General features: G+C 58.5%; 3 protein-coding genes across 8 annotated transcripts; 1 reads left to right on the forward strand and 2 right to left on the reverse strand.

Moving 5' to 3' along the window:
- Window positions 1-305: 305 nt before the first annotated feature.
- Window positions 306-30,199, reverse strand: MED8 (mediator complex subunit 8). Of its 2 annotated transcripts, XM_059727692.1 has the most exons (7): window positions 30,097-30,178; window positions 15,619-15,737; window positions 12,990-13,134; window positions 12,174-12,314; window positions 11,653-11,734; window positions 10,199-10,447; window positions 306-832 (listed from the first exon to the last, which is right to left on the reverse strand). In XM_059727692.1, the coding sequence occupies exons 1-7, from the start codon at window positions 30,100-30,102 to the stop codon at window positions 768-770; spliced, it is 807 nt and encodes a 268-aa protein (XP_059583675.1). In that variant the 5' UTR covers window positions 30,103-30,178; the 3' UTR covers window positions 306-767. The 2 variants fall into 2 exon arrangements, with proteins under 2 accessions (XP_059583675.1, XP_059583676.1); XM_059727693.1 differs by lacking the exon at window positions 15,619-15,737 and having other exon boundaries at window positions 30,097-30,199.
- Window positions 30,185-104,456, forward strand: SZT2 (SZT2 subunit of KICSTOR complex). 5 transcript variants are annotated; one of them, XM_059727686.1, is made up of 75 exons: window positions 30,186-30,263; window positions 30,345-30,470; window positions 30,918-31,091; window positions 31,487-31,657; window positions 34,589-34,720; window positions 39,161-39,320; window positions 39,857-39,963; window positions 40,148-40,358; window positions 40,447-40,584; window positions 41,770-41,940; window positions 47,810-48,041; window positions 48,655-48,784; window positions 49,501-49,643; window positions 53,334-53,486; window positions 54,087-54,201; window positions 59,012-59,217; window positions 59,663-59,884; window positions 60,228-60,306; window positions 60,688-60,779; window positions 61,085-61,253; window positions 62,166-62,280; window positions 71,769-71,882; window positions 72,219-72,416; window positions 72,501-72,616; window positions 73,301-73,442; window positions 73,696-73,854; window positions 74,513-74,717; window positions 74,831-74,943; window positions 75,192-75,450; window positions 75,978-76,143; window positions 76,241-76,333; window positions 76,533-76,614; window positions 76,796-77,077; window positions 77,219-77,357; window positions 77,624-77,740; window positions 77,850-77,913; window positions 78,312-78,497; window positions 78,599-78,937; window positions 79,023-79,218; window positions 79,720-79,794; window positions 80,008-80,146; window positions 80,911-81,031; window positions 81,264-81,393; window positions 81,481-81,633; window positions 81,769-81,871; window positions 82,177-82,294; window positions 82,627-82,738; window positions 83,066-83,184; window positions 83,590-83,754; window positions 84,630-84,714; window positions 88,185-88,364; window positions 88,652-88,849; window positions 89,171-89,346; window positions 89,518-89,684; window positions 89,926-90,023; window positions 90,458-90,590; window positions 90,817-90,944; window positions 91,315-91,365; window positions 92,589-92,719; window positions 93,096-93,278; window positions 93,653-93,923; window positions 94,229-94,308; window positions 94,526-94,651; window positions 95,719-95,921; window positions 96,055-96,142; window positions 97,451-97,531; window positions 98,045-98,119; window positions 98,775-98,840; window positions 100,108-100,321; window positions 100,772-100,955; window positions 101,643-101,765; window positions 101,914-102,409; window positions 102,522-102,638; window positions 103,287-103,355; window positions 103,750-104,456. In XM_059727686.1, the coding sequence occupies exons 1-75, from the start codon at window positions 30,234-30,236 to the stop codon at window positions 103,891-103,893; spliced, it is 11,148 nt and encodes a 3,715-aa protein (XP_059583669.1). In that variant the 5' UTR covers window positions 30,186-30,233; the 3' UTR covers window positions 103,894-104,456. The 5 variants fall into 5 exon arrangements, with proteins under 5 accessions (XP_059583672.1, XP_059583669.1, XP_059583670.1 ...); XM_059727687.1 differs by lacking the exon at window positions 98,775-98,840 and having other exon boundaries at window positions 79,011-79,218; XM_059727688.1 differs by lacking the exon at window positions 40,447-40,584 and having other exon boundaries at window positions 79,011-79,218.
- Window positions 104,457-105,137: 681 nt separating this feature from the next.
- HYI (hydroxypyruvate isomerase (putative)) lies at window positions 105,138-107,421 on the reverse strand. Its single transcript, XM_059727691.1, has 8 exons — window positions 107,151-107,421; window positions 106,934-107,045; window positions 106,416-106,530; window positions 106,231-106,309; window positions 106,106-106,155; window positions 105,798-105,867; window positions 105,531-105,665; window positions 105,138-105,283 (listed from the first exon to the last, which is right to left on the reverse strand). Exons 1-8 carry the CDS (start codon window positions 107,404-107,406, stop codon window positions 105,204-105,206), a joined length of 897 nt encoding a protein of 298 aa, XP_059583674.1. The 5' UTR covers window positions 107,407-107,421; the 3' UTR covers window positions 105,138-105,203.
- Window positions 107,422-137,633: the final 30,212 nt, after the last annotated feature.

Consider the following 137,633-nt stretch of genomic DNA (forward strand, 5'->3'; position numbering starts at 1 on the left):
GATCCCCACTGTGGCCCTTGCTGCACAGAATCCCAAAGGGGACCTGGGCTGCCTGGGCTATGACCACAGCAAGCTGTAAAAGACAAACAAGGCAGCCACTTCTGGTTGGCAACACGACTGAGCTTGTTCTCTGCTGAGCCATGCACAAACCCAACGGCAATCCCTGGGCTCAGCATCCGGCAGAGGGAGACACTTTATAAGTGGCCCTTCTGGGGCCCTGACAGGAGCTGTTCTACAGCCATTCCCAAACAGAAACAAGGCAAAGTGCAGGGCTCCCTTGATCTGATAGAGAGCAGTGGTCAAACTTGACACAGCATACAGCCTTTATTCAAGCAGCACGGTGGGGGGGAGGCAGTGAAGAGCAACACGCCCAGCCAAACCTACAAGGTATTTTTGTATCCGCACCAAGAAACGGTAGGAGCCTCTGGAACGCAGACCAAAATGGTGACAGGATTTGGTCCCAGCAGCCAGCCAGAGGCTCTGGCCTGGCAGGGGAGGTCCCACCCGTCCCTGAGCATGCAGCTGCCAGCACCTCTGCACAACCGGTTCAGAACGCAGCACAACCACACGGAGAGGAGCTGTGCAGCCCAGAGCTCACAGGGGGGTGGTGAGGGGGAAGGGAAGGTTTCACCCCGTATCTCCCTCTCGCAGACGGTGTATGCAGGCTTCAAGGGACTCCAGAGGCACAGAGGAATCCCAGGAGTGGTGGCAGGGGCCAGGAACAGCACTGGCAACTCATGATCAGTCAGGTCTGTGGTTCTTCCTGCTCATCTCTGATACGGATGCATCGAGGCAGATTTGATGTTGGTTTTTATACCACTGGGCATCTTTCCTGCATACAAAAAGGAGCAGGGCAAAGTCACTTGCAAGAGAATGCATCTGTGCAAGAGATCCCAGAGCAGTCATTCAGGCACACCGACACCAGGGCACTGCAGCCCCTCCCACCCCTGGTAACTGCTGCTGTTCCTTCATTCCATCTCAGACACCAATTCCTTCTCAGCGACCCAGGACTGGGCAAGGACTCCAGCTGACACTGCACAAGCACAGCACAGAATCCCAGGGCTGAAAGGGCTGTGGGTTGTCTTGTCCAACCCCCTGTGCCGATGCAGGAATGCTGCTCCTCAGCCATCCCTGTCCAGTGCTTACCCTGCTTCCTCTTGAAAACTTGCAGGGAAGGGGATTCCACTGCTGCCCTGGGCAGTCTGCTCCACAGCCATTCTGCTCTAACAGCAAGGATGCTCAGCTTTACCTGAGCTAAATCTCCCTGGCTGGATTCACTGAGTGGTGTCCTGCCTCGGGTGGCAAGGGAAAACAGATGTTCTCTCCCTTCTTTACAACAGCCTTTCAGATTTAGAAAACTGCCAGGTTCAGGCTCCAGGGGTGGCCAGCCTGCCCCTGGAAGCCACACAACCCGTGCCCTCCCCCAGCTCTTGGGTGCCCTCCCCATCTCACTCACTCACTCACCATGCCTTGTTGTAACTGTTTGATTGGAAGGGATGTTGCCTAAAGGGTCCTAGAGCAAGACCCAGGTCCTCTAGATGCCAGCTCAGTCTGGCAGGGGCAGGGGAAATAACGTGACCACTAAGGCGGTTTTCCTAGGTGCTGCGGATAGCCACTTTTCTGGCGAAAGGTAGTATCCGTGGAGGTAATGTATAGTTAACCTCCCACTTTCATTTCCAGTGGGAAGATCTTGGCTTTACACCCACTTTATGGAAATAGGAGACTCCTCCCTAGCTTGCTTCTGCGGCCATATGGCTAAGGGCAAGCGAAACTCAGGGGCATCCAAACCCCAAGCCTCTTGACTTGGGCCTGCACGTAGGATGCTTGCCAAATGATTTGGAAGCATATGAAACCCCAGGTGAGGGTGGAGGATGTTTGACAGTAGTAGGGCCACATATGGTTCTTGAATGACTCCCGGATTTGGAATTGATTTGATGTGGCTCAGAACATGGAAAATTTTCCTTAAAAAACCCCAAAACAAACAAACCAAAAAACTTGTAGCCTTAAGGGCTTATCACAGCCTCTGACCTCCCCTACAACCATGTCCATGCCTCGCAGATATTACCAATTAAAAACTTTGCTGGGCACTGGGTCCCAATCTGCTACCAGGCCACCTCAGGCCTTTATATCCTTGTTGGGGCCCAGTCCCTTAGCCTAGGCCCTCTGTGCTGGGCCTGACTTCTGGGTCCCAGCCCAAGTCTCCAGGCTTGGGAGCAGCCCAGGCTGTTGGATGTATGGCTGGCCCCATTGCCCCCAGACATGTAGCAGGGCTAGGGCAGCGTGACAGCTGGACTCAACTTCCTGGCAGCTCCAGCAGCAGCAGCTCCTTCCAGCTGATGCTGCCAGTGTCACTGCTGTTGCCAGATCCAGCCTCACTGCCCAGGCACCCCAGCCCACCTGCCCTGCACCTACTGCCAGGGATGCCAGACAGAGCAAGAGGGCAAGGTGGGTGGGATCTCCACAGACACTGGCCCCAGGACCCCCAGGAGGCAGGGTGTACTAGGTCAGGCAGATGGGATGGGGCCACAGGTGGGGAGCAGCAGCCAGGAATAGGACGCGTGGATGGGATGGGGCTGCCAGGGGGCCAGGACCCCCTGCCCCTACCCTAGCACAGGCATGAGCAGGCAGCCCCAGTACAGTGTGGCTGCAGAGGGGTACAGCCTAGCCCCAACGGATCATGACTGGATTAGGCCACCACATGCTCAGATGTCACTGTGCTGTACTGGTGCTGCCGCATGCACCTGTGCTGGGGCAGGGGCTGGGGGCCTTACCCGACCAGTCTATCCAGTCTACTAATCTATCACATGGGGAGTTTTGGTGAGTTGTTGTAAGATGGGAGAGGAGGGGTAGAAGGTGCTGATCCATCCCACAACAGCTCACTAAAACGACCCTCCAGCCCAAATAATTGCAAACCGCTGTTCTAGCTTCTCCCTATCCTTCTTAAAACGTGGAGCCCAGAATTGCCCCTAGTACTCCTGATGAGGCCTAACCAGCACCAAGTAGCATGGCGCTGTCATCTCCCATGTTCCATGCCTTATACCCAACACTTCTGTGTTTTTGCTGACTTGCGTTAACAAGTCTGTGTTCTACACAGACTCGCGCTTGTAGGGAGGCAGTTAGACGGGCCAAAGCTACCATGGAGCTGAGGATGGCAACCCAAGTAAAGGACAACAAGAAATTGTTTTTTAGATATACAGGGAGTAAAAGGAAGGCCCAGGGAGGAATAGGACCCCTGCTAAACGGGCAGAAACAATTGGTGATGGACAGAGGGGACAAGGCTGAACTCCTCAACGAGTTCTTTGCCTCAGTGTTCCTAAGTGAGGGGCACGACAAGTCTCTCTGGGGTTGTAGAGAGGCAGCAGCAAGGCGCCAGACTGCCATGCGTAGACCCTGAGATGGTGCAGAGTCACTTGGAAGAACTGGATGCCTTTAAGTCGGCAGACCCGGGTGAGCTCCATCCGAGGGTGCTGAAGGCACTGGCCGACATTATTGCAGAGCCACTGGTGGGAATATTTGAATGCTCGTGGCGCACGGGCCAAGTCCCGGAGGACTGGAAAAGGGCCAATGTGGTCCCCATCTTCAAGAAGGGGAGGGAGGAGGACCCGGGCAACTATAGGCCAGTCAGTCTCACCTCCATCCTTGGCAAAATCTTTGAAAAAATTATCAAGGCTCACATTTGCGAGAGCCCAGCAGGACAAATTATGCTGAGGGGAAACCAGCATGGGTTCGTAGCAGGCAGATCGTGCCTGACCAATCTAGTCTCTTTTTATGACCAGGTTATGAAACGCCTGGACACAAGAGGAGGGGTAGATGTCATATACTTAGACTTCAGGAAGGCCTTCAATATGGTATCCCACCCCATACTGGTGAACAAGTTAAGAGGCTGTGACTTGGATGACTGCACAGTCCGGTGGGTGGCGAATTGGCTAGAGGGTCGCACCCAGAGAGTCGCGGTGGATGGGTCGGTTTCGACCTGGAAGGGTGTGGGCAGTGGGGTCCCGCAGGGCTCGGTCCTTGGACCGATACTCTTTAATGTCTTCATCAGCGACTTGGACGAGGGAGTCAAATGTACTCTGTCCAAGTTTGCTATGGGGAGAAGTGGACACGCCGGAGGGCAGAGAACAGCTGCAGGCAGACCTGGACAGGTTGGACAAGTGGGCAGAAAACAACAGGATGCAGTTCAACAAGGAGAAATGCAAAGTGCTGCACCTAGGGAGGAGAAATGTCCAGCACACCTACAGCCTAGGGAATGACCTGCTGGGTGGCACAGAGGTGGAAAGGGATCTTGGAGTCCTAGTGGACTCCAAGATGAACATGAGTCGTCGGTGTGACGAAGCCATCAGAAAAGCCAATGGCACTTTATCGTGCATCAGCAGATGCATGACGAATAGGTCCAAGGAGGTGATACTTCCCCTCTATCAGGCGCTGGTCAGACCGCAGTTGGAGTACTGCGTGCAATTCTGGGTGCCGCACTTCAAGAGGGATGCGGATAACCTGGAGAGGGTCCAGAGAAGGGCAACTCGTATGGTCAAGGGCTTGCAGACCAAGCCCTACGAGGAGAGACTAGAGAAACTGGACCTTTTCAGCCTCCACAAGAGAAGGTTGAGAGGCGACCTTGTGGCTGCCTATAAGTTCATCACGGGGGCACAGAAGGGAATTGGTGAGGTTTTATTCACCAAGGCGCCCCCGGGGGTTACAAGAAACAATGGCCACAAGCTAGCAGAGAGCAGATTTAGACTGGACATTAGGAAGAACTTCTTCACAGTTCGAGTGGCCAAGGTCTGGAACGGGCTCCCAAGGGAGGTGATGCTCTCCCCTACCCTGGGGGTCTTCAAGAGGAGGTTAGATAGGCATCTAGCTGGGGTCATCTAGACCCAGCACTTTTTCCTGCCTATGAGGAAATGATGATCTATTGAGGTCCCTTCCGACCCTAACATCTATGAATCTACACAAACCCCAAGATACTCCTCAGCAATGCTGTTGCCCAGCAGTTAACTCCCCTTGTCTTTGTGCTTCTGGTCATACTTCTCTGGACACAGTGCATCACATTTCTCTGCATTGAACTTCATCATCCGGTTGTCTCTAGTCCAGCTTCTCAATCCATCTGGATGATTCTAATTCTACTCCCATCCTGCTATGTGTTTACAGTCCTTCCCAATTTTGCATGATCTGCAAACTTGATCAGGAGACTCTATTTGGGTATCCAAATCATTTGTAAATGTTAAAAACCACCAGACCTACGCCAGCCCCCCTGTGAAACCCCACTTGAATCCTCCTCCACTCTGACACAGATCCATTTATAATTACCCTTTGCATGTGGTTACTGAGCCAATACGTTTCCACCTTACAGGAATTTTATCTAGCCATGTAAAATACATTTGTAAGGTCATGTAGAACTTTAACAAAAGCCTTATTGAAGTCCAAGTACATTATGCCCACCGCATTCCCTTCATCCACCCAACTGGTTACTTCGTCAAAGTAGATCAAATTAGTTTGGCATTTTTTGTTCTCAATGAGTCCATGATGATTGCTAGTGATCAATCTTTCCTCCTCCAGATGTTTACAAATTGAGCCCAATATCTGTATGAGTACTGAGGTCTGGCCGACTGGTCTATAATGCCCCAGGTGTCCCCCCTACATTTTTTACGGGCACTAGGTTAGCCCTTTTCCAGTTCTCTGGAACCTTGTCTGCCTCCCACAATTTATAAATGTTATTGCCAATGGCTCCTAGATCCTTTCAACTTGTTCCTTCAGCATCATGGGATAAATTTCATTAGGGCCTGGTGACTTAAATTTATTCTGTTACTCAAAAGATCTCTGACACTCTCTTCAGTTACCATGACCTCAGCCTTTCTCCTCTTTTGTCTATATTATTTTTACTAGCCATCAGGTTGCAGCTTATTTTTTGGGAAGACTGAGGCAAAGTAGCCAATGAGTAGCTCTGCCTTTTTTTGCATCTCCTGTTAATAGCTTACCCTGGCTATTAAACAATGGACCTTATTTTTTCAGACCACTATATATATAAATCCCCTTCTTGTTGTCTTTTAAGTTCCCCCTCCAGGTGTAACTTATCTTTTATGTTTGTTTTCCTGATTTTGTCCCTGCAAGTTTTTGCTGTGTCTTAGTGGCGTATCTTTCCTTCTACTGCCTGTATGTTTTCCTTCTAATTTTGCAGGATCTAAGGAGTTCCCTGCATATCACATCAGTCTCCTCTGATGTCTGCCATGCTGAAGTAGTTTCTTGTTGAGGTTTCAATGCTATGCCCCTTTAGAAGCTGCCGTCCTCCTGGGCCCTTTCTTCTTTAACCTGCCCACAGACCTTTCCCTGCTGTTTCTCTGAATTGGTTGAAATCTGCCTTTTTGAAGTCCAGTATTTTTGTTCAACTAATCTTAGACTTCCTCTTTCTCAGAGTGATGAATTCTATCATACCACAATGACTTTCTCCCAAGTTTCCAAACAGCTTCATGTTCTCAATCAATTCTTCCTTGATGGTCAGAGTAAGAACCAAGATAGTTGTGCTCTGTTCATTAAAAACCTGCTTGGACCTGTAGGGGGGCTGTTAGGAAAGCTAAGGTGGACATAGAGCTAGGACTAGCATCCAAGATCAAAGATAATAAAAAGTCCTCTTTCAAATATATAGGGAGGATGAAGAAGGCACCGGGAAATGTGGGGCCCCTGCAAGATATGTTGGGCAATCTGGTGGTTGCGCCAGAGGAGAAGGCAGACCTCTTTAACAAATTCTTCACCTCCGTTTTCTTGTGCAGGGACTGGGACTCCCCCACCATGATTCAAGACAGACTTGAGGGGAACGCCTCCAGACCTAAGGTTGAGGAGGACTGGGTTAGAGTGCTTCTGGAGGGGCTGGACATGTTCAAATCAGCAGGTCCAGATGCTCTCCACCCCAGGGTGTTGAGGGAGCTAGCACGGGTTATTGCAGGGCCCTTGGCACGGCTTTATGAGCGCTCGTGGGGCTCGGGCCAGGTGCCAAATGACTGGAAGATAGCCAATGGGATCCCCATCTTTAAAAAAGGGAGGAGGGAGGACCCGGGCAACTACAGACCCGTCAGTCTTACCTCAATCCTGGGGAAACTCTTTGAGAAGATCATCAAGGAGCACATCTGTGATGGGCTGGCATCACGGATGATGCTCAAGGGCAACCAGCACGGTTTCATTAGGGGCAGGTCATGTCAGACCAACCTGATTGCCTTTTATGATCAGGTCACAAAAGCATTGGATGCAGGTGTCGCCGTGGATGTAGTCTTTCTGGACTTCAGCAAGGCCTTTGACACTGTCGACTACCCCATCCTCATTAAAAAACTAGGCGACTGTGGCATCGATGCCTACACAGTCAGATCGAGTGCGAATTGGCTGAAGGGTCGTACTCAGAGGGTGGTGGTGGACGGGTCATATTCGACCTGGGGGGAAGTGGGCAGTGGAGTCCCCCAGGGCTCGGTCCTTGGGCCGGCACTGTTCAACTTTTTTATCAGCGATTTGGACGATGGGGTGAAAAGCAACCTGTTCAAATTTACTGATGATACCAAAATTTGGGGTGAGGTGGGCATGTTAGCAGGGAGGGAAAGACTGCAGCAAGACCTGGATAGGTTGCAAGGGTGGGCTAACAAAAACAGGATGTGTTTCAATACGGACAAGTGCAAGGTGCTGCACTTGAGCAGTAGCAACCGGCAGCACACTTATAAGATGGGAAACTCCCTTCTTGAGAGCACGGAGGCAGAAAGGGATCTTGGAGTCATCATTGACTCCAAGATGAACATGGGCCGATAATGCGAGGTCACAGTCAGCAGGGCCAACCGGACCTTATCGTGCATCCACAGGTGCATCTCCAGTAGGGCCAAGGAGGTGATCCTCCCCCCTCTACGTGACACTGGTCAGGCCACAGCTGGAGTACTGCATCCAGTTCTGGGCACCCCACTTCAAGAGGGATGTGGACAACATTGAGAGGGTCCAGAGGAGGGCCACCCGCATGATCCAGGGACAGCAGGGCAGACCCTACAATGAGAGGCTACGGGACCTGAACCTGTTCAGCCTTCACAAGAGAAGGCTGAGGGGGGACCTGGTGATTGTCTATAAACTCACTAGGGGGGACCAGAAGTGTTTGGGGGAGACCTTGTTTCCCCCAGCGCCCCCCCGGGATAACAAGGAATAATGGCCACAAGTTGTTGGAGAGTAGGTTTAGATTAGACATCTGCAAGAACTACTTCACAGTTAGGGCGGCTACGATCTGGAACCAACTTCCAAGGGAAGTGGTGCTGGCTCCTACCCTGGGGGTCTTTAAGAAGCAGCTTGATGCCTACCTGGCTGGGGTCAATTGAGCCCTGTTTTCCTCCTGCCCAGGCAGAGGGTCAGACTTGAAGATCTACAAGGTCCCTTCCAACCCTACTTCTATGATTCTATGAACCTCCTAGACATTATGTTTTGCTGTACTATTCTTCCAACAGATATCAGGGAAGTTAAACTCCCCCATTAGTACCATCTCATAATGTTTGGATGTGTTTGTTATCTCTCCAAGTGCCTCATCCACCTCTTCCTCTTGACTTGCTAGTCTATAGTAGATCCCCATTATAATATTACTGTTGTTCTTTTCCTTTTCATCCTCTTGCTCTGGAAGGCAACGCCTCAGGGGATGCAGTCAAAAATCACATGGGCTTCTTGCTGCCATGGCACACTGCAAATTCCTGTCTAATCCCTGCACAAAAACATTATTAACTTAGGGTTGAGGCTACTGCTCAAATGCATTTTCCACTTGAATGCCTATATTATCATGAAACCGCCTTTCAGGCCAATCTCAGCCAACATGACACCCCCTCCAATGTCCCACTGGCTACCCCTGGATTCTATGACAGCTTCAGAATAATTTTGGAAATGAGATTCTTAGTGAAGAAAACAGCAAAATGAACAGCATGATCATTGTTTTCCACGTGGTGTCTCATTCAGTGGATTCTGGCTGCCCCACATTTGGTGCTTGAAGGATTGCACGATTTCAGTGGAAGCATGACAGAATAAGAGCATGACAGAAATTGGATGTGGAAGCTGTAGGCCTTGGCACTGGGCTTTCAGCACCTGGGAAAGAAGAGTGGGGCTCTCGGCGAACACTTGAGCCAGAGGGTTCTGCTCAAATGATCAACAGCAAAACAGCTAACAATGCTGAAGCTTACATGGTCACTGCTAAGCTTCACCATAAACACCCCCAAGGAAACACACAAGCCAGTACTAGCCTCTCAGAGCTGTTATTTCAGCTTTGTCTGCAAACTCAGGCAGGCCTCACTTCATCAGTTACAACTGTGATAGAGTTGAAAGGTTTTCTTCACAACCAAGAAGCTGCATGGAAGCTGCAGCAATTAATGCTGCCACCACTTCCCCTGCTGCAACACTTCTGGAGAGATTACGCAGTCTAGCAGGCCAGAGGTTGAGCACCACTGTTTTATACTTCTCCAAGGGGTATATGGGGTTCCTATACCCCCTCTGCTGGGGCTGTATAGGAACCCTAAGTTACCACAGGCTACTCGGCTATGCTGCCCCTTTTCTGAGATACCCGCCACTCCAAACACTAATCCTGATTGCTGCTCCATGCATAGGATTTCTTAGATAAGTTTAAACTTGCATGACTGTCAGAGCTAAGACAACTGGACTCTTCTGTTAAAGGTTTTTTAGAGACAGCAGCAAATGGAAATTAGTTATACGTTTTTAATCATAACAGTGATGAACTGCTGCAACTGATTCATGAGGGACACCCCCATCGGCTCATCTGGCACAGAGTCCCCAGACTGGGCATTTCTAGAAGAGCTTGTGGTCGAGCAAAAGCAGATGTTAGGCAGATTGCAAGACATACTGGGCAGGGCTTTGGCCTGTGCTCTACACGTCAAGTTAGCCTAGATAATTACAGCAGTCTCTTCTGGCCTTAATGCCCACAAATACGCAACAGCTCTTCAGCATCTGGATTTTAATACCATGGTCTCCCTGGAATGCAGCTTGCCTCAGATCCATGCCATGGATCCTCTGCTCTCACTGCCCTGAAACACCTTCCTCTCTCCCACCTGGCCCTCAAAGCCACTTCTCCCCAGGTGTGGGGCCTGGGTTAGGATCTATGCCCTAAGGCTCTCTTTGGATCTTCCCCACTCCTGTGTTCTGCTCTTTCTTCCCATCTGCATTTCAGGCACACTGTGGTGTTCTGCTTATTTACCTGGCTGGCTTGCTTGTGACATCTGCACTCCTGCAAGCATTGGCTGCTGTGGGGTTGGTGCACCTGATATCTGGACCTGCTGCATGCCAGAAGCCCCTGCTATGATGGGACCAGTGCCTGGCTGACCTGACTGGACAGGCCCTCCCGAGCCTGGAGGCCTCCGGTTGGATAGGCCTTTTCCAAATGCCACTGCTGCTACCAAGGCATTGGTGTCAGTAGGGTTGAAGGTTTGCTTGTTTTGCCGTAAACCTGCAGGGAAAGAAGAGACTTCTGGAGCATTTCAACAAGCCTACAGATGCTTCTCAAGAGGCACCCTCAAGTAGGAGAGGAGCTTGTGCCTGCAACTATGAACCCGTACTAATGCTAGGACAGAAAAGAAAGGAAGGATGGACCAGCAGTAGGGATCCCTCTCCCCTCCTCTTCTCCCCTCCTGCACAGGATAAGGGCAGAATGCAAGGTGACAGGACAGGACAGGCTGACAGTATGTCCAGAAAGACCTTTATACACAGGACGAATTTAATACCAAATGGGAGCTGCCACCTGGTATATTCTGGACTCACTCAAGTCTGGCTAAAGAGGTTTCCATGCTCTCCCACCTTTGCACAGCACTACTGATTCATTTATGTGAATTAGAGTGCTTCGCTTGTAAATGCAAGTAAATAAGTGTCCCATCTCCCATAGGCATCTAAAGCAACCTCACAGTAGACACTTCTGGCAGGGTCAGTATTCATCAATTTGGTTTCCATGAAGTAGAGAAAACCTGGCCAGGCACAAAGGAAACCTTTCACACACTTCAAAAGGGATGTGGCCAGCCTGGAGAGGGTTCAGAGGAGAGCCACCCGCTTGGTGAGAGGGCAGCAAGACAGGCCCTACGAGGAGAGACTGAGGGACCTGAACCTGTTCAGCCTCAGCAAGAGGAGGCTGAGGGGGGACCTGGTGGCTGTCTACAAATTCATCAGGGGAATCAACAGCAAATAGGCAGAGCCCTTTTCTCCCCAGCACCACCTGGGGTGACGAGGAACAATGGTCATAAGCTGATGGAGAATAGGTTTAGGTTAGAGAGCAGAAGGCAATATTTTACAGTTAGGGTGGCCAAAATCTGGAACCAGCTTCCCAGGGAAGTGGTCCTTGCCCCTAGCTTGGGCAAATTCAAGAGGAGGTTGGATGATCACCTGTCTGGGGTCTTGTGAACCCAGCATCCATTCCTGCCTGTGGCAGGGGTCAGGCGAGGTGATCTGTTCAGGTCCCTCCTGACCCTAGCTACTATGATACTCCCACCTTCTTGACTCCTTTCCAAACAAAGTAGTCACAAGCCCAGATGCCTGTTGACCCTTCCCTCCTCTTCCTTTCTATACTTCTGCTCCCTTCTGGCTCCAGGGACTGTGCAATACCAGGGCCGTGCCTCCCACACTGGCCCTGCGGACTCTGCACTTGCCTTTGCCTGGTACCCATACCTCCACTTTCAGACTCCCGTTCCTCCTTGCTGATTTTCTCCAGCAGATTCGAACACATTTTGTTCAGGCTCTGGATCTGTTTCTGCAAAGTGAAAGCAACCAGAAGATGGAAGAACATCTCTAACCCAATACCAGTCAGCAAGATTCACGAACAAACCCTATCCCAGCTCCTGCCTTAATGAATACAAGTGCTTCAGTGGTGGAGTCCAGGGAACATGCTTCCAAGGCACAAAGCAGGGGATGCTGTATGAGGCAAGGCAATCATTGATCTTTCAAAGCAGGAGGCGATTAGGGTGTTACTGCATTGGAAGGAGGTTGGAGAATCTGGGTCAGCTGGAGAAATCACAAAAAGGGAAAGGAAGGACACAGGCAGAAGGAAAGACTGACTGGAGTAGGGAAGAACAAGGGCTGCAGCAATTCAGGTGCCAGACAGAGAAAGAGGGAACCTGGTGACCTACGGCTGGTCTGAGTCCTGTCCTCAGGACAGAAGCTGGGGCAGCATCTAGTTGTTTTCTGCCTACCTGTGCCACGTCAGGACTGATTCGGGCTGCATCCGTGATCAGCTGCTTCTCCTGCTCCTCCACTTCTGGGTCAGGCTTGGTCCGCAGATGGTCAGGCACCACCTCATGACTGAAGACTGGCACGCGCCCTTCTGTCTGTCGCTGAAACAATGGGACAGGCCACACTCAGGGTCCAATGCTGTTGCACAGCCAGAACAGGAGCCAGAGCCATACTGGCAACTGGCATCCACAAAGCTCTGCGCCATTGGGGCACTGAGACCTATCTGGCTTTCAGGCTGCACCCACCACTGCATTACCAAGCATTCTGAGAGCTGCCTGTCAGGAAGGCAACCTCAACAGACAGGCCTGAGTTAACAGTTCCTTTGGGCTGGGTCTGGCTGCTCGCAGTGGGAGCAGGAGGGAGGGGAGGGGTCCAGGCTCTGGAACGCATTTCCTTGTTGGTGAGGGAAGGGGAGGGACAGGACATGATCCAAAGTGTTGACTCTTGCTGGAATGAGCTCAACTGACCCAGAGCCCCTGGATAAGTAGTGAGGAGGTCTATGTGTACCCAAGGGGAGACTGTTTCTCTGCAGGCCTCAGCTTCATGGCCACTGCATTTTTGCAACCTGGAACAAATATACAATGCGCCCAGATGAATGCTTGTGGGGGAAGTGGTGCTGACAAAACAGCACTGGGACAATGCATCCCTCCCTCCCCAAGGACTGCTCACACATCTCCCCATGCTCCGAGAGTAGGGGAAAGGCTAGGCACAGAGTGGTGCGGGGAGTGCACATCTTGGACAACACTTAGTAGGGAGCAGAGCTGCCAGGTTCTCACCATGATTTCCTCATCCCGGTCTGGAGACAGCACCAGGGGGATGATGACCTGGTTACGCAGTAGCGGAGTCTTCTCATGCTTCAACACTTTGTTCAGTGTGTTCAGCTGTCCTGAGAGCAGCGCGAAGCTGTCTAGTACTGAGGGCCTGGAAGGCAAAAGGGAGGGTAGACCTGGAAAGGGACATGGGAGACAGGTGCAGCACATTCCTAGAGCTCGGTCAGGTCATCATCTACTTGGCTCTAAGAGACTCACAACCCCTCTGTTTCAGGGGAGAGGTGGGCACTGGTATTGTGGAAATCCTAATCCAGAAGCAGAAAGCTCAGGCCAATCACTAATGCATGAGTGTGAAACCAACCCTACCCTCTGTACAAAGCCAGGGGAGCATGGTGCAGGGCTCTTCTCAGTTCTACTGGAAGGGGAGAGAAGGAAGAGTGCCTGGGTCCTGCAAGTTACACACAGACCAGATGTTTTCCTCATCACTGTCGCTCCCCCAACACAACCTGTAGGGTAGCAGCCAAGACATGGGTTTCTAACAAGCAGAGAAAAGAACAAGTTTGTAGCTTGGCTACTGACAGTAAGACCCCCTCACAGACCCTTCTAGTCAAACGTGTATTGTAGGGATGCCTGTGATCACAGGGGGCTGAACCCAATGGCTTAGAAGATCTCTTTTGGTCCTGGGCAGAGGACCTGGGGGTTACAGTGGACTAGATGTGGAATATGAGCCAACAGTATGCTCTTGTTGCAAAAAAAGCCAACAGCATCCTGGATTGCACCAATAGGAATGTCATTTGTAAGTCAAAAGAAGCAATTCTTTTGCACTGTTCAACACTGGCGAGGCCTCCCCTAGAGCACTGTGCTCAGTTTTGGGCCCACACATCAAGAAGGATGTGGATAGTTTCGAAAGAGAAACACAGAGTGGCAAAAATTAGGGGCCTGGGAAGCAGAACTTGTGAGGAGAGGCTGAAAGAGCCATGGTCCTTTTAAACTGGAGAAGAAAATGCTGAGGGAGGATCTGAGGACAGTCTTCAAATACCTGAAGAGTGGTTACAGAGAAGATAGAGATGGGCTTTTCTCTGTGGCTGTAGGGGACAGGACTAGGAGCAATGGCCTCAAGCTACGGCAGGGAAAATGTAGGCTGGAGATAGGGAGGAATGTTCTGACTCCACGGATAGTCAAGCATTGGAATAGGTTGTCTGGAGAAGTTGTGGAATCGCCATACCTGGAAATTTTCAAGAGCAGGTTAGACTTACTTGGCTGGGATAATTTAATCAGGGGTGATCCTACCTTGAGCAAGGGGCTGGAATAGATGCGACCTTGCAAGGTCCCTTTCAGCCCTACTTTCCTATGATCCTATAATTCCTTTGAAACAGACCATGTTTCAGGCTGCAGGCTTGCTTGATAAATCCCATCAGCAAAGCCCCATTTAGCTTGCACTCCTTGGAGGATTCACTAGGCAAATTCTGACAATGCTGCAAGTCACTTACAATGCAAGGTATAAACATTAGCAGCATTTGATATTGGTGCTAGCAACTGATGTTAAGTGGCGACCACCTTGCCCTTATGCATGTTCAGAAGGTGAGTGCCCCTCTATGCTCTACCTCACCACATCTTGGCAAACACTGTACTAGTGGCAGGGGTAACATAGCAATCAAAGGCCAGGAACAAAAAACAAACAGCTTCTAACTTAAGGCATGTACTGGCCTTCCAGATACTTTGTCCATATAGATTTCACTCCTGGTATATCCAGCCAATGAAATAAGTGGGCCCTGAAGAGAAAATGGTGTTGACAGGACCCTATGACTGTGTAATGCTGAAGCAAACAGATGTGGCTTGGAGTTCTGAGAGCAAGGTCCAAGACCTGCTTAGTCCCATGGTAACAGTCATCATTAAAAGTAGGTAATTTTTAATTACATTTTCAAGGAAAAAGAGATATAAAAAGATGGAGTAAGGCTTTCTATTTTAACAGAGCTCTTCATTCATTTTCTCTTAGTTGTTTTCACAGGGAAAACTTCCTGTATGTTAGTTTTTTCTTTAAAAAAATAAACTTAATAAGTGTCCTTTTGGAGGAAAGTGCCACTTCCTTTAAGGCAAAAGACAACAAACACATAACAAGAGAACAGCAGAGTGCAGCCTCTGGATCTAGAGATGACTGCTAGTCACAATCTTGCTGCTGTCTTTTCAGCTGCCTCTTTGGTTGCTAGCTTAAAGCAACACTGCAGAACAATCAACTGTGGCTGGATAAGCCACCTTGGATCAGAGAGCAAATCTGTCCTGCCTGGTATGAAGAAGCGTCTACTTCTGTTGATGCCTTGGGACTGCCAATTTGTTCAGAAGGTCAACTGCTGAATCTAATGCCTATGTTTCTCCAGAGAAGGTTGTGAACACCTCTCCCCATTCATAATCATATGATCTCCATATGGCAACCCCAGCAGGCACCAAGACAAAAAAGTAACATTAAGAATTTTTTTTTGGCTTCTTCAGTGTGATTTAACATTTGGAAATAAGGGCTGTGTGATCTGCCAGGTCTCTGCAACCCCAACAAGTGGCCCAAGAAACAGTTTGGGAACAGCGTGCATAACAGAATAGAGCAGCAAGGACTCCCCACCCCAATAGGGGCACAGACCCTTACCAGGTGAGCCGGTCATACTCATTCTCTAGCTTATAGATGAAGCTGACCAAGGAATTCTTCAAGTCAGCCACCTGGCTGATAAGTGCTTCAAGGGTCACTTCAAGCTGTTTCTCCTCCCTCTACAGAAAGCAGAAAGACAGGGATTAGGACATGGCCTAGTATTTTCCTTGCTGCTAGATTACTTCCCTTATGTTGGGGCACTGATTCTTTCCTTCATTTCCCAAGCTCCACTAGATCTGACCCTCACCCCTGCTTCAGCTAAGGGTCAAGCCACTACCCACCTTCCCTGCCATTTACTGCTCTCTCCTTGGACAACTGCTGTTTCCAGCTGCCAGGGAGCCTGCAGGGAGCCTCTGTTCCCACTGTCACTTTTTAACTCATGAGAAGTGCTCCAGCACTCTGGTGATGAGGGATGTCCAAACATCTGGATGCACAAATACCCCTGACTACCACCTTTCACCCCAAAGGACTTCAGTCACTGTATACAGCATCTTCACAGACACCCTTGGGGATGGCAGGTGGCAAAAAAAATCTGTAGCACAGCCTGCCACCCACCAGAAGATGGGAGGGTCTCGCAACCAATGGCACACCAGGCAACCCCCTGCCTCTCCCGCCTTCTTGCTACTACAACTTGTTTGCACAACAAGTTATGCAAACCACTTTATAAAACATGTTTTAAGACCCCTGCCCCAGTAAACTGCTAACACAAGTCTGACAGCTGATAAACACAACCTCACCAAAGAGGGTGGCCGAGAGCAATGATTGAGAAAGTAAATCCTTCCACCCTGTCTCTCTCTGTCTCACTCGACACTTGGTACTGGGCTTTATTTTATTTAATTTTTTTGTGAACAGGGCCAGGGCCAGAACAGACTTCACTGAAGAGCTTGCTGGAAATCTTCAATGCTCATGAGAAGATGAGAGCTTTACCCTGAAGGCCACTATCAGGTTCAGTGAATTCTGTTTAGCTAGGTCACGGAAGTACGTGGACTGGATACCTGGGCATTGTTACACTGGAAGATCAGAACACCCCATGTGTTCTCCAGGCTGTAACAGAGCCATTGCATAACTCATTCTGAACACTGTGCGTGAACTCACTGTCGTTTATATGGAGAAAAATGAAATTAAGAGCAATTTATGACTGTCCATGTCCAACGGTCTTCCATGCCACGTGCCTTAACCTCTGCTAACACAACCTCAGAAGCTTTTAGCCTTTCAAGAGCTGACTGGACAGAGACATGTATAACAGCTAGAAGAACAAGAGCCCCTCAGGAATCAAGCCCAGGTCCTGGAGACACAAGCCTGACTAGGTTTCAGTAATCTGTAAGAGACCTGGAAAATTCTGCCCTTCACTTCAGCAGGGCTCATTTGGAGGCTTGGCTCATCCCAGCAGGACAGTCACGGTCTGCAGAATATTCTAAGAGCTGATTCACACCTGTACTGCCATGAGGAGACCAAGTACTCCCAGCATGAGAGCACCAGTGGTCTCACCAAGAGCTGCTATCCTGCATGCACTGGAGTAGCATAACTTTGAGCTACATAACAAATCCTTAAAGTGGTGTTAAACACTTATCATGTGGCTCAATGCTACCCCACTCCAGGACAGGATTCTCTCTGATCTGCACAACCCAGCTCCTGTTCCATTAAGGTATGGCCACTCCCCACAGATGTGCTGCTCAAGTTGAAGTCCTCGGGGATTCCTGGACCTCTCGCATCCCTGCCTGTAGAGCAGGGCAGAAGCCTGTTCCGGCTCCCCAGCCCTCTAGTGGCAACTCGCAGCTACGGCTCCTAGTCCTGCCCCTGCTCACCAGGCCTCTAGTCGCAAGTCACAGTTGTGAAGGTGGGGGACAGTCAGAGAAGGTTTCTAGACTAAGGGTGTGGTTGCTCCAAAATCCAAGCTAGTACTAACACTGATCAACATTTGTTAGGGCCTGTAACAAGACTCAAGCTCCCTAACTGCTAACAACTTCTATAAGTGCTGGACTAGTTATCCATGCAAATCTATCAAGAATAGTTTACTATTATTCTTCCTGCAGCTGAGAAGGGAGATAGCAGAGAAACAGTGGGATTTAATAAGCAAAGTGAAAAGCTGGGTGCTTAGAGCCCTTGATTCTCCAGGCCCTTTACATTCCTCACCCAGCTTGACCCACATTCTGCAGCAAAGCCCCTGAGTTATGTAGTAGCTTCCTATGTTTTTTTAACTGAGTTTATTAAACTAAACAAAAAAATAGAATAAACTCCACTTTCTTACTGCTAGCCACATGGAATTAAGGTATTTCAGGCAGTGACTCAAGCTTTTAGTTTTCAGTGGGCTGCAGAATTCTGTGCTGAGTATATGCAACTTTCCCTTGCAGAAACTGTCAGAAGAAAAACCAGGGGTTCTGGAAAACAGGGGACAGGTGTTTCCAGCATGCACCCGGGAGAGCAGTTTTGGATGCACATTTTAGCTATTCCTGCTAAAATGGCCAGCAGTGAAATAGTTAGCACTGACTCTGTGAATGCTGGCATAACCAGGTTACAGTGTTAATTCTGAAGATGAATGGAGCTGTTCCTTCCTCTGAGAAACTGTTGCAGGCTCTCTGAAGACTGACAAATGTCACTGTATCAGGATGCATTCGGTGCATATTTGGGAGGTTCTTCACAGCTCCAGGGGTAAGGCTACATGAAACCATGAAGGTCGACCACAGACAGTGCAATCCTGGAATACATCTTTCCAACTCTATCTCAGATTCCTCACCCGTATTACAGGGGCAGCAGAATATGTGCAAGGGCTATCAGTCGCCCCATCACTGCTAGTAAAATGTAAGCACATACAAACAGGAAAGCAGCAGTTTGCTTCCTCCTCTTTTTTTTTTGTACATGCCACCCACAGTTGTAATGCCCTCTGGGACTGTGCCTTCCCCTCACACTGTTACAGACCTAGCAAACAATCATGCTGCCACCACATCTGATGATCCTGGCAATGGTGTCACCATCTCTGGAGGCTGTAGCCATTGAATGTCAAGCGATTGTAACTGATGCATCAAACTGCATGGAGCCAGTTAAGTGGGTAGGGCTGCCACCACCACAAAAAACATTTGGAGAGTGTTAAGAAGAGGCCCGTACAAAGGGATTGTGGCTGCACAGTCACTCACTTTTAAAAAGTGTTGCACAATTTGGGCTCCAGAATCTCTGTGGTAACTTTAAGGACTGGGTCACAGGCAGTCTGGACTAGTAGTTAGGCCACTGGGGGAAGAAGCAGGAGCCAGGGGCAGAGTCTAAAACATGAGCTAAGTCAGGTTTTGGGAGTCAAATGCCGAGTTACCAGATCCAAAGCGAAACCCAGAAGCAAATTCCAAAACTTAGGCCAGGTCAGAGTCCAGGTTATCAGATCCAAGGGAAAATCCACAAGCTGGAGTCCAAGAACACAGCCAAGCAGCGTCAGAAACAGAGACTTCCCAAAGGAAATCTTAATCGGAACTGACAGCTGGCCTAGAGCCTGCTGCCACAGCTGGAGCAGAATGGGGAAGCTGCTCTCCCAGCAGCCAGTCAGAAGGCCCAGCCTATGGCCAGCTGGAATCATTAGTGGGGTTAGGGCTGCCAGTCCAAGCTCAGGCCTAGGCACTTAGCCCAGTTGGGCTGCCTGTTAGGGCCCCTGACATTAAGCTTTCATTAAAATAAGCCCCCTGGCCTTTACGGCTGCAAAGCTCAACTGGGTAATGAGAAAAGGAGTCTCAAAAACAGTCACTGTGGTGGATTCTGCAGACAGCCTGGACCAGTATCTCAGAGGGGTGAGAAGTAGTTAGCTGTGGCAGTCTGAACTCAGGCAGAAGGCAGGGCAGGGTGGCACCTTATTTGACTAATAGCTCAAAGAGGCATAAGCACATTCTAAATCAATCAATAAATGCTAGGTCTATTAGTAGCTATTAAACAGAACAGTCAAAGATGTATCCTCTGGCATCTCTAAACCAATGACAGTGGATGCCAATTCAGGTAATGAACAGGGGATAGTTCACTCAAGGTCAAGGGTATCACTCATCTGGCCTCATGAGATGGAGGAGTGGTATGGGACTGGTCCATGGGCCAAATGACTAGTGCAGAGCTGGCCCCATGGGCCAAACTGGGTCTATGCATCATCATCCCCCCCAGTGCCTGCTCCAGCAAGTCCAGGACATGCATTGTATCCAGGTTCCTAGGGGTGGGGGGAGGAGAGGGTCCCAGACTGGCCCTGCATGGGTGTTGTGTGCAGCATGGGTGCAGAAGCGGGCACCGTGTGTCCTGGGCCCTGTGTGCAGGGCAGGTCAGGTACAGATGTGTGTCAACTTGAGACTCAGGGGCAGCATTGTGGGCCAAATGACGGGGCCCCATGGGCCAGACCTTTGACACCCTTGCTCTAGATCAGTGGTTCTCAAACTTTTTTTTTCACAGGCCACTTGAAAATTGCTGAGGATCTCGGCAGACCACTTAATAAACCTTTTTTTGTTCTACAAATCAAAGCATACAACTCATATTTTAATATCAGTAGTCTTACCTTTCTAATGTGATGGACATGCCTGTTTTTTGGAGCGATGTTCTGGGAAGTTGGGTGTAATGTCTGTCAGCTTTAGCTTTAGGTCACCTTTCTGTGGACTACCTGAAGCTCGCGGACCAGTCTGAGAACCTCTGCTCTAGGTATACCCAGTTCAGTGCTCTCCCTATAAAGCATCCACTCCTGTCACTGTTGGAAACAGGCCTATTTGCTATGCCAAGGGAAATGTGGGTCTAGGCCTACTAGAACTACTATATAATCCTTCCTTATTCAGGGAAGCCACTGGAGGCATAGCAACCAATTACTCTGCACAACTAAAAATAGAACAGGGATGGGAGGGATGGTCACAGCATAACAAGGTTTCCAAGGGGAGACACTGAACAGAGCACACTGGCCAGTGCCCACTGCCCCTCAACAGAGTGCAAGGAGCCTGTGGATGCCAAGCAGCAAAACTCTGTCCACAGACCTGAGCAGAGCAGTAAAAGGAAAACAGCCCCACACTTGCCTGGGCTTCCCCCAGCCAGGGGCTCCTTCCTGTTCTGATAGGATAGTTTGGCCAGAGCCAGGGGGAGACTAACCAGGAGGTGCCAGGGTTTGGTGGGGCCATGGATGGGGAGTGCATAAAAGAAAAAGTGCTGGGAGAAATGCAGCCAGAACCTCAGCAGGAGGTTCTTGAGGAGGTGGTGGAGGGGCTGCAGCCCGGCACAATAAGAGTAGATGAGCGCCAGGGTCTCCCTCTGTTGGCAGAAGAGGCAGATTCTAGAGGTATCAGGGAAGCATGCCAGATACCAACTCGTGGAAATGACTCCATTAAGGAGCTGGCTGCCAGCTAAGTTTCCTGGTGGCTCATGGAATCAAGGTGGAGTGCAGACTTGTCCACCAGGGACCTTCATCCCCATCCTTTAAAAGGGCATCCCACCACTTGGTGTCTGGGCGAGATGCCAGGATGGGATGGTGGTGTGTGTGGAGCCCACAGAGCAGGGGGCAATGGGCTGTTCAGAAGTGGACCAGTTTGGCACACCCCAGCCTGCTGAGGTGGTGCAGTAGGAAGTGCTGGGCTGCCTGCCTGCCAAGGCAGGAGCCCCACGCTGAGCTCCAGGGGGCTGGAGGATACCAGGCGGCGGAGACTGCCAGGGCAGCCTTTACCTCCTGGAGCAAGTGGCAGGGAACACACAGTGTGGGCAGCTACGTGTGCCAGGCTAGCACAGAGGGAACTGCCAACCCCCACCTGGCAAAATCCAGGAGGGTCTCCAATATGAGTGATGTTGGCCAGGACCATCCACTGGTGCACGCAGGGCACCTCTGTCATTGGCACCACCAGCTGTAGATTTTTCAGCAGGGGCTGGGCTAGGTCTGCACTCTGGGCAACCATCCCCAGGGACCTGGAGGTGGAGGCCAGCCTCCAGGCCCTGAGGAGATCCTGGCAGAACTCCAACAGCTTAGTGAGGTCCTGTCTGGGGAGGCCTCTGAGGCAAAAGCACTCTCGGTCATACCAGAACCCTTGAAGGTGGCAGAGGAAGGCATGTCCTGTTGGGCACCGGCTGCCCTCACACAAGGGGAGACTCAGGACATCTGCAGAGACCTAGTGCCATTCAGGCCAGAAGAACTCCAGTACCCAATTTCTGGAGACTGGCCAGGAGCTCTGGGGGCAGGGGTAGGGTGTGGAAATGGTGCCAAAGCATGGACAGGATGAGCTTATAGATTCATAGATGTTAGGGTCGGAAGGGACCTCAATAGATCATCGAGTCCGACCCCCTGCATAGGCAGGAAAGAGTGCTGGGTCTAGATGACCCCAGCTAGATGCCTATCCAACCTCCTCTTGAAGACCCTCAGGGTAGGGGAGAGCATCACCTCCCTTGGGAGCCCGTTCCAGACCTTGGCCACTCGAACTGTGAAGAAGTTCTTCCTAATGTCCAGTCTAAATCTGCTCTCTGCTAGCTTGTGGCTATTATTTCTTGTAACCCCCGGGGGCGCCTTGGTGAATAAAACCTCACCAATTCCCTTCTGTGCCCCCGTGATGAACTTAAAGCTGGTTGATGACTAGTGCCCTTGCATGCCACGAGAGACACTGGAACAGCCCTGCCAATTCCTGCAGCTGCTCACGCACACTGACTTCTACAGCAAGCCTGCGCTCTACTAGACGTGCTGAAGTGGGCGGGAAAAATGCTGCAGAGAATGCCCTTGCTTGCAGCTTGCTGGGATCCATGAAGTGGGTACCATCCTCTGCCAGGATGGGGAATGGGGCATTGTAGAATGGTGATGTTCTTCTTGGCATCCTGTCTCTTCCCCAGGGCACAGAAGAAGCATGAGCCATCGTCCATTTCTCAGAGGAGCTGGATCCAAAGAACGCACTGTAAGTGCAGCAGTTGCCCGTAACCTGTGGCTCTTCCCACTTTTCCCAACATTCTCTGCAGAGGGATGGGTCACCTGGGTTGGGAGCCTCTCCAGCTCCAACACTTCCCTCCTGAGCTGCTCTCTGGACGCTTCCCTGTGCCAAGTGTGCCTCTGGGTCTAGGGGCAGCAAAAGAGCCTGACACACCTTCCCCATGTCCTACCATCTCCATGCCAAGGGAAAGGCGCACCACAGCTCACACCAGGCCAGCCCAAACTCCCAGAAGGCAGCTACAAAGCCCACATTCTCCAGCAGACAGTTGCTGAAGTGCCAGTAGGCCAGCCCTAGGCACTTGGGCCTTAAAAGTAACTCAAGCATAGAGAAGGTAGTGGTCACTGAAGGGGACCCGATGCTAGAAGTATGAATTTGGGCAGCGTTCAGCAAGATGTAGATTCTATCCAACCAGGCACGGTGCTCCCGCTGCTCTTCCTAGACAGTGTGGAGGACTTAATGGAAATCCTCCAAGTTTCATAGATTGTTAGGGCTGAAAGGGACTTTGCAGATCGTCAGGTTGCCGTGTTCTCGCTTGGCTTTCCCCATGGTCTGGTGAAATCCCGAAGCAAAGTGGGCATGCAGGAGTTCATTTTTTCCTGAATGTCAGTTTCCAGCTGTCCCAAGGCGTTAAGCAGGGGTCCCTAACTTCCATTTGTTTTCCTTCCAGTGCCTACATACCTAAAGAAGGACTCCTTATTGTCCTTGACTCCCGTGGCTAACCTAAACACAGTTGCCGCCTTGGCTTCCCTGATCGTTTCCCTGCAAGCGCTGACCACTGTCGTATAGTCCTCCTTGAGGACCATCCCTAGCTTCCGCTGCGCGTACACCTCTATTTTCTTTTTTAAAGAGGACTGCAATGTCCCGCTGCCTTTCCTCTTTGCAGGAAAGTGGAAGTGGAAGCGGTCCAAGGTAAGCTGTACCTTTCTCCCAGAGCACAGGATGCTCTCCAGGAACTGGAGCAGCTCCTCCCTGGGTACTGCTGGGACCAAACGATCTGTAGGCTCCATGGAGCCAGGCACCTCCTCCACAGAATGGAAGGCCAGGCTCAAGGGCTGCAGGTTTCTCTGCAGCTGCCTGGGCATAGTTCTGGCTGCCTTGCTGGGCAGCCAGGTTTGCGTAGCTGGGGGCAGGCTGAGCCAGGAGGACTACTGGTCTGACCAAATACGGCACTTGTGTACTTCAGCATTTGTCCATGAACCTTTGGCTTCAACTGACCAACAGACAACATGCAACAGTCATCAGTGCATACACCCCAACCAAACAGAAGAGTTCTATTGTGAACACAACCAAGTCCTGTCATCTGTTCCCAAAGCAGATATAACAGTTCTTTTTGGTTATTTCATTGCTAGAATGAGAAGGGACGCTGAGCTGTAGAAAGGAACACTTGAAAAGGAGGAGGTGGGGAAAGTCAAATGTAATTCTTCTCCTGAGCATGTGTTCACCATGTGATCTCACCATCAGAAACTCTTTATTCTGCTAAAACAACAAAAGGAAGACATCACGGATCCACCCATACCCAAAACACCTGACTGACTACATCACAATGCATGCCCAGGACATCCCTATCACCAGAGCTATGACCAGTGAAGACAACTGCTGGAAAGATCATTGTTTTATATGCTCCATCATATCCATTCGTATTGCCCCAAAACAACGTAAACAAAAGAAGTAACCAAGGAAGAGGTTCAATATCAAGTGTGTGAAATATTCTGCTAAAAGTGACTGTCTCCAGCAGTGCCTCAGCGAGAAACTCCCCAGCCTCCCTGATGATCTCAACACTACCAATCGTGGGAGAGCCCCAAGAAAGGCATCCATGAGGCATAAAAAGAAACTTTAGACTTCTCCACAAAGAAACATCAGGACTGGTTCAATGAGAATGACAGGGAAATACAAACTCTCACTGACAGAAAAAAGAAGAGCCTTCAAAGCTTGGTAGAATGATGCCAATTCCAAACAGAAGCAAGGTATTATTGCCATATTACAGCTGAGATCCAGAAGAAAATTTGACAGTGAAAGAACAAGTGGTGGGAGGACAAGGCAAAAGAGATATTCAAAAGTTTTCCAACGGCCATGACATAAGCAGCTTCTTCACTGCAACCACAGCTATCTATGGGCCAAGCAGAAAAGAAGCCATTCCCCCCACCACCACCCCAAGGTCAGGATGGAAAAATACTCTTTAAAGACAGTCCTACCATCAGCGCATGATGGAAGGAGTGCTTTCAAGAGCCCTGAACTGAGATTCTAATGTCAAAGACGATGCCATCAAAGCCATTCCACAATGCCCCATTCCACCTTGCAGATCCATCAACTTATTAAGAGGCCTTGAAAGCCATTAAGCAGATGAAGACCAACACAGCATGTGGCCCTGATGGAATACCAGCTGAAATTTACAGGCGAGGTGGATTTGATTCCAAAGGCAGCTAAAAATAAATTTACTGTTACAAGGCACAACAAACATTGCACTGATGGTAGGATTTTATTTTCTTCATCTTCAGTGGCCTAAATGTGGTCAATCTCCATGTTGTTGCATATAGTGCTCAAAATGGCAGGGATTGCTTTTTTGATCTAAGAACTGAAAATGTGCCAGTAGATGAAATTTCTGCAGTTGAACTGGATGAGTCCAAGGATCCTGCAAGTGAGGCACTTTCAGTGGTCTCTGTCAATGAGACCTAGCTATCAAGATCATTTAAATTCCTATTTCAAGCCTCTCAGTAGTTCTTCAACATTCTTCCATAATTAACATTGCCCTCAGGGCTGGCTGACTGAGAATCAGCGAGTCCTGCTTGGGGGAAGAATGGGAATTCAAGGAACAGCACTGCTTTCTCTCTCCTTTCAGTCTCTGGGTATTTAGGATGGGTAAAATGGGGCATTCTGAAGTCTCTTTTGGTCTGACAATCCTCCTCAGCCCTGGTCTTGGGAGCATTTTGAGAATGGCACCTCAAAGAGCTTCTGCATCCAGTTCTAACTGAGTCTGGAAGTTCTACAGGCTACCTCCTTCTCCTCAAAGGCCCAAGACATAAAGTTGAGGCACACAAAGTACCTTTTGGGAAACATCCTCTTTCTGGCAGGTGCCTACAGCATCTTGGGAACTAGTTTACAAGGCAAGCATTAAGACCAGTCTTTCTTTCTGCATCCATCATTCATAAGGGCAGAACTGTGATAGACAGGAACACTCAAGCTCACAAAACAAGAGATTTCTTTACTGAAGCAAAACATTGTTTAAAAGTGTTACTCAGACTTAAATCCACACAGCAGATTAGCTGTTCCTGAAGTGAGGTAACAAAAGCATCCAACAGGTCAGAACCTCAGGAACCTCAAGGGAGCAACAGAAGTGTGTCTGTGTGTGGAGGGAGCCGGAACAGATTGGTGGAGTGGGGAGGCAGCCTGACATTTCTTCCTGCTAAGGCAACCCTTGCAGTTTCAGGGTAATTCACACTACAGACAAACAGCTTATTGTTGCACAGAAACTGCAATAGCAGCTACTTGATAGAAATGGGAGCAGGGGAGTTCCCACTGTACTAAAAGCTGTATAGGCATAAAACAAATGACAAACCCCGCCCAAAGATGTACCCAATGAATGAGACAAACAGGCTTTGCTGGTCAATGTCTCAGATTATTAGCAGGAATCTGGGCTTTCCATTTCCCATGGAAAAATGAAGGAAAACAGATTTCCCCCGTTACTGGAGGCAAACACAGATTTATCATTTTAGCAAAGAAATCCGCGGATTTCGCAGTTTTGCAGTGAGCTCCCAGCAGCCTGGCAGAGTTCCAGCCTGCAAGGGGCTGGGGGGAGTGGGAGGAGAGCACTCAGGCAAGGGGCAGCAGGTAAGTGTATGGGGCGGACAAGAACCTGATGGTGTTTAACACCGAAAAATACACGGTTCTCCACCTTGGGAGGAAAAACCTGCAGCTTGCTTATACGCTCGGCAGTGCTACGCTGGCTAGCACCATGGATGAAAGGGACTTGGGGGTCATGATGAACATGAGCCTTCAATGTGATGCTGCAGCTGGTAAAGTGAGCAAAATGCTGGCTTGCATCCATAGACGTTTCTCAAGCAAATCCCAGGACGTCATTCTCCCATTGTACTCGGTCTTGGTGAGACCACAGCTGGAGTACTGCATCCAGTTTTGGGCTCTAAAATTCAAAAAGGATGTGGAGAAGCTTGAGAGAGTGCAGAGGAGAGCCACGCACATGATCAGAGGTCAGGAAAACAGACCTTACGACGAAAGGCTAAGAGCCCTGGGACTCTTCAGCCTGGAAAAGCGCAGGCTCAGGGGCGATCTGGTGGCCACCTATAAGTTTATTAGGTGTGTTCACCAGGACCTGGGGGAATGTCTGTTCACCATAGTGCCCCAGGGGAAGAACTTTTTTACTGTCTGAGCTCCCAAGGTCTGGAACAGACTGCCGCCGGAGGTGGTTCAAGCACGCACTGTGAATGCCTTCAAGAGACATTTGGATGTGTATCTTGCTGGGATCCTATGATCCTTGCTGACTTCCTGCCCCTGGGCAGGGGGCTGGACTCGATGATCCTCCGGGGTCCCTTCCAGCCCGAATGTCCATGAAATCTATGAAACTGCCCATAGTGACTGTACCTTGTAAGTTTTTTGTCCTCAAATGATCAGTGTGTTACTAATAGTGACATCTGCCTGAATAAGCAGGCAGTTAGAAGCAATCACTTCAAGAAAGCTGACTCTTTCACCACCATTCAGTGCTTTGGAATATCAATTAAAATAAGCAATAACTAAATACTGACCATTTTAGCTAATGGAAAAGGAGCCAGAGTGAGAGACTATTTGAAATGACAGCAGGGAAGGAAATGCAGAAGCTAATAGAGGAGATAGAAAGAGAAAGGAGGGCTGACAGATGCTAGGGCTAGAAGAGATCATTATCATCACAATCAGGCAACACAACCTGGGATGATCCTGCCCTGAGCAGGGGGTCAGACTAGATGTTCTCATGTAGTCCCTTGCAGCCTTAATTGCCTGTGATGTGATGAACCTCCTGCTTAACAGATTAGAGAAAATCATGGAGTCATTCTTAAATTGAGCTCAAACTTTGTGGCTGAACTAGAAGAGATATTGAAAAGATATGCAATCCTAATTTAAATATTTAAATTAATCCACACTGTTTCAATGGTTAATTAACATCACTGGTAGAAGTATGGTCATTAACTCTAATCTAAGTTTGTCTAATTTCAGATTCATGCCATTGAAACTTTGGCTAATAATAGATTTCTTTTCGGTTTACTTATGAGAAACCTTTCCACAGAAGAACATTTAGACCACGATCAAATCACTTCTCAATCTGTAAGCGATGCAGATCAAGCGGCATTAGTCTCTTAGAAGGCAAGTTTCCCGGACCTCGGGTCAGCCTGTGGTTTCTTCTGAATCCTTGCCAGTTTATCCACATTCTTTGCAAAGCATGAAAACTGGACATACCAACTGTATGTAATGGTCTCATCACAGTCGGTACAGATGTAAAGACCCCTTCTCCAGGCTTCCACTACTTATGCAGGCAGGGGTTACGTTTGCTCTGTCCAGCTGGTTATTCACCGTGGTCCTAGAACAATGCCATGGTGCCCTGGCATGCCCAGAGATCTTTCAAGGGTGCCACGGGGTGTTGCACAATGTTAGCACCGCTAGGTGTGCAAACATGTTTCACAAGCTAAACCCAGAGATTCCAAACAGGAATTCACTGCATTCAAAACATTCTGACCTGCCGTGGTCTTTCCAAGTTCTTTACAACAGAAGAATTGTTCTATTATTTTTCTGTAGTCAAAAAAAGGAGTGAAAATCAGGAGCTGACGTTTCCTAGAGGGGTGCCTTGAGTCTATCGAGGGGTGCCTCAAGGCTGCAGGGATTGAGAACCACTGTCCTAGAACACTGTCTGGGTTCAGGCTGCCCAAGAAGCCCTTCTTCCACCTCACCATAAGTGACCAATCTTCTGGACTCCAAGAAACAGCACTTATCTGTACTGAAACGTTCGTGGCTTCTAAACCAATGACAGCAAATGCCAGAGAGGGTAACCAGCAGGAGACAGATCAATCTAGATCAGTGGTTCTCAACCTTTCCTGCCTCGATGCACCCCTCGGAAAGTGCCAGCTCTCAATTTTCACTCATTTTTTGATTATGGAAAAAACATTAGAGCAACTGTTCTATTGCAGGGAACTCAGAAAGACTACAACAGCTCAGAATGTTTTCAGCATTTTGAATTCCCGCTTGAAATCTTTGGGTTGATCTTGTGAAACATGTTTGCACACCTAACTGCGTGACACCTCGCAGCACCCTTGAAAGGATCTCAGGCAGTGGTGGAGAACCACTGCTGTAGATGCACGCTATTCACTGCTCTGCCTCTAAAGCAGTGGTCCTGCACCAGTGTGCCCCGAGGTCCTTTCAAGGGGCACGCACAACGCTAGCGCTGCTGGGTGTGCAAACACGAGTCACAAGACAAATCCAGAGATCCCAAGCAGGAATCCGCAGCATCCAAAACATTCTGCCCTGCTGTGGTCTGAGTTTCTTGCCACAGAAGAATTATTCTATTTTTCTGTAGTCAAAAGACGAGGGGAAATTTTCCATGGGGTGGCATTTTCCATGGGGTGCCTCGAGCATAAAATGCTGAGAACCCCTGCTTAAAGCATCCGTTCCTGCCAGACGCAGGCCCACGTGCTGTCGAGGGACCCTGGACCAACGCCCACAAAGAAACATCAAACCTCGCCTAGAAAGGGAGACCCCTAGACAGGCAACAACTGCACGCCTGGGACAACTAAAGACATGACAGGGACGGCAGCGAGGGTCAGAGGTTTAAAACTAGTGTACCCGGGGCAACAGCATCGCCTGCCGGTCCCCAGACGAGTCCAGGGAGCCAGCGGACAACTGCCCAGCGGTACTCTTCCCGGAGACGGGATCTCACAAGTGAAAGGAAAGTGGCTTCAGTCCCCGGGGACCCTGCCAGCCACAGCCTGCGCCCTGCTAAGCCGTGGAGCGCTCGGCCAGGGCCAGGACGAGGGTCACCAGGAGCTCCCAGGGCCTGGCGGGGCCGCGGATGGATGGGGAGGGCGTGAACAGGTGCGAGGAGTCGTGCAGCTCAGCGGGAGGCTCTGGAGGTGCCGGGGCCGGGCTGCCGCCTGGCGTGCACACGCCTGTGACCTGTGCCACACACGCCTGTGGCCACGGTGCCACGCGGCACCGCCAGCAGCCATGGACACAGGCCCACCTGTCACCCCGAGGGAGCCACGGGACCTATGGCCTCCCTCAGCCGCCGGGCTACAGGAATGTGACAGCGCATTACTGCGGACAAACAGGAGGGGGGGGAGCGCCGTGAACGGCTCATCACAGGGCGGCACCGGGTAGCGAGGGAGTCCGGGAGCCCGCGCTGCCCAGCGGCGAGCGGAACGGCCGCAGCCTCCTCCCGGGACAGGAACGCGGCGCCGGGCCGGGCCGGGCCGGGCCGCCCGGGACTCGCTACGCGGAGAGGCGCAGGGGCGGCAGCCCGGCTATCCCCAGGCGCCGCCGCCCGGCCCGGCCCGGCCCGCTCGCCGCCCTGCCCTACACCGCGCCGCCGCCGCCCTCCCGGCCCGGCCCCGCTCACCTGCATGGCGGCGACGGCGGCGCTGCCTCAGGCGCGGGGCGGGGCGGGGCGGGGCGGGTGCTTCCGGCCCACGCGTTCACTTCCGGGCGGGCGGAGAGGGCACGGGTCAGGGGTCAGGGGGCGCGGGCCGGTCGGACATGGCGGCCCCCGAGCGGCCGGACTGTGAGGTACCGGGGAGCGGTGCTGGGTCGGGCCGGGCTGGGCCGGGTCGGGCCGGTGTCCCTAACTGTGCCCGCGCTGTCCCGCAGATGGAGGAGGCGGCGCACGCCTACCTGCTGATGAGGAAGGACTACCGCATCTCCCGCAACGTGCGGCTCGCCTGGTTCCTCGCCCGCCTGCACCAGCCCGTCTGCGCCGCGCCCGACCCGGGGCTGGTGAGCGCGGCCGGCCCGGCCCGGCCCCCTCCCCCTCCCCCTCCCCACCGCGCCTGACCCGGGGCTGGTGAGCGCGGCCGGCCCGGCCCGGCCCGGCCCCTCCCCCTCCCCCTCCCCCTCCCCCTCCCCACCGCGCCTGACCCGGGGCTGGTGAGCGCGGCCGGCCCGGCCCGGCCCCTTCCCCCTCCCCCTCCCCCTCCCCACCGCGCCTGACCCGGGGCTGGTGAGCGCAGCGCGGCCCAGCCCCCACCCCATTCCCCTCCCCGCCGCGCCTGACCCGGGGCTGGTGAGCGCAGCGCGGCCCAGCCCCCACCCCATTCCCCTCCCCGCCGCGCCTGACCCGGGGCTGGTGAGCCCGGCCTGCCCTGCCCTGCCCTGCCCTGCCCTGCCCTGCCCCTGCCCCATCCCGCCGCATTGACTGTGACCGTGCCGGTGCCTGTGCCACAGGTGCCGGCGGACGAGGAGCTGGCGGTGCTCAGCGTCCTGCCGCACGGCTGGCAGCCAGACGAGCTGCTGCGGCCACGGCCGTGCCTGCTGGTGCCGTCCACGCGAGTCACCTTCCTGGCGCGGCGCTACCGCTTCGTCATCGAACTGGACCTCAGCCCGTCCACCGGCATTGTGGTGAGCGCCCCGGCCCGAGCCAGCCCGGCTGCCCCTGCGAGCAGCTCAGCTGAGACGGGAGGAGCAGGGCAGTGGAGCAGGCTGCCCGGAGAGGTGGCGGCGTCTCCATCCTTGGAGGTGGTCAAGGCCCAGGCAGACAAAGCCTTGGATGGGATGATGTGGCTGGGGCTGGTCCTGCTCGGAGTGCCCGCCCGAGGGCCCGTCCAGCTCTCCTTGTCTGTGGTTCTGGGCAGGGCCTTTCAGCCCCTGCTGCTGGCTGGCAAACCCTGGTGGGAGCTGGCCCCTCTCAGGCCAGGGATACGTGTCGTAGCCCCACGTGCCAGGGCCCCGGCCAGTGCCACGGCAAGGCCCGACAGGTCCAAAGGTCGAGCGTTCTCCTCCTCCTCCTTCTGCAGGATGATTCAACAGGGGAGATCATTTTTGACGAGGTGTTTCATGCCCTTTCCCGGTGTCTGGTGGGTCTACTAAGGCCCTTCCAAATCCCTGGTTCGGACATTATCTACCAGCCGGAGATCTTTGTTACTATCCAAGCGTATTCGTCCATCATCGGCTTGCAGTCCCACCAGGTAAATTTGTGTCTTCTCCCTCTTTCAAAGCCTTTGCATGTCAGCAGTTCTCACTGTCCCAATGTGCTGGTGAGATCTTCAGCTGTGCACAGGTGTTGGCCAAGCCCTGCCAGTTCTGAAATGGTAGGCTTGGTCTGGTGCAGTGCCTGAGTAGGTGAGAGCAGCTTCTCTTCTGTTGGGACCCATGGCTCCCTTGGGTATCTGGGAGTGTGGCTCAGGCATCACTTGGGGCGGGGGGCTGACAGGCTGGATCGTGCCCCCGGTGCTCTGCCCATCACAAGTACAGGCAGCTCCTGTACAAGTGGCTGAATCCCAGTTGTGGGGCTGGTGGGTCTGTCATTCATCTCTTCCCCAGAATCGCAATGCTTTTGTGCCATTTGCAGACCATCGCTCTGCTCCTCCTTTCCTTTCTTGCCCTTTGCCTCCATCTCCTACTTATTCCCTGCACTGAAGAGCTTCATTCTGTCTTTTACCCTGTACAGTGCCTGCAGCATACTGTTTTTTCATAGAATCATAGAATTTGCGTCGGAAGGAACCTTGTAGATCTTCAAGTCCAACCCCCTGCTTGGGCAGGAGAGAAACTGGGCTCAAGTGACCCCAGCCATGTAGGCATCGAGCCGCTGCTTAAAGACCCCCCCAGGGTAGGAGCCAGCACCACTTCCCTTGGAAGCTGGTTCCAGATCCTAGCTGCCCTGACTGTCAAGTAGTTCCTACGGATGAACCTACTCTCCAACATCTTGTGACCGTTATTCCTTGTTATCCCGGGGGGCGCTGGGGGAAACAAGGTCTCCCCCAAACCCTTCTGGTCTCCCCTAGTGAGTTTATAGATGGTCACAAGGTCCCCCCTCAGCCTTCTGTTGTGAAGTTTGAAAAGTTTTTCTCTTTTTGACACTACCAGATAAGTCTGTAAGGGATTTAGCCTCCTGGTAGCCATGTCAGCCTCAACTGCCGTCTTGTCCATTCTCCCACAGTATATCTTTCCTGTGCCACTGTCTCCCGACTACACTGTACCAATCTGTAAAGCTGCTACCCTCTTATCCTGCAGATCCTTTCTCTAGATACGCCTCTTCCCAGAAGTCTACAAGATGCCTGCTCTGGGATGAGGGATAGCTGTACTCTAATTTAATGGACAGAAAGGGTATATATACTTGTGTAACTCACTTAAATAAAGCTGCCTGCGTTCAGATATTTTCCTTCCCCAGCACTAGCGTGTTGTCCATCTGATGGCTGAGGTTTGGGAACAAAGGTAACAAGTTCCGTACTATCATCCCTTGAAGATTCTGCCTCTGTGTTGCATCCTGTTTCCCTCCTTATCTTCTCTTCACGGGGCTGTCTTTTGTCAACACAGTGCGCAGCACAATGGAGCACTGCTGCTGGGAGTGGACTCTGGGTTGGGTTGGGCTGGGCAGGGCAGGGCAGTGCTGTGCTATTAAGAAGGTTGGCTCTTGCCTGCTGTGAAATGAGTGACAGAGTTCCTGCTCTCTGGGGCAGTGGATTTCACTGCCCGGTTCTTAAGACTTTTGAGTGGCCACTACCCTATTCTTTTTAACCTGTGCTTTAGGTACCAATTAATCAGAAGGTGGTTGGGCCAGGCTAGAGGTGTGTTAGAGTAGAACAAATGCTCTGTAACAGATGGGTGTAGATTGTAGGGTTTTTGAACCCGAAAGCTTGCTTAATAATTGTTTTGCAACTATTTAAGTTGGTCTAATAAAAGATATCAGATTCACCCAAAGAACCTTGTCTGCTTCTAGAACAGTAATTATCAACCAGGATGCCACCATATCCTTTTAAGAGTGCTGCAGGGTGCTACACAATATTAGCACTGTTAGGGCATCACTAAGAACAGTTTCAATACAGTTTAATTATAATGCATGCAGACATACACGCCCGTTAAACTGGTCTCAGTCCACCTAGAACAGTTCAGGAGCACACCTAGAAAATCAAGTACTTTTTTTGAACCAGTTGACTGATCTGGTTCGCTGTTAAGTGTGGACACCAAGTGTTCTGTGACACAGGTCTGGTCAGTCCTCTGGGCAACCTCCCCCTGCTCCTCCCCCCCAAGCCTCTGGAAATCAAAAGGCATGTGTCCAAGCATTGCTTCTTCCCCCATACCCTCTCGGTCAGGCAATCACACTGCAGACTTCAGTCATTTGCAGGGTGTTGAGGCCTACTGAATTTGTGTTTAGGAAACAAGGGAAAGCAAAACAGTGCCAATACCCCAGCCACAGGTTCCTCACCCCCTTGGGTGGCCAAAGCGTGGGTGCAAGAACTCCTCACTCGCCTACTGTGCAGTGCTGGGCTGGGAGCTCACCTCCGCCCCCTGGTGTGGGAGTGGCAGTACTTCATGCCATTGTGAGCCAATTCCCTCTTGGAACCGTTCGGTGTTATGTATGCCCGCACCGTCCAATATAAAGATGCCTGCACATGATTCACAAGATAAACCAGTGGTTTCATATCCAAAACCACTCTGACCTGCTATGCTGTTTCTGAGTTCTTTACAGGAGAAGTGTTGCTTTAGAACTTTTCTGTAGTCAAAAAATAGGGGAAAACTCAGACTTAGCATTTCCTAAGGGAGGTCTTGAGTCTAACAAATAGAAAACCACTATTTTAGAGGTTTCTAACAAAGGTCCTCTTTTCTGCTGCCCAATGCCTGCCATCTCTGTCCTTGAGAGCTGCAGAAAGTTCAAAGTTCCCCTCAAAGTTCAGCAGGGGGCTGGTGCATGTGATGGTATCTTGCAAGAAGATTCAGAAGCACCTGAGGCCAAGCAGGAAGTGTGACAAGAATGGCCGGTTCAGTGTCTCCCTCCATCTGTGGATTGTGCGTGTGTGTGTCTGGATGCTGCCCTTAACTGTGCTCTTGGATTCCACACTGGTTGATGATGAAATGGTGTAAAATTCCAGGATAATGGCTTCCCCTTGTTCCTGGGCCAGGTGCTGTTCCAAGGCTGTCAGCTGGATGAGAGTAAGAGAGATGCCTTCCTGCAGCAAGTGTACACACAGCTGTGCACTTTTGAGAACAAAGTGGCAGAGATGCTTCAACAGCAGTATGAACCCAAACCACAGGTGAGGAGGGCAGAGGTGACTCTGTCCCTGTTTGCCACTTCTGCACTCTGCAGCTCCTCTGGGGTGGGCTAAAAGTGTTGCCTTGTACCATGAGGGGCATGTGGTGTAAGCATTGGCCTGTATAAGAAGTCATCCCTTTACTGAGGAGATGTCTAATTCAGGAAAGATATGGGCCATGGACCCCTAGGGTTCAGTCTGTGGGTCTTGGACTGACCCTGCACACAGCAAGTGGCACATATAGGGCCAGGGCCAACATGTGTTGCCCAGAGCTGGTCTGGTGTGTGCTGCATACAACACCCATGCTGGATCAGGCCCAGAGATCATCTCTATGTTGGAGCCAGCGCATAGGGATGGTTAAGCATGGGCATTGCAAACAGTGTGAGCTGGGGACTACATCCAGTGCATGCAGCACTTGGGGCTGGACCTGGGGTGCATGCTGCACCCCACACGAACCAGTCTAGGGCGTACATTCCATAAGATGCCCCACTGGACTGGCCCTGTATGCTGGCTTCAGTACACAGGCTGGTGGTGGGTCTGATCCAGCCTGCAGATTGGTCCTGTGCCTGTCGTCTGGCCCACAGGGCCAGATCAGTTTGAGACTGCTGGTCAGTAAGGGAGCCATACAGGGATAAAGATGATACATGGACTGGAGTGTTGTTGCTTCCATGGATGGAGAGCAGGACCAAGAGGCAGTTAGGAAGGGATCATGGAAGAAATATTTACTCTGGATCAGTATTAGTGTTGATATGTACAAAGCCATGGAAATGCAACCCCTAGCCTTGCGTCCCCTTCCTCACAGCAGGCTGAAGGTTTGAATGAGGAACTTGGGGAGAAGGTCAAGAGAAATCCTCAGTCTCCAGGAGAGGACTGAACTTGCAAGGAGAGGGAAATGGAAATGAGGAAGACCAGGGGAAAAAGCACACCTGGGAGGGAAGGGGAATGGAAGCAACCCTGTGCTTGGAAAGAGAAGCAAGACATCTGTTTTAGTCGCAGGTTAAGGTCAAGTGGAAGCAACTGATGTGTTTGTAGACCAAAGCAAGAAATCTGGGCAATAGAGCACAGGAATTGCAACTGCTGTGATGAGATGTGAATCCTAACATTATAGGAATAATGGAAACTTGGTGGAACAGTAGCCATGGCAGGAATACAGGTATTGAAGGTCCATAGCTGTCTTGGAGGAATAGAAGTACTATGATTGATATGCCACAGCAGTCTGTTTGAGTGTACATCATACTGGGAAGTGCTGTTGATGAGGGCCCCATAGAGATTGCATTAGGGGTTTGTTATAGCTCCTCAGGTTCAGACGTGGCGATGAGCAAGGAGCTTTGGGAGAACTGGTACAAAGAAACTGTGTAGTTATGGGAGACTTCAGTTCCCCTGGTACTGAGTGTGTAAGAATGAAGTTGTAGTCATGGTGGTCCAGAAATTATGTGAGAGGCAGAAATCTTGCCTGATATTGGTAACATTTGATGTCCAATTTATGAGTGGAATGCAGATCTTTTTGGATGAATTGCATTAGAAATTAAAAGATTTCTAACTGTTAAAGAGGTGAAGTTCTGAATGTCTGAGTAAAGTAGTAAGGGCACAGAACTTGAATGGCTTCAAGATCAAACTTGATCACTTCATGAAGGGGATAGTGTGAAGGAATGAGGGATTCATAGTCTGTGCATGGCACGTGTGAGGTATGCATTTGGCTGTTCTACCTCTCACCCTCAATACAGAGATTGTACTCTTTCTCTGTGTGGGAGGTATCTAGTACAGGTGCCCCTTGCCATTCGCAGGGGATATGTTCTTATATCCCCCGTGAATGGTGAAATCTGCAACTAAGACACTGCATTCATGAATGCATTCTGCGTTCATGAACGTGGTGCCCCGGCGGCTGGGGGGGTGGAGGCAGGGGCATGGTGATGGCAGCGGGAGCCCGGTGGCAGCAAATGCAGAGCTCCCAAGGAGCTCCTGGAAGTGCATGAAGTGTATTTAAAATGCAGGTTCGGCATTCGCGAATATTTGAAATAGCGAATGCTGAACCTGCGAATAGCGAGGGTTTCCTGTATTCCCACACTTCAGGCCTTCTGCTTCGTTGTCAGCAGGGGCAGGGAAGGAATATTCTCCATGTTTTCTAAGCCATGTGTGGTTTCCACCATCCTCTAGCACAGGAAACTGTAGACAGTTTAAAGTAGTTTTTGACTGGTGTGGGTTGGTGCTATCAGTACTTAGAAGCCACTTGGGTACCAAAGTAGAGGGTTGTACAGAGAGTCGAACTAATTACCAAATTTGGGGTCAGGAAGGAATTTTTTTCTTGAGTCAGATTGGCACAGATCTTGTCATTTTCAGCAGTGGTACTCTTCTCGGGATCCTATGAGCACATGTGAACCAATTACTACTTTGCCAGTGCCTTGGCAGCCTTCTTATCCCCTCAGCTTTTTCCTCATGGTGTGTTTTTATTTGATTTTGGTTTTATGGACCTTGTGGTTGTGATGCATGAGAGGCTGGAGCAAGCAAGGGTTGTAGGATTCTGAACAAGGCATTGCCTGTAAATGTGTCTTTCGGGCTGCTCCGCACTGTCTCCCCCCTTCCAGTCTGTCTCATGGACTCATTCACGTGTAATGGGCTGTAACGGGACCCATGGAGAACAGAGTTCAGTGTTAGGGGTGTGAGTTGAAATGTGCCCTCTTCTTCATAACAGCTGGCTGTAGCACCAAGTGAGCCAGGAGGACGGGCTGTTCCTCAAAATCCCAGAAGCCTGCCTCTAACTGGGTATGAAAGATGAACAGCAGGAAAGGGAGTAAAGGACATGGAGGCTGCAAACGTGTGTTTGGGAACTTCATGCGTTCATGGCTAATGTTGCTGCAGTCAAAAGTTCCTCCTTGCCCACAAAACAGCATGCACTTGTACAGGTGCTTGTAGGATCAGGTGCTAAAATGGGAGGAATGTCTCTTAAATCCAGGGTGGTGAGAGAGAGAGCGAGCATGAGTGCGAGGCAGCTGCTGCTGACCAAGACAGTCATACTTAGGGGCACTAATAAACCTTGCACTCTGACTGAGATCATTTTTAAGCAGCCAGTGTTAAGTAGTCATCCAATGTTCTTGGAGCCAAGGGACCAGGAGGTGGGAGGGATCTTTCTTGCAGCAGGTCTTGCTGACCCCTTTCAGAGCTGTGGGCAGGGCCTCTCTTGTTGCTCCTCTGTGCAGTCAGCTGCCTGCCCTGCCTGTCTGAATTTTCCCATGTAAATTGATGAGAAATGGGGGAGACTTTGACATTCATGAGCGACTGCAGAGCTCCGCACCTGGCAGTGGGGTGCAGGCAGGAGGATCTAGCTCAGGGGCAGGGCCTGAAACTGCTTATCTGGATTTCACAGCTGCTTGTGATTTCAGTTGACTGTCCTTGTCAGCAAATGCTGCATAGCCTGGTGGGATCCAGCAAATTAAAGGGATTCTAGTCAGGCCAGTGCTTTGGGCCATTGGTTGCACCCCAGAGTGCCCTGAGGGTTTGTGTGGGTAGATTTTCTTTCCACCCCAGAACAGCCCTGTGGTTGTGGGGTAGGGTGTCTTTCCCTGTGCTGACTCAACAGTTAGGTTAGGCAAGAGGGTTTTTTTACAGGGTGGGTTTTTTTAAAGGGTGCAGGAGGCAGAGCATCCCAGACCTGGCGGGCCTAGAGATGCTGTTGTGGGTGGGAAAGGGAAAAACCTACAACACCTCTTGCAGATTGCAGGAGGAACTTAATGGGTCTTGTGTAAGCAATTCAATTTGGTATGGCAGGACCTGAGCACGAAGGCTCCAGTCCTGCTTCCTAGTCTCTTCAAGCCCTCTGCTGCAGCATTCCCCTCTGGGGTGGCAGGGATGTGGGCTTCTCCTGCATTCCCTCTGAGCGAGTTAGGACCCCACCTGAAGACCTCCTGTTTGGAGACCAGCTTCTGCCAAGCTGGAGGGAAGTCAGAGCTTGGCCCTTTTTGGCCTGGCCTGCTCAGTGTCAACAGTAGTGAAGCTTTAGTAACCTCGCCACCTCCTCCTGTAGAAAGAGGTTGTGTTAATCTGAAGTCTGGCAGGAGGCGGGGCAGATTGGCACCTTAGACTCTCTCATTAAGAGAGACATGAACCTTCTTAGGCAGCAGCCTGCTTTGTTAGATGCTTCGTCAAAAGCTATTGCCTATAGGAGCTCATTCCGCTCTGAATGAGTCAGTCTCTAAGCTGCCACTCTGCACTGCCTTTGTGTCCCTTGTGAAAGAGGTCTGCTCAGACAGGGCATTGGATGTGACCCCTTGCAATTCTAACTGTACATCAGAATTGAGACTTGGGACAATCTAGAGATTAATTGCTTAGCTTGAAGCCAGCCAAACCACACCAGGGCTGGGTCTACCTGGAGCTGTAGACCATGAAAGCGCACCACTGAAGCATGGTTGGAGTGCAGCTGACAGCTTCTCACTGGCTTCTTCCTGTCAGGTGGATTTGTCATCACTTAGCCAGGACAGCCCTTGTGACCCACAGGACCCTCCTGGAAGGAAGCCGGGAGTCTCTGTGGTCACTGCTGATGTTGGGCTCGTCAGCATGATCCGACAGGGGATCCTGGCACTGCAGCTGCTGCCTTCCAACTCCACAGCAGGTCAGTTCCATCTCCTGACCTGGAAGTCTGTGTCCCTTCCAGCCAGGGTTTAGAATGGGACTTCCACAGGGGAGAGATCTGTAGGCCTCTCAGCTAGGGGGAGGACAAGGCATGAGCAGATGGGGATCTGAGTGGGGGTGTGGATTAGGGGGCATTTGGACCTAGAGGGAGAGCTGGTTCTGCAGCCCAACTACTGGTAACCTTGCTGGGCTAATAAGCAGCTGCTCAGCAGAGCCCTTGGCCCAGGGAAGTTCTGGGGTGTTATTCCCACATTTGGCCCCTCTGCTTCTGAATAAGTTGAAGAAATGAGCTGCCTGCTGCACCTGGGTGTTCCTTGCAAGCCCTGACTGTCTCACTGTGGGTGCTGTCATCTCTTGATGCCAGAGGCACATGGCCAATAAGATTCAGTGTCTCTCTCGACCCATGTGTCTTGCTTTCCTCTAAGTACATCCAGTGGGGCTCTGGGGAGAGGAGGGGAGGGGAGGCTGCCAGTCAGGAAGGGGAGAGGATGCTCTGAGACACTGTCTTGTTTGCAGGTATCATCGTGATTACTGATGGTGTGACCAGTGTCCCTGATGTGGCTGTGTGTGAAACCCTGCTCAACCAGCTGCGCAGCGGCACTGTGGCCTGCTCCTTTGTGCAGGTATTCCTGCTGCCAGGGGGTGGGGTGGGCAATGGGACACAGCAGCATGTACTGTGTGCTCGGCTTCTGCTGGAGACCTGGCTGCTTCCTTGGTTTTGGGGGTGGAGAGGAACTCACCAGTGTGTCTTCTCCCTGCCCTGCGTGAGCTGTGCCAGACGGGTCTCCTCTTCCCACACCTCCCCAGGTGGGTGGAGTCTACTCCTATGATTGCAGCTTTGGCCACGTCCCCAATGTGGAACTGATGAAATTCATCGCCATGGCAACTTTTGGTTCCTACCTCTCCACCTGCCCAGAGCTGGACCCGGTGAGCCTGGATCTGAACGTGTATCACAAGGCCTTCCTGCTGTACTCCTTCCTGCGCACAGGGGAGTCCTTGAATCTGGAGTACTACTGTGGTGAGGAATGCGCCTGCCCCAGCTTCCTGCAAAAAGGGCAAAACCCATTGCCCAGCTACACCCGTGTCCCATTCCTGTACCTCTGTAGGTGTCAGCAGTAGGACACGTGTGGACAGGGGTGACAAGGGGCAATGGGAAATCTTTTTCCAGCCCCTCCTGCTACGTGGAGTTTCAGAACTGGCCAGGGAGCAGTTGTCTTGTGAGCCCAGGCCCAGGGAAGAGAGAGGTGCTTGCTCAGGGGTCTGGATCTGAGTATGGGTGGGGGACACAGCATGCTGGATCTCCCGAAGGTTTGCAGCAGCTCTGGGCTCTGCAGCAGTATCTGTGCTTCCCTTCTGTGGGGCTTAGGAGTCGCTAAGCAGTCTGGGACAGCCACTGCTCAGCTTGCTCACAGTCATCCCTAGGGCTTGCACTGCCCAGGCTTGGCCTGCGTATAAGGGTGAACACTTCTGGGCAGGAGATCATGGTCTCCTTCATGCCAAAGGTGGTGGAGGGAGAGGAAATGCCCTATAGCACTTGCATTGTCTTATGTGGCACAGCACTGTGCAGAGATGATTGCAGCAGCTCAGGCATTGGGAGCAGGATAGATGCATCAGTGCAGTGTCCTACCTGGGCTATGGGACCTTGCTTCTCAGCAGGACTGGCTGGTGCAGGTGTGTAGCACTGAGCTTGTGTGGCCAGGCTGCTGTTGCTGCCAGAGTTCGCACAGGTATTCCTGCTTGGCAGAGCGTTGTGCTGTGTAGACACAGCCTCCAGTGCAAGGTGCCTTGGAGGTCTTGTCCTGGACCAAGGCTGCACACAGTGGTTTGAGTCACAATGTTAAATGCTCCCCTCCCCCTTCTGAATTGCCCCAGTGTCAGGGTGTGGGTTTTCTCATCCCGCATAGGGGTGGGGGGTGTGTGTGTGTGTGTGTGTCACTAGAGCCCAGCCAGGAAGCCTGTCCTTGTCTGGGGATGGCGAGGAGCCATGTGAGACTTGCCCAACGATGCTTCATGCTGGTCAGTGATAGTGACTAAAGACAGGGCTTGGGCTGAGAACAATGGTTACTGCAGCTCTTCTGTGTTTTCTGTGCTGAGTCGGGGGGCCACAAAACTTTCTTGGGACAGGAATCCCTGCCCAGAGGAGCTCCCAGCCAGACGAGCACAGTTGCCCTGCCTTTCCTGTCTGTCTGAATGAAATGGGGCGCCAACATGCTGCTGCTTGCCTTCAAATCAGTACATAACATAAGCGGACTGGGTCCCCACCCTGCCCTCTCCCAACCCCTGTCAGTACCAACAGGGCTGTGCTGCTGTACTGGGTGTAAATGTTGCTCAAGTGATGCAGTGGAGGGAGGTGTCCAGAAGTGCTGGCTCCACTGCAGGATGGGGGCAGGGGGGAGACTTCTCCTGCATGACTTGTCTGTTGGTTGCAGTGTCTCAGCACAGACTGTTCAATGAGCACCTAGTATCTGCAAGCAGCAACCCTGCCCTGGCAATGAGGAGGAAGAAGCACACTGAGAAGGAGGTGCATGCAGACCTTGTGAGCATTGTCTCCGTCCGGCTTCGGGAGGGCTACAGCATCCGGGAGGTCAACATCACCAAAGGTGACCACCCAGGCTGCTCTGGGACCTGCAGTTGAGTGTGGAGAACAGGGCTTTATTCTGCAGAGTTCCTACAGTGTGCAGGGTGGACTTCCCCACCATGGTGTGGCTGGGAGTGCCACCAGTCCCCTGGGCCTTGACTGGATGACCTTATGGTAGGAGATTGGCTCTCACACTGGTAATCCTGTGCAGCCATGTGGTGCTTATGACCCGCTGGGCAAGAGTACAGGCAACATGCAGAGGTGGGGAGAAGCTTCTAGGCAAGGGGTCTCTCTCAGATAGTGGGAAGTGAAGTGTGATGGTGGTGCAGGTGGGTTGGGCAGTGGGGTAGGATGAAATAGGTTTTAGCCCTTGTAGCAAGGTAAGTTTAGGTTGGATCTCAGGAAAAACTTCTTTGCTGTTAGAATATTGGGGCCATGGGAGATACACCAGGGAAGAGGGATACTCTCCCTCACTGGAGGTGTTCGAAAAGATGTTGGACAGCCACTGGTCGGAAAAGGTCTAGGCACAGCTATGCCTATGTTCTACTATGAGGACTTCCCATGCCTGTGGGCTTTGCTGGTTGCCGCATAGGGCTGAGGGGAATTCTCTTCCCCCCCCCCCCCGCCCCACTGCTATATCAGGGATTTTTTTAGTCTTCTTCAGAGGCACTGGGCGCTAGCTGCAGCCCAGTCCCGGCATGATGACTGTTCTGTGTCAGTGCACTTTCTGGGATTTAAAGCTGGAGGTTCCTGTCTGAGGTTCTTGCCATATTTGAGATGAGGAAGGAATTTTACCCCAGCCATAATGGTGTGGACTGCAGTAGGGTTTGCCTTGCTCTGTATGGGGTCAGAGCCCCTTTCTGGGACTTCTCAAGTGTAGACTAACAACCATTGCAGCAGCAGAATGTTGGCCATCATGGTCCCCCTGCTTTACCTGTCACAGGTTTGGGTGTGATGTCTTGTGTGGTGTCTGTGTAGTTCTGCTAAGAGGATGTGGCCACTGAGAGGTGAGGCCACAGCTGGAGTACTGTGTCCAGTTCTGGGCACTGCACTTCAGGAACGATGTTGATAAGCTCAAGAGGGTATGAAGAAGGGCCACTCATATGATTATGGGCCTGAAGGATAGGCCCTATGAGGAGAGACTCTGGGAATTGGCCCTATTCAGTCTGAGTAAGAAAAGCCTGAGAGGTAACTTGATAGCCACCTACAAGTATGTGAGGGGTGAGCGTCAAGATTTAGGTGAGCAACTCTTCAGGAAGACATGGGGGGAAGTGGGCAGCGGAGTCCCCCAGGGCTTGGTCCTTGGGCCCGCACTGTTCAATTTCTTTATCAGCGATTTGGATGACGGGGTGAAAAGCAACCTGTTCAAATTTGCTGAAGATACCAAATTTTGGGGTGTGGTGGGCATGCTAGTAGGGAGGGAAAGACTGCAGAAAGACCTGGATAGGTTGCAAGGGTGGGCTAACAAAAACAGGATGCGTTTCAATATGGACAAGTGCAGGGTGCTGCACTTGGGCAGTAGTAACCGGTAGCACACTTACAAGATGGGAAACTCCCTTCTTGAAAGCACGGAGGCAGAAAGGGATGTTGGAGTCATCGTTGACTCCAAGACGAACATGGGCCGACGATGTGAGGTCACGGTCGGCAGGGCTAACCAGACCCTATCGTGCATCTCCAGTAGGGCCAAGGAGGTGATCCTCCCCCTCTACGCGACACTGGTCAGGCCACAGCTGGAGTACTGCCTCCAGTTCTGGGCACCCCACTTGAAGAGGGATGTGGACAACGTTGAGAGGGTGCAGAGGAGGGCCACCCACATGATCCGGGGACAGCAGGGCAGACCTTACAATGAGAGGCTACGGGACCTGAACCTGTTCAGCCTTCACAAGAGAAGGCTGAGGGGGGACCTGGTGACCGTCTATAAACTCACTAGGGGGGACCAGAAGGGTTTGGGGGAGACCTTGTTTCCCCTAGCGCCCCCCGGGATAACAAGGAATAACAGCCACAAGTTGTTGGAGAGTAGGTTTAGATTAGACATCCGTAAGAACTACTTCACAGTCAGGGCGGCTAGGATCTGGAACCAACTTCCAAGGGAAGTTGCACTTCAGGTGCTGGCTCCTACCCTGGGGGTCTTTAAGAAGCGGCTCGATGCCTACCTTGGCTGGGGTCATTTGAGCCCAGTTTTCTTCCTGCCCAGGCAGGGGGTCGGACTTGAAGATCAACAAGGTCCTTCCGACCCTATTTCTATGATCCTCAAGGGAGGATGAAGACCAATGGGCACAAGCTAATAGAGGGAAAATTTAGGCAGGACATAAGAAAAAACTTATTTTTCATATGGATAATTAGAATCTGGGACACACTCCCAGCAGAGGTGATGCAGTCGCCATCCTTGGAGATGTTCAAGAGGAAGCTGGATAAGCACCTCATTGAGCTTGTTTGAGCCCAATAACTTCCTGCCCATGGCAGGGGACTGGACTTAATGATCATAGAATCATAGAAGTAGGGTTGGAAGGGACCTTGTAGATCTTCAAGTCCGACCCCCTGCCTGGGCAGGAGGAAAACTGGGCTCAAGTGACCCCAGTCAGGTAGGCATCAAGTCACTTCTTAAAGACCCCCAGGGTAGGAGCCAGCACCACTTCCCTTGGAAGTTGGTTCCAGATCCTAGCCGCCCTGACTGTGAAGTAATTCTTATGGATGTCTAATCTAAACCTACTCTCCAACAATTTGTGGCCGTTATTCCTTGCAGGTCCCTGCCAGTCCTTTGATTCTATGTACAGTGGATCTGTACGGGATGGCTTGTATCGGGATGATCCTGCCTCAGGCAGGGGGTTGGCCTAGATGACCCCTGGAGGTCCCTTCCAGCCTGACTTCTCTATGGTTCTCTGACTTTTGTAACCAGTCATGACGAGGATGATGCCACTGAAGTACAGCCCTTGCTGTTCTCCCATCTTGTTTAAGAAGGGAGGAAGGATCCAGGCAACTGCAGGCCTGCGCATCTGATCATCTGTTGTATGCTGGTCTTTGGCCTTTCCTTCTATGCTTGTTCTAAAGATGCAGAGGTAAACATGGCAGATCAGGCCAAACTAACCAAATGTGTCATTTTTATAGGATAACTGAAATTTCTAGAAATATGAAATGTGGTAGATAGTGTGGACTTCAGAGGAAGTGTTTGAGGCTGTGAAGTTCTTGTTTAGCTGGAGAAGATAGGGATTGATACATGCCTTATGAAATGGAAGTGGGTTGTGCTGGTAAGAAGTGACTGGCAGAATTTCTCAGGATGCTGTCTTGAGGCTGACTCTTTCATGTTGTCTTTAATGACCTTGGTACATGGTCCAAGTGAGCTGAAAAATTTGTTGATGACAAAGTTGGGAGGTACTGCTATTTGGAGAAAGGTTAGACTTGGGCAGGGAGAATGTGATTAGTAGGGGTGGAATGAAATTGAATTGGTCACACACTTCAGAACTAAGAGCAAGTATTTGTGCTGTAAGCTGGGATTTCTTCAGCTGGAAACGACAGGAGGAGAATGATGAATACACCTAGGTCTATTGCAAGAGGACAACTAAAGGGCCACTGTTGTAGCACAGATATGAGAATGTTGGCTACAAATGTCCAACTCGGGATCCCTAAAATTATGGTTTATTAGGCGGATTGAAACACTGTAATGAAGTTAAATCATAAACCTTGGGGCTGGTCCCCACACACGCGCGCGCACACGGTAGTGAGCTACAAGAGTCGGGTATACCTATCCCACAGGCGCTGGAGTCTGCCGTCGATGGCCGGTCAAGGCTTCTTTCAGCGTGGTGTTATCCTCCAGAAGGGGGGTCGCCGGCTGGTCCTTCTGGCTTAAACAGTATAGTTTAGAGAATTCCCTGTTGCTACATTGTCTCCTATTGATTTGTTCCCTTGGTTGATCTGCGGTTTCCCTAGGTGTTAATTGCTCCCTGCTACTCAATCACTGATTCACTCGCTCTTTCAGGGGCCCGCCTGATACAGGGAAGCGGCAGTTTTAATTCCTGCCCTTGTTAACATTGTTACAGTGTATAACTTACTTCTGAAACTAGACACATTTAGTTAAAAGGTGAGGTGTATAAAAAAATAAGCTACAAGAATAATGCCATGGCACACAAATAGATAAAAATACCAAAATACAAGGGGAGATACAAAATACACACATACAAACTTTAAAACACAATTCCTTATCTTATACTGAAAGAAAAAGGTGCCCCCCGAGCTCCAGGCCTGAGGTAGTGTCTGCTGTAGGAGAGTCTGGACTCGGGCCCACAAGGCCCCCTTCCTGGAGCACACCTGCAAGCCTAGGAGTAACGCTGCCACCACCCAGGGTCTAGACTGTTTCTAGGCCCTGTGCCCCCTGGGGTACACAGGCCTTGTAGTCCTTGAGGGTACTTGGCACACAGCAAGAACTTGCTGTGCTTCCCTTAGTCTGAAACACAAATAGTGGTCTCCTTTAGTCAGCCAAACCAAGGGGACACCAAGGCACAATCTAGGGTCTCTCCTAATAAGTCTCCCACGCTAGGTACAGAGGAGAAGTTTATTGATTACAAGGAGTAGGTTTAGAGTAGGGTATAGGATAGAGCAATATCAGAGAAATACCTTGGAGCAAAAAGGGTGGCTGAGTAGCCTTTGATCATGCATCGGTGTTACTGCAAGCTATATATCTAGTTAGATCTCAAGTGGCTTACTTGCAAGTATCATCCAGAGGCTGATAGAGCTTCCCTTTGGAGACACGCAGTTCGTAGTATGTCCATGTGTTTCAAGAGAGACAGAGCTGCAGATGTCCAGCTCATCTCTGTGTCTTCATCACGGCTGCCACCCCTTCTCCTGGGCAGTCTTGGTTTATATAGACCTTCTGACCTCATTTACCTGATCCAATGAAGGCCAGGAGAGGTTGGCTGCCAGCATCACTGGTTACCGAGCAGAGGGACAGTGGCTTTTGCCTCCCCTCCCAGCCATGAGGTCATTGCTTAGAACAGTGGAGACTTTAAGCCCCCACTCAGGTGTGTAAGGCCAGTCACTAGGCAAATGGGCCTCTCAGTTACTTCAGTGAGCTGCTTAGACATCAGAGGGCTAGACAGGTGAGGGGACTAAGTTTAAAAGAGAGAGAGGAAAAACAACAGAAACCAGCGAAGAAGACCTGGATAAGGCTGGGATGCAAATCCTCCACAGTCACCATCTTCTATTCCCAGCACAAGGCATGCTTCTCCAGCCTGCCACAGACAATGGGGTCTGCACTTAAGGGGTGTGTACTGAGCAGGACATCCACCTCCCAGGGTGAGAGTGAAATTCTCCCCACACCTCCACTTGTCCAGGGCAGGTGTTAGTTGCGCAATGCCTGACTGGCAGGTGCTTAGCTGCCATGGTGAATAGAGCACGGGAGGAACCTACATGCTGTAGAGCAGGGTCAAGGCACGACCCTGCCTAGGTGTTGTGCCTTGAGCATCTGCTCCAGCTGTTGCACCTCAGCCCCATGCGGCATTTGCAAGGCAGTTGCAGAACACCTGCACCTGGTGGCTTCCAGTGCTCCAGAGATGCTTCTGAGCTGCAGGACAGAGCAGGCAGTGGTGGGCTGAGGGGAAGTCCCAGGGCATTTCAGGGCAGGGGCAGTGAGGACAGGCTAGTGATGGGCATCATGGGGTCCCTGTCCCAGGAGTTCCAAAGGAAGCCTGTCTGCCTTGCTGTGGAGCTGTCTTTTGGGCACTGAGCTTGGCCCTGACACCATACTGGGACTGGGAGAGTGACCAAAGAGTGCTGGTAATCCTTCTGCCCATTGAGAAGCCCTGGGTCCAGTGTTGCCTCACTGTGGGACAGGGCCTGAGGGAGGGCAGGGTGGGAGGAGCTATTCCCACCCACTCATGGCCCCCCGTCCTGTGCCGCAGGTGGCTCCCAGCTGGAAGTGAAGCTTGTGCTGCTGTGGAAGCACAATATGCGGATTGAGTACCTGGCTGTGGCACCGTGGCCCCTGGACCCCTCCAAGCGCAGCACGTGGGTGGAGGTGACAATGGAGGGCAGCTATGACATCTTGCATGACATCAGCTGCACCATGAGGAAGCCCATCACCAGCCTGTACCGCACCACAGTCATCCGTCGTTTCTGGAACACACTGCAGAGGTGAGCCTGGCTCACCACTTCCAGCCCCTTGTCTTCAGAGCTGGCACCCTTCCCCCTGCTCTCCTAGTGCACAGGCAGGCCATCTTTTCTTTGCCTTGCAGAGCTGTGGTCTGGGACACCTGGGTTGCCAGCTGCCTGAGGGAAGGGAGGACTTGAACTGGCCTGCGTCCTCAGTCACTGGATTTGCCTAGGGACAGCTGTGCTGTGTTTCTTGACCTCTGGTCTTGTTCTCACCCCCCAGCGCCAAGCAAGGGGCAGTGGGAGCATCATCCTCTATATGTGGCACTGTGCTGTGCCACCCTTCCAAAGGCTGGTGGCACATGTGGCCTGGGCACAGGGCTGCAATAGCAGCAGCATCTCTTACTTGCCTGATGCTCCCAAGGGCAGGAGCGCCTGCCACATCATCCCCTCCCCAAGATAGGTGACGCTCACTTCTGCCTCTTTGCAGAGCCCTTGATGGTGCCACTTCTGTCACTGACCCTTACCCCTGCTGCTGTGCTCAGGTACCTCCCTGGCACAAAAACCCTCTCTCCTGGGAGTAGCGCTCTCTGTGTACCGGCTGCAGCTGCCCTGGTATAACCTCCTGAGCAAAAACTGGCTCCTTGTCTTTCAGCATCAACCAGACAGATCAGATGCTGGTTCACCTGCAGTCCTTTGACACCATTCCTGAGCACTTCACCATCCCAGAAAGCACCAAGAACGGGGTGCCCCTCTTCTACATCCCACCAGGCTCCACCACACCGGTATGGCCCCCTCTGCCCTGCTAGGCTCCACTGTACTGGCACAGCCACCTCCCCCACCCCACCAGGATCCACCATGTACAGCCCTCTCTCTCACCCTGCCAGGCTCCACTGTACCAGTATGGTTCCTCTTTTACAGCCCATTGGGCTCCACCATGCTGGCATGACCCCACCCCACCCAGTTCCACTGTGCTACTGTGCTCTCCCTCCCCAAGAGCAGTGCAGCCTCCTGTTCTGCGGCCTGGGATGGAGGAATTAAGAGCCAGATGGGTGCGTGCTGGTGATCGTAACAGCAGCACTGGTCCTTCATAACTCGTTCAGCATGAGCCCCACTCCCCATGCTGCTCAGTGAGAGCTTTGCTGCAGCACGCAGCCCTGTGAGAGCCCTTTGCTGCTGACCCTGCCTGGATGTTGTGCCTCGAGCGTCTGCTCCAGCTGCTGCATCTTAGCCCCATGGGGCATCTGCAAGGCAGCTGCAGAATACATGCACCTGACGGCTCCCAGCTCTCCAGCTAGAGTGTACACACTCAGCCTGATGCTTCCCACCCATGCTAAGGCACGGGCTGGCTGTCATAGCTGTCTGGATGCCCATGACCTAGCTCTGTCCCTACTTAGAGGCATTTGCTGTCCCGGAGATCCAGATCACTGTAGCCAGTCTGCTCGCTGCCAGCATCGGCCAGCCCTGTGGCTCCCGACAGCAGCAGGCCTCTCTCTTCCAGGTATTGTCCTTGCAGCACAGCGGGTCTGACTCCAGCCACTCGCAGTTCGCCTCCTACTGGAAACCAATCCTTTCCATGGATGCAAACTTCTGGCAGAGGTGGCTGCACATGCATCGCATCGTTCTGCTGCTGGAGCATGACACGTAGGTGCCAGAGGCCACAGCCTGTATGGACCACACTGCTGTCAGGGGAGGGAAGCAGTGCTGGGCCAACTGGATCTGGTTGCATAGCTGGAACCCTCACAGTCCAGCTCTGGGATGGTAGAGGTTGAGTTGCTCAGGCCCAGAAGGGTGACTTGGGAAGAAGCATGCCAGCTGCATGACTGGGGAGGTGAGGCCTGTGCATCTGGGAGCCCATGCTGCCTGTGTACTAGCCGTTTGCAGCCTGGGAAGGCACCTTCCCAGAGTGTCGGCTTCCCTGGTGCTCTACTCTGGAGGGAGAACCGGACTGCAGGGACTCCATGCAGCCATCCCAGGGAGCCAAGGTGTCCCTCCCCAGGTGTGGAGTGACTCAGGTAAGCTCCCTGGTGTGCAACCCAATAGGCTGGGGCTGCTCCTGGGTGCCAAAGGTCATGTACAGCCCTGTTGAGAAAGGCAGGGTGAAGCATGCCAAGGACAAGCATACCTGCCTATGCTTCCCTGACAGCTGGAGAAGGCTGGCTCAGACTCCCCTCCTTGGCAGAGCCAGAGTCCTGGGAGCCTGTGGGAGCAGACCTGGTTTGGTGCTCCTAACACTATGGCAGGTCTTGGCAAGGTTGCGCTCTGAACAGCAGGCACTCTGCCCACACAGATGGGCAGCTGCAGCCTGTAACTGGTGAACCTTTCAACCCTGAAGGGCAGGGAAGCTCTCCCAAAGAGCAACACCAGCAGGTGGCTGCTCCCAGGTGAATAGGATTCTGGCCTGATCAAGTCTGGTCCCACAGCCCCTGGGAGCCAGCAAGTTTCCTGTCACGGGCCCTGGTTCTCATGGGGGACTTCAATCATCCCGATATCTGCTGGGAGGACAATACAGCAGTGCACAGGAAATCCAAGAAGTTTTTGGAGAGTGTTAGAGACAACTTCCTGGTGCAAGTGCTGGAGTGGCCAACTAGGGGCCATGCTCTTCTTGACCTGCTGCTCACAAACAGGGAAGAATTGATGGGGAATGTATAAAAGATTGCAATGTGGGCAGCAGTGACCATGAGAGGATTAATATGAGCATCCTGAGGACAAGAAGGAAGGGAGAGTAGCAAAGTAAGGACCCTGGACTTCAGAAAAGTTGACTGATTCCCTCAAGGAATGCATGGGCAGGATCCCCTGGGAAGCCAGTCTGAGGGGGAAAGGAGTCCAGGAGAGCTGGCTATATTTTAAAGAAACCTTCCTGAGGGTGCAGGAACAAATGATCCTGGTGCACAGGAAGACTAACAAGTATGGCAGGAGACCAGTTTGGTTTAGCAGGGAGCTCTTCAGTGGCTAAATCACAGAAAGGAAGCTTACCAAAAAAGATTCATAGGTTTCATAGAAGTGAAAACTTGGACAAAATAGGGAGGAGTATAAGAATATTGCTCAGGCATGCAGGAATGAAGTCAGGAAGGCCAAAGCGTAATTGGAGTTGCAGCTATGAGGGATGTGAAGGATAACAAAAAGGGTTTCTACAAGTATGTCAGCAACAAAAGGAAGGTCAGGGATAGTGTGGGCCTCCTACTGAATGGTGGAGGCTACCTTATGACAGAGGATGGGGAAATGGCTGAAGTACTCAATGCCTCTTTCACCTCAGTCTTCACAGGCAAGGTCAGCACCCAGACTACTGCACTGGACAGCACAGGTTGGGGGGCAGGTGAGCAGCCCTCGGTGGTGAAAGAACAGGTTAAGGACTATTTAGAGAAGCTGGATGTGTGCAAGTCCATGGGGCCAGATGGGATGCACCTGAGGGTGCTGAGGGAGTTGGCTGATGTGATTCTAGAGCCACTGCTCGTTATTTTTGAAAACTCACGGCGATCAGGAGAGGTCCTGGACGATTGGAAAAGGGCAAATCTATTCCCCGTATTTAAGAAAGCAAAAAAGGAGGATCCAGGGAACTACAAACTAGTTGGCCTCATCTCAGTCCCTGAAAGAATCGTGGATCAGATCCTCAAGGAATCCTTTTCTAAGCACTTGGAGAAGAAGGTGATTAGGAAGAGGCAGCATGAATTCACCAAGGACAGGTCATGCTTGAACAACCTGATGCCTTCTATGATGAGGTGACTGGTTCTGTGGATGTGGGGTGATCAGTGGATGTGGTGTACCTTGATTTTAGCAAGGTTTTTGATACGGTCTCCCACAGCATTCTCACAGGCAAACTAGGGAAGTACAGGCTGGCTTAATGGATCCTAAGGTGGATAGAAAACTGGCTGGATCGTCAGTGTCAAGTGGAGTGCCCCAGGGATCGGTCCTGGGACCAGTTTTGTTCAATGTCTTCTTCAACAGCCTGGAAGATGGGATGGAATGCACCCTCAGCAAGTCTTCAAGTGACACCAAGCTGGGGGGGAGTGATAGACATGCTAATGCAGGGGCGGGCAGTTATTTTGGGCGGAGGGCCGCTTACTGAGTTTTGGCAAGCCATCAAGGGCCACGTGACAGGCAGCCAGGGGCAGGCAAATACTAATTTTCAAAAATTTTTAAGGGCCCCACAGGCCAAATAGAATGGCCTTGGCGGGCTGCATTTGGCCCGTGGGCTACATTTTGCCCACCTCTGTGCTAGAGGGTAGGGCTAGGATTCAGAGTGACCTAGACAAATTGGAGGATTGGAGCAAAAGTAATCTGATGAGGTTCAACAAGGACACATGCAAAGTCCTGCACTTAGGAGGGAACAATCCCATGCACTGGTGGAGGCTGGGGGCTGACTGGCTGGGCAGCAGCTGTATGGAAAAGGACCTGGGGGGACGGGCACAAGAAATTGAATAGAAGCCAGCAGTATGCCCTTGTTGCCAAGAAGTCCAATGGCATCCTGGGCTGCATTGGTAGGTGTGTTGCCAGCAGATTGGGGGAAGAGATTATTCCCCTCTATTCAGCGCTGGTGATGCCACATGTGGAGTCCTGTGTCCAGTTTTGTGCCCCCGCTAAGAAGGGATGTGGGCACATTGGAGAGAGTCCAGTGGAGGGCAAGGAAAATGGTTGGGGGGCTGGGGGACATGACTTGTGAGGAGAGGTTGAGGGAACTGGGCTGATTTTAGTTTGGAGAAGAGAAGACTGAGGAGGGGATTTGATAGCAGCCTTCACCTCTCTGAACGGGGGTTCTAAACAGGATGGAGCTGGGCTGTTTTCAGTGGGGGCAGATGACAGGACAAGGAGCAACGGGCTCCAGTTACAGCAAGGGAAGTTGAGGTTGGATATTAGGAAAATCTTTCTCATGAGGGAGGTAGTAAAGCACTGGAACAGGCTCCCCAGAGGTGGTGGAGTCTCCATCCTTGGAGGTTTTGAAAACCTGGGTAGACAAAGCCTTGGCTGGCATGATGTAGTTGGGGCTGGTCCTGCTTTGAGCAGGGGGTTGGACTAGATGTGACCTTCTGACATCCCTTCCAACCCTCACTTTTTCTGATTTTTATAAGTGATGTGTCCCCTGCTATGTGTACGTGTTTTGGGTGTTGGGGGGTGGCAGCAGATGGGGATCAGGGTCCCTTTGAAGGCAAGAGCTGGAAGAGCCTGCAGATACGATGGGTGGGGAGGGGCTTGGTAGCAACTATCCATGAGTGAAGGTGAGGCCCTGTTGCTTCTGGGCCTAGCTAGAGGGGTGGGACAGGTGCTGTAGGGTCTATCCCAGAGTGAGATGGCATGGGCAGGACTGCCTGGTTATCACCTCACTGGCCTCTTCTGCAGGCCGGTCCCCAAACACCTGCACACGCCTGGGAACAACGGCCGCTATAGCACCATCCAGTGCCGCATCTCGCACTCTGCCCTCACCTCCCTGCTGCGGGACTGGAGTAGCTTTGTACTGGTGGAAGGCTACTCCTACGTGAAGCTGATACACAGGTGAGTGGCGCTTGGTTGGGGGGGTGTCCTGTGCTGCTGATGTCCTGCTTAGGCAGGAGCCCTCAGGGACAAGGACAGGTAGCACAAAGGCAGCTAGAGGGGCTGAGGTTCCTCCTGTGCACTGACCTGCCCTTTGTCCACACCTCCCCCCCATTGTGACAAGTACTTGTTAAAGCCCTGTTTGCTTCTGGCCCCATTCCAGCTGGCAACAGCTCACAGCTGACTTTGGTCTGATACTTCCCTGAGCCCAGCAGCTTTCCTGCTGTAACCTGCCCCGCAGGCTCTGCTGTTCTGCTCTTCCATGGGACAACAGAAATGGGGTGGGCTCGTCCCTGCGTGGTGGGTTTGTTGGCTCAGCTTGGCTGATCTCAGCCTGGGCTCTGTGCTCAGCCTGCCAGTTTCCTGCAGAAGCCTCTGCCATGGCTGAGAAGAGTTTGCTCCTGCACAGCAGGCAACACTCCCCTGCCTGGCACTCTGCAGCAGGGATAGGCATCCCTTTGCCTTGGAGCTTTGGAGGGCTGTGAACTGTACCACTAAGGCCCAGCCTCTTGGCCAGACCACTCTCCCTGCAGCCTCCTCAATAACCAACTCCTTTTCCAGCTCAGAGGATCCAACCCCTTCTTCGTTCTACGTGGTGCGGATCATCTCCAAGGCCCCCTGCATGGTTCTCCGGTTGGGATTCCCTATTGGAACGCCTGCCCAAGCCAGGAACAAGGTGAATGCCAAGCTCCAGCACATAATGCTGACTGGTGAGGGGAACAGGATGAGCAATTCCAGAGACTGTATGGGGCAGTGGGGGTCTGGGTTGCTGCAGGAGCAGATGAGAACGACTCAGCTGAACTGCCTTGTTGGGGTAAGGATCCCATTTCTGTGAGCGGCTGCTAGAGTGTGCCAGATAGGTAGCAAAGCAGTGAATGACGGAGAACCTGCTGACAGCCTGTTTAGCTTTCAGAGGCCTTCAGCAAGGTCCCACCTGTGAGGTTACTGAAAGAACCAAGCTGTCCTGGTGTGCAGTGTGAAGCCTTGTCACACTTCAAACAGGCCGGAAGACAAAGCAGAGGGTAGGATTAAAGGAGTTGCCTCGCAGTCAAAGGGTACCAGGCTTCATGCAAAGCCTGTCTGGGGGCAGAGCTGGCAGAGTCCGCAGGTGACACAAAGCTGTGGAGCTTACAGCGGGACCAGAGGACAGGTGCTTCTGAGAGACGTGAGCAATGCTGGGGGGTGAGCAGTGGGCGAGGGCACGACTTGGGTAATGTGCAGTGCAGAGACACTTGAGCTGCTCCTTCATAGGGGTCTGCACCACCTGCCTAGGGCCAAGGATGACTGTAGCCGGCTCTGGAGCCCACTTTTTACCCCCTAACCAGGCAGTTGGTATTCTCCCGTCTGTCATCCCATTTCCTGCACAAACTTATTACACCTCTTTCGTTTTCTCCAGTAACTAAGCTAATCATGGAGCTCTGTCTCATCCTCCAGCCACTGAGCACAGTCCTCTCCACTATCCACCAGCTCTGTGATCAGTGTGTTAGGGGGTCCTGGAATCAATGTTCCTTTCAGAGTGAAGGGAAAGTTCTTCCTCAAGCCTCTCCAAGAAACAGCCTTGTCTTGTCTCCCTCTCCTAAGAGGACCCCCTGCAGCCAGCCCTGGCATGGCTTCACAAGGGACAGACCTTTGGCTTTTCCAGTGACCTGTAGCACCCCCACCTCTGTGAGTTCCTTCTTTTTGGTCAGCTCCCAGGAAGTGGGGGTGGGGTTTCTTCTTTCAAAGAGGGGGGGTATCAGAGTGCTGATATCCCAAACAGCACAGCAGACTCTGCTCCAAAGTAACAGGCTTTATTGTACCACTCCGGTTCCCTCTTCTTCCACAGGTTCCACTTCTTCTGCCCTAGGACCTTCCCTGCCATCTGCCCTGGGACCTTCTTCCCATCCCACAGCTCTTTCAGAGCCTCACTCATTCTCCTTGGTCCCCATCAGACACACTTGCAACAACACAGTTACAAAAGTAGTGTTCACCAGGGGATAGCACTCCCCCCCCATACCATTGCACATGAGATTATGGGGATCCACTCAGAGAGCAGTCTCTGCGGCCTGCTGCCAGGCCCGGGCTGCCACCTCCCCTGGGGTGAAGAAGGCACACGGGTGTCCTTCCTGCAGAACTGTTTAAAAGCATGATTTACTGTGAGTCTGCCCACTCTGAGTTTCCCCAGATGCTCCCTACAAGAACCCCAGAATAGAGCTCAGCCAACCAGCCTTTTTCATCACCACTGCAACTGTCACTCTTCAGGGAGCACTGTACTTCTAAATCATGCCTGACCATAGATCCATAGATTCACAGATGCTAGGGTCGGAAGGGACCTCAATAGATCATCAATCTATTGCGTAGGCAGGAAAAGAGTGCTGGGTTTAGATGACCCCAGCTAGATGCCTATCTAACCAGTGCTTGTCCAGCCTGGTCTGGGAAACCCCCAGCGAAGGAGATTACACAGCTTCCCTGGGGAGTCTGTTCCACTGCTTTGCTGCTCCTAAATATGAAGATATTTTTCCTGATATCCAACCTGAACCTGCTTGGCTGCATCTTCAAGCCTGTGCTACACAACCTACTCTCTGCAGTGAAGGAGAAAGCGTTTTCTGTCTCCCCTTTATGGCAGCTCTCAGATATTTGAAGACTCCTATCATGTCCTCTCTTCATTGACTTTTCCACAAATGGAACATGCCTATTTCCTTCAACCTCTTCTTGCGTGACTTGCTTTCCAAGTCCTTTATCTCTTTTGCCACCCATCTTTGGACTCTCTCTAACTTTTCTGCATCCTTTTTAGAACGTGGAGCCCATAGCAAGCCTTCCAGGAATGCATCCAATCTCTCCTAGCTGGAGGTGGAGGATCCTGCCCCAGGCACAGTCGCTCTCCCTTATTTCTCTTTCAACTCACTTGCTTCAGCTTCCATTCATTGGTCCTGCTCCTAGACTGGAGTTCTTCAGTGTCTGCTGCTGTCTCCCCCTATGGAGGTAGGGCTGGAAGGGGCCTCACAAAGCTGTTTAGTCAAGCCTCCTGCTCAAGGCAGGAGCGTCCCTAACTTAATCATCCCAGCCACATGTCTGTCCAGCCTGCTCTTGAACATTTCCAGGGATGGAGATTCCATGGCTTTTCTAGGTACCTGTTCCAGTGCTTGACTAACTTCAGAGTCTGAAAGCTCCTTCTGATCTCCAGCCTCAGTTTCCTCTGCTGAAGTCTGAGGCCATTGCTCCTAGTCCTGTCCCCTACAGCCACAGACAAAAGCTCATCTCATCCTCTCCATAATTGTCCTTCAGGTATTGGAAGACTGTGTCAAATCCCCCCCTCGGCCTTCTCTTCTTCAGACTAAATAACCCTAGTTGTTTCAGCCTTTCCTCATAGGTCTTGCCTCCCAGACCCTAAATTATTGTTATTGCTCTGTGCTGTACTTTTTCCAAACTGTCTGCATCCATCTTGAAGTGGTGGGGGTCCATAACTGGACATGGGCCTCTATGGGAGGCCTCAACAGTCAGTGCTCAGTGGAGTGGAAGAATTGCTGCCCTTTGTTTGCAAGTGACACTCCTGTCAATACAGCCCAGGATTCTGGTGCTTTTGTGCAGCATTTGTGCACTGGTTCATATTCAACTTATGGTCCTTCTCTGCACACTGCAGCCCAGCCAGTCATTCCCCAGTCTGGATTTATGCACACAGTTATTCTGTCCCAGGTGAAGGACTTTGCACTCATCCTTGGTGAATCTCGCCTGGTTCATTTGTGGACTGTCCATGCGAGTGTGTAGATGTGAATGCAGTCCCCCCTCAGTGTGACATGTTCATCCTGCCTATAGGTCTCATAAGCACATCATTTGCTTAATGGCCCAGCCAGTGCCAGCACCAGGCTTTCTTTCCTGCTGCCTGTTTAGGATCTAATAGACATGAACTCCCTGTGTATCTGCGAGGGCCCTAGGAAGTCCTGGCCCTGCTGTTTACCCTGCGCTGTAACCATATCCTGTTTAACTTCCCAGTAGCAGGTGAATCAGACTAAGTATTATCAGTCCTGAGGCTTCTAACAATAGTCCTGAAAGCAGCTGAGACCTTTCTACAAACTATACTTGCACTATGATGGGCTCTGTATTAGCTGCTACCACACAGGAAAGAGATTTGGTAGTCATTGCGGACAGTTCACTAAAAACATCTACTCAGTGCACAGAAACTGTCAAAAAGGCAAACAATGTTAAGAGAAATTAAGAAGGGAACTGTAAACAAAATGGAAAGTATTGTATTATTATCGTAGAATCATACAACATGAGGTTGGGAAGGGACCTCCAGAGGTCACATCTAGTCCAACCCCCTGCTCTGAGCAGGACCAGCCCCAACTATATCATCCCAGCCAAGGTTTTGTCTGCCTGGGTCTTAAACACCTCCAAGGATGGAGACCCCACCACTTCTCTGGGGAGCCTGTTCCAGTGCTTTACTACCCTCCTCAGGAAAAAAAATTATCCTAATACCCAGCGTCAACTTCCCTTGATGTGACTTGAGCCCATTGCTCCTTGTTCTGTCATCTGCCTTCACTGAGAACAGTCCAGCTCCATCCTCTTTGGAACCCCGTTCAGGGAGCTGAAGGCTGCTATTAAATCCCCCTTTAGTCTTCTTGACTCCAGACTAAATAAGACCAGTTCCCTCAGCCTCTCCTCACACGTCATGTACCTCAGCTCTCTAACCGCTTTTGTAGCCCTCCAGTGCACTCTGTCAGGATTTGTCCACATCCTTTCTGTAGCGGGAGGCCCATATTGAACACAGAATTCCAGATGTGGCCTCAGCAGTCAACAACTCCCATCTTCCAAGATGTTGATGAAGATACTGAACAAAAACAACCCCAGGACTGATCCCTGGGGCACTCCACTTAATACCAACTGCCAGCTAGACATCAAGCCATTGATTACTGCCCTCTGAGCCTCACGATCTGACCAGTTTTCCATCCACCTTGCGGTCCGTTCATCCAACCCATGCTTTGTTAGCTTGTCTGTCAGAATGTTGTGGGAGACTGTATCAAAAGCCTTGCTAAAGTCAAGGTACACCACATCTGCTGTTCTGCCCACATCTACAGAGCCAGTCACATTGTCATAGAAGGCAAGCAAGTTGGTCAGGTATGACTGGCCCTTGGTGAATCCACCCTGACTGTTCCTAATCACCTTTTCCTCCTCCAAGTGCTTAGAAATTGATTCCTTCTTGATTCTTCCAGGGTCTGAGGTGAGGCTGACCAGTCTGTAGTTCCCTGGATTCTCATTTTTCCTTTTCTTAAAGATGGGCACTAGATTTGCCCTTTTCCAATCGTCCAGGACCTCTGAAAACCCATGGCGATCGGAAAAGATGATGGCCAGTAGCTCTGCAATCACATCAGCCAACTCCTTCAGCACCCTTGAGCACTATACTGCTCATATCTCTAAGGGTGATGCCAGCCCTCCTGACCAGGCTATGGCACTGGGAGCTCACATTGAGCACCAGATAAGCCAGCCACTTTTCCTTTTGTACCTGTGGATAGATTGTGGAGGAGTTACGGGACCGGATCTTGCAGCTGCGCTTCCCTCACCGGGTCCAGAGCAAAGAGGCGACTCCCAAAGCGAAGAGGAAGTCGTTTGGCAGCAGTTCCCCATCCAAGTCTCCCCCTGTGGCAGGGGCGCAGCCAGCCTTCTCAGATAGACCCTGTCTGGTTGTGCTCCACAAGCCGCTGGAAAAGCTTCTGATCAGGTAATAGGGCAGGGCTTAGCATGCTGGGTGGAGGGGAGGAGCTGTGCCTGTGCTGCGGGGCAGCTCTTGCAGCTGCTGGGGAGTAGACCTGGTCCCCATTGCCCTGGGAGCTTGGGCCTAAAGACAGTTGGTGCTGGTGCTGCAGCATGGGGCAGGAGCGGGGCCTGGGCCTGGGTCTGGACAAGTTGTGGCTGTGGCCTGGGGCCTTTGACTTGCAGTCCAGAGCAGCGTGTCCTGGACAAGCCCCTGCTCCAGGATCAGCTCTCTGGCTGGAGCACAGAGCAGGTGGAAGAAGTTGGTCACCAGCCCCACGTGAGGTGTGCCCAGGTCCCACCACTCCAGCTGCAGCTGGTGGACTCGCAGGGCTGAGTGAGCAGCCAGCAGGACTGGGTCACACCACAGCCTGCCGTTCCTCTACCTGGCCACTCATTCTGCCCCCTCTTAGGTATGAGAAGCTGCCTTCTGACTACCGGGCTCCCTTCAGCCTCACCCTGGAGCACCCCGCTGTGTCTGGCCCACTGACCATGGCCAGCCGCACTGCCTCCTCCACCCTGGCCTCCCTGTCCCGCTACTTCTACCACCAGCGCTGGATCTGGAGTGTCCAGTCAGGACTGGCCCCAGCTGTCCCTATCACAGCTGTAGCCCAGCTCCTGTCCACACTCACAGAGTAAGTGTCATGGCTGGCTGGGGCCCTGCCCCAGAAATGCAGAGACAACAGGCCAGGCCTGGCTGGTCTTGGAGAGGAGGGCAGTGCTGTGGATACCAGTGCAGCCCTCCCAACTGTGCTCTGCTTCTAGGGGCAGATGCCAAATTCCCCTGGACTGTGGGGGTGGCAGGGTTCACTCAGCTGGCACGGCCTGGCCTGCACTCCTGTCTGGGCCCCCCGCCTCCTGGTTGGGGTTGGGGGTGGTGGCAGGGCTCAATTCAGCCTTTTCTGCTTCGGGGGAGGGTCTGCACAGTGCAGCGGAGGAAGCATTCATCTCCTGAGGCTTCTCTCTGGTGATGCCCAGGCTCCGTCTCTCGGAGGGCTTCCGCTTTGCATCCAGTGGTGATGGGATTATCAACATGGCACTGGAGCTGCCCATACAGGTGAGTCCTTTCATCCTTCTGCCCCACTGCAGGGACCCACCACCCTACCCTCAGTTCCACCTTTCTCTGGCCTGGCACCCCTGAGGGTGAGGGCACAGACTGTGGGGCAGGACACTGCCAGTCTCTGGGACCCCAGGGCCCAATGCCCTGACCCCCCTGGAACGAGGCAGCTTTCCTGTCAGAGAGTGGAGTTCCCACTGGAGCCTGGGGCGTGCAGGTCATGTAGAGACCCTGGGAGGCAGCTAGGATGGGCTCCGTGGAAGGAGCACTCTGCTGCAGCTGGTGTAGGCTCCCTCTCCCTCTCCTGGCGGGGGCCAAGAGAAGGGAAAGCACAGGTTGGTGCCATTCTGCCAGTGCAGCTGATGAGTGTCCTGCCCCTAGATCAATGACTCAAGTGAGAGCGGCAAGGAGAAACACACATGCATCGTGCAGTACCTCCTCTTCCCACCGCACTCCACCTCCACCAAGGACAGGTGAGGACATGGCCTGGCCTCATGGGCAGTGCACACAAACCACAGCTTGGCTCCTGCTCTCAGGCCCCTGGAGCAGTGAGAGGGGGCAGCCCCACACCAAGCTGCACTGGCCATGCTGGAGCCACCAGCAGCTGCCATGGGCAGGGTGTGGGAGGCAGGCACTGGCAACGATTCTGTGGAGGAGGGTGGCACCATGCCCTGGGCTGACTGCCACTCCACCCTTGGAGCACATCTGAAGCCCTCATGGAGCTGTCATGGGCGAGTACCTGCATGGCAGGATACTCACTGCACACTGCCCTCCCTAGCTTCTCCACAGATGATGACAATGACACTGAGGTGGAGGCCATCGAGGTAGATACAGAGCTGAACCTGGTCACTGAGTGCTGGGTGGAGCCACAGAGTGGCCATGTCCACAGTACTGCTGAGAACTGGCGGCACTTCCAGGGCCTGCCCTATCAGAAGATCCCCAAAGCGGTGAGTCTTCCCAGGGCAGCTGCCCCCATGGAGCTGCAGGGAGGGTGGGGCTTGCTGTTGACAGGTCCCAGAGGCTGGGGGAGAGGAGGTGACATGGGGCCATGATACCCAAGAGTCTCTGGGGAGCATGCATGGCTGACCCCTGTGCCCCAGGGAGGGCCCCTGCAGTGGGGACCAGTCCCAGCACCGGCTCTAGGCTGCATGGTAGCAGCCAGTAGCTCTGCCCCGGGCATGCCACTGGCATGTGCTGTGCTGGGACAGGGTAGCTTCCTGCCCTCAGTCTGTGGACAGGCTGTGAAGAGAAGCCTTGGGGGGTCAGTGGGGTGGGAGCCCTGTGCAGCACCCAGCACACAGAGCCCAGCGGGGTCTGGCCCATGCATAGAGCAGGACAACAGGGTACACGGGCAGAGGTAGGGTTCATGGAGGTAGTGACTGCGCCTGACAGCTGGACAAGACCCTCCTGCAGTCTTGCTTCTGTCAGGCCATGGGTGTTGCAGGGCAGGGGAGGGTTAAAGGAGACAGCAAAGTGTCTATGGGGCACTCTTTTTATGGGGGCTTCTGTGGCACAAGGAGCAGAGCGGTACGGGAGAGGCTGGCATAAGGGACTGTTGGAGAGAGGTGGCCTTTTCACACGTGTGAGGAGGGGTCGGGGGATGGCTGCAAAGGGCTTTGTGAAGCTGGATTAAGTAGCACAGGAAAGCAAGTGAGGTCAGGGTGGGTTTGGAAGCTGAGCAGGTCAGAAGCAGGTCTATATTGGCTCCTTTTGCTGGCAGAAGGGAGTGAGTCATGGGGTGGAGGAGACTGGGGCCCACGCGTGGTCCAGGCCCTTGGTTCCCCTTCTCTGGGCCTGCCCTGTGCTGTGTGCAGGGAGCACCTCTCCTGCTGGACACTGAGCCCCGTGTCTCATTGCAGCTGTTTCCCAGGGACCTGGCCTGCATCAGCACCTTGCTGACCTTCGAGTATGTCAGCCAGCTGTGCCAGAACAAGGACTGGGCATGCCCTGTATCTGATGCCAGGGCCACAGAAGGTGGGTTAGGTTTGGGGTCTGGTCCAGCCTGGTGGGTTGGATGGATCTGTGAGCATCTGAGCCTCCTGGCAGCTGGGTGAAACTCAGGGGCTCACTCTGGCATTTCCCAGCCTCTCCCTGGCTACTGCCTACCTTGGCCCCTTTGGTCCAGGGCCACCTCCTGTCTTATGGCCAACCTAGTGTGGGGCTGGGCTGGGCTAACACAAGCCAGAGTAGGGGAAGTAGGGGAAGCCTTTGTCTGGATTGTGGAAAGGCACTGGGTGGGAGATGACTGTTGCCTGCACTCTACCTCCCTGGGCTGGGCTGGGCCAGGCACTTGAGCACCGGGAGTTCTCCACTCCCTCCTCAGGGCAGAGCTGACGTGGCAGTGACCTGGTGTGACCAGGACGATGCTGGGGACATTTCTTTGCTCTGCTCGGGACCTTTCTAAGGGTACAGCAAGCCCTAAGTGGGTTTTGCTGCTCGCCTCTAGAGTCACAGAGTCCTAGAGGTGTGGGGCTGGTAGGGACCTCCAGAGGTCACGTCTAGTCCAATCCCTGTCTGAGGCAGGATCAGGTCTGTCCAAACCATAATCTAAACTCTACATAAGACTGCTTTCACGAGCCTAACACCCGAACCTGCCCCAGGGGAACCATGGCAGCCAACATGCTGCTTCTATGAAATGTTGTCGATTTATAAGCTCCAGAGACCCTGGGTAAAGGCCGTGCCCACGCTACAGAGGAATGCAATCTGTCTGTACCAATCTGACAAGGGTAAAATTATTTTCTTACCCTAAATATGACATTGAGGAAAATAAATAGGAGTGTGGGGCCACTGCTCAACAATTCAGGACAGCTGGTCCATAGATTCATAGATTGTTAAGGGCTGGAAGGGACTTTGTATATCATCGGGTCCAGTCCCCCTACACTAGGCAAGGAAAGACTGCTGGGGTCAAGTGACCCCAGCAAGGTGACTGTCCAGTCTCTTCTTGAAGATTTCCAGGGTAGGTGACTGCACCACCACTGGAGGGAGCTTATTTCACAGTCTGGACACCCTGACAGTGAAGGAGTTTTTCCTGGAATTGAGCCTGAAGCGGCCTTCCAGGAGTTTGTCTCCTTTGCTCCTGGTCTTCCCCAGGGGTGCTGTGGTGAACAGCTGTTCACCAAGTTCTTGATGTACCCCCCTGATGTAGTGGTAAGCCACTACCAAATCCCCTGTCAGCCTTCTTCTCTGTAGGCTGAAGAGGCCCAAGTCCCTCAGCCTCTCCTCGTATGGCTTGCCTTGCAAGTCCCTGATTATACGGGTGGCTCTTCTCTGGACTCTCTCAAGTTTTCCACGTCCTTGTTGAAGTGCGGCACCCAGAAATGCCAGTTACCAGCACTCGGGAGAAAACTGAATTCCTGAATAGACTACTTTGCTTTGGTCTTTCACCATGCCAAGGGCAAAATCATGCCAGAGCGGGTACAGAATGAGCAGGGCAAGAATGACTGCGTTCCTACTATCATCATTGAACTGGTGTGTGATCGTTTGAAAAAATTAGACGTATATAAGTCAGCAGGACTGGATGAACTTCATCCGAAGGTACTGAAGCAGCTGGCTGAAGTCTTCGCAGGACCACTGGCAAAACTTTTCCAAAACTTGTGGCACCCTGGAGAGGTCCCTGAGGACTGGAAGGGGGCCAATGTTGTGCCCATCTTCAAGAAAGGGAGGACCTGGGTAACTATAGGCCAGTCAGCCTAACTTCTATCCCAGGGAAGATCCTGGAAAAATTAATCAAGGAGTCTACATGTGATAGGCTTGCAGAAGGTAGGATTCTGAATGACAGCCAGCATAGCTTCATCACAGGCAGGTCTTGTCTTACCAACCTCATCTCCTTTTACAATCGGGTAACTCACCAGCTGGATAAGGGAGAGGAGGTTGACATTGTATACCTGGACTTCCAAAAGGCCTTTGATCTACTATCCCACAATGTTCTTGTGATCAGATTGGAGGACTGTGGGCTTAACCATGAGATAGTTAGGTGGGTAGGAAGCTGGTTGTGGGGCAGGACCCAGAGAGTTTCATTGAATGGATCTGTGTTGTCTTGGTGAGAAGTGGCCAGTGGTGTCCCACAGGGGTCGGTGCTTGGTCAGTGCTTTTCAACATCTTTATCAATGATTTGGATGTGGGGGTGAAGAGCTCACTGGCCAAGTTCATGGATGACACCAAGTTATGGGGAAGTGTGATCATGCTTGAAGATAGCCTGCAGATACAGGCAGAGCTAGACAGGCTGGCAAGTTGGGTGGATTGGAATCAAATTAAGTTCAACGTCAAAAAATGTAAAGTGCTCCACCTGGGGGCAAAAACCCCCCAACACACCTACAGGCTTGGCAACACCAAGCTGACCAGCACCATGAATGAAAGGGACCTGGGGGTAACAATAGACCACAGTATGAAAATGAGCTGGCAGCGTGACGCTGTAGCCAGTGGGGCAAATAATACCCTGGCGTGCATCAATCAATGCATCTCCAGCAAAACTAGGGAAGTGATTCTTCCACTCTACTTGGCATTGGTGAGAAGGCAGCTGGTGTACTGCATCCAGTACTGGGCGCTGCACTTCAACAAGGATGTGGTAAAGCTTGAGAGAGTCCAGAGAAGGGCTACCCGTATGATCAGAAACTTGCATGGCAAGCCATACAAGGAAATGGCTTAGCGACCTAAGAATTGGAGAGAAGCCGGGTGACGGTGACCATGAGTTGATCACTTTCACTATCCATCGCAAGGCTGGCAAGTCAGCCAGCAATGTAGTAGTCTTTGACTTCAGGAAACCTGACTTTCATAAGCTCAGGAGGCTGTTCTTGAAGCCCTAAGGGGCCATGATTTCACAGGGAGGGGAGTTCATGATGAGTGGTTGCTCCTTAAGGAAGCAATCCTAGAAGCACAAGGGGAGTCCATCCCAACCTGTAGAAAAGGTTGTAAAAGGGCTCAACAGGGAACTCATGGACCTCCTATGTCTAAAAAGAGGCTTATAAAGGATGGAAGACTGGAAACACCACTAAGGAGGTGTATTCTGCACTCGTCCGCACATGTAGGGAACAAACTAGGAAAGCCAAGGCTACAACTGACTTGGATGACTACACAGTCCGGTAGGTGGCGAATTGGCTAGAGGGTCGCACCCAGAGAGTCGTGGTGGATGGGTCGGTCTCGACCTGGAAGGGTGTGGGCAGTGGGGTCCCGCAGGGCTCGGTCCTTGGACCGATACTCTTCAATATCTTCATCAGCGACTTGGACGAGGGAGCGAAGTGTACTTTGTCCAAGTTTGCGGATGACACAAAACTGTGGGGAGAGGCGGACACGCCGGAGGGCAGGGAACAGCTGCAGGCAGACCTGGACAGGTTGGACAAATGGGCGGAAAACAACAGAATGCAGTTCAACAAGGAGAAATGCAAAGTGCTGCACCTGGGGAGGAAAAATGTCCAGCACACCTACAGCCTAGGAAATGACCTGCTGGGTGGCACGGAAGTGGAAAGGGATCTGGGAGTCCTAGTGGACTCCAAGATGAACATGAGCCAGCAGTGTGACGAAGCCATCAGAAAAGCCAATGGCACTTTATCGTGCATCAGCAGATGCATGACGAATAGGTCCAAGGAGGTGATACTTCCCCTCTATCGGGCGCTGGTCAGACCGCAGTTGGAGTACTGCGTGCGATTCTGGGTGCCGCAATTCAAGAGGGATGCGGATAACCTGGAGAGGGTCCAGAGAAGGGCCACTCGTATGGTTAAGGGCTTGCAGGCCAAGCCCTATGAGGAGAGACTGGGGCACCTGGACCTCTTCAGCCTCCGCAAGAGAAGGCTGAGGCGACCTTGTGGCTGCCTATAAGTTCATCACGGGGGCACAGAAGGGAATTGGTGAGGTTTTATTCACCAAGGCGCCTCTGGGGGTTACAAGAAATAATGGCCACAAGCTAGCAGAGAGCAGATTTAGACTGGACATTAGGAAGAACTTCCTCACAGTTCGAGTGGCCAAGGTCTGGAACGGGCTCCCAAGGGAGGTGGTGCTCTTCCCTACCCTGGGGGTCTTCAAGAGGAGGTTAGATAGGCATCTAGCTGGGGTCATCTAGACCCAGCACTCTTTCCTGCTTATGCAGGGGGTCGGACTCGATGATCTATTGAAGTCCCTTCTGACCTTAGCATCTATGAATCTAAAACTGAACTCCAACTGGCTACACAAATCAAGGACAATAAAAAGTCCTTCTTCAGATATATGGGGAGTCGAAAGAAAAACAAGGGTAACTTTGGACACCTGCTAAACTGGCTGGGGCAGCTGACTACCAACACCCAGGAAAAAGCCAATCTGCTTAATGATTACTTTGCGTTGTTTTTTTACCAGCCCAGAGAGACCACCCTACCTAACATGATATGGGTTGACCAGGGTGAGGGTGAATATATACCCATCATTGTCATGGATCTTTTATGGGAACATCTTGAGAGGCTGGACCCCTGCAGATCAGCTGGTCTGGATAGATTGCACCCAAGAGTGCTAAAGGAACTGGCAGACATCATAGCACAGCCACTGGCAAGGATATTTGAGAACTCCATGGCACTTGGGCAATTTACCTGAAGATTGAAAGCGGGCCAGTATGGTGCCCATCTTCAAGAAAGGGAGGAAAGAAGACCTGGGAAACTACAGGCCAGTCAGTTTGACCTTGATCCCTGGGAAGTTTTTGGGAAAAAAAATATCAAAGAAACCATTCTTGACAGGTTAAGAGAAGGCAACATTCTGAGGGATAGCCAGCATGGGTTTGTTGTGGGTAGGTCTTGCTTGACCAATCTCATTTCCTTCCATGACCAGGTGATGTATCACCTGGAAAAAAGGGAAGAGGTTGATATCATATAGTTGGACTTTCAAAAAAGCCTTTGACCTGGTGTCCCATGATGTCCTGATAGAAAAATTGGGCAACTGTGGCCTTGACCACTCCACAGTCCAATGGCTGGGGAACTGGCTCCAAGATTGCCCCAGAGGGTGGTAGTTGATGGAACCAAATCAACATGGCACTCGGTGAATAGTGGTGCCCCCAAGGCTCCGTTCTCAGACCTGTACTCTTTAACGTCTCTATAAACAATCAGGACACTGGTGTCAGAAACGGACTGGCTAAGTTCGCTGATGACATCAAACTTTGGGGAAGAGTATCCATGAGGACAGGCTGGTGATCCAGGCCAACCTCAGTAGGCTTGCAAGGTGGGTGGATGAAAACTTTATGGCATTCAATATGAAGAAATGCAAGGTGCTCCACCTTGGGTTGGGGTTGGGGTTGGGGGGTGCGAAACCCACATCACAGTTTATAGGCTCAGCAGTGCTACACTCACTTGCACCACGGCCAAAAGAGACTCAGGGCCATGAATTACCACAAGATAAACACCAGCCACTAATGTGATACTGCAGCTGGCAAAGCAAACAAAACTCTGGCTTGCATCTATCGATGCATCTCGAGCAAGACCCAGGATGTCATCCTCCCGCTGTACTTGGTCTTGGTGAGGCCGCAGCTGGAGTACTGTGTCTAATTCTGGGCTCCACAACTCAGGAAGGACGTGGAGAAGCTTGAAAGAGTCCAGAGGAGAGCCACACATGATCAGAGGGCAGGAGAACAGGCCTTATGAAGAGAGGCTGCGAGCTATGGGACTCTTCAGCCTGGAGAAGCGCAGGCTCAGGAGTGACTTGGTGGCAGCCTATAAGCACATAAGGGGTGTGCATCAGGATCTGGGGGAATGACTGTTCACCAGAGCACTCCAAGGGATGACAAGGTCCGACGGTCACAAACTGGAAGATCATTTTAGGCTGGACACAAGGAAAAACTTGTTTACCATCTGAGTCCCCAGGGCCTGGAACAAACTCCCCCACAGGTGGTGCAAGCACCTACTCTGGACACTTTCAAGAAACATTTGGACATTTATCTTGCCGGGATCCTTTGACCCTAGCTGGCTTCCTGCCCCTTGGGCAGGGGGCTGGACCCGATAATCTTACGAGGTCCCTTCCAGCCCTAACGTGTATGAAATCTATGAAAGGCTGAGGGCCTTGGGACTCTTCAGCCTAAAAAAGACAAGGCTGAGAGGGGACTTCATAGCAACTTACTGCTACATCAGGTGTACATCAAGGGCTCAGTGAACAACTGTTCACCAGGGCACCCTTGGGGAAAACCAGGAGTAATGGCCACAAACTCCTGGAAGACTGTTTCGGGCTCACGAGTAGGAAAAACCGCACAGCTAGGGTGTCCAGACCATAGAAAAGCTCCCTCCAGAGGTGGTGCAATCGCCTACCCTGGAAATCTTCAAAACGAGACTGATGGTCACCTTGCTGGGGTCACCTGACCCCAGTTGTCTTTTCTGCTTCGTGCAGAGGGCTGGACCAAATGATCTTCTGAGGTCCTTTCCAGCCTCGCAATCTATGAATGGGTCTGACCTTGAGCAGACAGACAAGACCCTCTAGCCAGGAACCTCTAGCTTTGCTCCTAGGAGGTGAATTGGCACAACCCAGTTGAAGTTCCCAGCCTTAGCTGTAGCTAACGCCCAGTGCCCTTGACATAGTGGCTGTCCAACCTCTTCTTGAACACCTCCAGTGATGGAGAGTCTGCATCTGTCCTAGACATTTATTCCACTGCCTCCCTGTTCTAACAGGGAAGAATTTTTTCCGGATCTCCAATCTAAGCCTGCTTTGCTGCAACTTTCAGTCATTGGTCCATGCCCTGCTCTCTGCAGCAAGAAAGAGAGGTTACTTTCCCTCTTCTCCATGGCAGCCCTTCAAGTATTTGCAGACTGCTATCAAGTCTCCTCTTAAGTGCCTTTTCTGCAAGCTGAACATGCCCAGCTCCTTCAGCCTCTCCTATGACTTGCCTTTCAAGCCCTCAATCATCTTTGTTGCCAATTCTAACTTCTCCATTGTCCATTTTAAAACGTGGACCCCAAAGCTGGACGCGGTATCCAGATGAGGCTGACCAGTGCCAAGTATAGGGGCACAGTCACCTCCTGTATCTTGCATTTAACACTTCTGTTGATACAGCCCAAACCGCATTGGTCTTTTGTACGGCTGCATCGTACCGCAAACTCATGTTGAGTCTGTTCTCTACCAAGACTCAGAAGTGCTTTTCCACAGAGCTGCATCCAGCCAGGTACACCCCCCACCTCCCTGTTTTTTATTTGCCCCTTGCTTTTGTCCACAGTGAACTTCATCCCATTAGCTCCAGCCCAGCTTTCCAGTCTATCGAGATCCTTCTGAACTGCATTCGCATCCTCCACAATCCTTTCCAATTTCATGTCATCCACAGACTTGCTCCAGTTCTCTGTACCAGCATCCAATTCATTAATAAACACGTTGAACAGCCCCAGCCCTAGGACAGACCCCTGTGGGACTCGACTCAAAACCTCCTGCCCCTCTGACATGGACCCATTAACGATTACCCTTTGCTTGTGGCTACTGAGCTAGTTATCTGTTCACCTTCTAGTAGTTTTGTCCTGCCCACATTTCTCCAATTTGTTTATGAAGAAGTCAAATGGGACCTTGTCAGAACCCTTGGTGAAGTCCACATACAGAAGTCCCACCACATCCTCATTAAAAAACTAGGCATCGGTGCCTACGCAGTCAGATGGATTGCAAATTGGCTGAAGGGTCGTACTCAGAGGGTGGTGGTGGACGGGTCATATTCGACCTGGGGGGAAGTGGGCAGTGGAGTCCCCCAGGGCTTGGTCCTTGGGCCCGCACTGTTCAATTTCTTTATCAGCGATTTGGACGACAGGGTGAAAAGCAACCTGTTCAAATTTGCTGATGATACCAAAATTTGGAGAGAGATGGGCATGCTACTAGGAAGGGAAAGACTGCAGAAAGACCTGGATAGGTTGCAGAGGTGGGCTAACAAAAACAGGATGCGTTTCAATACGGACAAGTGCAGGGTGCTGGACTTGGGCAGTAGTAACCGGCAGCACACTTATAAGATGGGAAACTCCCTTCTTGAGAGCATGGAGGCAGAAAGGGATCTTGGAGTCATCACTGACTCCAAGATGAACATGGGCCGACAATGCGAGGTCACAGTCGGCAGGGCCAACCGGACCCTATCGTGCATCCACAGGTGCATCTCAAGTAGGGCCAAGGAGGTGATCCTCCCCCTCTACGTGACACTGGTCAGGCCACAGCTGGAGTACTGTGTCCAGTTCTGGGCGCCGCACTTCAAGAGGGATGTGGACAACATTGAGAGGGTCCAGAGGAGGCCACCCGCATGATCTGGGGACAGCAGGGCAGACCCTACAATGAGAGGCTACGGGACCTGAACCTGTTCAGCCTTCACAAGAGAAGGCTGAGGGGGGACCTGGTGACCGTCTATAAACTCACTAGGGGGGACCAGAAAGGTTTGGGGGAGACCTTGTTTCCCCTAGCGCCCCCCGGGATAACAAGGAATAATGGCTACAAGTTGTTGGAGAGTAGGTTCAGATTAGACATCCGTAAGAACTACTTCACAGTCAGGGCGGCTAGGATCTGGAACCAACTTCCAAGGGAAGTGGTGCTGGCTCCTACCCTGGGGGTCTTTAAGAAGCTGCTTGATGCCTACCTGACTTGGGGTCATTTGAGCCCAGTTTTCCTCCTGCCCAGGCAGGGGGTCGGACTTGAAGATCTACAAGGTCCCTTCCGACCTGATTTCTATGATTCTATGATAAGTCCTCAGAAGCACGTTCCCTCCTATCTTTGCTCGGGGCTCCGCAAGCACAGCAGGGGAGGCGGGTCCCCTATCCCTGCTCCTGGCTGGTGTTGCAGCTGGCAGTGCAGCCAATGGTCAGGTTTGGGACATCCTCCAATGCTTGGAGGGGGAACAGCGCCTGGTAGGGAGCTGGCAGGCCTGTTGCCTGGGGGCTCTGGGCAGAATGAGGACCAGGGAACTCTACCTGGAGTGTAAAGCTGCTGCTGACTTGTCTCCCTGGGGAGTGGCAAAGGACTAGCGGGGAGGGGAGCTCTTCCTGAGAACTGAGCCAGCCCTGCCTGTGAGGCCCCAAGTCTTGGGAAAGCACAGCTCAGCTTCTGGTGCCTTGGCATTTCCCATAGGCACATGACCACTGGGCTTTGTGGAGGGCTGTGTCCTTACCGTGGGGTCTGGCCCTGTTGATGGTGGGTCCCGGCTGAGCTGGGGCTAATTGATCTGCCAGCAAGCCTGGGAATGGGAGCTAGAAGTGCCTGTTAGGGCTCCTGCAGCCTGGGGGCAGGCCAAGGATCCCACTGCACAAGGAGTCTGTTGATGGCCCTTCCTGCAGGGAGCATGCACTTGCTGTCAGACTCTGCCCTGCCCAGGCTCAGCTCACTCTCTGTCCTGTCTCCCCAGCTGCCTTGCCTATGTCCTCCAAGCCAGGGCAGGAATTCCCTGGCTCTGAGCCTGTGCTCAGGGCACCCCCAGGGCCTCTGCTGCACCATTCCCATGCCTGTGCCCATTCACATGGGCAGTGGCCGGGGCTGCCCCCAGATGATGGCAGGGGCACTCTGCCTGGCTCTCGTTACAGATGCTGATGTGGGGGCCGGCTCCCGCGTGCATGAGATCCCCTTCCAGTTCAACCTCTTGAAGCTGCTTCCTCGGTGCCAGCAGATCGAGATGTTCTTCCTCATGCTGACAAGGGGTAAGTACCTACCTCAATGGGGGAGCCCCATGCCTGAGGCAGTGCACAGTGACGTGCTCTGGCAGCTGCAGGGAGGGGCTGGAACTGCTGCAGCACTGGGAGCATGAGCATGGGAGCAGTTCCTTGCTGCCAGGCCTGGGCCTCTGCTCCCTCAGGGCTTCCTGTCCCAGATGGAGTGTGCACATGGGTGCAGAAGAACTGGATGCTGGGAGAAGCCATGCCAGCGGGGTGGGTCCAGCCCCACGTGGAGGCTTGTCTGGCAGGGGTGGGGACTGGAGCAGTGGCCAGCACTGCATTTCTCCCTCTGATCTTACCGGGGCTTCTGTTCCGGAGCAGAGGATGACAGGGCGGCCAAGGACCCCATGTTCATGCCCAACGAGATGCTGCTGAGCCTCTTCCATGGCTGCTTGGAGCACGACCTTAGCGACCGTGAGATCCCCTTGGCCAATGCTGACCACATGGCCTTCATGGAGCAGGTGCTGCAGCGGGACCGCGATGGCCACCTCCCGCCCTTCACGCTCCCCAGTATCCAAGGTGAGGGCTGGAACCAGATGGTGGGAGGCTAAGCTGGCCCCTTGGTGCCCCGCTCTTGGTCTCCAGCATGCATCTGTCTTCCAGAGGAGACACTGAAGGCCCCTGCACCCCTGGAAGGGCAGGATACCTCCATGTCCTTTCACCCTGCTGGCGGCAGTAGCAGCACCAAGGATGGGACTGGCTCCACTAGCACCCTGCAGGTACTGCTTGGCATTTGGGCCCCGGGCACCCTCAGCCTGGAAACCCTGCCTGAAGACCAGCTGGCGAGGAGTCTGGTGCCATCCTCAAGCCTGGGGCCTGGGTCTCAGAGCCAGTGCTGGGCCAGACCTGGTGACCCATGATCACTGTCTGCCTCCCACAGCTGTGAGAGGTGGGGGCAAGGTGGACTGGGAGTCAGCTGCACTGGCCCAGCTGGCTCCTGTCAGTCATAGAGGCATAGCCAGGGGGCTGGCAGGGACCTGCACAGGTCACATCCAGTCCAACCCCTGCCTGAGGGAAAGCGGGGCCACGGCAGCCAGTGTCCTATAAAAGGTTGTCTAAATGCTCAAGAGATCCTGGGTAGAGGCTATACCCCACACTACAAATGAAGGCAAAACACCTCCCCGGTCCATACCAATTTGACTATGGAGTAAAATTCCTTCTTGACCCCAAATATGACATCAATCTGACCCTTAGTGGAGGGGCAAGCCAGGACCCTCCCAGTAGGAGCACTGGCATAGCCTGTCCCATGTCTGCAGCAGGGGGAGGGTGCTGGGCTGGGCATGCAACTGACAGTGACCCTGCAGCCGCATGCTGCGAGCCAGGCTGTCCTGCCAGCAGGCTGTGGAAGGCTGGCTGGCGTGCAGCAAGGCCTTTATTCTCATGTGGCTGCTCTTTGTCCCCAGAGCCTGGGCAATGTGGAGCTGCCAGAGGATGTTGCAGCCCTGGCCGACATGGTGGGACTTCTCCCCCTGCAGTGGCGGTGCTACGCCAAGCTGATCAATCTGCAGCATCTCTTCCTCACCTTCCTGCCAGCCACCTTCACTGGTGAGGCCTGGCCAGGGGAGGCAGCCTTCCCTGTAGGAGTTGGGGGGAAGAGCCTTCCTGCTGTGTGGTGGGGCTGGGAAAGGGGCTCCAGCCAGTGCCTGAGGGCTGCTTGGCTCCCAGGCAAGACTTTGGCTTGTGCCTCTGGCTCGGTTGGAGCTGACCCATTGGAGCCTCTCCAGGTGGGAAGCAGGCAGAGCCTTCTTGCAGTCTTGGGGACCTGTTGAGCCAGACTGATCTCTGCTTCCCTTTCCAGATGTGCAGAAGCTGGTGGCGTGTGGGCTGGAGAAGCCCCCAAAGGAGGAGGCCAGCCCGGAGGAGGCCGATGCTCTGCCCAATTCCCCACAGGAAGACTCCAGGGCGGGGGCAGATGCTGCAGCACCATTGCCCACCCTCAGCGTTACACCAGCCCATGGTACAGGGCCTGGCCACTGCCCCTTCCCAGGCCCCAAAGGGATGCCCCCTTCAACTCTTGCTGCCCCACATGGCCAGGATGCGCAGCGTACCTGAGCCAGTAACCAGGGGCTTGAGCTGCCTGTTTCTGCCAGTTGAGCCCATCAGTGGAGCAGGGGAAAAAAGGAGAACCCCTGACCAGCTTCCAGGGGGTTTGTCCTGGTGGTTACACCCTCAGCCCTGAGGGCAGAGGGCAGACTCCCCTGGGGCGTGAGGGAACAACAGTGCCAGCCTCATGGGCTGAATGGGAGGCCAGCAACTGAGCTGGAGAGTGAGGCCCTGGACAGGTCAAGGTGCAGGAAGCCCGGAGGAGGTGCTCTGGGATTGTATCCCATCTGGTTGGGCTCCTGTGACCACAGGGACACTGCTGAGGGATGGGGTAAGAGGGGCTCGTGGGGCTGGTACCTTGGGAAGCAGAGGTGGACACTGTTCCTCAGTGCCCAGTGGGGGCTGGGTTTCAAGCTGTAGCCAGCTGGTCCTGGCAGGGAGTGGAGAACTGCTGCGTTTTTGCGGGGCTCATCGTGCCGCAGCTGTGAACGCTTCAGGGGGCACAGGCACCTAAAGCAGGTGTTGGGCACTCAACAGAGGCAAAAGCATTTCTGTCTGTCTCTCCTCCACAGAGGCTGGCCAGGACCCTAGCGAGCCGGGCGCCGCTCCACGCAGGGACGTGCACATCTCCTTCAGCCGCCAGGCCTCGCAGCCTGACCCCAGTGAGTGCCGCCGCATCCGTTGCCCTGTGTATGTCTACAGCTGCTCCCTGGAGGCGCTCCGGGAGCAGCTGGTCAGCCCACGGGCACACCGTCCGCCCCATGACATCTTCTTCAGGTAACTTCCCAGCCTGGGAGTGCTGGGGTGTGAAGTGCCCGGCCCAGCCCTGCTGGCCCTGTGCTGCCTTGGCAGCATGGGGTCTGAGAGGTCCTGGTGCTGCCCTTCCCTAGATCCCAGTCTCTGGACCGTCCCCCCAGTGCCTCTTGGCTGGACCACAAGCACAAGGAGCTGGTGGGCTACTGCACGCTGCTTCAGGAGCACTCGCACCAGTGCTATGTGAAAGGTGAGGGCCTCCCAGCAGGGGAGCATGGCCTCTTCCTTGCAGTGATGGAGCTTGGTGCTGCATGGGGCTGCTACTGCCACCCTTGGGCCTGAGCAGGGGGCTGGACCTCGGGTCCAAAGCTGAGTGGGTTGCTGTGGTCCCCTCCCCGCACCCTTCGCTGCCATGCTGAGCAGCGCCTGGGCTGCATCTGCTCCCCATGGGGGCCTGTGTAGATCTGCCACATGCTGAGTGCAGCACCGACCCCACAGGGCTGTTCAAGAGCCTGCAGCAGTCGCACGGGATCAGCTCACAGGACCTGCTGACAGCCATGGACTACTGCGAGGAGCTGCTGCAGGAGATCGACATCACCCACTTCCTGCTGACGTTGTGCAGCCACGTGCGCTCCTTCCGTGAGAGCCATCAGCATTTCCGCACTCACACCAAGGCCACCGGCTTCCACATGGGCAGTGTTGAGCAAGACAATGAGTTGGGTGCCCGGGAGAGAGGTGTCCTTGCCTCAGAGTCCAGGTAGGGCACTGGCTGCCCAGCTCCAAACGGGGCTGCCGTGGAGACAGGCATGTTTGCCCCTCTTGCATGAAGGGTGGGGGCAGAGCTAATGGAGCTGCTGAGTAAGCACTAGCCTGAGGCCACTGCCTTGGCAGATGTACCCCTAGTTGGAGCTGTCCTCTGCCCTGTTCTCGTTAGTGCTGATGCTTTGCAGAGGCTTGGTGCATGTGTGGAGACATGATAGCTGAGCACAGTATGTGCCACCCATGCCCTGGCTGTGCCCATTCAGCTGTTCTGTCTGTTCTGTGTCCCCCCTGCCTTGGTGGAGCATGGTGGTAACCATCTGGGCCTGGGGAGGTTACAGGGATCAGGTGGGGTCAGAGCACAAGGTGCTGTCTCAAGGCATGAGGCTGTCAGTACCCAGGGCAGCATTGTACTGCCTGTAACCTGTAAGAGGGGAGGGGTGTTGAGGGGCTGGGTGCAGGATACTTGTGACTCTGGGTCATGGTTTCTTGCTGCCCCTGAATGGCTTGTCCAACATCGGCCAGTGCGGAAATGGAGGACTACAGCGAGCAGGACTCCCACCATATCTCCAGCCCCACTGAGGAGCTCAGGGGCAGCGCTGGGGCCAGCTGCTGCCCAGAGTTCCCCCTCTCTCTGCTGGGGAGCAGCCAGCCCTGCCAGATGCACCCTGACCTGCACAAGATCATCCAGGTGACGACATGGGACTCCTGCCACGAGGCTGGGTCAGCCCTGGGAAAAGGAGGGGAGCGCCACTCTCACAGGCAGTGTCTCGTTTCTTGCCCTGCAGGAGAAGTTCCTAGAAATCGGGAGTCTGCACTTCAAGCCGGTGCCATCCAACCCACACTACTTCTTCTACTGCCCGCCGTCTGCCAAGAAAGAGGTAGGTTGGCATTTAGGGCCTGGCTACTCACACAGCCTTGTCCTCCAGGAGGTGGAGGTCTGAGCCCAGGCTATGCTAGGAAGAGAGCTGGAGCTGGTGTTCCCCATTCTGCACGTGGCCCCAGGCACCCCTGCCCTGTTATCTGCCTTGAAGAGCGCAGTCTTGGCCCCTGTATGCAATGTGTTTGCTCTCTGCTCAGGAGGAGGCCACCCGGGACCTGGCAGACAGGAAAGGCAGTGAGGACCTGGAGGGCTCAGAGCCCGACCTGGCAGCTGAGGAAGGTATGGTGCATGCGGACAGGTGGCTCGCGCTGCCTGGGCCCTGGAGCAGAGCAGCCTTGGCCACACCAGAGGAGACGGCCTGTGCCCTAGTGCAGAGGGTGGTGGGACAGGGTGGCGCTTGCACCGGGAGCGGGGGAGCTCTGGGGTTGGGCTGCATGTACTGCAGTGGGTGTGTATGCAGGGACCACCTCGGGATACTGCATCGCCACAGAGAGTGACCCTGAGCTGGAGGTGGAGTACCGGGAGAAGCTAGAACACGAGTTTCTGGATACGGACTCCCAGTCGGGCTCCAACACGGTGAACCAGGACGATGACTCCTTCAGCGTCCTGGGTGGGGACTCGCTGAACGAGCAGGAGCTCCCGGAGCAGGAGATGCCGCCACTGTTCATGCACCTGACCTGCTCCGTGAAGCTGCGCAGCCAGCACAGCTCCATGCCTGTGCGCTCACTGCCCACCTGTCTAGGTAAGGACTGCCCGCGGGCAGCTGCTCAGGGCTTTGGGAACTCTGGGCCCTTGCAGGCTGCCTTCAGGGCAAGCGGAGTCGTGGGTGCAGGCTGCCATGCTGCCATGCATGCCTGCCCCTGACAGCACGTTGTTTCCTCAGGGGAGGTCCTGAGCTGCCTGGAAAGCTGCCAGGCCATGCGCAGCATTGACCTCGCTGACCTCTGTGTGACCCTCGATATCTTCGTGCTGACACTGCCTCTGGAGATCGACGTGGTGAATGCTGATATCCACCACAACCGGTAGGCGCGGGGAGGCCGGGCCTGGTCTAGTCCAACCCGTCTGGCTGGCAGTCCCGCTGATCGGGCAGGCAGCCACCCCCACCCGGGCTCGCTTGCCTTGGCTCACCCGGGCTGGTCGGGTGGAATTCAACCCCGGGATGCCCCAGGCTGCAGGGCCCTTGCAGCATCTCGCTCTCACCTGGGCACTCCCAGCTGCTCACCAGGGTCTGCAGATATCGGTGCTCCCAGGGTTTAGGCAGCAGCAACCCCCTCCTCTCCTGCCACAGGTGTACGTCTGAGAGCAGCGTCTCATTCACCCGCTCCCCTGGGCAGCCCTCCTCCTTCCGCTCGGATGACGAGATCATGCCCAGCCTGGACCGGCTGCCTTCAACGGGGGACGAGAGGTACCACGGCCCTGGCCAGCCTTGCCTGGCAGCTCAGCCGCCTCACTGGCTGAGCTGCCTGCTCGAGGGCCGTGTACATGGGCGTGACTCCACGTTCCCTGTCTCCTAGGCACCCGGCACTCTCCAACCTCCCCGGGGTGCACAGAGAGGCCATCGAAGCCATCATGAATGAGGTGAGCCCTGGCCTGTTTCCCTCGCCGTTGGGGATTGTTGCGGGGTAGGGAGGGGGGTTGAAGGGGATGCCTGGGCTTGCTGGGTGCTGCTCTGAGTTAGTGTCTCCCTGGCGTCCTCTGTGGTGGGCCAGCCTGGCTCACAGCCCCTTCCGTGGAGCGCCCCAGCCACAGGGTGGACCCTGCCTGCAGCAGCTCCCAAGACCTGCTGGGATCACGCCGGCTCCTGCCTGTCCCAACTCAGGCATGGCAAGAGAGCTGCTCTAAAGCCTAGCCTCTCAGATGAGCCCAGAGCCAGGACTGGCTGGGGCCTGGCTGCAGGTGAGTGGTGAAGGCCCCAGGTGCAAGGCTGGGGTGCCTCTGCGCATGACTGCGTCCCCTTTGTGTGCTGCACTGCCCAGATCCGCTGGCTGCTGGACGACGAGATCGTGTCTGCGCTGCGCCACTCTCAGGACATCAGCGCTGACGTCCTTCACCGTGTGGCCGCCCACATCCACCGCTCCCAGGGGCGGCCCAGCTGCCACAGCGAGGCTGTGCTGCTGCAGTTTGTCTTTGGGCCCGAGCACTCGCTGGAGAAGTTCCGAGAGGTAATGCCCCCAGCACCACCCACGCCCTGCCTGCCCCACGCTGTAGTGCTTGTGCCCGACCCTGCTGCTTTGGGCCTGGCTCATCTTGGCCTCCATTCCAGGAGTTCAGGAGGATGACGCTGCCAGGGTACGTGCTCAATGCAGAAGGCAGCGATTACCACTACATCTCCATCAGCCGCCTGCATGCCCAACGGGCAGGACTTGGCCCACAAGACCCCCCTGAATGTGCAGCCTCTGCCCTGCATGGAGGGGGCCCTGAAGGAGCCCAGAGCCAGGCAGGGCTGGAGAGTGGCACCAAAGCTGAGGGACCTGCCCTACAGTATCCACCTTGCACCCGCCCAGAGGAGCCACGGGGCATCTGGCCGTGGCCCACGAATGAGACCTGCATCAGGGCTGATGTGGGCAGCCTGCCAGACAAAGGCAGTCACGCCCAGAGCGAGGTGAGACTCGGGGCGGGGGCTGCAGCCAGGCTTGGCAACACTCTTCCGGGGCCCGGCTCACTGAGTAACGCAGCCCCTGGTACAGGTGCCAGTTATGGAGGAAGCGCCGAGGCCAGCACAGGGCAGAGTACTTGGACGGGGATCCCTGGAGGAGGCTGTACTGGAGACAACCCCCCGGTCCCTGCCATCGTCGGCCTCTGACAAGTGGAACAGCGAGAAATCGCCATCGGCGACGCCATCTGCTGCCAGCCTGGCTGAGTCCGTGACCCACGGTCGGGAAGGTGCAGGCAGCCATAGGCCAGGCTGGAGTGAGGGGGCAGGCATGGGGCATATTGGGGGGCTTGGGATGAAGGGGGCCACACGTCGGGAGCCCAGCCTGGGTGTAACTCGGGAACAAGGGCAGCCTCTTGACTGCTGCATCAGGACCCCACTGCTGTGCTGTGCTGTGCTGTGCTGTGCCATGCAGGGCTTGCAGTGGTGCGGAGCCCTGCTCCCAGGCTGGGCTGTCAGCCACCTCCATGCTCCCAGCTGGACAGGGTGGTAGCTGTGCAGCTGCTGCATCATGTGACCACCTCTAGAGACACCAAGGCCCCCATGCACCTGGTTCCCCCTCCCGCCCCCACCTGCGTGCCTGATTGTTGTGGTTCTCCAGCCCATCTGTACGAGGCCCCACGCTGTCCTGGGGCCCTCCCCTCACCAGGCTGACACTTGTGGATAGCAACTGGCTGGCATTGCCACAAGCTGTGGCCAGTGCCTGCTGAACAGCCTCTCCTCACCTGCAGGCTCCAGCAAGCAGCAGCCCAGCCGGGTGCAGAGCCTGGTGTCAAGCCAGGGCAGCATGGACTCTGATCACCTGGGTGAGGTTCCATTGGCTAGGGCTTGCCCATGGTTGCTGGCCTGGGTGGGGCTGGGGGTGGAGTGGCTGGGGCCCAGGTAGCAGTGAGGGGACTTGGCAGGGAGCGCTGGGGGTGAGCCACGTGGGCAGCTGCCAGTTCCCAGGGGCTGCCTGCCCTGGATGAAGGTGCTTGCTGTGGGTGCCACATTCTCCAGCCCCAGGGCTCCTTTTGCAGGATATGATGGTGGGAGCAGCGACTCGGAGTGTGAGGAGGCACTGATGAGTGACCAGGACCCGCAGTGCCCACTGATGCCCGACTTCTGGCTGATTGTAAAGATCCAGCAGGACCGCGTGGAGGTCTATTCCCATACACGGTAAGTGGGGTGGGTCCTGAGGCCCAGAGCCAGAACCTCCCCCTTCCGCCTTCTGGTTGCCACTTCACTTCCATCCGTTGGTCTGCCGCAGCCCAGACACCACCAGGACCCTCTGCTCCATGTCCTGGGATATCCAAGCTGCTTCCTGCCCTGCCCTCCAGCATGAGCTGAGATACAGTCCTGGCAGCTTGCACCATGCTGGGTGCCGGCTAAGTGAGAAGCCATGATCCCTGTGTACACGTGCACTTGCTGGCAGCTGGCTCAGAGAGGCTTTGGCTGTGGGGACCAGGGTACAGGGGTAGCTGGATAACAGGGCCCACACTCATGCTGGACAAGTGCCCGGTCCTGCTTGGGGTCTCCTGACTGCTGCTGTCAGCCCTCCCTGCTCCTGCCCTCAGAGGTATCATTGTCCTGGGTCTCTGGGTGCATTCACGTCTGACTGCCCCTCAAGACCCACATGCTACCATTATTGTGCTGCTCCACCCCACTGGTGTCTGGTCCTTGGCCCCGTGCCTCGGACGAGGGCTGTCTGTTCCACAGCTGTCTGCTGCTTCCTCCTGCAGGGACTGACTCAGTGTCTGTGCCCCTGCCACATCTGGTGCTGCCATCCTCTCATCCCCCCAGCTTGGGACTGGGCCCACCCCGCTTTCCCCACACAGGGTCCACTCCCAGCCCAAGGCATGTGGGGGCTGTGAGAGGGATTAGGTGACTGCCCCTGGCACTTGGCACCCATGGGCCCACCAGCCTCTCCACTGCCTCTGCAGCAGCCTGAGCGCAGAGAAAGCGGCAGTGGCCGAGGCAGAGGAGGAGCCAGCTGGGACCTGCCTGCGCCTACACCAGGCCGTGGTGAGGAATATCAGCGAGATCTGCAGGGTGGTGAATCAGGTACTGTTGGGTGGGCGGGGATAGCAACAGTTCCCCAAGAGGGAAACGGGAGGGGCCACATGTGGCTCCCAGCCACAGCCACAGATTCCTCCCCAGCTCCAGAGAGGGGGTGGCTCCTTCCAGCTGGCAGCCCCTCTTCAGCCCCCAAGGTTGGCAGGGGCAGCATCTGGCAGCAGGTCCTGTCGGCTGGCCCGTGCAAGCAGCAGCAAAGCTGACTCTACATCTATTGCAGCGCCTGCTGCTGCAGGACCTGCACGACAGCCACATCTGCAACTCGCTGCTGGTGGCTGAGAGCGAGGAGGACATCTGGAAGAGCGAGACCCCCTACACCTCGTACCGACAACGCGTGCTGCCCACCGATGGTACTGCCACCCCCCAGCCCCAGGTGCCAGTGTTTAGCTCCTCAGGGCCCATGCTACCGTTGTGTGACACTCCTTCCCCTTCTGCAGACTACTCAGCAGAAGAGAGCTACCAGCCCCGGGACTACCTGGCCGCCACCATGCAGTTTGTGCCAGGGCACTTTGCCTGCGACGTGGTGTGGAGTACCATCATCCACGTGCACTCGCGCCTCAAGATGGGGCCCAACATGGGGGTCTCACGAGGTGCGTGTGTATGCAAAGGGGGGAGGGGGAGCTTTGCTTGGGCTCTTCTCCCTGGCCAAGTGCCCAGTGGGTTCCGGCGACTTCGTCCTGCCCTGCAGGGGCAGCTCGGGGTCACTGACATCCCATTGTCCCCAGCCATCCAGGCACTGCGCTCAGTGCTCAACGCCTTCTCCGTGGTGAACCGCAAGAACATGTTTGTCTACCAGGAGCGCTCCACCAAGGCCGTCTTCTACCTGCGGTGAGGAGATGCAGGGCCTGGGCCCTTCCTCCGCGGGCCCACCTGCCTCTGTGGGCAGGTGCTCTGCAGCATCTGCCCTGGCTCCAGTCTGTGGCTGTGCCATGCAGAGCAGGCGCCTCCTGTCCTTGGCTGCCCAGCCAGCCCCTCACCCCATGCTCAGGATGGGGGGGTGAGGCCTGACCAAATGCCTTGACATGGCCATAGTGTGCCCTTCTGGGTTGCGTGTGGTAATACCAGTATCGCACTGAGCCACAGTCCAGCACTTCTGACCCATGCTGTTGGCTGAAGCCCTCTCTTGCCCCCAGGCTCATGGAAACCACCTACAGTGGGAAAGTATGGGAAGGGGAGAGTACCCAGGGCCCTGTGTGCCGCTCACTGGCTCTGACACGCAGCCAGGAGCCCATCTACCCTGAGGATCTCATGGTGAGGCTGCTACACGCTGCTCTGGGGACTCTGGGCACTTAAGGGCATGGGATTGGGGTGGGCAGTGGGAGAAATGTGCACTGTAGGCTGTGGGGCGAGGAGTGGGGCTCATGGCTAGGGTAGGAGCTGGGGGCAGCCAGGCTGGGGCAGGGGCTGGGGCAGCCTGTGGGGCATGTGGGTGGGGTGGTAGCAGTGGTGGTGGCAGCAAGGTGGGAATGATCCTGTTTGTGCTTGATGACTGTGGCTCTGGGGAACCCTCCCAGGCAGAGCTAGGCCCAGGTCCCCGTGGAAGCTGATGTTGCCAGCACAGCGCCTTCCTCTCACTCCCACAGGGATCCCGCTCTTCCCTCGACTTGGGCTCGTGCCGCAGCATGGACTCCACCCGCCCCGTGGGCCAGGTGGACAGACACATCCAGCTGATGGTCCATGGCGTGGCTCAGGCAGGTGTGTTGCGGCCTTCCCAGGCTGGCCCAGTAAAGGGGAGGCTGTCAACACACCCTGGGGGTGAGGGACACATGCAGGGCAGGGGTGGGCGAGGGCTGAGCTGGGGTGTGGGGTCCTTGGTGGATGGCGACTTGGCCCAGTGCAGGGGGAAGCTCCTTCCACCCTGTGACTCCCTGCCCCCCATGGCATCCTGTCTTCCTTTCACCTCTCAGCTGTCAATACCTTTGATCAGGGCAGGGGTGCGGTGCCCTGATGAAGGGCGCAGGTGTGGGGCAGTAGCGGGTACAGCAGGGCTTAGGGCACTGCTCTCATGCTACCTCCCTGCAGGGCCTGAGATCACGGATGAGCTGGTGAAGGTCCTGCGCCGACGTCTGGATGAGGCCACGCTGGACATCATCACCGTCATGCTGGTGCGGAACTGCAAGCTGACCCCAGCCGATGTGGAGGTACCGCCTCCTGCACTGCCACTCTGCCCTGTCCAGCCCAGCCTGTCCAGCCCTAGCTCTTGCTGCAGTCACCTCCTGCCCTGCCCCTGGGAGTCTGCTAGGTCCTGCCTTGTGCTGGGGGCTGTCTGCCCCAGTCATGCATCCAGGGTGCTGGGTTGAGGGTGCCCCTTCCTTTGGGGGTTCTTGGGGCTTTAGGAGCTCTCTCCAAACCACTTCCTGGGCCTCCCCCTGTGTCTGGGGACAGGGGTGCAGTGAACCCCTGGGGATGTCTTGCCCTCTGGGCACCCCCTTGGTAGGTCTGTACCCAGGTCTTCCTCTCTAGCAGCTATCAGGCAGGGGAGGGGCCTGGTGGATGCCCCCCAGTGCCCAGGCCATGCCCAGTGGCTCACTGTCTCCCCCCTGCAGTTCATCCAGCCCCCAGGGACTCCACCCACAGAGGTCCTGCAGTTCACCCTGCCGCCATCCACTCTGCCCTGGCTCCCTGCCGTGGCCTACTACCTGCGCCAGAACCTGCTCATCTTCCTGCACACGCCCAAGTACACTGACAGCAACGTTGAGCACCACTTCAAGGTGAGCAGGCTGTGGGGCCTCGTCATGCACTGCAGCACCTGTTGAGGGCTGGAGCATGATGGAGCCGTGTGGGAAGAGGAAGGCTTGTGAGGCAAGGCAGCCTCTTCCACCAGACCGACTCAGACGTAGCTTGGTCTTGTAGATGATCTATTGTCCTGCCTCGCAAACTGTGCTTTGTCTTCCTCTCCAAGTTCACACCTCTGTCTTTCCAAGGGCCCCACTCCCCCCTGCTGCTCTGCACAGAGCCGGGCCTGGTTCCTTGCTCTGGCCTCCCAGCTATGTCACTGCATCCCTCAGAGTTCCCCATGTTCCTAAGGGTCACAGACACTGACCCTGATGAAAGCGCGCTGTGGAGTGCACCCTGGCACTGCCAGCTTCACCCCAGCGCACTGAGGCAGGTGGAAGGGGGGAGAGGCCTCCAGTACCCTCTGGTCATGCTCTGGTCCTGGTTCCCCCCTACATCTCTAACAGCCTGCCACACTGGAGTCTCATAGGCAGGCAGGAAGAGGCCGCAGACCCAGCAAGAGGACTGGGCAGTCTGACCCTCAGCCTCTGCCCACTCAGCAGACCCCTGGATGGGGCTTGGCACCCATCCCTGGGCCTCTCATCCTTGGAAACCCACAGTCTTGGCATGGTGATGGCCAGGGGAGCCCTCCACCAATGCCACACACTGTCTGGCAGAGCTCCCTGCAATGGGGGCCAGCCTGGGCCCTGTCATTAGACCCGTGTGTAGAGGGGGCCATAAGGAGGGCCCTATACCCGTTGCCAGGATGGAGCGGCATGTCATTTACCCAAAGTCCTGGTTGCCGGAGGTGGGGGGGAGTCTGCTGGCCGTGCACTGCACTCTCCCCTCACTGCTGCCCCTTTCTTTCCAGCACTACTTCCACCCAAGCGGCAGCCTGCCTGATCTGGACCTCTACCTGTACAACAAGCCGGGTGGGCAGGGCACTGGTGGCAAAGGTACCTGCACCTTGGGCTTGTGGCCGGGCAGCAGGGAGCCACTTTCCAGCATGGAGACTGCATGGTGGGGGGAGGAGGCGTGGTGTATTCTGTAGGGAGGGGAAGGGGAGGAACAGTGTGTGGCCCCATGGCCTGGGAGCATGTGTGCCCTCAGCCAGCACTGGCGGTGTGGGGACACCTGGTACCACAGATAGGTGGGTTGGGAAGCTGGGTGGGGGGTGATGCTGTCTCCTAGACCACATGCCGAGCCTCTGCCTAGTCCCATCCTTGCTAGGGAGCTGTGCCCATCCCTTGTCTGTGTATCTGCTGCACCCCTGTGCCCTCGAAACGTCTTCCTATTGCATAGGTACCTGTCAGACCTCATGCAGTTCATCCATCCATCCATCCATCCATCCATCCTTCCTTCCTCCCAGTTCCAAGACGGCACCAGGCATGGTACCATACTTTCCCCACCCCCAGTTCCTGTCTCCCTTGTTGTGCCATGCCTTCTGCTCCAGCCCCTTCACATGCATCTGCTCTCCTAGCCCCTGTTACCAGATTTAACAGTAGACTTTAGGCAGTGGCACTGAATTCATAAATGCTTGGGCAAGAATAGCCTGTTCTCTGAAGAAAGCATTTATTGAGCACAGCGGGTTTTCAACTTCAAGCACACAACAAATAACAACAGAAAAACGTTGCCTAAGCTCAGAGACTGCCCAGTAAGATCATTCGACAACCCACTCAACTGAGCCTAACTTAAAATGCAACACAGTAAGCCAAAAAGACAACAGCATCTTGCATAAGTCTTACATAGTCCCAGGGCAGAGCATCTCCTTGCAGCCAGGTACAGTATTCAGGAGGCCCAGCTGGGGGCTCTGCAGGTGGTCTTAGGCAACGAGGAGATCCCGCAGGCCTAATCTCTGCCTGGGTTTTCATAGGTGTATCTGCACCTCCTTCTCCCCCATGGAGGCCTTAACCATACCTTGCTTTTCACATCCCTCATGTATCCTGCACCCCTCACAACTCCAGTGTTCAGTGTCTGTCTTTCTCTGCTATTCCAGTCTTTAGCCCCTTACAGGTTCTGCTTTGAAATGTAAATGTAGTTCCCAGCAGTCTGGGACTCTCCCCTGCTCCCTCAAGTCTGTCTCCAGCATACATGTGATGATTGCGCCAGTTTTTGCCAACACCCTCCCTATGGGTGGAGGCGTCAGCCAGCTGGCAACTCCTGCTGCCCCTGGGGCTATGACCCCAACTCCTCAGAAGCCAGCACCCTGCCACCGCCCTGGCAGCCTTGCTTGGAGCATTGCACTCTGGGACCACAGGACAGGCTCCTGCTCAAGGGGGTGCAGTCGCCAGAGCCTCCCCAGGCTTCCTCCCCAGCAGGCTTTCTCCCCAGCCACTCCAGTGCCTACCCCCAGGAGGCTCTGGGCCAGTGCCAGACCTGACTGGGACATCCTGGAGCCGCCTCTGTAAACAACATGCATCAGCTGCTGCTTAGGCAGGCACCTCACACACTTCCCAACAGCCCCAAGCTTGAGCTGCCCCAGCCCTTTCTCTGACCTGGTGTCTCGCTGTGTGCTCTGGCACTGGGGCTCACAGATCCTGCAAGTGACTCAGGACCTGCTCCAGAGTCTACCCTGGGGCATATTAGAAAGCCCCCGAGGCAGTCTGGGATCTGGACAGCTGGCATTGTGTCTGGGAGACTGAGTGCATGCTGGAGGGACTGCAGGACTGGCTACATGGGGAGGTGAGGGCAGAGGATTTTCCAGCTGTGTGAGGCTGGTGAGAGCTGTGGGCTGGGCCCCTCTACACGCGCAGTGGGAACTCATGCGTGATCCCACAATTGTGTCCTCTGCCAGGCCACATGTATATAGCAGGCGGCACAATTGTGGGATTGCCCATTAGATCCCATTGTGCTTTATTGCCAGTGCAGAGAAGCCCAATCCCAGGCTCCCCTGGCACCCAGCAAAAAGGAAGCTCCTGCAGCTGAGAGCTGTAGGGGCACCTTGTGCACCCTCGCACCTGCTGTCATCTTGCAGCTCCAGGGTTGCATGAAACCCCCAGAGCTGGGAGAGCACAGCAGCAGCCATCTCCCAACCCCCAGGCTTTCATGCACCTCCGGGGCTGGGAGATCACAGCCGTGCCCCGTGGCTGCCAGGACTAGGAGGTGCGCTTCAGGGACTCGGCATCTCTGGGTCCTGGCAGCTGTGGTGCTCTGCCAGGCCCCCAAGTCTGCAGCTGCTGTGCTAAGTGTGCCATCAGTTGCAGGTCTCCCAGCCCCAGCTGGGCACAGGGCACCCTTATGCTGAGCGCCCTCAGTTGATGGCACTCCCAGTGCAGTGGAGACTTTCCTATGTGTGCAAAGTAAAGCTGGGTAGCAACCAGCTATAGAGCTAGCACACTGTCGAGGTCTCACTTTGTAGCTGGTTGGACCTTTCTATGGCGAGATGAGTACTTTGCAGATGTATGGGTCTCAAGGTCATTGCACAACTAATCAGGTCATTGTGTGATACCTGTAACGTGTAGAGGAGCTCGAGCAATTTGGACCAGAGGAAAAGTGCAAGCTCATCTGTGTGGTGCCTGGGTGGGCAATTGCGCCTGCCGTCTCAGCCCAGAGCCTCTCCCGGCTGGCCCTGATCTCCCAGCAGCTGGCCCATGCTGGGCACAGCACTCAGTGCTGACGTTAAGCCCCAGCATTGCCCAGGTGCATGGACATGGAGCAGTTGTCAGCCTTTTGGTCCCTGCAGCACTTGCCCCATCGCGTGGGCCATGGGCTGCACCACAGCTGCCCCTGGTCACAGTGCAGCCCGGCAGAAGCAGGGCACTGGCCTGTGGGCCCCTGAGCCTGCTGCAGCGCCAGCCTGATGGTGCGGGCAAAGGTTGCTTGGTGCTGCCGCCCTGTGGCTGTTCAGAGGTTGCTACCAGGAGCCTGGTTCGGGGCTGGTGCGGCCTGCTGTACACTGGGACTGCTGGCCCCCCACCTGCAACCTGCCCCCCACATCCGGTCGGCACCGAGGCAGCAGGCCTGACACAGGAGCTCTCACTCCGGACACGCTGTACCCAGCAGTGGGGCCTTGGTCGGAGCCGGGTGCTCCTGCAGCACTAGTGAAAGACCAGAAGGCCGTGGCGCACACGTTGGAAGGGGGGTGGGGTGAGGGCACCGTGCGGAGGCTCATTGGGCCCCGGCAGGTGTGCAGGGGGCCTGCTGCTGGAGGGTGGGGCGCTCTGGTGCTGAGGCTGGGGCTATTGTGGGGTCTGAGCAAAGGGCTCAGGGTGTGCAGGTCCAAATAGCTGAGGAACCCACCTTGAGCTCGTGCTCTGGTGCATTAATGCGCCTCTGACCTATGCACACCCACCAGGCCCCAGAGGCATGGGTGCCTTGCATGCTAGCTGGCTCCTTCACCACTCAGTGCTGGCTGCAGGGCTGCTCACAGCTCAGCCAGGTGCTCCCAGGGCCAGAACTGCACTGACTGGGGCTCTGCTTCCTGCAGGCATCGCGTGCATTGCCCTTGCCTTCGTGGATGAGAACGACAGCCCCCTTCTGCTGGCACCTGGGGATCGGCCTGGCTTCCTGAGGCCACCACCCAGCACCGACCTGCTGCAGGACTCGGACTTCGAGAGCCTCACCGCAGTCAGCCAGCACCACGTTGAGCCAGGCATGCTGCAGCCAGGTGGGGGGCATGCCACAGGAGCAGGGGCCAGACCCAGCCATCCCAGGGGCTGCCTTGTCCCTATGCCGAAGCTGTAACTTGGGCAGGGGAGGGTCTGAGCATCACACTGCCCTTACAGCCCCCGGGGTGGTTCATGGCTGCGCTTAGGCTAAGCAGCAGCTGCTGCTCACAAGGCACTGGAGCCTCAGTTGCCTTCCCCCAGCCCTGCTGCCCCCAGCAAAGCCAGTGGCAGGGGCCTGGGGGGTGGGAGACCGCAGCACCGTGCAGTGCCTTGGTCTCGCCTGCAGGCCCCTGCGCACGTGTGCGCCTGGACGTGTGGGAGAAAGGGAACATCAGCCTCCTGCAGCTGTCGGAGAAGTTGCGTGGGGCCCTGCGCCATGCCCTGTGTGATGCCACCATGGAAGTCCGTGTGCTGCCTGCCCCGCTCTGCATGGAGTCCACCTGCCCCCTGGCCACCACCGAGCTGGATGAGCTGAGCAGCGGTGGTGAGAGCCCATCCGAGCTGCCCCTTTCCAGGGGCTGCCGCCCAGGGATGGGGCCTCGCTTCATCTTCCCCTAGCTGCTGAGCCCAAGCTGTAGCCAGCTGACCTGCCAGTGGTGCCGTTGGGCAGGAGAAAGTGGGGGCCCGACCTTTCCCCCCAGCAAGGGGCACAGGTCGCTGCTTCGGCTGTCTGCCCCGAGGCTGCTTGTGGATGGGGCCCAGGATTGCTTGGCCAAGCCCCAGTGCTGGGCTGGGAGCAGCTCTGGGGCCGCAGCTGCTCTCCTGCGAAGATGTCTAGAAGGCCTCACACCTGTTCTGCTTGCAGGAGGCCTCAGAAGGACAATGTCAGAGACCAAGGGGCTGGCTCAGGCTGCGCGCAATGCTGGTACCAGTCGCAGGTGTCCAGCCCCCCTGCACTTCACCCCAGCTGCTACCTCGAGCCCCGGCGAGCCGGTCACACCTACAAGCAAGCTGGGACGCCGTAGCTTCTGGGACATGCTGGTACCACTGCCATGGGGCTGGGGCAGGGGCCTGTAGTAGGGGGTGACCTGTGCCCAGCAGGGCAGATGTCAGCAGTGGAGCTGTCTGTGAGGCAGGGGAGGGACCCAGGACTTGGCCAGAGGGAGGGGGAGGCTGTCCCTCTCCCTGTCTCATCCGTGCCCTGCTCCTCAGAGCAAGGCAGAGTCCTCAGAGCTGGGCAGCCCCAAAACCACTGATGACATCGTGCTGGAGCGGCCGGAGGAGACGCGCACACGGCGACGCCACAAGACGGAAAGTGTCAGGCAACACCTGAGCCAGGAGCGGGCCACGGCCACTGCTGAGCTAGAACAGGCCCAGAGGTGAGCCCATGGGACCACTGCCCCCAGCCAGCACCGTGTCACACCACGTGCAGTGGCCCTGGCATGCGTTGCTGCCACTGCCTGCAGTGCCAGCACGCGGAGGGGCGCTGCTGGGCCAGGTGCAGGACTGCAGCTGCCTCTGGGGCATGCAGGGAGCTGCAGAGGGGGCCAGGCATTGGTTTGCTCCCCTCCCACATTGTGCCCTTGCCCTTAACCTGTCACCACTGGTGCCTTGCCCCAGGCGCCGCACCTGCCAGCTGGAGGAGGGGGACGTTGGTGTTATGCACCCACTCTTCCATCAGACCTGCCAGCAGTGGATGGCATTCATGAGCCGCCTGGGTATGTGCCAGGAGGGCGGGATGGGCCAAGAGGGTGCAGGGAGGTTGTCTGTGCAGGGTGAGGCAGGAGCTGGCTTGGGTCTTTGCCTCTGTCCAGCTGCACCCAGGAAGTTCATGCCCAGGCTGCCCTCTGCAGTCAGGAGGGCAGGTGAAGGACAGAGGCGGCTCCGGGGAGAGGGTCCTGGCAGGAGGCTTGGGGCTGGTGCTCTGCCATGCTACTGTGTGTCAGGGCACTGTCTGTCGCTGGGCAGGGCAGTTTTCCTTCTCCCATGGGGATGGAGACCAAGCAACTTGGCCACGGCTGCATGCTGGCCTGTGGCAGAGCAGGGACTGGTCCTGGGGCTGGTGCCTACACCTCTGGGCTCCCTCCTGTCACTGGGATGCTCTGGGCCTTGCAGTGTCCCCTTGGCCCAACCTTGCTTTTCCTGGTCACAGGGTGTCCCTCGGTGCAGCAGTGCTCAGTGGAGATCGTTTCCCGCTTCCTGCTCCCCTCAGTCCTGGCTGAGGTGGTGAGCCTGGTCACTGCCCTGGCCAGCGACACCGCTCTCAAGGTGTTTGAGCGGCTCTGGTGAGTGTCACTGAGGAGTGCACCGAGGAGCAGGGCAGGAAAGGGACATGCCAGCTGGGCAGTGTGGGGCTGGAAGTGGGAGCATGGAATAGTGCAGTGGGGCAGGGGTGGAAAAGCCCAGGGCACATAGGGAGGGAGAAAAGTGCAGGGCCACACAGCGGGCACCCCTTGCCTGCTTGTCGCAGCCTGGCCCCTGGCAACAGTGCTGTGATGCTGTCTTCCACAGCTGCCCCTGGGGTGCCACCTTCCTGCCCTACAAGCCCAACCAGAGCACAAGCCTGCGGCCTGCTGCCGTCCGGCACTTTATATTACTTGGGCGCAGTTTCCACCAGTGGCGTTACAGCACCGAGCAGGGTGAGTGCGAGGCCAGGGCCTCCCTTTGTGTGTGCGAGGTGGGGGTTGGAGCGGCATGAGCTGTGTGGCCTTCGGGGCCTGTAGGGTGTCCAGCAAAGCGGTGCCAGAGACGACTATGCCCAAGGGTCATCCTGGCCCAGTGCAGCCCGGGCGCCAGCCCTCGCTCTCCTAGGTCATGGCCCCAGTGCTGCACAGAGCTGCAGACAGGTGTCACTGGGGGCTCTGGACAGGTCCTGTGGGGGGAGATGCCCACCCCTGCCCTAGAAGCCGTTCTGTGCCCCTCCTCGCTACGGCGGGGCTCCAGCACAGGGAGCGCTGGGTCTGGCCTGTGCAGGCCTCCAGCAGGTGCTGACAGTGTCTTTGCCTGCAGTGGCTGGCAGCGCAGAGGAGCAGCAGGTCCCCCCTGCTCATAGGTTCAAACGTAAGTCTTTGTTCACCAGGGTGTGGTTGGAGCAAGGGGCTGCGCTTGGGCAGCTGCTGCTCAGAGCCCTTGTCCTGCTGGTACTGGCCCACCCAGGGTGCCTGGGATGCAGCTCTATTACAAGCAACTTCACAAGAGCCATGGCCACTGTGCACAGGCTGGTCTGACCTGGGCTGAGGCCAGGACTTGCCTAACCCAGGGGCTGCATCCTGCCGCCCAGGTCCTGTCCAGCCCTAAAGCACCTCACCTGGAGCTCAGGGCACTGTGAGGCAGGCAGGCATGGTCCTGGCTCTCTGCATAGCTGAGCGCAGGAGGGACATGTGTGGGTGTTTATGGGAGCACTCACGTGAGTGAGGCAGGGTCAGGTGACTGAGAGTCTGGGCACAAAGATTGCGTGTCCTGTGTGGGGTGCAGGGACAGCTGGGAAGTCTGCACCCCAGACACAGGCAGCTGGACGGTCCAGGCAGGAGCCTGCGCCTACAGGTGCCAGGCTGTGGTACCGACCCCTCCAGGCAGAAGTTGTTGTCCCAGGTAGCTAAGACGTCCTTTAGGCCCCTCTAGAAAGCAAGGATTGGGAACAAGTATTGAAGGAAGAAGAATTAGGAACATGGAGGTCAGTGGGGAGCAGGTCAGGACACAGAAGGGCTGCTCAGGGCAGAGCCAAACCTGCACAGTTCCCCTGCCTTTGCACATTGACCTAACAGGACATGGCAAGCCCAGCCCAGCCCAGGTGCTAAGGTCCTGTTTGGGTTCTCAGGGCTGGAAGGGGCCTCTGGGGACATTGAGCTCAGCTGCCTGCTGTTGTAGCCCTGCTGGGGCCTCGTTAGGCCCCATCTGAGGAGCAGCTGAGCTTAGAGGATTTTTCTCCTCTTAGAAGGCTCTTGCAGGACCTTGCCGCCCCAGGGTGAGGCAGGGGAAAGGGCTGTTTGAGTCGCCTGGCAGGGTTGGCACAGACTGGCCATGGGAGGCTCAGCCTGGAGTTCTGGCCAGAAATCTGTAACCTCCAGCAGAGCGGTGGGGGCAAAGCCAGAGTGAGCTCTCAGGTGGTGTCTGAGGCTGGGACCGGCTGATGCAGCATGGAGCCCTGTGGTAGTGGGGTGGCCTCGCTCCCTTCCAGCCGAATCCACACGGTGCTGGGCCCCGGGGGCAGCGAGAGCAGCAGGTGGGTGGGAAGGGGGACTCTGGCCAGCACCCTGTCTTTGTGACTCTCCAATTCCTTGCAGCTCACAAGGGGCTCCAGCGCTTTGAGGCCATGGAGCTCAGCTCCACGGAGAAGGGCTTGAGCTCTGGCCCCTCGGGGAGAGACCTGGTGCCCCGGCAGAGGTTCCTTCTCATGGAGATCATCGACAAGAAGGTGAGTGGTGCCTGCCTGATATGATCCCGCACACACGTGCATGCATCCATGCCCATGGCCAGTGACTGGCTTGGCCCGGTGCTTGGCAGATGGTCTGAGCAGGGCATGCACAGACCCCTGTGGTGAGGGCTGGGCTGGGTGGAAGGTGCTGGCCAGCCCCTCTGTGACTTCGCAGGCAGCCCGAGCCCTGGTGCTGCAGGACAGTGTAGGCCCCTGCACGTACCATGGCTCCTGATGGGAGAGGAGTGGGGAGCCCTGATGTCCCAGGCACAGCCGCCTGGGGGCAGGGGGCAGGGCTGGTGGGTGCCATAGCAGGGCTGTGTCCCAGGGCATCCCAGAGCAAGTCTCTCACCTCCCTGCTGCGGCTTCCCTCCAGCTAACCCTCTACACCTACAACTGGTCCCCGGACCTGGGCAGTTCCCTGGCCAGCTCGCTCGTGCGCCTCCTGCAGTGGCAGAATGCGCGCTCCCACGTTGTTCATTGCCTGCTCAGCCAGAAGCTGGGGCTTTTCCACCACTACTGCTACATGGACACACCCTGGCATGAGGACGCCAAGCAGGTACAGTGCCCCCCCACCTCAGTGTGCCCGGTCCCTGCCAGAAGGGCCGAGCTGGGGAAGGTCCTGGCCACGGCTGCCCACAGTGCCCAGGTGGTCCAGGCAGCCCCAGGCATCAACATGTCCCATGGCCCTCCTGCCCACCATCCTTCCACTGCAGCAGTTGATGTGGCCCTGTCAGTGCTGTGGGAGCCAGCCTGTGACTGGGTGGGGGTGACCTGTGGGCCTGGCCCTGGGCAGGTGGGATAGGGCTGGGCACTAGCTGGGGTGAAGCTGGGCTCAGCGGTGGGCACCAGCCTGCCCTGCTTGGAGGGACCCCCATCGGGCACTGTGTCACCGGTAGTCCAGAGAGACTCAGGCCATGTCTGCCTGTCCAGGAGCCGAACCCCTTCCTGAACTCCACGCTGGAGGTAGACATGCTGATCCGGAACCCCAGCCCCCCGCCCAGCCGGGAGCAGGGCCGGCTGAGCAGCTCAGGGCGCAGCCTGCCCTCCCTGCACTTTCCCCCCGACATGGTGCCCTTCGACGAGGCCCTGCGGGACGTCCCTGCTGTCAAGTGCCTCCCCCACGGGCCAGACCTGGGGCCGCTTGACCCTGTGTCTCGCCATGGCGCTCAGTTCTTGGAGATCAAGAGCATGGAGAGGAGAGGTACAGGAGCTGCGGTCACGGGAGCCTGCCCCCCCGGCCCTGCCAGTCCCAGCTGAGGGCACTGGCTGTAGGGCAGCTCCTGCCCGTGCTCGGCCGCAGGGGCAGGAGCAGGGCTCTGGGCAGTGGCAGCAGCCGGTCTCTGTGGCCCAATGGAGACCCATGGGCAGCGGTGTAGGGGTGTGCATGCGTGTGTGTGCGTACACGTGCGTGTAGAAGGGGATGGGAGGGTCCAGCAGGGTGGGTGTTCCAGGCCTTGGCTCCGCACTCCCATGGCAGCTCCTGTCCGTCCATCTTTCCCTTTCCAGAACTGGAGAAGCAGATGAAGATTGAGAACCTCTTTGTGACCTGGCAACAGAGGTCAGCACAGTCCAACATGCCCATCAGCGTGAGTGCATCCTGGGGTGGAGGGAGGCTGAAGGGCCTGGATGGACTATGGGGGCAGCAGCAAGCAGTTTCAGGGGGTGGGGGGCAGCAGTAGTGGGACTGAGGCCACAGGGAGGGCAGAGGAACCACTGTGCATGGGGCTGGCAAGAGGGGGTAAGGGTCTGGCCCCACACATTGCTGAGGGCCCTGCCAACGCACCCTGCGGCTGTGCCCTGCAGCTGGCTGACCTGGAGACGCTGAAGCAGTCCTCACGCCTGGTGCACTACTGTGCCACCCCCCTGCTCTTTGACCCTGCATTCCGGCAGCAGATCCAGGCTGACCAGCAAGCCAAAGTGGAGGGGAAGGTGAGAGGCCATTGCTGGTGGGGTGGGTCTGGGCAACTACCAACTACCCCCTCCTTGGTGCAAGGGCAGCTCTGTCCAGGGCAGAGCCATAGGAAGCAGGGGCTGCTGGTAAGCAGTTGGCAGCAGGGCCTGAGCCATGTCTCTGCACCAGGCAAGTGTCTGCAGTAGCTGCGAGCAGAGCAGCAGGACCCTGGCAGGCAGAATCCTGATGGCTGTGGCACTGCTCTCTACAGGGCCTGGATGTGGGTCAGTGGGGAGGCGCAGAGCAGGGAGCAGGCAGGTGGACTTGTTTGGGTGCTAAACACCCCCAACAAGGTGCTGGATGGAAGTGCTGAGGAGGCCAGGCCAGGGGCTGAGGGGTGACGCATTCTCAGGTCTTGGGCACTGGCCCAACATTGACAAGCAAAGCCAGGTGGGCCATCACTTCCTGAAGTGGGCAGCTTAGGGGGGGCTTGAGGTGTCATCATGGAGCCTGCTTGGTTCCTGCAGGAGACCTGCAGCTGAGCTCACAGTGCCCTGGGGGAGCAGAGCAGGGCACCGAGAACAACTGGGCCCCAGGAGAGCCTGGGGCAAGAGGCTGGCAGGACTGGGGCAGGCAAACGAGAGGGACTGTGACCAGGGTTGAGGCAGCAATGGGTTCAGAGAGGGGTGGTCGAGAGCTTCTGTGCTTCCCAAGGGACTCAAGGAGCATCACAAGGAAGTGCTCCCCCTGCCAGGCCCTGGGACGAGCAATCGATCTGGGACTGGGCCCAGCTGTTGCAGGAAACTGTGGGTGCCAGGAGCCCTGGTGCAATCTCAGAGGGGTCTAGACTGCTCTGGGGGGGGCAGGACTGTCGGCATTTGTGGCAATGCGTCTGGGGGAAGAGTTGCTCAGCTCAGCGCTTGGTGCCAGAGGCTGGCTGGTGGAGAGCAGGAGACCTGTCCTGGGGGTGGGTGCCCCCAGCTCCTGCGGGGCTCTGTAGCAGCCAGAGATGGGGTACTGGGAGGGATGCACCCGTGAGCGCTGTGGCCAGCTCCCTGCTGGCACCAGCTGCACAGGCCTGTCAGGCTTCTGGCTTCCCTTGCAGAAGCGCCATCGCTCCAATGACTCAACGGCCTCAGGGAGGGACCGCAGCCACAGCTGCGACTCCACAGAGGCGCTGCCCTGCAAGCTGAAGGAGGAGCCATGGCTCTTGGAGATGTGTGGCGCCTTCCTGCAGCAGTACATCCAGTACCTGCAGAGCATGGGTTTTATCCTGGTCCAGGTGCGGCCCCCCTCACCCACCCGCAGGTCAGTGCTGCTCCAGGGAACCCCCATCCCTCTTGGTACCACCCTTGGCGCTGCTCTCACTGGGGACGTGGCAGCCAAGCTGGGTTTGTGGGCACCTGGCTCAGGTCCCTGCATCCTCTCCTGTTTGCTGCAGCACAAGTCGGATACGTGCGCTGGCAGCCCTGGGCACTGAAGGCAGAGGCTCCTTCTCCTACAAGCCCAAAGCAGATGGGAGCCCCAAGGTGAGGACACTGACATGAGGGAGGGCTCCAGCATGGGGAGGGCCAGGCCTCCAAGCAGCCTCTGGGGCAAGAGGGTAGGGTGGGAGCTCAGGAGGAGCTCACCTGGGCAGCATCAGCCGGCACTGGACTCTGCCTGCAGTCTGCTGAGCCGCAGGAGTTGGGTTGGAAGGGACTAGCCTGGCCGGGGGGTCTGACCACATGCTGGGGTGGGCCTCGTACAGGTCTGAGAGGGCTTGGGGGAGCTCGAGGGCTGCAGGAACAGCTCTGGCCTGGGCCACACCTCAGTGGGGGAACGGAACCTGGCACGCTTAGTGCCTGGGGAGCAGGCTGGGGCGACTGGATCACGGCCTGCAGAGAGCGGAGGCCTCTGGGGAGGCCAGTGCTGGGTGAGCTGAGCAGGAGCTGGGTGTAGTGTGCATGGGAATGGAGCAGCCCCAACCAGTGCCCTGTGCCTGGCAGCTCTGCCATCCCGACACTCCAGACCCAGACTGGGCTGTGCCACTCCCTCCCGTCCTCAGTAGCTACTGATGCCCCTTTCTGCCAAGAATGTGTCTGGTCCCTTTGTGAATGTGGCTAAACTATCAGCTTCCACTACATCTGGTGGCCACAAGTCCCCCACTGAAGTTACAGTCTGTGTGGAAAGAACTTCCTCTTAATTTTAAACTTGCTGCCTGCTGGTTTCCTGATGTGACCCCTCATGCTTGTCTGGTGAGAGACTGTCAGCAACAAATCCCTAGGGGCTTTCTCTTTACCATTTAGTACATTGCAAACCCTTCTGTCCCCCTCCAGTATCTCCTTTCTAGACTGACCAGGTCAGGCCTCGTTACTCGATCCTCCTAGGGAAGCCCCTCCACAGTGCTCAGCATCCTTGTTGCCCCTCTCTAGATGTCTGCTTCTCTCTCCTTTTGGAGGTGCAGGGGACACAGCTGGGCACGGGATTCAAGGTGCATGTGTCCCGTGGGTTTTTAAAGTGGCATCACAATCCGTTCCCTTTTGTTTGTTCCCGTCTCAATCATCCCTAACATGTTTGCCTTTTTGACAGCTGCTGTTGGGATCAGGCATGTGGGGGAGAAGGGCTAAAGCCAGGCACGTCCAGCTCGGGCGAGGGGACCCATTGAGATTCACCCCTGTGGCTGGGCTTGGGCATGTCCCTTGGCGAGCTTGGCAGCTCATGCTTCTCTGGCTGTGTGAAGCCCGAGGCAGGAGCCTGCCTCTGTGTGGGGGCAGGGGAGCAGACACCCCTGCCCTCTCCCGGGCAGGCTGAGTCAGGCCCTGGTGTCCTGCTCAGCCCTGCTCTTTCTTCCCCAGAGCACCAGCCCCCCTGTCGCCACCTACCACCTGCAGCGCGCTCTGCCTGGCGGGATCGTGCTCATGGAGCTGGCATTCCAGGTATGGGGCAAGGGGCCCAGACCAGCTGTGCTGACACTGCTGCATGGTGCAGTACTGGGCTGGGGCAGATGGCCTTTGTGGCATGGGCTCCAGGTGCCCTCCCTGCCTCTGGCCTGAGGGGCCAGCCATCTGGGAAGGTTGCCCGTGGCGGGGAACGATACTGGGAGTATGTGACCGCCCTTGGTATGGCTATAACACCCAAGGGCAGTGGGAGGCAGGGCAGGACCAAGAGCTGGTGCTTGGGGCTGGGCCAGGGATGATGGGGGAGGCAGGAGAAGTACATCCTGGCTGGGCTGAAAGGAGGGTTCCTTGTTCCTTCATAGGTCTGAGGCTGGGGTGGCAGGGGCCATGCTCAGTGCAGCATTCTCTCCATAGGGCTGAGGCTAGGGTGGCAGGGGCTGTGTGGTGCCTGCAGGCTGTGTTCAGTGCAGCGCTCTGCCCAGGGCTGAGGTTGCAGTGGCAGGGGCAGTGCAGTGCCTGCAGGCCATGCTCAGCACAGTGCTCTCTCTGCAGGGCTATTACTTCTGCGTGAAGCAGTATGCGCTGGAGTGCTCACGGATCCCCATGGGCCAGACGGTGAACTCACAGGTAAGGGCTTTGCCTCCACATGTTGGGCAGCTGTGGTCCAGGGAGTGCTGCGGGGCTCAGTCCTGTGCTGTCTCCACCTCATAAGGTGCAGCAGGTCCTGACTGGCCACAGGCCTGCCTCCGCCTCCAGGACGGGCAGGGCTCTGCTGCGGCAGCCCTGCTTACACCATCCATGGCCTCTGAGGAGTTCAAGGGACAGGGACTCTTGGGTGGTGTTCATTTATGCTGGGACCAAGGGTTTTGGCAGTCCTGCCCTGGGGACTCAAGAGAGGACTTCTGGAGACCCACAGAAGCCAGAGGCTGCGGGTCCATGTCCCACCAGGCCTCTGCCTGTGACCCCTGTGCTCGGCTCCCCTGCAGCCTCTGTGGCCGGCTGCCCTGGGGCTGGCCTGGAGCCAAGCACACCCCTCCCTGTGGAGAGGCAGCTGCTTGAGAGCCAGTTGCCCTTGCAGCGCCCGACTCTGGCTGCAGGACTGGTGTGGGACGTGGCCCGGTTCTCCGGGGAGCTGCAGCCTCCCCTGCAGCACAGAAGCAAAAGTACAGAGTGCTCTGCCAGGCCAGATCCTTCCCATGGAGCTGCAGCGCAGCCTCTGAGTACCTGTGGCCCAAGCTGCACCCACCCACCCCACCGGCCATGCGTGTCCTCTCTCCATCAGGGTGCTCTCACAGCCAGAGCCCGCAGCCAGAGCTGCACGGGACCCGGCTCCGTCTCTGAGTGTGCGGTATGTCCCCTCCTGCTGACGCAGGGCTGGGCACCTGGGTGCCGGCTATGCTGGGTGCTGGGCAGGTGTCTGGCTCCCTGGTGTCAGGTGGTTTCTTCAGCAGGAGGCAGTGCTGCTCTTGACAGAGGCTGGGGCATTGGGGCAGTAGCAGCAGGGCAGGGATGGTGCTTCGCTCCTCTGGGATGGGGCTCTGGCTCTGCTTGGTGACCTCTGCAGCCAGCTCAGGGCCCAGGGCTCCATGGCCTCGGCCCTGCAGCAGGCAGGAGCATGGGGCTGCTTGCACCCTAGTCCCTCTGGGCTGCTTGTTCTTCCTCTCCCACCCCCAACCTGCGGGGACAGGGAGCTGAAGAGGCCCCCCCTCCCTGCCTCCTGGGACTGGGCAAGGTGGAAGGAACATGCTGTGCTCTGGCGTGTGCAGCCACTACTGGGTGGCACAGGGTGCAGGTCCCTGCAGGGCCCCGGCTGTCCTCCCTGCTGGGGAGCCCTCGGCCTTGCGGGGCATGGGCAGTGCAGAGCTGCCGCTGCCCATCTGTCCTCCAGCAAGTCAGGTTACTGGCCCTGGACAGCAGCTTTGCTGGGACAGGGAGGGTTGCAGTGCCTGGGGCTGGTCCCACTGGTCTCAGCCAGGATAGCACCCTGCCCTCGTCCTGCTGGGGTTGTACAGGCTGCTGTGACGGAGCTCAGCAAGGCACTGCCCTGGGCCCCAACCCTGCAGGCACAGGTGTGGGGGCAGGGTTGGTGAGAGAAGGGTGGGTCATGTGCAGGCCACGTCCAGCTGCCTGTACTCTGCGCTGTGGGCCATAGCCCTGGTCTGCTGCTGACCTGGGGCATCCACACCTCCCTCCCATGGATCCATGGCTCTGGTTCCCCATCTCCACTGGCCGCTGCCCCAGTGGGCCTGGCCAAGCCCAGGGCTCAGGGTGCATGGAGCAGAGCCAAGCAGACAGTGCAACCATCTGGGCTTGGCACCAGGCTGCTCTGACTCTTGCTGGGCCAGGGGCTACCGACCAGCATGTTGCTGGTGCCACCGTCACTTCTGGGGCTGCCCCGCAGCTCTGCCCTCCCTGAAGTGCAGCCTGGGCAGAAGGGACCCCCTGGCTGCTGCTGACACCTGCAGCCCTGGTGCCTACCAGGCCCTTCCTGGCACAGGAGAGGTGAGGGGGCAACTCCCTGTGTGTGCAGCCTGCCCTGCTCACTCCTGGTTTGCTGCTCAGGCTGAGGGGGCAGGTGTATGGGGCACCCCTAGCATGATCACGTCCTTTCCCAGCTCTCCATGCTCTTCACGGAGGAGTGTGACAAGGTGCGGGACCTCATGCACGTACACTCATTCAGCTATGACTTCCATCTGCGCGTGGTACACCAGTACCTGCTGGGCTCGCACATGGCACTGCGCCAGGGTTACCACCTCACCAGCTTCCTGCAGGACTTCATCGCCTACCACCCTGACATCCCCAAGTTTGGCCGCAACCACGTCTTCCAGGGTGAGCGGGGTGGCTGCGGAGTGGGGGGCATCCCAGGCCCATGTGCTCCTGCCCCATCCACCTGCAGGACCTCCACTTGGCTGGGACCGGGGAGGGGCACAGCTCCCAGCTGGATCTTTCCCCCAGTCTGGAACAACGGGACCATCGGCACCATGCCTCTGCTGCTGGCTGTTTCTGGCCCGGCCAGACCTGGGCTGTGTACCTGTCCCTAGCACCCCTGGCTCACAGCTGGATGGGGCTGAAGGACCAGGGGCTGGGGCTGGGTCAGGGCCTCTGTGAGAAGGGCCTGGGTGCTGGGGTGCCCTGGAGGGGTAGAGGGCAGGAGTGTGGCCTGCAAGTGCCCTCAAGTGAGAGAGTGGAGCTGGCACTTCAGTTTGTTGTGGACAGCTGTGGCCAGACCTGGCCCATGGCAGATAACTCCATAGCACTCTGCCCGTCTCCCCGGCACAGGCATGCTGGCCCTGCCCACCAACATGATCACAGCCCACCAGCTCTACAACTACGTGGCTGACCATGCCAACACTTACCACATGAAGCCCCTGCGCATGACCCGGCCAGCGGGAGGCAGTGATGGAAAGAAGGGGCCCCCAGGCACGGAGCAGAACGAGTATGCCCTGGTCTCCATCTGGAACAGGTGAGTGGCTGGCCCAGGGGCTCTGATAGATGGAATTGGACACGGTACAGAGCAGGGCAGCAGGAGCCTGCAGCTACTGGACCAGGAGAGACTGAAAAGAGACTCTGGTTTGGAAAAGAGAAGGCTGAGGGGGAAGAGGACCAAGGTCTGTAAACCCGTGAAGCGAGTGGATGGAGCAAGGGAACAGGGAACTTGTTTGCCAAGTCCCAGAACGCCAGAACTAGGGGGTAGCTGCTGACGTGTGTGTGATGGGTTTAAAAGTAACGAGGAAGTGCTTTGTTACGCAAAGCGTAGTTAACTCCTGGAGTTTGTTGCTGCAGGAGGTGGCAGTGGCAGACAGCACAGCCAGGTTCAGAAAGGGACGGGCTAAATTCATGGCTGAGATGTGTTCATGGCTGTTGAACAGACTGGCTGGAGACATTTCCTCTGGCATCTCTAGCCCAATACACCAGGTGCCAGGGACGGTGCTGCCCAGGACACATCACTAGAGATCCGGTTCAGTGTCTCCCTGTAGCAAGTCTACTTTGGGCACTGTTGGGGACAGGCCGGCAGGCTAGGTGGGCCCCTGGTCTCACCCAGGCTGGCACTGCTGAGGTGGTCCTGTGCTGAGCCCTGCAGCCTGGGTGCTGGGGCTGCCGGGAGGGGAGGGAGATGCAGCCAGGCACTACCTACCGCCTGTGCCTGCAGCTCGGGCTCCTACAAGGACTCGGAGGGGCTGCGTCACCACGATGACTTCGACGTGTCCCTGCTGGTGTGCCACAGTGCGGCCCCCTTCGAGGAGCAGAGTGAGGCCGAGAGACACGTGCTCCGGTGAGGGCAGGGGCCAGGGCCAGACTGGCCTGTAGGCAGCAGGCGAGGGGCAGGGGGAAAGCCAGGAGGGGCTGGGCTGGAACTGGGCAGGGGCTGTGGGCACAGGGCAGGCTAGGGCCCCCTCGTCTCACGGCATCCACCACCCCAGCCTGTGCTTCTACGTGGTCATGACAAGCCAGCGGGAGCTGTTCCCCCGGCTCACGGCTGACATGCGCCGCTTCAAGAAGCTGCCGCATCTGCAGCGGGACATGCTGGAGCCTGTGGTGGGCCGCGCACCCGGGGAGGCACCGGGGCCAGGGCTGGAGCGGCAGCAGCCGGCAGAGCGGGAGCCCTGGCAGGAGGTGGAGGACGGGGGCGAGTTCTACGCGGGCAGCTCGCCCGTGAAGCTGGGCCCCGGCCTCTTCTACACCTCGCCCCTCTTCCCGCTGCTGGCCTCCGAGGTGGCCTCGGCCCAGCAGCAGCTGAGCAGCCTGGTGCAGCTGGCCAAGCGCCACTGCCGCCGCGACAACCTGTGGAAGCGCCTCTTCCTGCTGGAGCCGCTAGCCTCCGACAAGCTCAAGCTGGGCAAGCTGTCACTGGCCGAGCTGGAGGAGCTGCTCAATGCCGTGCACGGCAAGTCCATCGCTGACATCGACCCCCAGCTGGTGAGTCCGGGCCCACTGGGGCAGGGCCATGGCACGGTCCCAGGGGTGGGGGTGCAGGGACGGCACAGCCCAGGGCAGCTGCAGGGCCTGCCTCACCCACTCTGTGTCACAGGGCTGCTTCCTCACCATGACGGCAGCGTGGTACCAGAGCCTTATCAAGGTGCTGCTCAGCCGCTTCCCGCAGAGCTGCCGCCACTTCCACAACGCTGAGACGGGCACCCAGTACCTGGTAAGGGCGTGTGGCACCACAGCTCCTCCCTTGCCCAGAGCTGTGGCCCTGGGCAGCTGTACCCTGCATGCATATCCCCGCTAGGCAGCCCCCCAGCTATGAGTCCCACGTGCTGGGTGGGAGCGTGCCAACCCAGTTTTGGGCACCGTACTTCAAGGATGTTGATAGACTCGAGAGGGTCCAGAGGAGCCACTTGTATGGTCGGGGGCTTATAGGCCAAGCCCTATGAGGGGAGCCTGAGGGACCTGGACCATTTCCGCCTCCGCAACAGAAGGCTGAGAGGGGATCTTGGGGCCACCTACAAATTAATTAGGGGGACGCAGCAAGGGATCGGAGATGCTCTGTTCACCGGGGCGCCTCTTGGGGTAACAAGGAACAATGGTCACAAACTGACAAGAGAGCAGACTTAAGAAGTTTTTCCTGATATCTAGCCTAACAGTAAGGGTGGCCAGAATTTGGAATGGGCTCCAAGGGAGGTGGTGCTCTCCCTTACTTGGGGGGTCTTTAAGAGAAGGCTGGATAGGCACCTGGCTGGGGTCAGCTGACCCCAGCACTCTTTCCTGCCCAGGCAGGGGGTCGGACTCCATCTGTTGAGGTCCCTGCCGACCCTAGCATCTATGAAACTATGAACTCCCATCTCCCTGGCAGGTGGTGCTCAACCAGAAGTTCACTGACTGCTTCATCCTCATTTTCCTTGATTCGCACTCAGGAAAGACGGTAAGAGCTGGCTATGCTCCAGCCTGCATTGGGCGGAGGCCTAGACAGTCAGACTTTGCTCAGGCCGTGGCTGCAGCTGGGTGCACACGGCCACTTACGAGCTGTGCTGGGGAAGGGGAGGGCACGAGGGCTCTGCCCAGCTGGGTGAAAGGGCCTGCGGCAGGTCCTTCCTTGTCAATGCCATGAACAAGGGAGGCAGCTCAGGTGCATTGGGTACTGCCCCGGAGCAGGCTAGAAGCTCAGACTTGCTCCCAAGGTGTCCTGCAGCCCCACTCAGCGCTGGCGCTGGGGGCCAGGCCCTCCCCACCTTGGCGTGCTGCATTGCCTGGTAGGCTGCTAGGCTGGGAGAGGGCTGGGAGCCAGGGCAGCTCCTGACAGCCTGTTGCCCTGGCAGAGCCTAACGGTGGTTTTCCGGGAGCCGTTCCCCGTGCAGCCCCAGGACAGCGAGAGCCCTCTGCCACAACTGGTGTCCACATACCATCACCTGGAGTCTGTCATCAACACCGCCTGCTTCAACCTTTGGACTGGACTGCTCTAATGCTCGCGCTAGCACCTCAGAGTGGGACACGGCCCCAGGCCAGCTCCCGTGTGCACCAGGGCTACAGTGGCAGCACGGGACTGGCAAAACCTGGGGCTGAGGGGTGCAGGGAGCCTGGCTGCCCCTCGGGCCTCAGCTAATGCCAGCCCCCTGAGGTGTTCCTTGTGGCTGCAGGCGGCTGCCATTGCACATGGACATGCAAGATGGACAGGGAACGGACATACAGAATGCAGGGAGGCCCCGAGGGTCATAGCTGCCATGCAGCAGAGCCGCTTCGGGGCCATAGACCCGGCACAACCATGGGCATGCTGGTGAGCTGCCACCAGATGTGGTAGCTGTACCTGTCCCTGCCGCACACTTGGTGATGCAGAGCACTGCAGCTTCAGCCCAGGCCAGCACTTCCCTGGGGCTCCAGAGCAGACAAAACACTGGAGCAGAGGCGGGAGGGCTGCCCGTGTCGCTGCCTCACCCTGTGCTGGCACCAGCAGGTTGTAGGGGCAGCCCTAGGCTGTATCAAGGAGCAGTGTGGGGGTATCTGTACAATAAACTGCAGCAGACAGCAAGCACCTGCTTCTGCCTCACGCTTCTGCCGTGGCAGGAGGCTGGGGCCCAGAGCTTGCAGAAGCAGCCACTTGCCTCCCAGCTGGGAGGGCCAGGGCCACAGCCCTGCTCGGGACCCTGCAACCATCCACCCACCTCAGCCCTGGCTCCCTACACCCAGCCAGGCACAAGCCTGGTGGTGGCGGCAGCAGCTGGGGTAAGACTAAGCTGAGCTGCTGCTGATACAGCTCAGGAGTGGGGGCTGTGGCCAAAGCAGCACTAGGTGTGGGCACATGGAGGGGCTTCCCCAGGGCAGGGAGCTGGCAGCCTGTCCTGGCCCCAGCAGCCACTCGAACACAGGCTGCCAGCTGCAGCTCCAGGGCCCTGCGGGAAGCAGCTCCCTGCAGCAAGGGCCAAGGGTGAAGTGGCCCAGGAGCAGAGCAGGGCTCGGATGCTGCTGAGAGTTGGCTCTGGGGCAGGGACTGGCCGTGTGGGGATAAGCATGGCCTGGTTAGGGGCCTGCATGGGGCCTGGGGCTTCATGTAGGCTCCACAGCCCCCAGGGAGGCAGCCAGGCAGCTCTGCCTGGTGGTCTGGGCCACGCTGCCCAGCACAAGTCCTCCCCCTGGCACCTGTTGTGGTAGGAACACCCCGGCTTTGCCCCCACCCCAGCCGTGCCCAGGACAAATGCTCCTGAGTCCCAGCTTTTGCTTGTGTTTTATTGTGCCTGTGCCTGCAGTGCGGGGGTCCTGGGCCACTGGCCACCAGCCCCTACAGGATGCTGCCACTGGGCTCTAGGCCCCGGCTCTGCCAGTACTCCCGCAGCCAGCCCAGCCCTTCTGCTGTGTCCCCTGCAACAAGAAGGTGATGCACGATGGCCATGATCTCCCGCCTGCTGCGCCTCCCTCCGTGCAGAGGAGAAGGGGTGGGACAGGTCTGGCTCTTGCTGCCAGCCCAAGCCCCATGTTGCGTTCCTGCCTGCACAGACCCCAGGAGCTGCTACCCTAGCTACACGCACATGTGCCCTCTGCCTGGGGCTTCCCACGGGGCGCAGGGCCCTGGGATGAGGTAGCAGCCCCCTGCACCTGGCCCACTCACCTCGCGGGGTGTACTCGCACCCCACGTAGCCCGTGTAGCCCAGCGACTCCAGCTGCTGGAAGAGGTAGGGGAAGTTCACCTCCCCGTGGGTGTCAGGCTCCTGCCGCGCTGGCACCTGTGCAATCTGGATGTGACCTGTGGCAGCAGATGGGAGCAGTGATGGGGACGCTGCCACGGGTGGCAGGTGGGGGCAGCCCCCACCCAGACCCTGCGGCCCTGCTGCAAAGGGGCAGCTCCCTCCTGGTCCCTTGATGGGGGGAGCCTCACCGACGAGCGGGAAGTAGGTCTCCAGGTTGCGCGTCAGGTTCCCGTCCATAATCTGGAGATGGAAGACATCCTGCAGGCGAGAGCGGGGGTGTGGGCAGGTGCCAGGCAGCCGCACCTGGCCAAGCCTCGTGCTGTGGCCACCAGGCTCCCACCCACGGGCACCGGCCCCTGGGAGCCAGGCTGGGCTGGAGGCCTGAGCCCAGACCCTGGGCAGACGGAGTGGGATGGCTGCCCACAGCTGACGAGTCTGGCCACGGCCCCCAGCGCCCCAGGACCGGAGGGGCGCGGAGGTGCAGCAGGTGACTCACCAGCTGCAGCTTCAGGTTGGGCTGCCCCACCTGCTCCAGGATGGCAGCGGCTGGAGGGGAGAGGGGAGCAGGTCAGGCTGGCCCAGCCAGGGCCCGGGCCGTTCCCCGCGAGGGCAGCTGCTCACCTTGCTGGGGCGTGCTCAGGAAGTAGCGGGGATCAGTGATGCGCGTGTTGATCGGCTCCAGCAGCCCCACCATGTCCTCCTGCAGCCCGAGCCAGAGCCCCAGGTCAGGGGCTGCCCCACCATCCTCCCTCCCCCGCCTGCACCAGGCGGCCCTGCGGCCGGGCCTGGAGGGTTCGGGCCAGTACCTGGGCCAGGACGCTGGCCGCGTGCCGCAGGTTGTCAACGAAGGTGGCCTCCATCTCCGCAGCCAGCGCCGCCCGGTCCGCGCCCTCGGGCACCTGCCCGGCCATGATGTGGATCCTGCAGCAGGGAGGGGCAGAGCCTGGGGCAGGCGGCTCCGTGCCCGAGGCCGCAGGGAGTGGGAGCGCGGGCCGGGGGCCCAGGCTGGCACCGCGGCAGCCGACCGCCCGGTGCCTGGCTGGAGGGACAGCGACCGGCCGTGCCCTCGCTGCGTGTGCCTGTGACCGCGGCCCGGGCCCCCGTGCCTGGGGCAGGCTGCCTCCCACCCCCCAGTATCTGGGGCAGGCCGCCCCGCCCCGGTACCTGGGGCAGGCTGCCCCCCACCCCCAGTATCTGGGGCAGGCCAGCCCCTGGGGCAGGCCGGCCCCCACCCCCCAGTATCTGGGGCAGGCCAGCACCCCCCCCCCCCGGGGCAGGCTGCCCCCCACCCCCCAGTATCTGGGGCAGGCCGCCCCGCCGGTACCTGGGGCAGGCGAGCTCCCGGGCGTAGCGCACGGCCAGCGCCAGCCCCTGGCGGAAGTCGTGCTGGCGGCCGGGCACGGCGCCCAGCCCCATCTCGCCGCGCGCCGCCGCCCCTGCGCACAGCGCGGGTCAGTGTCCGGCCCGATCCCGCGCTCCGGGGGCCCGATCCCGGGGCGGGACACAGTCCCCGGCCCGGCCCCCCCCGGCCCGGCCCGCACCTGGCGGCGTGTTGAGCAGCACGAGGCGCAGGCCGGCGCGCTCCAGGGCGCGGCGCAGGTCGGGCGCGGCGCAGGCGAAGGGCCAGGGCAGCTCGGCCGCGCGGAACCCGGCCCGGCCCGCCGCCTCCGCCCGCGCCGCCACGGCCGCCAGCCCCAGCCCGCTCCCGGCCCCGGCCCCGGCCCCGGCCCCGGCCCCGCCGCCCGGCGCCTCGGCGAACAGCCACTGCAGGTTGGCGGCGAAGCGCAGCGGCGCCATGGCTGGGGGGCGGGGCCGCGGGGCGGGGGCGGGGCGGTGCTGCTCGTCACGTGCGGGGGGGTGTGCAGCGCCCTGCGCATGCGCACACGCGCGCTGCCTCGTGCCCGGGCTCGGGCGGGGCCCGGCGGATCCGCGCGGCGCGGCCCAGGCCTCGGCCAGTCCCGGGCGCGGCGGCGGCTGCCCGTCGGCTCGCGGCCCGGCCGGGCCCTGGGGCGGGCGGGCTCGTGGCCCAGTTGTGCGGCGGGGCGGGGTGCTGGTGGCGGAGCCGCGGGCTGTGCAGCGCAGGTGCGGGGGGAGCCGGGCCGCGGGGCGGGGCTGCCCCTCCCTGGCGGGTGCAGCGCCCGGTCGCAGCTCCTGCTCCCACGGGCTGCAGCACATACTGCGCGTGCACACGTACTATGCGTGTGTGTGTGCGTGCGTGTGCACGCGCATGCATGTGCAGACATTGTCTGAGGGCGGGGGCCGGGGCCGGGGCCGGGGCCGGGGCGGGCCCGCATGCAGCCGTGGGGCCTGCCAGGCCGGCGGGCGCTGCAGATGGGCTGGGTCTGGGCCGTGCTGAGCCGCGACCTCGTGAGCAAACGCCTCCCCGGCCCGGGGCAGAGGTGCGGGGTGGCTGCATCCCGGGGCCGCTGGCCGCGCTGTTTGCTGGGTGTCTGCGCGTGCGGAGCTGCAGCCCCTTCCTGGCGCTGGCTGTGGCTCAGCCAGACCCGCTGGGGCGGACGGACCCCGTCGGGCCGGCGTTTCCTCCCCAGGTTTTTCCGCCCCGTCGTTCCCGTGGCTCCGTGCCGCGTGCTCCCAGTCCTCTGCCTCCCCTTTGGGCCGCGGGCCCTGTCCCGCCTGCGGGGCAGTGCCCTCCCTGGCCCGGTTCCTCCCCCAGGGTGGCACAAGCCTCCCCTTAGCCGCCCTGGTGCCGGGGCTCACCCCACTGCGAGGATCCCCCTGGCAGCTGCTGGGCCAGTGCCTGGTTAGCCAGCACTCGATCCACTTCAGAGCACGCTGTTGATACAGTGCAGAGCTGATGTTTTTAATCAGGCCGTCCAGCAAAGGCTTTACAGAAGTCCACCGGCTACCCGTGCGCAGGCACCAGCCCGGCTCCTAATCGCCTCAGAGAGTGAAACAGGTTTTGGACAAACCTCTTTCCTTAGCATGCTGTTGACTGGCATTAATTACATGTTATCCTTTAATTCCCTGTTACCTGAATCCTGTATCAGCTGCTCCACTCGTTTGCCGGGGCTGCTGCTCAGCTTGCAGCTCCCAGGTCATCTCCCCTGGCCTCTCTGAACACCAGCCCAGCACTCTCCTGGCGTCCTGGGATTTCATCCTCAGCCCGCTCTTCTAGGACTCTTGGGGACAAATCATGCAGGCCTGCTAATTGCAAAAGCTTTTTAGTAGTAGCTGTTCTCAAAGCATCTCCCTAGCTGCTGAGAGATTCGGGAGTTCTCGGCCTCCTCGGGTGAGAGGAGCATGTCGCCCAGCTTCTTTCCCCATGCAGAACGGAGTAATTTATTGACTCCTCCATCCTCTCCTGCATCATTAATGACACTCTTACCATCTCCGGTCGGGGCCTCTGCTCTTGGTGCTATTCCCTTTGCTCTTAATACTCTTTGAAAGCTCCTAGTAATCCTCTATCTTGGCCCCTGACACGTTCTCCCTGATACCGTTAGCTTCCCTCGCCAGTCCCCGAGGCCTCGTAACTTCTAATGGAGATCCAGCGCTTCTCTTCAGCCCCTTTCTGCGTGCTTTCCATGGCTCGCTGCTGCCCTCACCCCTGAGCTGAGCTGGGCTTGGCCAAAGCCACGGTTGGTGGTTGTGGGCTCCTGGCTGCTCGCCCCAGATACGCCGCGTGGCATCGCGCAGTGGGGCTGCCTTCCAGCCGCCGAGCCCAGCGCCGCTCGCTGCTGCAGTCGTGGCCCGTTCGCCCTCTCGCCGGACACGCTCCGTTGTAAAACCCGCTTGGTGTCCTGCTGCTGCTGCGCTCTGCCCAGCCCTCGGCCTAGGCCGCCTCCGCTCCCGCTCGCTCCCCTCAGCTCTGCCCGGGTCCTTCGGTGCCGGCTCTGTCTGTAGCTCGAGCATCTCCTGCCTGCGGGACGCGACATGCGCAGCAGCCGTCCTGCCCGGCGCTGAGCCTCCGCGTCCTGCGCCGAATGAGCTGCGCTCCCCCGCTCTCCAAAAGCAGCATCCTGCGCTCCCCGGCGCTCGCGGCTGGCTCTGCCTCCAGGCTCAAGCGTGGGGTATCCGGGCCCTGGACGAGGCCTTGCCAGTGCCTTGCCCCGTGGCAGGTGCTGCCAGGACACACGTGGCCCTGACATGACCCAGGACATGCGTGCCTCTTCCCCAGTGACGTTCACACCAGATTGTGGCCCTGGGGTCCGGGCAGGGGCGAGTTGGGGAGCAGCCCCAGGCTGGGGAGAGCAGCATCTCCCCTGGCTGGGTGCCCCGGCCTGCCGCCGGCCCGGGCCCTGGGAGCCACCGCAGCAGCCCGCCCTCGGCGGGGCCCGGACCGTGCACGCAGGCAGGCAGCACCGCAGCCTGGCCCCGCTCTGGGGGTGCCCCCGGCCATGCACACATGCACACGCGTGCCACGGAGGTGGCAGCCCATCTCCCCGCTGCCTGGGAGTGGAGCAGCCTCCCTTGGGCTGGAAATTGTGTGTTTGTCACCACTGTTTTGTCAGCTCACGCAATTCCCCCGAACCCCTATAATCTCGGTGCCAATCAGCCCGTAACAGCTACCTTGGCGGGGAGCGATTTCCCAGCCAGCCCAGGGCTTTGTCACTCGGCACAAATATTTAATCAGACGCCTATAATCTTGCTGTCAACGGCGCCCTCCCCGCCGCCCGCTCTCCCCACTGCGCCGCGCTGCCTGGCTGCGGCGGGGGTGGGGGGCAGCACTCCCGCCCCTTCCTCCCAGCCCAGGGCTGCGGTGCCTGGCTCCTGCCCCGGGGCAGAGGCAGCTGCAGCTCCAGCACAATCCCAGACGGCAGGGCGAGGCAGGGGCAAGGGCCAGGAAAGCTGGCGGAGGGAGCACAGCCTGGCCTGCTCCACGAGGTCTCGGCCTAGCACCGCTCCACGTGCCGCCTGCGGGGACGTGCCGTGAGCATGACCCAGCGTCCTGCGGCAGGGTCCGGCCCATGCCAGGCGGGGTTGAGCGAGGCGGGGGCAGCACGTGCACCAGGGCACTCGGCGCAGACACAAGTTAGCAGGAGCTGCCGAGCCACGCGCCCCCTTTCTCGGCTCCCTACAGGGCCTGGGGGCGCTGCGGCTGTGGCTGCAGCTGCGACCGGGCGCTGGGGCAGGAGGGCTCGCTCCTCCCCGCAGCGGGGCACAGGGCCGTGCTGCTGCCATGCCCGCTGCTGCACCCCGTGAGCACCGGGCCTGCCCGGTCTGGTCAGGTGCCAGGGGCCCTCCAGCCTGCCCCGCCGAGGTTCCCATGCCCGTTAATTATTAATGGACCCTGAAATGAATTAATTGCTGAGTCAGGCACTGTGAGGTGTTAACGGGAGCCAGTGGAGCGTGGCCGTGGGGGCTCAGTGCCCAGGGGACCTCGGCGGGGGGGAACTGCGGGGTCTCGGGGTCCCAGCCCCTGTCCCTGCGTCAGGTCCCGCTGGCCACGGGGGCCGTTTCTCATCCGTGCGGGAGCAGGCTGCCCGTCTGGCTGCAGCTTCACCAGGCACCAGTCTGCAAGGTGCCCCTGGCTCAGGCTGGCAGGGGCTGCGCCCCGGGGCGGGCAGCGCTGGGCTGGGCTGGGCTGGGCTGGGCTGGGGGTGCTCCCCTGTCCCCGCCCCGGGGCCCTGGAGCTGCAGCTGGTGGGTGCTGGCAGCACAGCCTGCTCCGGAGCCTGTGCCCACCGGCGCGGTGAGGCAGGGGCAGGACGACCAGGTGGGCTGCGCTGGGCTGTGGGGCGGTGACCGGTGTGAGCCCGCGGGGGTTGCTCCCCGCGTCCTGTCGCCAGACCCCCTTGCTCAGGGGCCAGGGGAGTCTCGGCTCTAGCACAGTCCCAGCTGCCTGCCGCGGTGCACCGGCCTCTCCCAGGAGGGCAGACCTGGACGGGCCGCTCCGGTGCCTGGCCTGCCCCGGGCGGCCCCAGCACGAGCTGGGACAGCAGGGCCGCAGGCACCGGGAGCCCGAGCTGCAGTGGAGCCAAAATGTCATGGCTGGTGCAGCATCGGGGCTCGCTCTCATTACCAGAGCAGCCGCCAGCTCGTGGAGAGGCTCGCACTGGCGTGATCCACCTGCGCGCTCCTGCGCTGCACCGGCCGCCGTGCCGGGGAGGAGTCTTCAGCAACTCGGCCAGGGCAGTGCCCAGCAACCACGGCTGCGCGTGGCTCCCCCCAGCCCTGCCGGGCAAGCAGGCGCTGGCACGGGGACATGCAAGACACACACACCTGCTCTCAGCTGTAGCCGCAGGACCACACGTGCTGACATGCGTGCACACTAACACATACCCAGATGCTTATGCACACACAATTGCACGCACCCTCACACGAGTGCTCCCTCAGCGGCTACAGCCAGGCGCCCAGCCTCGCACTGCTGCCGCGTGGGCTGCTGCAGTGGTGGCACTGCGCTGCCCAGCCCGCGAGGAGCAGCAACCCCAGGGCTCTCCTGGCCTGTGGCCCGGGGCTGGGGCAGGCGAGGCGCACGCTGTGTGGCCCTAGTCACAGCGGCTCAGGCGAGGTTACCTGCCGCCGGCCGGGGAAGCTTCAGCAGCAAAGCAGCCTCGTTTCCAGCCGCTCCGCTTTACAGGCCGCAACGAGCCCGTGATTAACCTTCCCGCCAGCGCAGCGCTCAGGGTGCCTGCTAATGAGCCTGGCGCTCAGCAGGGCCCGAGCAGAGCCACGGATGCACAGGCCGCCCTGGCACACTCGTCCCTCCCGGCACAGCGAGCCCCTGGCAGCCGGGCACACGGCGCTGGGCAGTGGGGACGAGATGGGGGCAGGCAGGGGAAGGTGCTGGGACACTCCTGGAAGCATCTCTGGCAGGCGAGAGCAGGGCTGGAAGCTGGAGTCTGTCACCTCCACACTTCTGCCTTTGCACCAGCCCAGCTGACATCCCGGAGCCGACACAGGACCCAGGCATCCGGGCGCCCAGCTGCGCCCTGCTCTCCCCACCAGGCCACGCTGCCTTCCCAGGGCTGGGGCAGGACCTTCCCCTGCTGCCTCCAGCGGCTGTCGTGCCTGAGCTGTGCTGCTCGGACCCTGCACCCTGCCCGCCCTTGCCGCCTGGCTGCACGCGTGGCGTGCGGCAGGGCACTCATGCACACGGGAACAGGCGGGGGCTGGTGCCGTCCCCGGGCAGCTCCGCGGGGACACAGCACATCTGTGCGCACCAGCTGGCACCAGGGCCCTGCCGCAGCCACATGCTGCGGCCAGCTCGGCACAGGGCTCTGCCCGGGGCCACGGCTCCCGCTCCTGCTGCAGCATCCAGCACGGCAGTGGCACGGGGTGCACAGGCATAGCGGGGGCTGCAAGGGCAGGGGTAGCTGGACCCTGTGGGGCCGTGGGCAGCTGCAGGGAGCGGCGGGGCTCAGCCTGCGCAGCAGTGCTGCCCCAGCGACCCCGCGGGCGTGAAGGCATCTGGCTGTGCGCGTGAGGGGTCCTGGGTTAGGGTTCGGGCTGGCGCTGCCCTCACTGGTGAGCTCCCTGCCCTGAGCGAGGGCAACCCCCAGCCCTAGGGCGGCCTCTCCTCTCTCCCCGGGGCCAGACCCAGGCTGGGCCAGTGTCTGCAGGGCCCAGGGGCCGGCCAGCGCCGGCTGCGGGGCAGAGCTGGGTTCCCTGAGCAGGTGAACGCACCACGCTGGTGCCACCCCTGCCAGTGGCTACAAACCCCACGCCGGCATGTGGCCCATGTGGTGCACGGGGGCCACACCCCACATCCCTCCCCCCGCCACAAGGCAGCTTCATGGGGCCCATTGCTATGCACAAATCCCCAGGAAAAAGCAGTAATGAATGAAGTCCCTTTCATTACCATTATGCAAATGTGATTAATTTCAGCAGTTATGAATATGCAAATATGACAATTATGGTCTAATTGCTGGTATGTGAGAAGGGGAGCGGGTGCAATTGTCAGCTGCAGCCCTGGCCTGGGGCGGCGGGGAGGGGGGAGGGGTTGCCGAATGCAGTGCCCCCCAGCTGCCAGGGCCTGTGGACAGGGGCAGGGGCAGGGGCAGGGGATGCAGCAGTGCCCTCCAGGGTCAGTGGGACCCAGGCCCCAGGAGCCCCTGCCAGGGCTCTGCTCCAGCCTGGAGCCAAGCGTGGCCTCGGCCCAGACGGCCAGACCCAGGAGCGCGTGGATGAGGACGCTGGACCCCCTGCACCCCCCCCCCCCCCGGCCGCCAGCCCGTCTCTCGCACGCCCCGGTGCCTGCTCGCCCAAGCGCGGGACCGGACCAGCTGCCAGCCTGGGGCACGTGTGCTTCGACCCCCGTGTCTCAGTGCCCCCAAACCTGGGACAAGGCCCTGCCCAGCTCCTGGGAGACAGTGTGACATGGGGCAGCCAGCACAGGTGTGCGGGGGACACAGATGGGGGCCGTCACCTTCAGGCCCTGCATCCCCTTCCCCAGGCCGCCCTGCCCTGTGGCTGCCCAGACGTGACCCAGGGCCGAGGGCTCCCTGCGCCGGGCCTGGCACGACTGGCCACCTCAGTCCCCAGGATCGGGGAGGCAGGTGCCAGGACGGTGCCGTCCGTTGCCAGCACTGGGGGCATCTTGCCCTGCCAGGACGCCCCCCCAGCCTGGCCCTGGCTGCACTGGACAAGATATCCCCTCCCTCCTGTGCTCGGTGCCAAGCCTTTCCCGGAGCTCCGTGGCCTGCACTGGTGCCCGCACCGCAAGCCTATTTATAGCCGTGTAATTAGGGTTTTCCCTGGGAGAGGCAGAGCCTAAATGCGGCTGAGCCTGCCGCACGCAGCCCTCAGCCCCTGGCCGGAGACGCAGCCCGCGCTGCCCGGCAGCTCCCACCCAGCCAGGGCCCAGCAGGGAACGGGGGACCCAAGCCGCGGGCCGTCCAGGGCTCCCACGAGCTAGGGAGGGGCCAGGTGCTGCACGGGCACACACAGGGCACATGGGGGTACATACATGGGGCACACAGGACGTGGGGGGGCACATGAGTATGTATGCATGGGCCGTACATGGTGGCACACACGGGGAACACATGGGAGCACACGAGGCGCACACAGGACATGCAGGGGTACGTGGGGGTGCAAGCATGGGGCACACACAGGAATACATGGGATACACACAGGACATGCAGGGGTACATCAGGGTGCATGCATAGGCCATACACAAGGGCACACATGGGGCACGTGCATGGGCACACACATGCCCTGCAGAGAGCAAGGGGAGCTGGAGGCAAAGCAGCTGATCTCTCAGCCATCAGAGTAGCCACAGCCCAGGGCGTGCGGCTGCCCAGGGAGGTGCCAGCCCTGGGCGCTGCCCCTGCGGAGGAGCCAGGCCAGCGGAGGGCTGGGCGAGGTGCCCAGCGGCCCTGGTGCAGCAGGGGCAGAGGTGGCCGTGCAGGGGCCAGGGGTCAGCTCTGGGGACAGGCACTCGTGGGCAGGCGGCTCCGGGCGCTGGGGCCTGCCCCAGACCCGTGTCTCCGCAGCCCCTGCACGGCGGAGCCTCATGGCACTGCCGCCCTATGGGCAACGCGCCGCCGGCTTGGGGCCACGGGCTGCTGCCACGACACTCCTTGCGGTCTCCGGTGGGTGCCGTGTCCCAGCCGGGGCTGGGCACTCTCTGCCACTGGGGCTGCGTGGACGTGTGACCTGCCCAGGCCCACAGTGCCCGGAGCCCATGGCGGGCACGTCCCGGCGCCCTGGGGAAGGGTGGTTGAGTGACACAGGGTTAACCGGCCCCGGCCCTGGCACTCCTGGAGCCGGCGGCACGGGCATGGGCACCGCACCACCCTGCCCTCAGCCTCTGCTGTGAGCACCGGGCTGGGCTGACACCCCCCGGTCCAGGACCCCAGGAGCAGGGGGGGACGCAGCTGCTCCTCGCCCAGACACCCCATGACGTGCCTGGGGGCTGCTTGTCCCATCAGAGCCGCAGCTGGAGGTAGCGGGCGAACGGCGCTGCTGAGGGGCCACCTGCACCCCGGCAGGGAGCCAGGAGGGGACCTGGTAGCACCCCGCCCCCGCCCCCGCCCCGGCCGACAACGCTGCGGGTCCAGCGGGTCTGTCCAGGCTCGCAGCGCCAGGATCGGGCCCTGCAGACTGCTCTGTGCCCAGCGCAGGGAGGGTCCTGCACACGGGGGGAGGCGGGGGCTGCACCCCTGCCCTGCCCCTGCCTGCGCTGAGACCCCATCCCCGCTGCGCCCCCCAACCAGGCGCCAGGGTCCCTCCCAGGGGACGCAGCAGGCACCACGTGGGGCCACGCAGGGCCGCAGCAGGCAGCAGCCGAGCCCGGGGACGACGTGTCCTTGCCCCACAGCTGTCGCATGCAGGAGCACCGCGGACCGCGCTGCCGTGGCCGTGGCCAGGCGCTCACACAGGTGCTGCTCCTGCCAGGCCCAGCGCCACGGCCCCACAACCATCGCCCGCTGCGGGGACGCGCATGCCACCTCTACAGCCCCGCCTGCCCCCGCCGACTCCCACCAGCCGCCCTCACCACAGGACCAGCACCTGCACAGTCCCTTCGTTAGCTGCTGGCTCCACAGTGCCCAGCCGGCAAGCCGGGCACAGAGCCCCCCGTGCAGTCTCCCCATCTCTACCCGCCCTGCTGGGCGTTGCTGTGACCAGGATGCGGCCCATGGGCATTAGTGTCTGGTCCGTCTTGTGCCTGGTGCCCAGGGCCCATGCGCTGGTAGGGGCCACGCAAAGGCATCCCCAGTCACGCCAACACAATGGGGACCACGCAGCGCCTGCTGCCCCATGGGGCCATGGACAGGGGTGGGCGCACAGGACCCTGAGGGCCCCGGGGCTGGGGGGCTGCCCACACAGCCCACGAGGCTCCTGCCAGGGGGAGAACCAGTGCACTTGCCATGCTAGCCCTGTCTGAGGAGGTGGGCAGGATTTGCACTGGGGGCCCCAGGAAGGGCCAAACTGGGCAAGCCCCGGGGACCAGGGAGGCCAGGAGCGCCCACGCCAGTCTGGCCGGAGCAGAGAGCAGCTCGGCAGCAGGGACGTGCTGGGGCAGGCGCCGGCTGCAGGGACCTGAGCTCAGGCAGCGCCGGGCACCGGGAACAAGGACGGGCCTGGCCTGGCCTGGCGCAGAACCAGCAGGGGTGTCACGGGGCCTCTGCCCCCTCGTCCTTGGCCCGGTCCCCGCGCAGGGCCAGGAGCAGGTTCCCCCGGCCGCAGAGCTTCCAGCGCACCGCCAGCATTAATTGGAGTGTGATATGCTCTAATTAGCACCTTCTCCTCTCACCCCGGGGAGGAACCGAGAGGTAACCAGAGCCGCGGGGCGTCGAGTCACTGGCACCCGCCAGTCGCTGCTCCCGCCCTGGACGGCACTGCCTGGAGCCATGCGTGTGTGTGAGCACGCATGTCTATTTGCACGTTCACTTCTGTGTGTATGTGCATGTGCGCGCACATGTGTACATTCACCCCTGTGCGTGTGCACGTTCATCTATGCCTATGTTTGCACATTTCTGTGTGTGTGTGCATGCATGTACAAGTGTGTTTGCACTTTCATCTGTGTGTACATTTGTGCTTGCACACTCGCTTCTGCTTGTGTGTGCTTGCATGTTCAGGGGGGGTGTGTGTGTGTGACTGCACATCCACACAGGGTCTGTGCAAAGGGCGCAGGATGGCGGCAGCTGCGGGGCCCGACCTTGACCCTATGCAGCAGCTCCCCCCGAGGTCAGCAGGGCCACTGTGCATGGCTGTACATATGCACACACATGCGCACGTGTGCATGCAGGCTTGCATCGCTGCTCTTACCCTGCGCAGCTGCCTGGTGCCAAGGCCAGGCTGCTGCATCCTGCTGCGCCTCAGAGGCAGCTCAGGGCCCAGCCATGAGCCAGGCTTGGGACCCGCACCCGGCCCAGCCCCCGGGCTCTGCCCAGCAGCACTGGTGCCCCCGCCTGCCCCTGCCCCCCAGGGCCCAGCCTGGACCTGTGCACCCTGCGGCAGGTGTGGGCAAAGCAGGGGCTAGGGGTGCAGGGTCCTGGGACTCAGGTGGGTAGCAGGTTCAGGGTGCCAGCCCCCACCCTTACACCCTCACACGCGGGGTGGGGGGAGCAGCTTCTGCAGATGCTGTTGCTGTGTTTCCATGGTGATGAGACGTGATGACAGCTCAACCTGATAGGGTCGTTACTCTGCAGGTGGGGGGGGGGGGGGCCCTGAGTACAGCCCCTGCCCTGGGGGAGGGGGCACCTTGCAGGCCAGAGCCAAGCCCAGGACAGGGGGGCAGGGGGCCGGGCTGGGGCATCCTGGAGGGGGCAGCCCCCCCCCCCATTGCAAGCACCGCAAAGTGCCTGGGGCCCGTGTGTGTGTGCAGGGGGCAGTGCCCTGCACGTGCCCGCGCTGCAAGGCGCTCTATGCTGGCACACGCCAGGCCCATGTGTGCATGCAGGAGACGGTGCCCTGCACAGCTCTGTGCTCAGCAGCAGCCCGAAGCTGCAGCCCCTGCACGGGCCACGCTGGGCTGCAACCTCGTGCCCGTTGCATCGTGCCCGCGGGACCCCGAGACCGCTCCAGGCAGCAGCAGGGGCATCGTGCCCAAAGCCCGGAGGCAGGGAGCAGAAGTGTGGGCGGGGGGGGTGGGTCCCAGCTGTGGTAGCCCCAGCGCTGCCGGCAGGAGGTGCTGCAGGGCACGGGGGCCGTGACCGTGGACACCCCCAGCGGCCACGGGAAGGTGGAGGGTCCCGGGGCCGTGGGTGGGCGCTGCCCTGGCCGCCGCTGTCCCTGCCCTACCCAACACGCTGCTCCCCCCACACTAATTCAATTGAAAGTGATTTCTTCCTGGCAGCGCGATCGATCCCTTGCCCCGCCGACCCAGCAAATGGATGTGGGCGAGGGGGAAATTGAATTTGCAGCCATTTCTATTGGGATTTAATTGGCCGGTCTCACCTCGTGGCTGCAAGCCCAGCACTGCCACGCAGCCTGGCCCCTTCGTGGGAGCCCTGTGCTGAGTGGCATAGCCCCTGCGCCAGCCCCAGCCCGAGCCTGGCAGGGCCCGAGGGAGCTGGGGCACTGCAGCTCCGGGCCCAACACCCAGGGCCAGCCTGGCCCTGGCCCTGCGGGTGCATGCATGTGCACGTGCATGTGCGAGCTGCACACATGCTTGGGCCCAGGCCAGTACACACCAGGGGCAAGGCCTGGCTGCCTGGGGCAGGGGCCAGGGCCAGCGTGGGCAGGGGATGTTCCCGCTCAAGGCCCCAGACTCCCAGCAACGGGGGCGGGGGCGGGGGCGGGGGCGCACATTCCAGAGGCCACAGGCATCCAGCCCCGCTGCCAACGTCTGGGCGGGGACGGCCCCGGCATCCCAATGAGGGAGACAATGGGGCCAGGCTGGCCGCGCTGCTGCCGAGGCAACCCCCAAGCACCAGGCGGAACGCACACGCATGCACACACACGTGCACGCAGAGCACACAGCCACCCTGCAGCAGGCACCCCCAGAACACGCTGCGGCATGCACTGCTCTCAGCCCCAGGACACGCTCCGTGCTCACGACACGCCCTGCGTGCTGCACAAGGCACAGGCACAGCCACGCGTGACGTCCGGGCGCGGGCACGGGGGAGCCAGCAGTGCATCAGCCGAGGGCTGGGGCGAGCTCCCCGCAGCTGCTCTGACAAGCACAGGGTCTCCCAGCAGCTCCGACGGCACCGCCTGCCCTCCTCCCCTGCTGGGACCCCCCGCCCACCCTGCTACCCGCAGCCCAGCGCCTTGGAGCAGGGCCCCACGCCCTTGCCGTGCTCCCCATGCCTGCAGCCCCTGCTGGGGCCTTCCCCTCATCCTGCGCAGCAAGGTGGGCTGAGAGCAGCTGGGTCCGTCTCCCTGCTGCACCCTGGCCTGGGCAGGCAACGGGGGCATGGGCTCCCCCGCGCCAGCGGGCACAGAAGTCCTGCTGAGCCGTCCTGGGAGCCCTGCGGCCCGGGGAAGTGCTCGGGGGCCCGAGGGAAGGAGCTGCGGGAGCTGGAGCTGGAGCTGGAGCTGGAGCTGGGGGAGGTTGCAGGCAGAGGCAGGGCAGTGGGATGCATGCACACATATGCACACACACGTGTAAGGGGCAGGGGAAACACCATGTATCCGGGTCCAACAAGGCAGTTTTCCTTAAGCCTCCAGGGGATAGCTGTTCTTCTGGCATGGTTTAGTACCCGCCGAGGTGTTGGGGCTTAATGCCCATTTGATGGAAATGGGAAGCTTTTCCCTAGCTTGTTCCTGTGGCCACACGGCCGAGGGCAGGCGAAACCCGGGGGCTTTCAAACCCCAAGCCTCTGGGCTTGGGCCTGCATGGAGGATGCCTCCCAAAAGACTCGGGAAATATCCGAAGCCCCAGGGGGGGGTGGAGGATGCTTGCCAGCTGTAGGGCCACTTCTGGTTCTGGGCTGACTCGTGGATTTGGCTGATTTGGCTTGAAACACAAATTTATTTTTTTTAAAGAAAAGTAAAGGCAGCAACGTGAACAAGGGCTGGTCTGGGCTCCCTGGGTTGGTCTGTGCGGCTGCGGCCCCTGCCTCTGCAAGGGGTGTTAAAATGCCCGTGAGAGACCCCAGGCTGAGGCCGTGGCCCTGCTGCAGAGGAAGGCAAAGCCCCTCCAAATCCAAACTGATCGGAGCAGGGGGGAAATCCCTTCCTGCCCCAGGGCAGCGCGGGACTGAGCCCGAGTGCAGGGGCAAGACCCTCCAGCCGGGACCCTGCGGGTCAGTCGCTGCGCAGCTCTGGCGCAGCGCCGTCCCCGAGCCCAGCCTGGGTGCAGCCCCTGCCACGTGCAGCAGCAGGGGAGCCCTGCTTCCCCCCCTGCAGCTGCCTGTGGCCTGGCCCCACAGCAGGGTCCCCCACTTCTACACGGGTCACAGCCGTGGCCGGGCCCAGCCACGCCTGTCACATGGGATGTTAACCCACTCCACCCCTCCTGGCTGCCGCAGGACAGACTGGCTCCCCCAGCTTGCGCTGCATTGTGGGAAGGTCCCCCCTAAGCACCCGCAGCCCCGTGCACCCGCCCCTCGGTGCAGGGCACGTGGGGCTGTGCCAGCTGGGTTCCTGCCCCACCAAGCAGAGATGGGCCCAAGGGAAGCAGAGGCCTCTCAGTGCCATGTCCATGGGTAGGCGCCCCAGGCTGCGCTCTTCCACCCAGCAGTGCCTTTCCTAGGCCCAGCAGTGGCTGCTCCCTGCCCCTCACCCTCCCACCAGCCTTGGCTGTCACCGTGGCTGTGGCAACCTGCAAGCTGTGCTCTGCATCCTTCCTTAACGAGGGGCCTAACAAAAGGTCGGGCTCCCTGAGCTGGTGGCCTGGCGGAGGGCACTGCCCCGTCCCAGCCCGGCTCAGGGCCCAGGGCACCCAGTGCTGCTAGAGCCAGGGCACGGGGCCGCCACCCGCGAGATGCTTGCCACAGGTGCACAGAGGCCCACAGACAGACGCGTGCTTGGTCACGTGGAGATCACAGGCACGTTGAGCAGCCGTGTTTCATAGATTCATAGACGTTAGGGCTGGAAGGGACCTCAAAGATCATCGGGGCATGAAGCCAGCTCGGGTCAAAGGACCCCAGCAAGATAAACGTCCAAATGTTTCTTGAAAGTGTCCGGAGTCGGTGCCTGCACCACTTCTGGGGGAGCCTAGTCCAGGCCTTGGGGGCTCGGACAGTAAACAAGGTTGTCCTTATGTCCGGCCTAAAACGGTCTCGAAGGAGTTTGTGACCGTTGGTCCCTGTTATCCCTTGGGGCGCTCTGGTGAACAGGCGCTCCCCCAGACCCTGGTGCACGCCCCTGGTGTGCTCATAGGTGGGCACCAGTCCCCCGGAGCCTGCGCTTCTCCAGGCTGAAGCGTCCCGTGGCTCTCAGCCTCGCTTCATAAGCCTCATTCGCCTGCTGTGTGATCACGTGTGCGTCTCTCCTCTGCACTCTCTCAAGCCTCTCCACGTCCTTGTTGAACTGAGGAGCCCTTAGATCCAGAATTGGACGCAGTGCTCCAGCTGCGGCCTCACCAAGGCCGAGCACAGTGGGAGGATGACGTCCCGGGATTTACTTGTGAAGCATCCGTGGATGCAAGCCAGCGTTTTGTTCGCTTTACCAGCTGCAACATCACGCTGGTGGCTCATGTTCATCTTGCGGTCAATCCTGACCCCCAAATTGAGCCAGCCTGGCCACGTGGCAACGATTATTGCCTGGGGCAAGCCCCACTGCACCCCACGCCTGGGCCGGGGAAGGCGCCAGGCCAGGCACGGCAGTCAGCAGGACCGATTGCGTCGTACTGGGACACAAAGGGGCCATTGCTCCCTGCAGCATCAGGGCCAGGACCAGCGCTCGCTGCCGCGCCAGGGTCACGGAGGCGCAGCCACGGGCAGAGCAGGAGCCGAGGCAGCAGAGGGGCCGGACCCCAGGGCACGGGGCCAGCGCCGGAGCTCCCCGTGCCGTTCACAGGGGCAGGCGTGCAGGAGCCCAGCTGGGATGGCAACGCAGGGCAGGCACTTGGGGCGGTGAGCGCTAGCACCTGCGGCCACCGGCACGCTGGACCTCACCCCAAAGGCCCCAGCAGCCAAGCCGAAGCTGGGCAGGGGCCAGGGCTGCCCACAAGAACGGGCCGTGGCGCTCCCAGACCCAGGAGCCGTCCCTGGCAGCCCGTGGCCCACGTCCGCCTGTGGCACTGCCCAGGCATCGGCCCCACAACGGCCGGATCCTGCTCGGGGTGCTGCGCGGTGCCGGTCGCCTCCCGCCAGCCGAGGACGAGGTGGGCCGGGAGCGCGGCGCAGGCAGGCTCCAGGCCAGGGCCCACGGCTGCCGCCTTCTCGCAGCCGGCGTGGGAGGCCACGGGCCGGGTGGACGCCGCCGGGCTGGGCTTTGCAGCACGAAAACGTGTTTCCCTGTTAAGCGAGGGATTTTTTTAGCAGCCTGTTTATGGGAACGCGCCGCCCCCGGCATGAATTATGCACGAGGCCTGGCCCTTGCGCTTGCACAACATCAATTTCCCCCGCCACGCCAGGCAGCACTTAGGCCTAAAAGCTTTGGTAAGTGGTTCTGCGGGCCAGCGACCGGGGCGGGGGGCCGCCAGGCTGCCAGCAAGGGCCTGCCTCGGGGCCTGCGAGGCAGAGAGCACAGGCGTGTGAGCCTGGACACACGTGTCCTTCAGAGTCCCTGCACACACCTGCGCGGCAGGGCTCGGACGCTGGGGTATAAGGGCTGCAGCGCAGGGGCTGGAGGCGATGGAGACCGTGACCCACACGGGCTCCTTCCCGTCCACCCATCGGGGGCAGGATGCGACCTGGGCCTGTGCAGGCGATGCCCTGGGCACGGGGAGGCGGCGGGCAGGGTCAGATGGGGTCAGCTGGACCCGGCAGGGGTTGGACTGACCTGATCCAGGCCCCCGGTGCACAACTGTGCACCTCCAACGGGGCCCGGCCGGCGCAGCGCAGCTCCATGCCGCGTGTCCCCGGCTCCCAAGGCAGGGCAGCGGGGAGGCGCAGCGGGGAGGCGCGTGCGGCTGGAGCCGCTCCACCAAGGGGACAAGGAGCGACGGGCAGAGACGTGCAGCTCAGAGCGCAGGGGCAGGGTGAGGGCGATGTGGGTCGGCCCCCCGGAGCCTGCGGAGGGAACGTGGACCAGGACTGGCGCAGGCTCCTGCAGCTGCGCCGCGCGAGGGGGGAGGCGAGGCCCCCGCCCAGCCAGGCCGGGGCAGAGCCTACCCTGGCCTCCAGCGCATGGGACAAGGATGGGGCGGCCGTGCAGTGCAAAGGAGGCGCCCTTGGACCGGTGGAGAGCGGGGAGCAGACAGCACCGCACGCGCCTGGGGCAGCAGCCCGGTCTGGATGCAGAGAGCTACCAGACCCCCTGGCGAGGAGCGCAGGGGAGGGGGAGAAGCTGCCCCGTGCCGACAGGCCCGTTAGCCTGGCCTGGGTCGCTGGCCTCAGGGTCGAGGCCGGGGAACGAGCTGCGAAGCATGAAGGGTGGCGGTGGCGGGCGAGATAAACGCAGCAGCAGATTACACTGCCGCATCCGATCCCCTCTGCTGATACCAGCCCCGATGATGTAGGCAAGGAGCCGCGGTCCACCTCATCTGCCCGCGCTCCTGCAGCGCAGTCGTTCCCACGGCCCCGGGAAACCAGCACAGCCCAAGGAGCACAAGCATCGCAAGGCGGCCAGGGCTGGCGGGGGACGGTGCTCGCAAGGAGAGCTCACGACGGAGCCAGCGGGCACGGCCAGCGCAGAGCGCATGGGCGCGGGGACGACCCCGGGGCAGAGCCATGAGGAAGGGGCTCGAATCCTACAGCGCCGAGTGCACGCAGGGTCCCGGGGCAGAGGGTGCGGCTGCCTGGGCCGGGGCAACGCGATGCGACGCATGTGCCTGGGGCAGGAAGGGCGCGGGTCTGCTCCGGGGGCTCTGCCCCAGCCTGCAGCGCAGGCCCTTGCCCGAGGCACTTGGCGGCAGTCCTGCAGGCAGCCGGCACCCCCGGGGCCGCTCGCTTCTCCTCTGCTGGGCCAGGAAGGGCCTCGGCTGGTCAGCTCCGTGGCAGGGACGCAGCACAGGGGCCGGGCCTCTGGGCCCGACGCCCCAACGCATCTCGGGGCAGAGCAATGCCCACCCCACGCGCTGCGCTGCAGCTGTGAGCCCGTGGCAGCCTAAGCACGGTGGCCGCAGCAGCTTGGGCCGTACCCCGCTGTGCGGGTCCCTCAGAGGCACGTCCACACGCGGGAGCGCAGGGCCCACGTGGCGGCTGGCACGGCCCGCAGCCCCAGGCTGCCAGCGAGGGGCTCACCTGTTGGCAGGTGAAGACGGTGCCACGAGAGCCAGGGAGTGCTGGCCTCGTGCCTCGCCCGCCCCAGGTCTCGGTCTCCGTCTCCATCTCCTGCAGCTGCGCTGCTCCTGCTGCGGACGCGGGGCCGGAGCCGTTTCTCACTCACTCACTAGACACGGCAAATGCTAAACGGTTTGTGCACACCCCCGCGCACGGCAGAGGCGGCTGCCGCGATCCAGCCCCGCACAGGTGGTGAGCGGCGCACGGCCCTGGCCCCGGGACAGGGTGGGATGGGAGCGTCTCTGCCACGTCCTGCTCTCATCTCCCCCAGCAGGACCCAGGACCCCCCACGGCGGCTGCCCCTGCCACGGCCCCGCAGGAACCTGTCTGCAGAGCGTCTGTGAGCCCAGGGCCTGCACCCCCCGCACCAGCCCCCGGCGCGGGGGCACGACCCCCCACCCCCATGCAGCAGGCAATGTGGGCACCGCTGCCAGCACAGCTCCCCAGGGACCAGGGCATGCCCTCAGGGCGTCTGCTCCAGCCCCTGCCATCAGCCTGCTCCCTCCGCTCCCGACCCTGCAGATGGACAGCACCGCCTTCGCTGCACGGGCACAGCGCGCAGGGACAGAGGGACTTGCCCAAGGCCTCCCAGGACGGCACTGGCAAAGCAAGCCTGACTTCCCCAGGCCTTGGGCAGTACTGGGGCGCTAGCATCGTTAGTGCACCCACAGCCTCTCCCCTAGGCCCCTGGAGCAGCAATGGGGCCATCGCGGGCCCGGGCCAGATGACGCCTCGGTGCCTGGTCCTGTGGACTTCCCCAGGCCGTGGCCATCACAGGCAGGTGCACGTGCTCCCGAGCCAGCCAGGAGGAACCCGTGCGCAGCCGCTGGGAAGGGCTGGAGCGAATCTGCACGATGGGTCACGCTCGGAGTCCAGCCCCGTGACACCGCAGACTTGCACAGGTGTGAGCAGAGCGGTCTATGACGACGTGCCCCTTCTCCATCCCCGCACACTCACATCATCCTCCTGGCCCCCCATGCTGGGAACCATGGAGCAGCCCCCGCCCGGGACCTGCCCCACCTGCACCGGCTGCGCAGGGGCAAGCCCTGCATACACGCCTCTTGCAATCCCACTCGCTTGGGCCTTGCACGGGCTCGGACCCAGCCACACACCAGGGCAGCCTGCAGGGTCCTGCCCCAAGGGGCCCAGCACCATCAGGATACCCCACCCCCACCGCTGCCCAGCCCCTGCCCCTACCCCAACAAGCCCTGGGGGGCCGAGTGGGGAGGGTCCCACAGCCAAGGGACCCCCAAGCTATTTTGGCAGCAGCAGGGTCCTGCCAGCCCCAGCCCCTGGGCTCCAGGACACAGCTGTGGTCAGATCAGAGAGCCCCAGGGCTCCAGGCTGCAGCTACCTGTGCAGGTGTGGTGGGTGGAGCCAGCCACTCGGTTAACCCCTGCCTGCCCAGTGCTGGCCTCATCCTCCCCATCCCAACACTAGCATCCCTGCCCTGCCACTTCCCGCCCCACCAGAGACCACAGGCAAAGGGCGGCTCCGGGGACCAGCCCTGCAGACAGGCGAAGCACCAAGACCGTGGATTGCCTGTGTACCCCAGGCCCTCGCGTCTCACGGCTCCTCCTGCATCCTCACGGGCTGCGCTCCAGCCTCCCTGTGCTCCGTGGACAGGTCTGTCGTGTGCCACCATTGGAGAGCACGAGAGACCGCGTGCCACCGGTGTCCCGGGCCGTGGCCTTGGCAGGGAGCCGAGCAGCTGGGACGTGCTCGGAGGAACCCGGCAGGCTCCCGCGCTGTGGAGGAGGGTAGGACGGCCCCAGGGCCCTGACAGCCCGGGCTGGGGGACGCCTCCCCATGCTCAGGTCCACGTACACGGTGACCCCGAGCACACGTGCATGACGCGACAGCAGGTGTGAGCACAGAGCCCTCGTCCCCCTTGAGCACAGCCCCGTGTCCTGGCTCCAGCTGGGCCCGCCCTGGTGCGGCGGAGGAAGGGGAGGAAAGAGCAGCCCGTTGCTGGACTCTTGACCAGGCGGGAAAAGCTTTCTCCTGGCCCCTGCGGCTGCGACGCCGGAGCTCAGCTGCCTGCCCGCGCTCTCCCGCTGGGACTGGCTCCGCAGCCACGGCCTCCCTCCCACCCGCTGCCACCCCGGGGCGCCCCGTGCCTCCGTCCACAACGAGCCGGGAGCTCCTCCGCTCGTCCCCGCATCGCCGGGCTGGGACGGATCCGGGCCTGCGCCCGCAGGTGCTTCCCTGAGGCTGGCGCCACCTCAAGTGCCTTCTGGTACCCAGAGCGAGCGTTGGCCCTGGCCCCTGGCCCCTGCCCCAGCGGGGAGGCGTCCTCCCATCCCACTGCGGAAACCCTGGGGCTGGGGCTGGGGCTGGGGCTGGGCCACCGCGTCGGCACCGCAGGCCCAGGGCCGGGGCCGGCTCAGTCCCGGGGCAGCCCCCAGGCTCCTGCCAGCTCTCCCAGCAGAAGGGGAGCCCCCCCCCCCCCCCCCCCCCCGGAGATGCTGCATTTGTAATACCAGCCGTTTCCGTGGCAACAGCCGGGCCAGCGTGAGCATGAGCGTGAGCGCAGGTTTACGGTTTCGCTGCAGGGGAAGCCTCGCTCCCGGGCCCGACACACAAAGCCTGGGGCCCGAAACCTGCCCGCGTGCAGGAGGGGTCTGAAAGGCCTAGGAGCCCCTCCCGGTCCCGTGGGAGCTTGTGAGCAGGTGTGTCCCTGGGACAGGTACATGCGAGTGCTGGTGCACGCGTGTGCACGCCGATGTGTGCATGTGAGCACTGATGCGTACGCGTGCATGGATGCACACGTGTGCACGTGTGCTTGTGGCTGGAGTGCTCCACACTCTCATGCCCTGTGGGGAGGCAGGATTGGCCCAGGAGCGGCCCAGGTCTCCCCCCGGGCCTTTCGTGGTGGGAGCCGGGCCCAGGAAAGGCCCTGGGAGAGAAGCCCCGAGAAGGACGGCAGGTGACACGGATGCTCCCTGGCCCCGTGGTCAGGGCACTGGCTTGCTGCCCGCCTGCCCCGTGGCACACGGACGCTGCAGCAGCTGGCGGGTCCTGTCTGAGCCGGCGTGGCCTCCTGCTAGCAAAGGAAGGGGCAGGATGTGGGGCGGCTCCTTTGCCAGCCGTGGCATGGGGGCCAGGCAGTGCCAGCCATTTGGGGTGCAGGGATGGGACCCCCCCAGTGCTGCCCGGACCCACAGGGGCTCCATGGATGCACACCCCCACCGCCCCAGCCCCAGCCCCAGCCCCAGCCCCAGCGTGTGCTGGACCCCAGACTCCAAGCACAGCCCTGCAGCAGCAGCACCAGCCGATCCTTTTAGGGCTGAGCACCGTGCGCGTACACACAGGACAGGCTCACAGCACCATGCAGGAGACAGAGTGTGTCTGTGCGTGCGTGCACAGGCGTGTCCTGTCTGCAGCATGGGTGTGTGCACTGCTGTGGTCAGCCCATGTGTTCTGGGTGAGTGTGAATGGGTGGGGGGGCTGCTGAGGGTAGTGTGTGTGAATGCTTGTGTGAGTGTGTGTGTGCTAGGCACACTTGCCAGAGGCGAGTCTGTGCGCACATGTGCAGCTTGTGTGAGGGTCTGCGTGAGGGGGTGCTGGTGGGGCGCGGGCGGGGGACAGGGTGCCAGCCCTGGGGTGCAGAGAGCAGGGGCAGGAGCAGCATCTGGCCCAGCCCACCCTCGTTGCCATCCCCGGCACGCCTGTTGCTCAGAGCTGCCAGGGAAAATGGAGTGGGCACTTAATCTCTCCCTATACGTTTAATTAATGGGCTGCAGTGCTCGTTTGGTGCTGCCGCCTTAATTGGTACAAGCTGCAAACGCTGCGGAGCCTGGAAAAAAACATTTGGGAATGAAAGATGTATTAAGCAGGGAACAGATCAATGGCTCGTAATGAAGCTGATTCGGGGCTGCCGGCCCCCGGGGGCCCCAGTGGCTCCGCAGCCCCGGGAGGAACCCCCAGACACTCCCGGGCAGGGGCGCGTGGGAGCCGGTGCCACGGACCTGGCCCACGAGCCCTGGCAGCATCGCAGCCTCCGCCCGTGCACACGGCAGCCTCCCCCGGCCCTGCCCCCAGATCTGGCTCCCGGCTGGAGGCACGAGGGCCTGCTAGCATTCGGGTTCGGTTCGGTTCAGGCTGGGCGAGGGGCCGAGCCCCAGGGTCGGCCCCCAGGGCAGTGGCTGCCTGGGGCCTGGCTCCTTCCCCGCTGGTGATGCAGCGGGAGCCGGGGCAGCTGGGCGCGAGGGGGCTGCTGGGGGCCGGCGCTGCCTCCGTCGGGGCGGTGATTGCCTCGGTGGCACACACAACGTTAGCGGCACTTCCCAGATATTTACACAGGGGAAAACAAAGCCATAACTCACCGAGCAAACCACCTCCCGGGCTCCGTGCAAGGATGCCAGGAGCCCCTGCAGCAGACCTGTGCCGCCGTCCCCGGTGCCAGCCCAGGCGGGGGCACGGAGCCGGGCACAGAGCAGCCCCCGATCGCCCTGCTGGCACCGGGGCAGGGGCAGGAGCAGGGGGAGGGCAGCACATGGGGGAGAAGGGCCTGGAGCAGGGGTAGGGCACCCTCTGCTCACCAGCATCACGGCGCTGGAAGGAGCCGGGGGCACAGGGATCTCCATCCCCTTCCAGACAGACCCCATCTAGCCACGGCTTGAACCCCCCGCAGGGGAGCCCCCCAGCACAGGCGTTTCAGCACAGCCGTGATGGCCAGGCCGTGCGGGGCAGGTGGGAAGTCGCACCGCGGGATCCTAGCAGCCCCTTCAGGCCTGAGAGTCCCGGCAGCAATCAGGCGACGGCCATCAGGCACCACTGCCCCAGCACCCGCCTGCGTGGCTGTGGGGCAGGAGGGGCACGCAGGGCTGCTGGGCTCGGGCAGGAGGGGTTTGCTACGGACTCTCACAGCACAAGAGGTAGGAGTGAGTCCCAGCATGAAACGAGCAGGCCCTCAGTTTAAAACTGACGCCAGGAAGTTCTGTTTCCCCCAGCGTGGCATGAAAGGGGGGACTCGTGGCCACCAGATGTGGGACACGTGCTTGGGGGAAAGGGGTCCCAGTCGCTACTGAGCAGCGCCTGAGCCGCCCCTGCCCTGCCTCCTCCCGGCACGGAGGGCAGGAGGGTCCGAGCCCCGACGGGACGGGAGAGCCCGGCACTGGAGGAGCTGCCGTGCAGGGCCCATGCATCTCCCAGTGCCTCGGGCTGCCTGTGTGGACACGTACATGGAAACAGGGATGCGCTGGGGTCAAGGCCGTGGTGCAGCTCCGTGCATCGCCTGCCCCGGTCCCTGCACCCACGCAGGAGTTTGCAGCCCTGGCGCCGTGCCGGTGCCGGTGCCAGGAACTTCACCCCCTGCCCCTGCAAGGAGCGGGTCCTGTTTGGCAGACGGCGCAAGCTGGCCCAGGTGGCCTGGGCCCCACAGGTCTGCCACGGCTTAACCACGGAGCAGCTGAGCCGCTCCAGAGACATGTAATGACTCATTAAAACAGCCACTGCTTCCCCGGGCTGGAAGGCAGCGAGTGCTGCACCTGTATTTAAAAGGGTCTCCGGGGGTGATCGGAGGACAGGCAGACCAGCCGGACACCCGTCCTGTGGCAGCTGCGATGACCACGAGACACCGAACCACAGAAGCCCTGGAGGACCATGCTCTGACCGGGCTGCACCGGGGAGGACTCGGCCAAGGAAAACCATGTCCGCTCCTTGCTTAGGAGCCTTGGAGCTGCCTCAAACCAGCGCAGAAAGGCACCAGCAGACGCTGCTTATTTAGGTTTCCAAAAGCTGCTGTGAAAGACCCGCACAAGAAGCCGCCCAGCCGTGGAGCCGTGCGGGGCGGGAGCGAGCGGCTCCCAGGATCGGAAGCTGTGGACTCGAGCACAAGGACCGGGACGAATCGGTCCGTGTCTGACAGGGCGACAGGCTCAGGGAAGGATGCACAGGTCCGGCCTGGGCCCGCATCTCAGCGACCGAGGACGACGGGGCGAGCTGCGAGCCGGTGAACTTGGCTGCGGACACGCAGCGGTTTGGGCGGCTCAGGAGCAGAGGGCTGAACCGGCCAGGCCAGAGGGCAGCGCGGGCCCAGGGACCCAACATGGGAGAACGCCAGGCACCGGCAGGAGACACGTGCCCTGCTGCCGCAGCCCGCGGATAGCTGCGTAGGCCCAGATGCGACGCTGCAGACTGCTCAGCGGAGACCACGGGGCCGGGCGCTGCGGGCAGGCTTGGAGCGGCCCCAGGGGAGAGGCTGGGCTGAGGCTGGCGGGACCGGGCTGTGACGAGCTGGGAGACGGTGACCAGGAGCCCCTGCCCAGGGGCGGCTGTGGGAACAGAGGAGCACCAGGACACGGTAGCCCTGCCAAGCATGCGATCAGTCGCTGTGGGACTGGGACCAGCCCCCACAGGAAACTGGGGGTGCCAGAGCTGCACAGGGATTCAGGAAGCGCCGGGCTGGGGCTGCCCTCGCGGAGGGGACGGGCTGCTGGGGACAGCACTGCAGTAGATGGGTCCAGGGCCCTCCTGCCACCCTGGGGCTTTCCACGGGGCCTCCCAGCCACGCGCTGATGAGGTTCTGCCCGGCCCTGCTTAGCAGCGCTCCTTACATCACACCCCAAGGCAGGCTCTGCAGCTCCCGTCATACCTGCCGGCTGTCCCCGGGGACCAGCCGGCACTGGATCGGACACGGCTCTGCTCCCGACATGCAGCGCCCTGCACAGCAGCCGCAAGAAACCTGTGTCTCGTTCCCGAAAGCAGATCTGAGTCCTCCGCGGCTGGAGGAAAGTGCCTGCAAGATCTTGCCCGCCTCTGCCAGAGCCTCCTCCTGAGCTCGGGCCAGGGGGGTCTGCAGGGAGCATCCGCACCCGACACCCCGCTCGCTGTGCCGCCTCCAGCCCCCAACCCCACCGCCAGCCCAGGCCCTGCTTGCACCTCCCAGCACCCGGGCTGCCAGGAGCGCCCGGCCTGCCGGCGCTGTCCAGACCTTGAGAGGCAGGAGGCGAGAGGGACGGATGCTGCGTCCCAGCTGCATGGTGCGTGGGGGCAGAACAGCGCCGAGTGCTGGAGAAGGGGCTGCCAGCTGTCAGGCACACGAATCGTCTCCCGCCCCCGGCTGCCCCCATCCTTCCTCTCTGCATGCTCGCATCTGGAGTCGCAGGCTGCGGGGTGAGGATGGGCCTCGAGGGTCCCGCACTTCAACCTCTTGTAGGAACACATACCCACATGCATGCACGTGGGGGCACAGGCACCCACCTACCCAGGAGCAGACAGGCCTGCACGTAAGCACCCGTGCACAGGCACGCCTGCACAAATGCACACGTGCACCCCTGCACACAGACACACTCGTCTACGTGCACACACAGAAGTGTGCTCAGCCCCCTGCCCTGTGCAGGGGAGTTCACTCCACAGATGCAGACATCAGTCTGACTTTGCACACCCACAGCCTGCCTGCCCTGCCGCTCGCACCTCCCTCCTGCGTGACATCATGCTCGGGCTGGTTGCTATGGCCACGACTGTGATGTCACAGAGCAGCTCTGTGAAGCAGGAGAGGGGCCAGGCGCCCACCACCAGACCCGAGTCGCTGGGAGACTTTCCGTGGATGGCGACAAGCGCCCAGGCAGGGCCTGCACCTGGACGCGGCCCCGGGAGCAACCACCCCGGCTCGGCGAGGAGCCTGCCCAGGAGGCGGGGAGCCGCCCACCCAGGAGTCCCGCGACTCCCCTGGGCCCGCCGGGAGCATGGGGTGGATTGCAAACAAAGAGATGTTTTCAGGGGCCTGGAATTAATAACACAAACCCTAATTTAAAATTATATGAGGCCATCAATTACTCCCCGCGCGGTCGGCGGCTCTGCTGGCAGCATCAAATTGCCGGCTGTGATAAATGGCTTTATTGGGATTTCGTAAGGTCTGAATTATTTGCAGATAGGAAATTTTCTGACATTAATTAAAATTTTGTAACGAGCTAACTTAGGCAATAACATTTCTTCCCTCCACTGGCCCAAACCTGGTCCCTCTGCCCCCCCCCGTCCAGGCCCCGTGCGCCTGCCCGCCTGCCTGTGCTCAGCGGATGGGGCTCTGGACCAGGAGGCACCTGGCTCTATCTCCAGCTCGCCCTGCATGCCTCTGTTTCCCCCGATCCCCTGCCTGTCTGAATGGTGAGCCCCGGGCAGGGGTCGTTTCCCACTGCAGCCCCCATGCAGCTGGCGACTGTGCTGCAGCCGGGCCGCAGCGCTCGGCAAGGTGGGGTCCCCAGCCCAGGGAGGAGACCGGGACCGCTGCCGCAGGCACGGCATTCGCTTTTCTCCCTGGGCCCAAGGAACAACTCGGGCGGGAAGCCCCGCTGGCCCGGGCCGGGGCCAGACAAACCCATCCTCCTGCCCGCAGGAAAGGCGCAAGGCTCACGTGCCCACCGCGGAGGATGAGGAGCTGGAACGTCGCCCTCAGGTCTGAGGCCTTGATGGGACCTGACGCCATGTCCGCCGCGATCAGGCCAGGGCTGTGCCCACTGCGGCTCAGGCCAGCGTGACCTCCGAGGCCTCCAGCCAGGCATCGGGGGCAGCCTCACCCTTGGGACTGGGATGGGGACGGGGACAGGGACAGCCCCTGCCCACAGCAGAACGAGGGCAAGGGCAAGGGCGCGGGCAGCAGGGATTAGTCATTCCTTCGCCTGTTCCCCTCCTCTGGCCGGCAGCACAGCCGGGAGCTTTGCCCAGCCAGGTGGGGGGAAGCAGCAGGCTTTACCGGAGTCCTGAGGACGGGACTGGGGGTCCTCCGCTCTGCCCCGCGATGGGGGTGCGATGGGGAGGAGCACAGCTCACCCGGATGACAGACGATGCCGGAGAGCCCGGCTGGGCCAGGGCAGGGGTGCTAGCACCGGGGCAAGGAGGCAAGGCGCTCTCCCCAGCGGTGCTGGGTTTGCCCCCGCGTGGGTGCCCTGGGGCGGGCAGGCCGAGCCCCTGGCAGACAAGCCTGGCACTGGCAGGGCAGCTGCAAAGGGGCTGTGGCACCAGCCCTGGGGCCACGTGGGGAGACACGGGGAGTGAAACAGGGTCCTGCCTTCACAACCCTTGCATGTACCCTGGGGTAAGAGGGTGCACATGGGCCCAGCTCCACGCATTCGCTCCCCTGCTGGCCCGGGGCAGCTCCCCCGAGCTCGGAGCAGCCCCGCAGGGAAGGAGAGCTGCGCCGGACGAGCAAGCGGGGGGAGACCGCGGCCCTGCCTCGTCCCAAGGGCCAAGCCCTGGTGCCTCTACGGGGCAGGGTCCTGGGCCGCCCTTTATGAGCACCAGGCATCCGTGCTGCTGCTGCCTCGTGCCCAGGCTCCGAGGAGCCATGAGCATGATCCCTGATGGCAGGAGGCTTGTCCCATGGCCCCCCGGGCCGGCACGTCAGGGCTCAGTCCTGATTCTCCATCCCAACCCGGAGGGGGCCCAGGGCACAGGGGTTTGAATGCAGTGTGAGCGATGCTGCCCTTGGATGCAGCCCCATGCCCCACAGAGCTGTGCTGCCCCCGGCCCCATCCTGCCCCCCGGCAGGGCTCCACCCCTCCGCTATACCGCAGGGGTCTCGGAGGGGGTCAGCCCCCAGCCCCGCTGCCACCAGAGACGCCGGGCTGCGGGCAACACCCAATGCCTCTGAAGAAGGTGACCCCCCACCCCTCCACGCGGACGTAGGTAGCAGCAGGAGATAAAAAACCAAGACTCTTCCTGGCCCCACGCAGCGACCAGCAACGCCCAGACGGAAATGGGAAATACTCCTAGCAGAACATTTTTAGGCCTAGCTACCTGTAGACCATCCCCAACCAGCGCCTGTCCAACCTCTCCTTTCGGGAACACCTCCACGGATGGGGAGGCCCCGGGCTGCATGCTCCAACAGAAAGAACAGCCATAAAAACAGCCACAACCTCTGAGGGTCAGAAAGGTAAAACGCTGGACCTGGAGAGCTTCTGGACGGAGTCTGGGGGGTACGCAGACCAGTCCGCTTTACACCTGAGCCTGGTAAATTGGTAGACACCATTATAAAGGCTAGAATAATAAAGCACATGGCAAGCCACGCTGAGCCAGCCTGTGAGCGGCACGGACGCCGCGCAGGAAAGCCGGGCTGCATCGATCTATTAGCACTTTCCCGATACGCCGATACAGCCGTGCATAAAGGAGGAGTGCTTGACAGTTTGTTTAGGTTTTCAAAAGGCCTTTCAACAAGAGCGAGGGAAGGCACTTGCAGAAGAAATTAAGCAGTCAGAGGGCGAGAGGCGAAGTATTGTCATGGATCAAAGGCTTGCTAAGCGCCGGAAAGCAGAGAGCAGGAATAAACGGTCAATTCTCATCCCGGCACAAAGGCAGCAGCAGGTTCCTCCGGGCTCCATAATGGGTCTCCTGTTGTTTAACACATTTATTAATGATCTGGAAAGGGGCTGAGCAGTCAGGTGGCAAACTCTGCAGATGACACACGGCTATTCAGGTCAGCTGGTGCTGGCGAGGGCTGAGGAATTTCAGACACTTGAGCGCACAGGATGAGCAGCCCACACAACGGCAGATGGGACCCACGGTGGGCAGGCACGACGTACCACGTGCTGGAGAGGAGTTCGACTTGCTCCCGCGCTGCGTAGGGCTCTCGGTGACCTGCGTCCATCCCAGGCCTGCTGCGTCTCCCCGCTCGGCGCGCCGGTGACCCTGGCAGCCTCGCTGACCGCCAGGCTTGCGGGTCACTGCTCATCCCGTCCGCGACTGGGACAGGGATTCGGGACGAACCGCGGGGCTGGAGACAGGACAGCGGCGTCGGAGCAGGAGCCCCGGGGCTTCAGCTGAGTGCAGCCGGGCGGGCAGAGGCAGCAAGGGGCATCCCCCAGGGAGCCGGACGCGCAGACCAGACTCAGGCCTGGCTGGTGCTGGGAAGCCGCGGTGGCGGCAGCGGTGGGGCACGAACACGGCTTGGTGGCGCAGCACAGAGGGTCTCTGAGCTCTGAGCTGGGAGATACGATGGACCCCCCCCCAGGCCTGTGGAAGATGAGAGGGACAGCCTTGCGCGTGCCCCGAGCCCTGGCCTGACGGGGCTGCCCAGAGCAGTCGTGGCTCCAAGGAAGGAGCAGAAGGACCAGCTCAGCCCACCACTGCCGATCTCAGCCGCTCCCGACGTGGCGTCCCCTTCTGCTCCCCCACGCTCCTTGGCCGCTCTGTGCCAGGTGGCCCCAACCTGCCCCTGCAACCAAGCCACAAACACGGCAGCCACCAAGTGGAAGACCCCCGGGCAGGAGCACGGCTGAGAGCCCCTGCCCACTGGCACGACTGCTGCCCTCGGGCCCCAGACGACGGAGCCAGACACCACGGACTGTGCACCAGCTTTCCTACAGAGCCCGTACTAGAGCCCGCCGAGGGTGCAGGGGCTCAGGGCAGGGCAGCCAGGCTGGCAGGTGTGGCCTGGGCTGACACCCCTGCCCCCCCATTGCACCCCCAGCCCCAGCGCTCCCCCCTCCTGGCAGCTCACACCCACTTGCTGCAACTTGGGGCATTTGTGCTGGGAGTTGGGCCAGGCACGGACTGTCCGCTCTGGCATGCTCCTGTCCTGACCGGGGGCTCAGGAGAGCGTGACTGCCTGGCTCCCGTGCCCGCCAGCCTCCTGGTTGTTCCATGGGTGCCCCTGCCCCAGACCCGACCAGGCGGGGCGAGGAGGGTGGTGATTCGGTGGGCTGAGAGCCCTGGGCTGCCCCGTTTTAGTGGAAGTGGCTCAACGGTGCGGGGCGAGGTGCCCTTCAGTTTTTCTGGCTGCATCTCCTAGGGGCCCCTGGGCTCCAGCGCGGTCCTGTCCTGCACCCCGGCATGGGCTGTCAGGCTGCTTTGCTGGACAGCAGCTTGTCGGACAGCTCGCGGGGCCGCGTGCGAGGCGGGGGACCCGGTCACACCAGGTGCAGGCGCTGGGCCCGGCCGCACGTTCGGCGGCACCACAACCAGGCACAGGTGTGCCGGGCCAGCGAGGTGCTCTGTGCAGCAGGTGTGTAGTACCAACGCTTGGCTGCCCAGAGCAGGTGCCTGCTGGTCGGCTGCTGGGAACATGACAAGCACCTGGTACAAGTATCGATGCTTTATCACGCCGAGCACGTGGTGAACCGTGTTCCAGCAAGGCGCTGTCGCACACGACTGGGCGGCTGCAGCGGTGCCTCCTGCATCGCATGCCCGCACGCGGCTGGGCTCTGCTTCACGGCGGAGGGCAGCTCTGGGCTGTCCAGGTCAGCGATGGTCCCAGGCGGGAGGCAGGCGTGAGGAGCGCAGCCAGCGCCCAGCCAGGCGGCTGTGCAGGGCGGAGGTGAAGGAGAGGGATTTGGGCGCTGAGGCAGGGGCAGGGCAGTGTCCTACTGTGTTTCCCAGGGCCACCAAGCTGCAAGCAGCACCAGCCTCTCCCCAGGGAGCCCAAAGAGCCTTTGATCCTGTGTGCGCCCCTGGGGCAACGAGTCCTCCCATCCCGGGCAGCTGTATCAGGTCTGGTTTGCCTGTGAAAGCATCCTCAGCCCCTGCAAGGGCCCTGCTCCCACAGCCCCGTGCTGCCGTTCCCTTCCTGCTAAGGGGCGATTGCTCTGCAAGGACAGAGATGGTCTTGAGGACTGCGCAGCCCTCGCTGCCCGGGTCCGGACGGCCAGCACCAGCCGCAGCCTGGCCGCAGAGAGCAGCCCCCCAGCAATCACGGCCTGGCTTACAGTCACCCCTCCCCTCGCTGGCGGCTCTAAGCACTCAGAGGCACCCAAATCCCAGACCGTGGTGGCCGTGCGGTGCTGGCTGCCCTGCCGTGGACAGCAGGCGGGTGGGAGAGTCCTGCAGGGCCGGGAGACGGGCAGCACGAGCTCATGCAGCTCTGCCAGGATGGCCCAGGTGCCCCATACTTTACTTATGCGGCGCCAATCAGCCCCGCGCCCCAGCGCAAGCAGCAGTGCCGGAGTGCTCCCGGCTGGGCTGGGCCGGGCCGGGCCGGGCTGGGCTGGAGGCACTTCCAGCCTCATTCATTTCCTGGAGAGGTGAAGAGTGCTGGCTCGACCCGGCGACGTCGTCATGCCCACACCTGCCCTCTCTCCTCGGTGCCGCCACGTCCCAGGCAGAGAGAGGCTGGCGGCCCGGGGCAGCCCAGCGCCTGCTGCAGCCGGGAGGGCAGCGCTTCCCGGGGCCTGCTTGGCTTCGCGGCACAGCCTTGCTCCGGACAGCTGGCATCGTCCTCCTGGGATGTGCCATGCGGGCGAGCGGGCGGGCCCCGAGGTGTCTTGGTGCCAGCCACGAGCAGGGAGGGCTGCGGGGATGTTCCTGCCGGCGCCAGGGCCTCCTGGCATCTCGCTGCTGCTCGGCAGCCCCTGCCAGCCCCTCGTGCTCCCGGCTGCAGCCCAGGCAAGGGCACTGCTGCCGGCGGCTCCGG

Source organism: Alligator mississippiensis, chromosome 5 (assembly GCF_030867095.1).
Source record: "Alligator mississippiensis isolate rAllMis1 chromosome 5, rAllMis1, whole genome shotgun sequence".
In the NCBI taxonomy this organism is placed as follows: Eukaryota; Metazoa; Chordata; order Crocodylia; family Alligatoridae; genus Alligator; species Alligator mississippiensis.

Coding starts and splice junctions, on each gene's coding strand:
- MED8 (XM_059727692.1), bottom strand. Junction 13,135..15,618: donor GAGTATGACCGGCTCACCTG/GTAAGGGTCTGT, acceptor TTTGCCTTCCAG/GCCCTCAGTACTAGACAGCT. Junction 11,735..12,173: donor TCAGTCCTGACGTGGCACAG/GTAGGCAGAAAA, acceptor TTCACTTTGCAG/AAACAGATCCAGAGCCTGAA.
- SZT2 (XM_059727686.1), top strand. CDS start 30,234: ATGGCGGCCCCCGAGCGGCCGGACTGTGAG. Junction 73,855..74,512: donor CAGCGTTACACCAGCCCATG/GTACAGGGCCTG, acceptor TCTCCTCCACAG/AGGCTGGCCAGGACCCTAGC. Junction 102,410..102,521: donor CTGACATCGACCCCCAGCTG/GTGAGTCCGGGC, acceptor TCTGTGTCACAG/GGCTGCTTCCTCACCATGAC.
- HYI (XM_059727691.1), bottom strand. CDS start 107,406: ATGGCGCCGCTGCGCTTCGCCGCCAACCTGCAGTGGCTGTTCGCCGAG. Junction 106,531..106,933: donor CGGGAGCTCGCCTGCCCCAG/GTACCGGCGGGG, acceptor TCCCTGCTGCAG/GATCCACATCATGGCCGGGC. Junction 105,868..106,105: donor CCAACCTGAAGCTGCAGCTG/GTGAGTCACCTG, acceptor TCTCGCCTGCAG/GATGTCTTCCATCTCCAGAT.